The sequence below is a fragment of the Accipiter gentilis genome, chromosome 7, assembly GCF_929443795.1.
Source record: "Accipiter gentilis chromosome 7, bAccGen1.1, whole genome shotgun sequence".
NCBI lineage: Eukaryota > Metazoa > Chordata > Aves > Accipitriformes > Accipitridae > Astur > Astur gentilis.
The window spans coordinates 23,780,302-23,887,505 of record NC_064886.1 but is presented as its reverse complement, the minus strand read 5'-3'; the positions used below and the strand labels follow the sequence as shown (position 1 = coordinate 23,887,505).

At 43.5% G+C, this 107,204-nt stretch overlaps 6 protein-coding genes across 15 annotated transcripts; 2 read left to right on the top strand and 4 right to left on the bottom strand.

The window, feature by feature from the left end:
- Positions 1 to 1,442: 1,442 nt before the first annotated feature.
- On the bottom strand, positions 1,443 to 27,733 carry MBTPS1 (membrane bound transcription factor peptidase, site 1). The gene is made up of 22 exons (XM_049804363.1): positions 27,538 to 27,733; positions 26,129 to 26,386; positions 25,498 to 25,701; positions 25,024 to 25,134; positions 23,601 to 23,710; positions 23,098 to 23,214; positions 21,993 to 22,060; positions 21,258 to 21,360; positions 20,338 to 20,489; positions 19,181 to 19,342; positions 18,451 to 18,595; positions 17,245 to 17,433; positions 16,472 to 16,644; positions 15,376 to 15,491; positions 13,260 to 13,416; positions 12,277 to 12,401; positions 10,581 to 10,658; positions 7,894 to 8,034; positions 5,358 to 5,489; positions 4,707 to 4,833; positions 3,314 to 3,444; positions 1,443 to 2,283 (listed from the first exon to the last, which is right to left on the bottom strand). Exons 1-22 carry the CDS (start codon positions 27,722 to 27,724, stop codon positions 2,087 to 2,089), a joined length of 3,183 nt encoding a protein of 1,060 aa, XP_049660320.1. The 5' UTR covers positions 27,725 to 27,733; the 3' UTR covers positions 1,443 to 2,086.
- Positions 27,734 to 30,288: 2,555 nt separating this feature from the next.
- Positions 30,289 to 40,484, bottom strand: HSDL1 (hydroxysteroid dehydrogenase like 1). 3 transcript variants are annotated; one of them, XR_007506615.1, is made up of 6 exons: positions 40,419 to 40,484; positions 39,142 to 39,374; positions 34,817 to 35,262; positions 33,130 to 33,357; positions 31,875 to 32,220; positions 30,289 to 31,200 (listed from the first exon to the last, which is right to left on the bottom strand). XR_007506615.1 is itself a non-coding variant. In XM_049804387.1 (5 exons), exons 1-5 carry the CDS (start codon positions 39,917 to 39,919, stop codon positions 32,119 to 32,121), a joined length of 1,059 nt encoding a protein of 352 aa, XP_049660344.1. In that variant the 5' UTR covers positions 39,920 to 40,370; the 3' UTR covers positions 31,314 to 32,118. The 3 variants fall into 3 exon arrangements, 1 of the variants encoding a protein (XP_049660344.1); XR_007506614.1 differs by lacking the exon at positions 40,419 to 40,484 and adding an exon at positions 39,870 to 40,370; XM_049804387.1 differs by lacking the exons at positions 30,289 to 31,200; positions 40,419 to 40,484 and adding an exon at positions 39,870 to 40,370 and having other exon boundaries at positions 31,314 to 32,220.
- Positions 40,485 to 40,644: 160 nt separating this feature from the next.
- DNAAF1 (dynein axonemal assembly factor 1) lies at positions 40,645 to 55,406 on the top strand. Its single transcript, XM_049804208.1, has 12 exons — positions 40,645 to 41,433; positions 41,773 to 41,913; positions 42,375 to 42,510; positions 45,141 to 45,232; positions 46,068 to 46,289; positions 47,054 to 47,220; positions 47,480 to 47,601; positions 48,155 to 48,369; positions 50,430 to 50,539; positions 53,125 to 53,193; positions 54,283 to 54,648; positions 54,900 to 55,406. The coding sequence occupies exons 1-12, from the start codon at positions 41,298 to 41,300 to the stop codon at positions 55,041 to 55,043; spliced, it is 1,920 nt and encodes a 639-aa protein (XP_049660165.1). The 5' UTR covers positions 40,645 to 41,297; the 3' UTR covers positions 55,044 to 55,406.
- Positions 55,407 to 59,905: 4,499 nt separating this feature from the next.
- On the bottom strand, positions 59,906 to 83,639 carry HSF4 (heat shock transcription factor 4). Its single transcript, XM_049804371.1, has 13 exons — positions 83,517 to 83,639; positions 79,346 to 79,454; positions 78,037 to 78,164; positions 76,524 to 76,648; positions 74,144 to 74,219; positions 72,560 to 72,624; positions 69,562 to 69,661; positions 68,646 to 68,770; positions 66,560 to 66,784; positions 64,445 to 64,550; positions 62,924 to 62,989; positions 61,382 to 61,469; positions 59,906 to 60,138 (listed from the first exon to the last, which is right to left on the bottom strand). The coding sequence occupies exons 1-13, from the start codon at positions 83,637 to 83,639 to the stop codon at positions 59,942 to 59,944; spliced, it is 1,533 nt and encodes a 510-aa protein (XP_049660328.1). The 3' UTR covers positions 59,906 to 59,941.
- Positions 83,640 to 84,271: 632 nt separating this feature from the next.
- FBXL8 (F-box and leucine rich repeat protein 8) lies at positions 84,272 to 91,639 on the bottom strand. Of its 6 annotated transcripts, none has more exons than XM_049804378.1 (4): positions 91,025 to 91,639; positions 90,605 to 90,826; positions 86,830 to 87,060; positions 84,272 to 86,322 (listed from the first exon to the last, which is right to left on the bottom strand). In XM_049804378.1, exons 3-4 carry the CDS (start codon positions 86,991 to 86,993, stop codon positions 85,347 to 85,349), a joined length of 1,140 nt encoding a protein of 379 aa, XP_049660335.1. In that variant the 5' UTR covers positions 86,994 to 87,060; positions 90,605 to 90,826; positions 91,025 to 91,639; the 3' UTR covers positions 84,272 to 85,346. The 6 variants fall into 6 exon arrangements, with proteins under 6 accessions (XP_049660335.1, XP_049660341.1, XP_049660338.1 ...); XM_049804384.1 differs by having other exon boundaries at positions 86,830 to 86,911; XM_049804381.1 differs by having other exon boundaries at positions 91,185 to 91,639.
- A 22-nt stretch (positions 91,640 to 91,661) lies between these two features.
- Positions 91,662 to 106,642, top strand: TRADD (TNFRSF1A associated via death domain). 3 transcript variants are annotated; one of them, XM_049804391.1, is made up of 6 exons: positions 91,693 to 91,717; positions 92,049 to 92,127; positions 94,498 to 94,649; positions 97,200 to 97,477; positions 99,202 to 99,394; positions 100,728 to 106,642. In XM_049804391.1, the coding sequence occupies exons 2-6, from the start codon at positions 92,114 to 92,116 to the stop codon at positions 101,033 to 101,035; spliced, it is 945 nt and encodes a 314-aa protein (XP_049660348.1). In that variant the 5' UTR covers positions 91,693 to 91,717; positions 92,049 to 92,113; the 3' UTR covers positions 101,036 to 106,642. The 3 variants fall into 3 exon arrangements, with proteins under 3 accessions (XP_049660349.1, XP_049660348.1, XP_049660345.1); XM_049804392.1 differs by lacking the exon at positions 92,049 to 92,127 and having other exon boundaries at positions 91,662 to 91,717; XM_049804388.1 differs by lacking the exons at positions 91,693 to 91,717; positions 92,049 to 92,127 and adding an exon at positions 92,728 to 93,104.
- Positions 106,643 to 107,204: the final 562 nt, after the last annotated feature.

The following is a 107,204-nucleotide window of genomic DNA, read 5'->3' as shown; positions in this document are numbered from 1 at the left end:
GTTGGCAGCTTTACCCACTGTTGTGTCCCCTTGGCAGATGCCCTCCTCCCTTCCCTTTGATGGAAAAAAGGCTGTTGATATATTTTTCCATGTTATTACTCTGAAGACAGTCAAAGGTACAAAAGTGCAAACAGACAGTCCTTGCTTTTGACAAATGAAAACAGCGACTACAATTACGCTTTGTTACTTGCATTTCCTTCTGAGGTCTGGCCCTTGAGATTTTACACCTTTACTGGCAGCTCTTTCGCAACCAGTACAACTTGCAGAGCTCTTGCTGGTTGGTCCTATGAGAGGCCCCGATGCCATGGGTCAGATGGAGAAAATCCCCTCTGCCAGTATGGGTCGGTGGTCAGAGAGGGAGGAGCAATGGGCTCCAGCCCCATTGGGATGGCACAAGCAGCCCAACCTCAGGGCCATCTCCTCAGCCCCAACGAGTTTCCACTAACGGCTCCAAAGTGAAAGCTTGATGCCTTCTCTGGCACCGCAACAGGATGTTGCCTCTTCCAGTGCATCCTCATCTTCAGAAGGGAAGAGGCAGGCTGGGGAAAGCCAACCACTCTCCAGGTTAGGGAAAATGGGTTTTCACAATCCTTTTTGCCGGACACTTGTGCACTGTGAAACCCTATCCATGGCTATCTCTTGGAAGGTTTGCCCCAGGCCACCACATGTTCTCTCCTGCAGTGCCCTTCCCAAGGCCCACCACCACCATCCATCATCGTAAGTGCCAAACAGGGTGGGTACAGTCACACCGCCCAGTGGGGCTGTCCCGGGCACCTTCTCCCTCTCCACCTGTGCCCGGGGCTGTGTAGGAGCTGATGAGCTGCCCAAGAGCTCACCCGAGACCGTCCACTGGTACAGACCACTTCCCTGCCCAGGCACTGCTTCTGTTCACCAACAGAGGTAGCTGTCACCTCCCTGCTCCTCCTGGGAAAATGTACTCTTATTTGGAGCGGTGATAAAAGCAGCTGTCAGGGAAAATCTTGCAGCTTTGCTACAAAAGAGAGAAGCTATTTCAATGATGGCAATGACACCACATGGTCGGGGCACAACTTGTGCCTGCGTCCTTATCTAAGCCCATAACAAGTCACAGGCTTTCAAGCAGGACAAACCAAAGGAGACAGGGTTTTTGGCTCTGTGACATACAACACTATGCTGTTAGGTGCCATCCACATGACAGTTTCTTATACAGCTTATCACTGAGCTGCCCTTTGGGAGCTCTCTCCTTGTTAGCTGCTTCTGCAGTTTTGAAGGTTTTCAAAACTCTGCGTTCATTCAGGGCAAGCACCATTTATATGACTGTCCCATTAATGCTCCAAAGGAAAGTCTGCAGTGTAGGATGCTGATGTTAAGGATAAAGATACGGGGTGAAGAGGGGGAGACATGAAAATCTTCTCTACTCAACAACTTGCTCTCTATTACTGGCAGTGGAAAGAAGAGCCATCTAGCACGTTGTTTTAGCTTCATATAGATAACATATTTATTGAAAATCTGCTTCACCAACAACGGTGAAATCATGACCAAAAATTACAAAACATCATGGTAGTTGGCTTTATAAAAATAAACTGCAGGAGTATGTCTCACCAATTTGTACTGGTCTTTCTTGCCCCCTCCCTCCTTTAATGGTGTACGTTATAATCTTCAGCATAATACCATTCTAGAAAATTGCATTCCATCCAAAAAAATGCACTTGTTTTTCCTTAGCAGAGGTCCTTAAAGTGACTTTTCCCCCCCGCCCTCCCCAACAATAAATATAGAAAATAGCCTCTAAACAAATAAATTTTAGTTTGGTCAGCTTAAAAAAAAGGTCCATTTTCCCCCTGTTGGGATATGTAGTGACTAAGCAGCCATTTAAACAGTATTCAAGTCTTTGGTGGCTTTGGCTGCTTAAAGCTGCAGTTTTATGTACAGACGATCAACTGAGGTCCTTTTTTTTTTTTTCTCTCCAGAAAACCAAAGACTATGAGATGATGTCAGGTGTGAATTACTAGTACGATCAGTGTCGCATTCATGGCACCTTCACTGGGAGCAATCCATCGCCCAGGAAAGCAACCGGTAAAAGGAGGTCATCTTTGGCAAGCAAGAGCTTTCACACAGAAGGCGTCTTTGGTGGATGAACCTGTTGCATAAGCTGCGGTCGTTTCACTCGTGGTTTCCGTCTCTTTGGCCTGCTCTTCGCTTTGTTGATCTGCACCACAAAGAATGCCAGAACCACCATGGCACCAAGAAAAGCAAAGACCGGAATAGTCTGCCCTACATCCTGGTTGTACCGGCCAGGCATTATACCTAGAAAGTCAAAGAGGTTTGGAAGTGACTAGTGACTGCATGAGCTACAACATCTTTGCAGCACTAACACTATCTACCAATGATCCAATGGTAACTCTTGTTCAAAGACGAAACAGCTATTAATCAGATTACATTTCAGACAGGAAGATTAACAACTGCAGACCGATTAGTGAAAATAAGACAGGAGGCTAACATTACAGAAAAGCACCAGCATTTCCACCTTGACCTATTTGGGCACATGAAAGTATAACCCAGATTTCCCCTGCAACAACAATCTTCTGTTCTGTATTAGAAGAGAGATGCAAATGCTTGACCATAATTTTACCACTAAGTAATTTCTATAAATCACACCAAATCCTGATGCCACGAGGAAGTGATTTTGTGCTTGCTCCAGAGACCATGCACGCACATGGCAAGGATGAGTTATAGAACCAAACCCTTTGTTTTTACAGGGTTCTTTCAGTCTAGCAGCTCAGACTGGGAAAAGAGCACGCGTGAGGCTTTCAAACCACTTCCAGCTGGGTCTGCAGTGTCAAGCTTATAGAGGAGAGCAGCCCACCATGAGACTGAAAGCTGTTTCAAGTGCTCTACATCATTTGTTAGTGTAACACCTTGCCCAAGGCACCATTCAGACAAACTCTTCTGGACTCTGCTTTTGTGCACTCATGCAAGGAATTTTAATTAGCAGAAGATATCTAGCCACAGTTCCCAAGGACAGGGACTGCTGCTGACACCCATTGGTCTGAACAGCACCAAAACAAACCCCAACTACCCAAAAAGCACCCACCAAAATCCTCCTCCCAGTATGGCACGCATGCTTTCTTCTGAATAAACTATTCCCATGCAAAAATATTTCTCTTAGGCTTCATCAGTCAGCCTTTTACAACACAGCCATACTATTATTTGCTTGTTTTTCACAACTGAAAATAAAACATGTGGCCTCTCTTCTGGCTGCACCATGTTTGGGTTTTTTTCAAAGCTTATACAAAAAGCAAAGCAAAACAGCAACTTTAAAATTTTTCAAATTTACCTCCAGGAATGTCCCATGCTCCACTTTCTCCGGGGGACAGTGGTCTCACTTGGGGTCGGTTCTGTCGAAAACTGGGCAGAGCCACTTTATCAAGGTCAATTGACAGTAACTTTTGATGTTTCCAAAGGTTGCTAGAAGAAATGTAAAGACAGAATTGTATGCCCACTTCAGTAATGCGAGGAATTTTGTAGAAACATCTAGAGAAAGTGACAGTTGGAACCTACAAATAACTCACTAGTTTGGACCCAAATGATAATCTGCTCCATTCTTTAGGTTGTGCAGTTTGCAGGCCTCCAAAGTTAAATTCAGATGCCACAGGGACACACTTAGATTGGCAACTATTTACCAAGAACTCTCTCTCTTGCATACAGGCTACCAAAAGTTACCAGCTCAGCAGACAAGTATGGGCTGTATGCTGACACATTTTTCCTTCAAGTTGACAAAAAATACAACTGTCCTGGTTTCAGCTGGGATAGAGTTAACTGTCTTCCTAGTAGCTGGTACAGTGCTATGTTTTGAGTTCAGTATGCGAAGAATGTTGATAACAAACACTGATGTTTTCAGTTGTTGCTCAGTAGTGTTTAGACTAAAGTCAAGGATTTTTCAGCTTCTCATCCTCAGCCAGTGAGAAAGCTGGAGGGGCACAAGAAGTTGGCACAGGACACAGCCAGGGCAGCTGACCCAAACTGGCCAACAGGGTATTCCATACCGTGTGACATCACATCTAGTTTAGGAACTGGGGTGGGGGCGGGGAATCGCTGGTTGGGGACTAGCTGGGTGTTGGTCGGTGGGTGGTGAGCAATTGCCCTGCGCATCATTTGTACATTCCAATCCTTTCATTATTACTGTTGTCATTTTATTAGTGTTATCATTATCATTATTAGTTTCTTCTTTTCTGTTCTATTAAACCGTTCTTATCTCAACCCACGAGTTTTGCTTCTTTTCCCGATTTTCTCCCCCATCCCACTGGCTGGGGTGGGAGTGAGCGAGCGGCTGCGTGGTGCTTAGTTGCTGGCTGGGGTTAAACCACCACAACAACAGAAGGCAGTTAGGCGAGCTGTCCAAGAAGCTGCATCAGAAAACTATTTCAAAGGCACACACTGACAACAGATTTAACCAAGACTGTTCACTCTAAGTTGGGATCACTCAATCACAGTGGTGAACTGATTTGTGAAGCTATTTTTAAAATCCCCCCAGTTTCATAGTGTAGCTATAAGGTGAGTCAGAATTATTCAGTGAAGAGACATTAATCATTATTTCCTCTTTGCAATCTGGTATTTCTCTAGGAAAGACATTCCAGTTGTGCCTTTCAAAAGCAGATGGAACAAATAGTTCTTCAGCTGAACTCAAAATCAAGACTTGTTGTATAGCTCTAAGAAAGATGTATACTAACCTGGGGGCAGTTTCATTCAAAGGCTGTGGTTTGGCCCAGGACAGGTGAGGACAAGCAGGAAGGGACCGGGGTTTAGGGTCTCCCAAGTGAGCCTCGAGCACCTTTGAGTATCGATGCAAATGGTTACCTGCAACTCACAGCAGAGACAGACTAGGTTACCAAAAGACTGGTAGGATAAGAGTTACTGACATTTGCCTCCAGCTAAACAGACTTGCTGTAAACCCAGGAGCTCTCTACAGTAATGATGACTTGTAGCTAAATCTTGGGTTAGAATTAACTAAAGGGTACCTTACAAAACAGTAAGACTGTGCACCTACGATGGTAGGTAATCCAAGTTTTGCTGGCAGCCTGTGAGACAAGACTGAATGGTTTACACACTCCATAGCAAGTAACTAGAATGCTCCCTAGCAGAACCAGGCATCTGAAAATTCCTACTCTATGAACAGAACATTTTCTTCAGTCAAATCACAACTATATCATGAGAAATCCCTACAGAAAGTGCACTCTTCTATAGTAAAACAACAGAACATTGTAGAGCTCACACCAAACTAATGTTACTGGCATATAACTCAAGGGGTCTGCCTCAGTCTTCCTAAATTCCACCCTGACGCTCCCTCAGCTGTGGCTCTGCTTGGTAGTTAAAGCTCTCACCTTCCATCCGCTCGGGGAGAGAGTAGCCAGCTCCCGATGGCGGTCGCTGTCTGTTTTCGGAATGGCTGAGACTTGGTGGCGTCACCCCGTAAGAAGTGTACTGCAGGAGGGAATCCAGGAGCCAAAAGCAATCTGTGGATTTCATTGCCCCAAAACAAGATATGCATTACGCTACGTTTAAAATGGCTTACACCTTTTTGTTAAGAAGGCTGTAATGACATTTAGAACTACAATCAGTTTTCCTGGCTCTTGTTCTTCTCCTTCTGAAGTTCTAGGCCCAATTTCAGAAAGATGCAAATTTCACCACCCCACCCCCAATACAAAAACACAAAAATAATCTGTTCAGTCTTAAAATATCTTCTATTGTGTACCAAATCAGGCTATTTGGGGGAGTAGGACATAAAACAGGTCTCAAATACGGGAATTCCAGGTTATGCAAGGCCATCCAAGTCCCTGCAAAAACTATGAGGTTTTTTGGTGTGGAAACCCAGAAAGCTCGGAGCTTCTGATATAATTTTTAAGAGGGTAATGGAAAACCAACTATTTTTTTGAAAGGACAAAATAAATACCTTGCAAAGAAAAGTAAGAACAAGGTAGTGTTTTCAGTGGAAAGTTATGACTTATTTGCTTTCCCAAGCTTAAAAGGGAAAAGGTTCTGGCTACATCCCAGCTAAAGCAAAAGCAGTACCTACAGCAGCTGTGGTACACACCAGGCTGGGAGTCAATGCCACAATATACTTGATCATGGTTTTCCTTTGCACGTCAACAGCACATGAACTCTCATTTTGATTCTCTCCTGAATTACTACTACCTTAATCCAGAGCTATCCCTAACGAACAAGCAGTCCAGCTAGTTAACATCACAGTTCTCCAAAACTTCCATTTGCAGGAATAGGACAATGCCTTATCAGCTATTTCCACTCTATAGTAAACTATTTTTCTCAGAACTGCTTCCCCCAGGAACAGTTGGCTGGGAATGGGAATTAATCTTCATAATCCTGGTGTCCCTTAAACCCTCACCTTTGATTTTTCAAGAGGTCAATCAGATTTTAAGGATTTATAGTCACAAACGTTAGGAATTTACCTCAGTTAAAGCCACCGATGTCTCTGCAGGAGACACAACTCCTGGTTCACAACTTAAAAGCTAATTTAAAGATTTCTTTAGAGCCTTCCAATTTTTCTTGCTTCACAGGTCACACTGAATTTAACAGCATTAGGGAGGTCACAAAGTGTCATTTTCTATTACTTAATTTAAAGCTAGGAATCTTCTCTTATGCTATGAGCTTTCAGCAACCTACAGCAAGCACACAAGGCACTGATACATTGGGTGTTATGGCAACTCATTGGAAGCCACCCAAAGACAGGTAAGGAGAAAGTGGAGAACTTTCAAAGAAAAAATGTTTGGGAGAGAAAGAAATGAGCTACAGAGAGCTCCCTTAGGCAGTAAGTTCCTTCAAACTTAAATAAATTAGGCAAGGGATGGATTACCTAACCCAGTATTTTAAAATGTCAGGGACAAAAGCTTAAAAAAATTATAAATGTACTTTTCATCAGAAAAGGAAAATTCAGGCTGAACATCACATTCAGTGGAAATGCAGAAAAACACCTCACGTATTGGGATTATCTTTGGCCTCTTGAACCACAGATCTACCAGCTTGTGCTTTACATGTCATGAGAAACCCAACCAATCTCTTAAAAATTTGAAAAGTCAGATGAGACAAAGTGCTAGAAAAAAGGTTTTATAAGGACCAACCACAGTGTGTAGGCAAAGAGAATGGCTTCTCTGGGAGCCACAGGAACCACATGCACACACAACTCGCACACTTGCTACCCAGAGTTGCAAACAAATGCTTTGAAAACCCAAACAGAAATTCCTACTTTCTGACATATTTACACCAGCTGGTTTGTGTCAAAGTAGAATAACCTGAAAATAGCAATGCATAACTGAAATGTTGAACATTACCATAAATACTCACAGGAAACACTGCAAAGGGAACAAGGCAAACATTGCAAAGCGAAGAAGGCACGCTGATGAGCAAACTCAAAAGATAAAATCCATTGTACTACATAAACATTCTGAAAATGAAACTGGGGAAAACGTGAAGGGATCCCCTGATGGCCTCCTCACAACTTCAGATCAAGCATGTGTAACTGTTAGTGCTTTCTGGAAACAAACACACCCCAGAGAAGCAAAAAAACAAACCAACCAACTCCAACACCCTCTCCCCAACCCCACCGCAAAAAAACACTCAAAAAACAGCCCCCAAAGCTTGTGGAATGGAAAAATAGGCAAGGGGCCTGGGAGGAGGAGAACGCTCCCATCTATCAGAGGAGCTATTTCATGTGGGGTGCTCTTTTGTTGTAACTGCAGCTTACAGCATTTTCAGTAGAGCTCTGCAGAATTGAAATTAATCCCCAGTTAGGAATATTCAGAGAGTCCCTAGAAAACAGCTACTTCTGATGGAAGCTGTAAAAACCCCATAGGACAGTTGTCAGCTTCAGACAGTACCTTTTTCTGCATGTCAAAGCTTACACACCTTTCTGTCGATGGCTGTCATCCAAGCAATTAGAGTCCCCGTACAAAACAATTCTGCCACCACCTTCGGAAGGAACTTGGTAAAGTCCCAATATAGGGACATTTTCAATTACAGCAGTCTCCTGTTTTAAAACTTCAAGACCTAAAGCAAAGCACAAATAGATTTCATAGCCTACAAAGCATTAACATCAACTTACCTGTAAGTCAACACAGCCTACATTCCAAACTTACAAATGCAGCTATGCCACTTTTCATGTCACGCATTTATGCAAATGGTTTTCAAAAACTCCATGATGTTATGATAAACATGAAACTGCTCCAAGACCCTGATTATGAAGTTTCCTACTGATATTAATGTTTTTCTTTCTTTGGTGGAGAAGCAGAAAAAGACCTCACAACCTGGATTATCTTCAACATGCCTGAACGAAAAATCCTAATATTTTCAGCAACAGGTTTAAAATGAAAATGTTCTGCCTTACAAATCACCTTATGTTGTTTTAGTCCTTCTGCAGAATTCTACAGGACATAGTAGCTTCAGAATCAGCCATCACAGTGCACACTGCTCTTTGCCAACTTACTTTGCTGCCATGCCTACCTATTCCTACAAGAAAATCTACTATGGAACTAACAAAAGAAAATAGTAGAGACATTCCATGAAATGCAACATCTGCCTCTCTGTAAGCAGCAGCTGCAAGACAAAGGCTTTGACTGAACTCATTTAAGGCAGCTGTTCAGGAGAAGCCCATTTTAAAGACTGCTGGGTTTGCATCTCTCTAACTCTGCAGTTGCTAGTTAACCTTGTGCTTCATCTGTTCAGCTTTCAATTCAGGAACAAAGAACAGTATTGTTTAGTAAGGTACCTAAGCCAAAAAAAAAAAAAAAAAAAAAGGAAAAAAAAAGAAGAAAAAAAGAAGAAAAAAAAGAAAAAAGAAACTCATGTGAGTTTTCTCACCTTCTCCCCCACCCCCGCTTTAACCTTTGGCAAATTTTACTCCCTCCTCTCCCCAGCTGCTCTTTGAACTGGCAGGCAGAGCCAGTTTTCAGTACATCCAGCCCCACCATTGTTCAGAGATCTGCTTGTCAGCCTTTTCTGAAACACTTCTACCTGGACTGTAAAGAGTAATTTTTAAAGGAGTATCACTGAAAGGCCTGCCTCTAAAAGCCCTGCAAGTATCCGAATAATAAACTGGCAATCTAAAAGACATGTTTGTGAGATATTTACAGTGACAACTGAGATAACTGATGAACAGAAAAGATGAAAAAAGCACAGGAACCTTCCCAGTATGAATGGGTACATGCAGAAAAACCCAAAGGACACCTGGCTATAAACTTGCCATTTGTACCTTACAAATCCATCCAATCATTTTATCTCCTGTGAACTGAAAGCTCTAATAAACAGCATGAGTGAAAACACCCTAATTCACAAAGGAACTAAAATGAAGTGTAGAAAGCTGGTTTTAGGTTAAAGGTTTCCCGCCTCTAACACCCATTTCAAAAAATAAAATAAGACAAATTTCAAATGCTACGTATTTAGTCTCCTTTACTTGAGACACTGCCTTTAGATAGCAGAAGCAAAACACAGAGCTCTTTTGCTTCATGAATTGTAATGAAAAGGATTCAACAGAAAAAACAGGTCTTGCAGGCTACTTGTCAAATTGACACTCTCTCTCTCTCTCTTACACAAATACCTAACTCATCAGCATACAGTGTTCCATGGATATCGTCTTTCCTCCAAAAGGCTCACACAGATCAGCTCCTTACTGTTCCAGAAGATTTCTCCACTAGGTAATCACATCTACTGCACATTGTAAGTCAAAAATACAATGAACTTGCTGATCTTCTCTAGCAGCTGCTGGGTTATATCAGAAGCTATACATGTGCTTCTGCTCACACACTCAAACCCTCTACACCCACATACATGAACCTGACCTGCAACACGCTAACAGTTCCGGTCATTTAGTCCTACACAGCACTTTCTACAGGCTCATAAAAAATGCATCTTTTTTTTTTAAATGGCCTGCTGCCGTTACAGTTCTGAATTATGACCTCACAAATGAAAAGATATTCTGATAAAACTGAAGAGAATGGATATACACAGAGAACAGATCACTCAAGTCTGAGAGCACAGGCTTTCTGCGTGCCTAAAATTTTCCCTTATGAAAGTCCAGGAGGTGACATTTTGTCTACCAAAATTTTCCTTACCTTTAACCTTAGATCACCACAGCTACCACAACATTCACACCAAATCTAGCAATGATTAGGGGATATATTTCAGTAGCACTTGAAATTTGTGAGAAAAATGGACAAGTAACACAATTATGACACAATCCCCTCCCCTCTAAAGATGCATGACACACATACACGCAGATGTGTTTACATGCAGCAAACATAATAAAAGACTGCATATATACACTTGGATATTGCTGTATTATATAAAAATTATATACAGAGTCAAGACTGCATATATACACTTGGATATTGCTGTATTATATAAAAATTATATACAGAGTCATATTTGCAGCTGCCTGATAGGCATCCAACTACATATTCTAGGCAAAACAAAAAAATACCTACCTTGTCAATGTGCTTTTAAATTAATTGTTTTTACACGTTTAGACTTTGTAACTTTGCTTGTGCACCGACTACAAAGTTCTACTTAAAACAGAAAAAAGACAAGAAAGCACATACCTTGATCCTTGAAAGTCTGTGCAATGACAATGCCATCTTCTGGAAACTTTGCAATACTGCATCCTGATGCGTAATTCACTGAAAGACATCACAAAATTGCAGTTTAGACTAGAAATTACACTCCCTCCCTTCCCACCATATTCCAGTGAGCTGTTAAAACAAGAACAGCAGAAAACATTCCCGGGAACACTGCTCTGAATTTGCATATTTTGACCAATATGTGTATTCACAGAGAAGGCATTTCTAAGCACAGCTTTTGCAGGTTCATCTTTACATAATGCTTTCAAATATTTCCATTTTGGAGACTGACATTATCTTTTTTAAACTGAAAAACTTAAATCAAATGCCATGAGAAACACAGTATTTCACACTAACAGTCATTATTCATACTACAGAGAACCAGAGTCCTTCAATCAATGCTGGTGAGTGTATAGAGGCCTCAATGCTGGTGCCTTCTCTTCTCACATTGTGCTAGTTTTGGCTGGGGCAGAGTTAATTTTCTTAATAGTAGCTAGTATGGGGCTATGTTTTGGATTTGTGCTGAAAACAGTGTTGACAATGCCAAGATGTTTTCCTTACTGCTGAGCAGTGTTTACACAGAGTCCAGGCCTTTTCTGCTTCTCGCCCTACCCCTCCAGCGAGGAGGCTGGGATTGCACAAAAGTTGGGAGGGGACATGGCTGGGACAGCTGACCCCAACTGACCAAAGGGATATCCCAGACCATATGACGTCATGCTCAGCATATAGAGCTGGGGGAAGAAGAAGGAGGGGGGGGGGGGGGCGTTTGGAGTTATGGCGTTTGTCTCCCCAATTAAGTGTTACGTGTGATGGAGCCCTGCTTTCCTGGAGATGGCTGAACACCTGCCTGCACATGGGAAGTGGTGAATTAATTCCTTGTTTGGCTTTGCTTGTGTGCCTGGCTTCTGCTTTACTTATTAAACTGTCTTTATCTCAGCCCATGAGTTTTCTCACTTTTACCCTCCTGATTCTCTCCCCCATCTCACTGTGAGGGAAGTGAGTAAGCGAGTGGTGCTTAGTTGCCAGTGGGGGTTAAACCGTGACCCAAATACACTTTCCAAATGAACCAGTCAGAAGACAGATTTGGAAACAAAGCATGAAAACATCAAGTGACTTGGTCAGAGTTAAAGAAAGAGTGGCTAGACCTAGAAAGTCAGAAAACAGTGAGGTCACAGACCTGTGGCCTAACCACAGAGTTTGAACTTGAAACCAAACATACTTATTTGAGGGGAAACAATTCAAAAGATTACAAGAACAGGAATTTGCAAAACATCTCAGGATGTTGTGATGCATGTCTAAATTGGCATATTCCAAGGAAAAAGTTCCTATCAATCTTCTTCCTCCAAAATTTCAAATTTCCACATAATTGCAAAATTAAAACCAAAGGCTTCATCTTAGCAACTAACATTTACAGTCCAGACAAATACAGACACACCCCAATAATACTCTTCAAAGTATCAGCACCTGGAATGCAAGCCTAAGCTGAGTACATTCATTATCTGGTCTGAAATTTTTTCACATACAGTCTACAAAGGAAGGAATAATTTAAGCATGCTTATGAGACTCTTTTCACTGAATCTGAGTAGTTCCCTTGACTCTCGCTCAATCTCATTCTCATAGAAACTATTTTCCAAACAACACACTGTAGCCTGTGTAGGCAATGGACTCCAGTACTCACTCTCATGATTTGCCATGGTAAAATCGCCTTCATACAGCCCGTCACTAAAGGCCATATTCCAGACAGAAAGCAGATCATTGAGAGCTGGTATATTAGCACCTCCAGTATCGGGCATCCACCACTGCCTGTAAAAATTACAGCGTAACACAGTTTATTAGTATACAGAATATACTCCTAGAGTTTGTGTAATGAGAAGTCAGGTGTCTTCCCGCACGCAGGCTTTTTCAGAGTCACTTAAATAATGAACTACATCTCAAAGCCTTATTTAACTCCAGGAGCATGTGAGCAGCTGTCTCTTTGACACCAGTGCTTTTGAGCAAAAGTTAAGTAATACTAACATAAAGTTCTCAGCGCAATTCAGTTCCATGGAAAACTTCAATTTGCTAGAAAGAAATTCAGTCTTATGCTCTTTGTTTGGCTAAGATGAGGCAAAAATGACAGTCATGTAACCTGCTTCTCATTTTTCTAATGAAGCAAAACACTAGTTGCTCACGAACCGCAAACAGATCTTTCCAGCTTAGCAGTAACACAAAACAGGCTGACAACTACAGTAATTATGACGGTGATATTGGTGTATTTTCTCTTCATATGATCCACTGGAATAATTTCAATAATGGGTGCACAACCTGGCAGTACTATTTGCAATGCACATTCTCTTTCTAATCTGCTCCCCAAAAGTGAAAACACAACCATTTGCCTTTGTCAGTCTCTAATTTCTTACTTCTTTTCATTGTAAATGTTTTTCTTGGCTTTAAAAGAAGATTACATTACCATAGAGGCCTTTGCAGTCATGATAAAACAGGTAGTTATTCTCCTTAAGCTGCAGCTTAAGGTCAATTGTGTTCTTCAGGTAGTCCATTCTTACAAGTAGCATGCAAGTGCTGAAGTACAGCATATCACATTTGGGATTTTTAGAGTAAGATGTGCATAAAATGGCAATTCTATCGCATTTTATTTTCCAAAGAACTGACACAAATCAGTACCTTGTGTTTTCATCATAAAACTTGACTTTTCTCATCACGGATGTGTTGTACCAATCACTAAACACTATAAGTGAAAGTCCGTTATCAACATCCCTCCTCAGCTTGGTGATCTCCTCAGGAAAATACTCTTCCTCACTGTCCACCATCAGTAAAGTCCCTGTGTGTATAAGCAAAAACAAGAGTTCACCAGGCTGACAACTGTAATGTTATCACTATTCACACAACCCACACAAAAGTCAACGCAAGTGCACATTTTGCACAATATCTGGTCCATGTGCCCTGCTCTAGCAGCTTACCTAAAGAAGTCACATTTAAGGATGGGAAACACAAGACAATTCAGTTTAAAAACGTATCCAAAAATTAGTTTGGCAGCACAGTATGCTTTTTAAGGGTGTTACTTACGACTTATGCTTGTGTGATCTCATGAACTGAATGCCCACATATGTCAGGTGTATATTTTGAAGTTTGGTCTCACCCAAATGCTCCATAAACCAAGCCAAACTGTGGCAGAACAGGACAATCAGGAGATTCACTGCTGATACAAACTAAAGTGCTAATGTAGATGCACCCTAGTCAGAAGGTTTTTCACTGCTCCACTTCTAAAGGTACGGCGCTCACCACTGCAGATTTGCAGCCAAGTAGACAAAAACTATTCCGAAACTTGGTTTGATTCAGACCTTGAAAACTACAGCTGCATTTTAGTAGACCTGACTAAAGTGCCGTTGCTGCTTTCATATAACCCTCTCCCACTGCTGCGAACAAGCATAACCTTCTCTGCCATCACTGAAAAACACAACCAGAAAAATACACTTTTATTCCCTGAAAACATGTTTATGCTTCTAGATTGCTTCTAAGTATCAAGCCATTTTGCTTCTTCACTTTCTGACTGCCCAGAGAGGTGGTGGAATTTCCATCCTCAGAGACAACACAAATCTCAACAGGATAATACCCTGACCAATCTGATAAACCACTGATGCTGGCCCCGCATCTCATGGTCCCTTGCAACCAGGCCAATTGTATGAATCCAGGTAGTCTGCATTTGGAAAGCCTTCTGATAAAGATCCTGTAGAAACCATGTTAGTGACATGGACAATGGGACAGAGGGCACCCTCACCAAGTTTGCAAACAATACAAGCTAGGGAGAAATGGTAGATGGACCACAGATCACTGCATTTTTTTGCCCCTCACTTCTTCCCATTGAGGAAATTCTGGAAGCCCAACAAACTACAAATCAAATGAGGTACAATGTAATGGTGAATCAGAGGAGAGAGAAGTCCCCTAATGCTGCTCTCTATCAACTATAAAACTGGTGGTCTCAGAAGAGAAACTATCTTGCTACTTTTTTTAAGGGCTACCATTTTTATAGAGAGTTGCACATCCACTGAACTCAAAAAGCAATGGTGAGATATTTACTGAAGAATCAAGATGAACAAAAGATTACTACTGACAACATTTCTAGAACTAGAAAACTGTCAGGAGAATGCACCCTCACTTTACAGTCAACTGAAGAACATCCCAGCCCAAAAAAGGTGGTCTTGTTGGGGCATACTGGAGCAGAAAAGAGCATGGACTGCTTGGTTTGTCCCCTGCCTGGCAAATCTATTAAATCTCCTGCCTGATGAACACAGAAGAAACAATCCACATACTGCTTTGCTATGGTTGGATGGAATACCTTTCCCCACTCTTTTGTCTGTCCACAAAGATCAGTGTTTTAAAATGCCACTCCTGCAGAAAAAAAAACCAACCAGAATGGGCACTTTTCGATTTTAGTCTGCTATTCACATCATGGTTCAGTCTGACTGTGCCAAAATCTTTGTGGGACTGAATACAAAGGGGCTTTTAACACACTCAGAAGTGGGCTTTCCCTCTCATTTTTTCATGATAAGGACAGAACACTGCACTAATTCTACTAGACTCCCAAGCAAGCTTCTGCAGCAACACTTCACACAACTAAGTATCAGCAGATAAATAATAAATATACCCACTGTTATAATATTTTTCTATTACCATGAGAATTTTTCTTTGTGCTCCCACAACATTTTTGGTCTTCCAAAAACCAGGCCATTTTAGGAAGAAGCTAACAGCATGGAGAACAAGGCAATTAACTCATGCTTACCATATTGACTTGCATCAAAGCATGTAAATGGTGAACCAAGAACCTCAACAAAGTACCCCATGCTCCTTAGGTGCTGGTACATGTCCCTGAAGTTTGTGTGGATATGGTCACCATTCCTTAGGAAAAGAGAAAAGTGTTGAAGACGTTTAAATCTGGCATGCAAAAATCTGATTTTAATCCTCTAATTACAGATTACTTCCTAGTTTCCTTTCTAAAAGGTCAAATTTTTTCAAATGATAACCTGCAGTTTTCCAAGCACCATCTCCTCCTTGCAAAATTCTTCACAAGTTACACTGGTTCCAAGTACTTACAGAGAAGTTAGTTATACAGTTAAAGCTAGAGATTGAGCATGTTCCTTTACAAAGCACAATTCTACATGTTTGCGCTGCACCAGAGAAACACTGCTGCATTAAAGCCAGATGGTCTTCACAGGACTTCCTCCTCACAAAAGAGCCAGTAGGAGCAGTTTTAACTACTAACTGGAAGAAACACATGGGTCCACCTGTAAATAATTGCTGAAACTCAGCAGAGAGTTGCTGTCCATTTGGCACATCTGCATGCTCCAGTAGCTTTCTAAAAGGCTATGTCTTGGTGACTGACACAATTAATCCTCACTTATACACTGTTGTACGATTCTTCCTGTGGGTGGTTTCCATGATGAAAGAACACAGGTTGGCTGAGACTCGCCCTCCTTCAAAGACAGTCTCCCTCAACAGACAAGGGATTTCTTTAGGATTCAGTCTTTCAAATTTCTCATGGTTTTTTGATAAGCGAATGCTAAATTGGCTAATAAAGTGCCCCCCTTAACTTCCTGGGAGAAATTACAGCAGAAAAGAAAAATGCTACACTTTGAAAGCCAAACAAAAATCTCAGTGTCTTAAATGTGCATTTTAAAAGCTTTTCACTTAATGGGAATAAAACCATAGAGCACACAAAAAATCCTGCACCAAAAGCATGCATTTTCATGGATTTCTCAGAAAAGATAATCGCACACCACACTGCAAAAGGCCAGAGCTCTCTGGCATTCAGTAAAGTTATCCCGTATCATTAACACACAATCAAGAAATACTGATTTAATAGAACCTGAGATAAATACCAATCTAATGGGTCATTCTTCATTCTCAAATTATCCCTGGGGAAGTATCCTGGTGGATAACGGAGATTATGGTATTGATCCCAGAGGACTCGCTTACTACGAGGTGGAGTAGGAATAATCTTCACTTTTATTGGAAGCTTCACCGTTGAAGTCTGCTCTGCACCGTTCTTAGACTGCAGGACAGAACACACTATAGTGAAATCCTTTTTCCCCATGGGAACATTCACCATTTAACTGTGGATTGCAAAAGACCAAAAAAATTGAGGTATCAAATCTACTTTTAGTCACCTGTGCCAGCTCTGGAGACAAGGAGATGACTTTTGCTTTAAACCACCATAGTATTTTTTCTGCACTCAACAGTTTGTATTTATGCTCAGAGTGTAAAATACTTAACATATGTTAAAACTGTGACTTGTTTCAATTGTTCAAAACCTTAAAAACTTCTCAGGAACAATTAAGCATGGTTCTAGAAGAAATAAATTTAAGTAATCTCTTTTTCAAAACACATTACTTACAATTCACAATAAGCAAATGAAATTATGAAGTCAGTCTCAAATAGAGGTTTTCTGATTCTAAAGCATATCCAGTTCACAGGTTAATGCTGTTCTCAACTATAAAGATCATTATTTGTACCCTTCAGTTTCTTGACCCCAATCTAACTTAACACTTCAAGTGACAGCACCAAAGCAACCCCTTAAAAAGAAGGTATTTGTTTATCGGGATGGAGTTTTAATAATTATTAACACAGAAAAACCAAAACGCACAGAACTTACTTCATTTTCTGCAGGGGATGATACTGTGATCATAACATGACCTTGAGCAATGCCTTCCCAAGATGCTGCTTTCTTTGCTACAGAGATGGAAATTGCTAAGTATCCAGACCAAGGCCACAATACAGGGGAATAGGAGAAAGCCACTTCGATATTATCCCCATTTTGGGGGAGATAGGGTTGCCAGTCTGGCTGTGAAATGAAGAATACAGGACACTGGTAAAACAGTATTTGCAGTCACTAATTTTTGCACACAGTCCTCTTCCTCTGCACAAAGAAATAACACATCTTAGCTTTTCTGAAGATTATGTCAAATTTAAAAATGTCCACAAAGTCCAAAAGGTTGATGTTGTGTCAGTGAATCAACCTAATCATGACAGCCTTAATTATCCCTATAGGCTTTTCAGAGGCAGTACTCTCTAAGAAGCTATCTGAATAGCATGCTGCGTAAGTGCACCTGTTTTAACGTTTTGGGGTCCTGTGCAAAAATATATTGGTAAGAACACAAAATTTCGTTTTGGTAACAAAGAAAGTTAAGGCTGCAACAGATGCAGCCAATTACATCAGCTGTGTCTGAGTATTACCATAAGCTAATGACGTTGGGTAAGAGCTTCAATGCCCTTTAATGTAAGCTTAAATCTAAAACAGACCTCAGGATTCACACTAAAATGTTGAAATTAAGCTCATTTACATTGGCTAGAGTTTTGGGATAGGTGCCTTATTTAACTTGTATCAATTCCCAAATCTGTTCTGCATTTAAATGTACTTAAAAAAAATAAAAAATTTAAAACCTCCCTAGTCAATCAACATGCTCAACACCACTGCTGTAAGAGAACAGGTTTTGCAGCAGACCTTGGTAAGTCAATGCATTCCGGTCATTTTGACCCATGGAAGAGGCATGATTTATAATGTCAGGATTCTTTACTGAGATTACTTATGTTCCATTTCTCATAAAGAAAAAAAAAGCAAAAAAAAAAGAGAGGAAAGTCTATCCAGAAGATTTTAAATGCTATCAGAGAATACAAAGAAATCTTGAAAACTTACAGACAGCTCATGTTGACAAATCCTTTAAAATCAAACATTTTGCACCTCTTGCTCTCGGCAGTAAGAAATCTGATTTGCTCTATGAAATTCATAGCTAAAATAGTCTTTTCTGGAAATCTTTTAGCAACATTAATAGTCACGATGTGGAACAATGTTAAGTCTTACCTTGTCTACAATTCTCCCAGTGACTCCCATACCATTAAGGATAGTAACATTAACAATGGTTGGCATCCCTCCATAATATATGGGCTGAGAACAATAGGGCCACATGTAGGGACATTCTGTCAAGTCAATATAGCTTGGACTCAAACTACAGCAGGATGGAGGAGGTAAAATTAAAAAAAAATAATATTAATCAACAAACAGAAGCACATGCCGCTATACATAACTATGAAAAAATTACAGATAAAACATGCCAGTCATAGTTACTCTATCAAGCTCTCACCTCGCTTCCCAAATCTGCCCTCAAGTCTTCTTCCCTCCCCCTCTATTTTTTTTAAAAATTTTAAGTTTTGTGAAAAGATTTTTCACACACAAAAAAGAAACTTTTCAGCACAGTGAGAATGTTCTTATTCTCGAAAGTTAGAATTTAAGTACTTTTCTGTTGTGTTCTAGGTTACATTATTCATAACATCTGAGGCTAGAAGAGAAAGTAAATTTAGCTCTCATAGACACTTCAACCCCTACACTGCTATAACTTAGGCAGAAAATACTTTGACTTTTCATCCATTCTCTTGTCAAAATTCATGCTTCAGGATTACGTAAGATCTGTGCAAGTTCTCTTTGTTGCATAAGCACAGGTTGCTCAACTGAGTTACACATGCATCACCTGCTCTCTTAAAAGAAATACAGCAGATTATAGTGTATCATTGATTAATTAAGGATTAAAATTAACCTGGCCTGTGGTTTATAGCTGTTGAGGATCTGATAAGCTCTCAGGAGATCCAACTTGCCATGTCCTTGTTCAAACATGTTGACTCCAGGAAGTCTACGTGCTGATGCAATAAGTGCCTGCTTCATACTTGCTGGATTCACCATTTCACGCTTCTGAACTGTGCTGAAATATGAAACAATAGATCACATTAGGTGGCCTTTATTGTAGAGTTTCTATTTCTAGCTAGTCTTGTTTACCATTCTGCCTTAACAGTAATTTGATTTAAAGAAAATGCAATAAAAAATCAGTTTGTTGTGAGTAACATCTTCTGCTCCTATTTACCTATTATTACTTGATTTCTCACTGGAACAGCTGAAGAAGAGTGACAAGTTTCTGACACATTTCTCTTAAAAACTAATATTACATGAATTTTTCTCCTTACAATGTGCTCCATGACCAGCAGTCATTACAATCAGGGAAGTATCTTCATATGCTAAATAACATATTCTGAAAATCAAAGCCCCTGTAACTGGAAACTTTCTGGTATCTTTCGCAACATGACCCTTGGGGGGGGAGGGGGGATACTTTGTTGTTCAAAGAAAAATGCACCATTTTATGGAGCAAATATGATAACTTTGAATTTTTGCTGTGTTTCTCAAATAAAGGTTTGTCTCATCCTTAGGTAGTAGCAATGACAAACACAAAGTACAGACTTGCAACTCCCACCTTCCTTTCAAGTTCTTCATTGTGCAACAGATGACTTATGCAACCAGACAATAGCCATAAAACCCTAAACCCTATAAAATTTACAAGTACTTAGATAATTATCTGCTACAGGTGCCTACTTTGAGCAGCTGCTCTTCTACAACACAATTGTCAGAGGCTCGGCAATTCAAAATTATTAAAAAATGTGACAAAATTAGTTCATAATACTCGTCTCCCTAGTTATATTTTCAAAGACGTAACTACTATTCAAAACAGTTCTCAAGTTTTTTCCCAGGAAACTTAGAGCTAGTCAGATAAAGTAATGTCCCAGGCAGAAGAACCGTGATTTTATCCTCCCAGTTTGTTTTCCTACATCTAAACGCAGTTTAGTTTTATTTGGTGGGTTCCTTTATAGGGCCTTTTATGACCCTCCTCCATCAGTATATTTTTAGAGATTCTGATTTAAGTCTTACCTCACTAACAAAGTAACAGCACCTGCCACCACAGGAGATGCTACACTTGTCCCAGAGAGCGAGCGGCATCCACCTTTCATACCAGAACCTCTCACTCCAGAGCCATAAGTAACAATATCAGGCTTCACTCTACCATAACCTCCAGGCAGCTCCTGTGAAAGAAAACAGACAGATTATTGCCCTAATACATAATGAACACTCGTTGCTTCATTTGGGCATTTAAACTAACTGCAAGTCATTCAGAAGTAAAATTATCAACTAAATTAGCTGAGGTTCAGCATCATGGAATAGCAAGTAACACCTAAGGAAGGATTCAAGCTGTTTATGACAAGTTCTAAATTCTTTCAACATTAACATTACTGCCAATTACTCTAGTATCTATGCTAAGCATGAAACCACTGACAAAATTATAACCACATTGCTATCTGGCTAATGGATGAGATGCAGCACAAACAGAAACATAAAATAGTCCCCTTAATCAATATCACAATGCAATCTCATCTGAGATCATGTGTGCAGTACCCGTCACCTCAGTTCAAGAGGCAAGCAAGTGCAATGTTACACGTAGCATCTAGAAATCCTAGGATTTTTAAACTAAAGGAAGGACAAGAGCCGGCCTTCATTTTTGCAGATTTAACCACACAGGCAAGTCCTTGCCATAAATCAAAGAGTACTGCACATCTTACAAATACATCAAGAATGTTAACAGTGGTCAAGACTAATGATGAGAAACCCTGCAAAGAACATTAAGCTTCTTGCTTAAAGACTTACAATCTCTTAACTATTCTGATCTTTGATGAAATGTTTTATCACTGGTTACTCCAACACATCTGCATGGTACTACCCTTTCAAAAAAGCCTCCCTTTCCCAGGCCCTTATTTTGGCTGCAGATGTGGCTGGCCATAGTCAAAGTATCTTACCCAAGTGGTCATTCCCCTAGATGAAAAGCGAGCTATATTATCTTCAAAGTCAATGCCACCTACTCCAATTACATCCATCTGGTCAGCAGGGTTATTGAGAGTCCTAGAACAAGTTGGGAGATAGGAAGACAAAAAAAAAAAAAACCAAAACACTCCAAAGCCTAAGACACAGTCATAAGTTTATCCTGATAATGAACATGCAGCCATCAGATTTTTGTCAGACACTCTTTTTAACCTCCACAGAAGCAAATTTTGGTCCTACTTGATACAGTTATACTTTACAAGCCAGAGCAACTTTTCAGACAGTTAGTAACTCAGTAAATACCAAACCATGTATCTTGAAGATAAAACAAAATCTGGTTTTAGGCATTTATTTTAGAAATACACAACAAATCATTCTGGCTTGATTGATCCCTTCTATATTCCTTAAGCCCAAGATCAGTACCCAAAGAAGTCTGCTCACACTAACAGGGAAGTGTCAGGTGGAAGTACTGCCATTCTTCTTTTACTGACTTTCCACTGTTTCAATGAAAAATATTTAGCTAAGTACTTCACAAACTGCTGTACCATTACAGCAAGTGATAAGTACAGTGGAAAGAGTTTAACTTGAGTCACTTTCTATAAACAGATTACAGAAAAAAGGAGAAGGAAAAACTTCCTGCCAAGCACAACTACTTCCAAAAACATGTAATAACAACATATTTGCTTTTCTTTGAAGCGGTCATTGAAACTTACCCATACAAAGGGCCGTCATTGCCAATAGCAGAGACCATGATGACGTTGTTAGCCGTCAGTTCCCACACCTACCCAAAAAATGTTTATAAGGCTCTGCCACCAAAAAAGAGACTTTTCTAACAAATGTACGCTCCATGGGGCCTGACATAAGCAAATGATTAGACCAACCCCTCTTTCTTACTGAGACTTATAAAATACATCTCACTGCTATACTCAGTATTAAGCTCCAAACTTTCTTAAGATTATGTGACCAATAACCCAGCCTTGACAGCAACACTGCTGATGGTATGTATTTACATCACACCAAAGGTAAAACTCCTGTCCAGAACAAAGCACTCCAGATGCCAAAGTCAAGTTATTCTGACTCCCCTCAAGTAATACTCTGGGGAGAGTAGTGAAGTCACTGTCAAACTAAATTTAAGTGCAGGTTATCATAATAAAAAAAAGGAAGAATTTCTATGCCTCAAATCCCTTAATTACCCTTTATGAAATAAGGTTTTATCCTTTTTTAAAATGTAAATTAATTAACTTAGTGCTTTCGAAGGACAGATCAACAATTCAAGGAACCATGACATTTACAAAGACAAAAATCTAATTCTGTCTTATTCTGGAACGAATCTCTTATCACATAGCTGAATCAACTACCTGTACTTTTTACCTATTTGCTCTTAAGCAATTTGCTGCTTAATTCACGCTATACATATTTTTACTATGAAATAAATTAACCACGCAGAGATTGGAAAAAAAAAAAAAAAAAAAAAAAAAAAAAGAGGTGGATTTCAGTTAAGCTTCTTGTACTAAGAGCCCACTTAGTTGCCTTCTTGGGGGTCACACTTCCTAGCAGTACATACAGCATTTTGTAAAAGGGCATGTTTCCATAGTTCTATGAATATCTGTGTTGTGTTTGGGTTTTTTTTAATCCATTCCTTAAATATATTCCTAAAACCCTGTACACTGTACAAAATTTCTCATCCAAATGAAACTCCACAGAAACTGTCGGCCGCACCAGAACCTGTCAGCAGCTGTGGCAAACAAGTAGCTCTGCAAGACTGACATTTGTGTGAATGATATAAACGCCATGACCACGTTACTGCCTCGTATTAACCTTGTCAACAAACGGATGATCCATGAAGTCTGGCCCACCAATACTTAGATTCAATACATCTATCTTCTTTAAAATTGCATAATTAAAGGCATCCAGAAACCAAGATGTATATGAGACCTATGTAAGAAAGAGGGGGGAAAAAAGCTATCATTGGAAAATCCAGTGATTCCACGACAATACAGACTTCAGAGAGAAGAAACAACACCAAAATAAAGAACAAAAGTGACAATGGTCTCTTAGTATTTCTAGTGCTCAGTACATTTGAGTGATCGCTCCAACATTATACAGATCAGACTTCCACACATTTTTTCTGAAAAATATATCAGATTTGGAAACTGTAAGACGTCCTGTAGTAAGTCTCTTTTAAACAGAAAGATGTATCCTTCCCATTTATCAAAGAAAGTATGTCAACATTTACAAGTACTTGTAATATTCCCAAAGGAAAGGATTAATACAGCATTAATCTGGAAAGGCAAAAATTGAAACACATGTAAAATAGCTACCTGGTTATTGGTGAACACTCTAAAAATGTGCAGTTCTGCATTTGGAGCAAATCCCTGGCATTCTCTCATGCTGGCTATCACACCTGCTACAAAAGTCCCATGGCCTAAACCTATCACAGGGAGAAGCAAACAAAATGTTAGAAGACAAACCATTTCATTGTCAAGGATTTGTACTGTTAAACACTGCCTATACCAAAAATCACATCAGTCTAACAGACTTTACAACAACCCACAAACACCGGATTCAGTCCTAGTCTTCTTGAATCACATTTTGCTACTGGGTTCAGTGGGGCCAGAATTTCCAGCACTGTCTAGCCAGCTAGCCAGCTGATGAAGCTTTTGAGTGACACACTCTCGAGCCTATCCACTCCTGATTGCTACCAATGAAATCAAGAGCCACACAAAGCAATCATGAGGGAAAAAAGTTATTTTGAAAAATGCAAGTCACAAGGCCAACATGTTTTTACATAAACTTCTTAAAAGATTTTTATCCTGATTCTGCAATAAACATATTTTGTTAAGGATAAAAAAATAAGACAAGAAAAGACATTTTTTCCTCCCCTCAAACAATAATTTAGCTTTGTGCTTTTATGTGCATTATATTTCTGTGCTCCAAATTTGCCAGTTCAGCAACCATCTGGGCACAGAACTAATAGAAAGTGCTACAAAAAGCAGGTGCTGCAATGCAAAGAAATACTACCCAGGATAAAACTATGGAGGTGCACACGAGACTGAGCAAAATATACATATACCTTGAACTCTAAAGGGATTAAAATGACTCACTGACCCAGACTGTATGAGGTTAATAATCTGTAAGAGCATATGGTCAGGGCAAGTTAGGGTCAACATATGAAAAAGGAACACAAACATACTGCAGAAAATAAAAATTTCTCTGGAATGTTGATAGGCACAAGCCAGCACATTGTTTGTTGGTGAAAACTATATAGATTAGAAAAAATTCACACAAAGGTGCCAAAACTCTGATTAGTTTAGGACTGCACAATAAAGAAGGAAAATGCTCTCCCTCAGAAGTATGGAAATATGTATGCACTGTGAAACAACAGGATACATAAAAAGGAATAGGAAAGAAACAGCTTTGTGGGGTTTGCTCTCACCTCCACCTACTTTGACAACATATTTATGCCTGCATAATGTCTTCTTGCCCTGACATTTTTCAAATGCTACGATGAAATGCCACACAGGATTCAAAGGAGACTTACACAACACCCTCCTGGAACCTTAGTACTCTTTGTTGAATTTGGTATGAGTATAAAGTGCTTGGGACACTGCAGAATTAAGCTTAAACTCTCAAGATACACAGTTTCAACAGATGTTAGCACCACAGCATCAATAGCAGTTTTACAATGGAAAACAGAACATGTCAGCATCAGGAATAATTGGACAATTGTGCATAGCAACTTACCATCATCCAAGGTTCTCTCATTAGTCCAGTTTGTTCTCTCCTTTACATTTTTGAAATGTGGATGTTTCTCACTCAGACCGGTGTCAAACACTGCTACTCTTACACCAGCACCTATAATACAAAAGCATCGTTTTTTCTGATTCAGCTTCATAGCAAATCTATCAAGTTAAAGAAAACTTTTGTTTAATGTTGCATGCAATTTACAAGCTCAGTAAGTTATAAAGAAAACATACTCCAATTCAGAAATTCAACCACAGATCATAAATATGACCAACTTCTCTTAAGTACAGTACACACATACACAAAAGAGCACTCCGTAGGTATAAAATGCACCTCAAAACAAAGTATTTCTCAACCCTTCCAGAACTGGCACCCAATGAGAGATTAACACATAGGAGCCAATTAGCCTTTCATTACACTTCACTTGTTTTTTCAAAGGAGGTAATTGTTCTAAGCCAACAGACAAAAGCATACCTGTGTAACCCATCTGCCAGAGGACATCTGCCTGCAAGGTCTGAGCAACTTGGCGTGGGATAGCTCTCAGCAAACGCCTGCTTGAATGTCGACCTGTTGCATGCCAGAAGCCAGAACCTAAAGAAAGACTTGCTCTTCTCAAGGGACGAGATGACTGCCATTTTTGAGTCCATCTGGTTTCATTGCAGTGCAACATTGGATCAGCTATGCAGAATGAGGATTAAGAAAAGAAAATACAGTCTGAGGAAAACCAAAAAAGGTTAGCTTTTTATGCAAATATACATATCATATTGTTACAACAAAAATTTTAGACAAGTGAGTATCCATTTTCTCTGACCAAAATCAGTAAAACTTTCCATTTTATCTACTACGGATATAGCGGTCCATTGTCTCTGATAACTGACTGCTGCAGAAGAAAAGTTTTTATGTTGTAGTTGGAATCATTGCCATGCTTTAGCAAAGGTATGACAAGACCATGACAATTTTATAGGCAAAAGAATAGATTTCTGTAAATTAAATGAAAACTGTAGGGCACTTCTCATTTGTTGTACTCATAAGCTGATGGCCTGAAATAAGGCTAAGAAAACTTTTCCAAAGCAGATCTCATGCAACCACACAGAAAATTACTTACACTCCAAATATTTGAGTGATCGGAAGACCTTCCGCTGAGGTGTTACACGCTTGATGTTTGGGTGATCTTCCAGTGTCAGTACTCCATCTTTCTGTTTCTCATTGATCTGAATAACTTCAAAATCACTAGGATAGTCACTGGCTGGGTTGTTGCGAGGTACAATCCTCCAGTTCTCAATATCACTACTTTTTAGTGCACTTGAAATAAATTTACTTCTAGCTTTAGCTGTGAAGTATCCATTAAAAGCCACAATATACTCTGGAACAAGAGTACAACTTATCAGAACTGATGTATAAGTAGCTTACTCATCCATTCACATCACAAAGGTCCAAATATTTCTTTTTTTCCTTTATCCAGAACAAATAATCACACTTTGAGGCACTTTATTTCTGCACTACATAATACCTTCTTCTTTTTTTTTTTTTCATCAGGAAACCTGCAAAATATGCTAAAAACCTTTGAAACAAGGTAGAATTGTAAATATAATGGAAAGGTGAAACGATAGCAGGGAGCAGGACAGAGGTAACAGACTTACTGTTACATCCAGCAGTCCAAACAACTGCTTGATACACCAATTCAATATGCTTCTTGACATGTATGATTTAAAGACATCCAGCCTCTATATGGGATGGAGCTTTAGTGCAAACTACTGACACAAAGTACAACACGCACGGACAATGAAGCCGGTCCCAACAGTCCAGTCCTTGATCTGGATTAGTGATTTGTGGACCTCAGCCCCAGTGCACATCACCACATTCACCACAGTAGTCTCTGGTGAACTACACACAGAAATGTCACTACGGACATCCTGCCTGCAAGCACCCAGGTGCACACACAGCTTCACTGCAGAAACATGGATACCTGAGGCAATAAGCGGGCGCAGGGTCAAGGCATCCTACTGCTATCCTTTGCCATCTCAGCAGTAGTATCTGCCTCACTTTGCCTTTTGTCTGCTCCCCTCGCACTTATCTTTGCAATTTTTCCAACTTTTTCTTGAACAAAAAAACCCACAGAGATTTCTTGCCTTTCTCTACCCTTCAAGGCCCACTTGTGGTTACATTTCATAAAAGAGCCTCAACCATACCACCCGCCAGGTCGAAACAAACAGCTGCTAAACACACCAAACTGACCAGACTTGCCCACCTGAGCCTTCACGCTTCATTTTCACTTTTAACATACTCGTTATTTCCTCCTCTCTTCCTTCTCTTGTTCTTAGAATCTTGTCTCCAGTTAAACCAAGAACCTTTGAAAAAAACTGTTTCTCTTTCTTTTTTAATATAGAGAGTTTAGCAGGTAACATGCTTCTACAGAAACTCTCTGAATGTTACAATTGCACAAACACCACAAATCAGTAACATACACTTGAACTTCACAGGGATTTTTTTTTTTACTGCTTAACTCTTTATTACCATGCTCCACGACTGTCGAAGTGAATTCCACTTTTAAAGTAAGGCGGGAACATCCGGGACATATGTGAGCCTCGTGAGAGGAATTCCCTAGTCTGGTACTGAAGTGTTTTTTGCCACAGAGTAAAATAACAACCAGAACAAACCAGATGTTTGCAAACTTCATGGTCATAGAAGAAAATGGTTTCATTCCAAAAATTCCATATATTCAAATCACAATTTTTTTCTTTATAAACTAGTTCATTTTTACTTCAGTAAACGTTGCTTTCACTGTGCTGATGAAGTGGATATTCTTAAAGCTGTGCCCAAAGTAAGTAGAGATTTCATGGTCTTTTGAGGTAAAGCCTTATAAACAGGCTCATTTCTTTCTACGCTTCTTCTCCATTTTGTGTTAAAGGATTCGGTCACTCAGGATGTGGTAGCTGAGTCCTATACTCCATTTCTGATGGCAAAGTTAACTCTCTAGAAGAATTAGCAAAGCTGATTGCAAGCCAACCTGTAAGACAAGACAACATAGAAAATAATTAGATTCACATTTGTGCAAATGTATAGCCTGAAAATCACAAAAGATAGACACCTTTGGCAGCTAGTACTAGAAATTACACGGAAAAAGTTGTTCACATGTTTCATTTAGTAATTTTTCATGAACGCTCAAGTCTCTTCCTTGCTTGCCCAGAGCACAAGCAGAACACTCAAGACATTAACCTGATAACAGAACAGGCAACAGTGACAAACAAACTCTACCACCCTTTGTGTAAGGGGAGCAAAGAGAACAAAACAATATGTCAGGCCCGTGGCAAGGAAAAGTAAAGTGCAAAATAAAACACTAACGTGATAAAATGCATCCACAGATACTTGAAAAAGCATGGTGGCTTTTTTCCAGTCAAAAATGTGGCAAATAGAAATTTTGCTATCGTATGTCATTTTACACAAGGAGAGTCAAACTCAAACTCTACGCCAAGGGCTGGTAAGGACAAGAGATACTACAGGAAGCAAACTTTCAGTCCCTGTGCTTGCAAGAGAAAATCAGCATGAAACAAGTCTTTCAAATTTTTTTGATGTGGAATGCACTACAATGTGGGAACCTGAAAAAATAGGGGCTGGGATTACAGATGTAAAAATGTAAAGGAAAGCGTTGAAAGTGTTTTTCACGTGGAGGGGAAGTTTCTTCCCTTTGCATTCCAAGGTGCAAGAAGCATTGGAGAAAAATTGCAATGCTAGTATTTATTTAAATTGCACACATTTAACCAGCAGTCGATAGATAAAAAGCCATTAAGATATGAGTGAAGAGAAACATTTTTGTCCGGTCTGTCACACCATGTGGAGAAGCAGAGTAGAACTATACATTGCTGCAGTGACCAGAATTGAAAATTAGGAGCCTTATTAGGGGAGTCACACAATTTCAGAGAATGATGGGCTGATGTCACAGCACAACAACAGAATGAATCAAGTCTGCATGTGACAGCTGTTACTTCATTTTTATTTAACTTTATTTAGCATTCTCAAGTATTTCTTTCTAACAGGGATAGAATTCCCCTCTATTTCTAGCTGACTGACAACACCATTACAGACTGTAAACTGCTTGCAATTACAAAGTTTCCTCTTCATCCCTAAACTCGACAGTTACAGTATAATGAATGCTCATCTTGGCAGAGCTCTGCCTACCTTACTACTTTGTCGGCTTACAACCCCATAGCAATAAAATAAAAAATTAACTACACAACCGAACACCCCCCACACACACATTCTTATGGCCGATAACAGATTGTACGCAAGCACGATGCTGAAGTATGATGGAAACTAAGAGCAAAGGAACAGCACGCTCACAACTTCATTCTGTTTTAATACCCTTACCGTGTGGAGCTGGATAGGAACCTAAACTTGGCAACGCGCCCATCCCCTGGGACAGCTACGCTTGGAGTTAGTCCCTGGTTCTTCTGAAGTGAGAGTACCCCAGACCGAGCGACGGGAACTCCGCAAAGATCGCCGGCTGAGAGAAACTCAGAGAGCATCGGCGTGGAGGCGGCGGGCAGCCTCTCTCCGCGGCTTCGGGCAGCCGAGGAGCCGTCCAGTTCAGGGAGCTCTGCCCGGGTCACGGAAGGGGACGCTGACCGCTGCTCCCGCCCAGCGCCCCACAGCCAGCGAACGAGTAAACTCGTCTATTCTGTGCCCGTTACCGCGGGTCGTTAGCACTGCCCGGGAGAGATGAAAGCCCCGGCGAGAGCAGCCGGGCGCCGTGCGGGGCAGCGCCCCCCCGGCCGGGAGAGGCTGAGAGGGAGCGACAGCCGGCCGGAGAGCGAGGAGGGCCCCGCGTAGCAGCCGCCCAGACGAGGCAGACCCAGAGACGAGGGGGAGCGAGCGAGCGAGCACCGGGAACGGCGACTGGGTGCCGCAGGCCCGGGTGCTGCCCGCCCCGCTCCGCGCCCCCCAAAGCTTGACAGCACAGCACAGCACAGCGCTCCCCCCAGCCCGCGCACAGAAGCGGCGCGGCGGAAGCATAAGCACCGCCGCCGTCCACACTCTCCTCCCCCGCCCGCCGCGCTCACCCTGTCGCCGCCGCCACCAGGCCTGCCGCCGCCATTTTGTGCACTGTTTACCACAGCGCTCTCGCGAGAGCTCCATACCGCCGAGGGCGAAGGAGAGCATGCGCACGGCGCAGAGGGGCTGGCTGGGTGCGCATGCGCGGTCGGGTTGCTGCGGCGGTGGGGCCGCACAGGCCCGGCGGTAACGGACGGTGGCGTCGGAGGCGCTTGCTGCTGGGGCCGGTAGGGACGCCGCGCAGCAGCCGCCTTCTGAAGAAGGTTGTTTGAGAAGCCGATTAGCCAGATGCGGCCGAGCGGGGTCTAACTCCTGCAAGGAAAACTTGACATGTGGGTGTTAGCGGTAGGGAGGGGTAGGCAGGCCTGCATTTCCCTCTGGACAATAAATTCAAACGTCACTATCTTCTTACACGGCCCAGCAAATATACTGGGTACCTCAACAGAGCATTCGGTCATGAAGGCTGGGGGTAGTTTCACTATATTACACATACAGAATTTTTGTTGAAGGTTTTGTTTTGGTTTGTTGGGTTTTTTTTAAGAGCTCTACTCAGCATTTTACATGATACAACTTAGAACAACTTAAAAGTTATTTACAAACAGATTTGTACCTAGTCTCTTACTGGATGGGGATGAATACTAAATTATTCTCTACCAAACCTACTCATAAAAGCTTTGTGGGGGACAATCACTATTAAAACTCCAGGTTCTAACATCGCCAGTCCAGACCTACTGTGGAGGAGCAACAGATACCCACTTCGTAATTACGATTGCATTACTCAGCAACACAATGTGACTGTTGCACATCCTCCAGTATGGATTTCAGGGAGCAAGCTAGTATAGTATACTGACCTCCCATTGTCCCCATCGGGAAATAACAGCACCGTAACACTCAAGCAACAAATACTGGCACAACTGAGGGGAGGACTGCTGCTGTGTAGAAGATACTGCACAGGTATTTAATTGGTTTGGTATTTCAGTATAACACTAGAGTAGCAGTACTAACGAGTCCATGATAATATAAAATACAAAAAAAGATAGAGAACATTCTTCTAAGTCGCATGCCTCTTCCAGGTAGCAATTGTGCGTACACAGAAAGGACAGCTTTCCTGACTCTGAGATGTAGAGCCTGCAACACATAATGAGCAGTGTATGACACCAGATGACTTCTCTAGTAAGTACATATGCATAAACATATTTATTTATATAAACAAAAGCATCCCAATCATACCACATCAAAACTTCAGTAAGTTGTTTTTTTAATTATCTTAGGAAACCAATCACTATTTTTAAATCAAAACATTATTTCTTCATTATTTTTCCACAGCTAATGTGGTTTTATATTCTTTATTGAATTCTCCATTTAAAGTATTATCAAGATCATTCACACTTGGAATAAGAAAGCATACAATCTTATCTCCAAATTCCTTTACAGCTCTGTGAGACCTTTTCAGTAATTTAAACAACCTCCAAGTCAATAGTACCTTGCCATACACCTTAAATTTTGAGAAGTTCCTTAAATAACATCATTTGAAAGCAACAACATTTGCACTTAAAACATACAAACATCTGCCTAAATTTAGAAGACAGAAAAGTTATGCAAAACTACATATTAAAAGAAACTTTAAATACAGTTGACTGGGATTGTCTTTTTGAACAGCATGATTTTTGGGGGGCCCATTTCTAACAGATTTAGAGAATTCTCAAATTCTGTCAACTTTGCAAGTTGGCACCATGTAGCCCTATGCAAGAGACAGTCATTTACCGTCAGAATTAAAACTATACCTGCTCCTGCCCAATTACCTTGAAGAGACGGTGAATGGAGATTAACCTCAACAAGACCAGCTCTTTGTCATGGAGGAAAAGCAGCGGAGGAGCTATTTAATACAAGGATACAGAGAGGATCCAGACTTCTGATGTCCAGGTTACATGTAGCTTGTTTTGCAAGGTATGGGTAAGTTGCAGTAAGTCAACAAAGGTTCACTAAACATTTTTGCAGCACTCTGATCAGAATATACTACTTGTTATGCAGGACATCCAGATACTCCTATTTCACTTTGTGTGTTAAAGCTTCCTTGCGTACAGTTCTGCAAAAATACATTGCTAACCATGCCCAGATCCATTCAGGTAGGTGCTCACCCAATGTGAACTGTGGAGAGGCACAGGGAGACAAGAGAAAAAGATGAAAGGAAGGGACAGATTACGATATATTCTATTAAATAAACAGTTTCTCAAGTTGCCACTAAAGCAGGGCAAAACCTGCTTGAACATCAGCAACTAAGCCTTAAATTCAACCCCCTAGAAGTAAATATATTTAGCCATTTTGGAAGTACTGCCCACAGCTGAACAGTTAGGTTCTGCAAATAAATCCTGAAGTAGTTTGTTCAAGTTCACAACAGCAATACTGTCCACTTCAATTGCCACATCTTGCCAGAATCCTTCCCATCTATTTTATTCCTTTTTGACTAGTCCCCTCTTCTTCAATTCCTTCTACTTGACCTAATGCTATAAAAGCCACCTGAGACGCGACCAACATTCATAAAATTACTTTGGAGCCCACAGTCTTCCCCCCCAAATGAAAACCTAACATATGGAGGACCTGCTTCCAGGCAGCTTAGGATAAAGAGGTGGGCTTTTTTTTCTGCTATTATTCCATCCTCCCTGCCCACTCTTCCCCAAAGCAGAAATATGCTCAATAAATTAAGATTGAAAAAAGCTACTTCTGTTCATAGAAGGCAGTGAAATGCTTGTCCCATCAGTAACACCCCAAGTGAAATGAGATACTCATGTTTTTGAACAAAAAATTGTCTCTTTCCCATTTGTGCTGGGCATTGCAAGTGGGAATTGGATTCACTCTCTCATTCTAAAAATAAGCATGCCCACCCATCATTTTCTAAAGCAGAATTAGTGGGAAAATATGGCACAATGCCTTTAAGTCCTACAATATATATTGCACTTTTTCTGAATATGAGCATAATTTTCATTCAGACTCCTAAGAAAGTAAACAGCTTATTTACTTCTATTGACAAACATTAAATAGTTTAATGAATTCTGTTACCTTTATTGCATGCTTCCAGTAACCAGTAGTCCTTGTGGATAACCCAAGAGTAGAAATAGCATGACTTACATATTCTTCAGCAGAAGGAAAAAAGAAAGATCTCCTTGATACACTGCTGCTGCACTCTGCCATTTTTGTAACAATTACGAATGGGGTTAAACTCTGAACAAAAATTCCTTTTGAGGCATATTCATAATGTAGTGCTCTACTGAAATAGTCCAAGTAGGTCTAGGATGACAAAAGCAGAAACAAACATCTTTTTTCTTTCTTTCTTTTTTCTAAAAACAATCAAGTCTTAGGGCAGAGTTTTATTAAAATTACAGAAAAGTTGTAGCATATTTTCTACATCGGCTAAAAAAAATAAAACCTTCAACAAATAGCATAAAAATACACATTTCTAAAGCATTACCAACATTTCTATTTGTTGTCATTTGTTTGCTAAAAACCTGCAACAGTACAGTAACTTGCAGGACAAAGCAACCTACTACTTACCTTACTTACTAATGCCTACCTACTTTAGGTAAACAGAACAAACCAACCACTTCAAACGCGATACACTGTTAATGCACAAAGAGGCTTAGGACTCTAGAGCAGCTTGTTCCCACTTCTGTGCCAACGTAACTGTACAAGGGCCAGGCTTTAAACTGGATTGCTGATCTAGGATTTCGATTAATGATGGCAGCTACAGGAAGAAACTTTGGTACACTTGGGTTTGTTCTGTTCTTTTTTGTTCAGGCCTTTTAATTACTTCAGTTCAGAGTGCAGTTCTACATACACTTAGCATAACCAAGGGGAGATACTCTGCAACAGAAACGGGAATCTTAAGCCAGTTTCTACACTGAAGAAAATCTGCAAGGAGTTTTATGCCTTGGGGTAATGAGAGCTGGTTTTGCTCTAAGCAAAAGGAAGTACTTGCAAGAGCTATCCCAGGAGCAAGGCTGCACAGGGGTTAGGCTACAGCAGAGGGCAGCCACCGACAGCTGGGAGCAGTAATTGCTTGTGTTTAGACACCAGATTTAGGCAAGATCCTTCTACAATCTTAGTTGGTTTTGTGGAGTCAGCAGCAAGTCATCCAGTGTAAATTCACATCCCTGCGTGCATTCATACTTCCAGCATCACCCAGCTGCCCCACACTATTAATTGACTGAGTCTCCTCAAGAAAAATAATTATGAGGAGAAAGCTCTTTTCAGTTCTCCCCAAATACGGTACAGACAATGGTGTAAGAAGCCTTCACCCCTTGGTGTTAGGTGAAGCAGTGGCTTGATTTGGCCACAGCCCTTGTCACAGTGGTGGCCTGAGCATGAGTACAGGCGCTCTTGCTACCAAATACTAGTGTGTAAGTAGCTTGAGCTATGCCTGCACAGTTAGCTGAAGAAAAGAGATTAAATTCTTGACCCTTTCAATGGGTCATAGAACTGCCACTTTGCTTTGCACATCATTCCCAGAACTGTTATGGCACAGTTCACATATAATCCAGATACCACTGACTTTGGTTCAAAGCCCAGTATTGGTGAGGATAAAGACTTTACCGCATATTACATGTAATATTCACCTCTGGTATTTGAACAAATCCCTAGAAAGCTTTCAAGTATATTTTGATATCCTTGCTGAATGTGTTTACAACCAACCAACCTATAATGCATCCACTTTCTAAGGCATGCCATTAAACATTACACCCCAACTTACTTTAGAGGCTCCATAGATTGTCAACATTGGTGTCGGCTGACAACAGGATGCAGAAGAAACATTCACAATTGCCCCTTTCTTCTTCTCTACCATGCCCGGCAGAACAATATGTGTCATCATGCTAGCAGAAGCAATATTTATGTTGATCATGTCCCACAGCACATCTTCAGAGACGTTGGTAAAATAGTCTGGGTAGGGATAAAACATTCCTACGTTATTCACCAAAATGCCAATTTCTCTGTCTTTCAGAGCCTTCTTAATGGCTGTGTAAGGCTCACGCCCCTTGCTGAAGTCAGCTACTATGAAATCTGTTTCCACTTTATAGGTTTCAGATATGCTTCTAGACACAGCCTCTAGCTTCTCTTTATTTCGGCCAATTAAGATGATGTTGACACGACGCTTCGCCAGTTCTTCAGCATACGCCTTCCCAATACCATCAGTGCTACCTTTAATAGAAAATAAAAAACCAAGGTGAAAAATCAGAGCAGCCCCAGCCTTCTCTTTTGCCAGTTCTTTCACTTACAGCTTTATTCCCTTCTCTGAAGATCATGTGGCACTGAATATGGTGATCTCAAAACCACAACAATAAAGACAATGTTGTCAAAGCATCATAGAATTGTTTAGGTTGGAAAAGACCTTTAAGATCATGGAGTTCAACCATTAACCTAGCACTGCCAACTCCCACCACTAAACCATGTCCTTAAGCACCACATCTACACATCTTTTAAATACCTCCAGGGATGGTGACTCAACCACTTCCCTGGGCAGCCTGTTCCAGTGCTTGACAACCCCTTTAGTGAAGAAGTATTTCCTAATATCCAATCTAAACCTCCCCTGGTGCAACTTGAGGCCATTTCCTTTTGTCCTATCACTTGTTACTAGGGAGAAGAGACCAACAACCACCTCGCTACAACCTCTTTTCAGGTAGTTGTAGAGAGCGGTAAGGTCTCCCCTCAGCCTCCTTTTCTCCAGACTAAACAACCCCAGTTCTCTCAGCCACTCCTCATAAGACTTGTTCTCCAGGCCCTTCACCAGCTTCCTTGCCCTTCTTTGGACACACTCCAGCACCTCAATGTCTTTCTTGTAGCAAGGGACCTAAAACTGAACACAGTATTCAAGATGCGGTCTCACCAGCGCTGAGTACATGGGGACAATCGCTCCCCTAGTCCTGCTGGCCACAGTATTTCTGATACAAGCCAGGATGCTATTGGCCTTCTTGGCCACCTGGGCACACTGCTGGCTCATATTCAGCTGGCTGTTGTCCAACACCCCCAGGTCCTTTTCTGCCAGGCAGCTTTCCAGCCACTCTTCCCCAAGCCTGTTGCGTTCCATGGGGTTGTTGTGACCCAAGTGCAGGCCACCAAGAACAAGGCACTCAGCCTTGTTGAACCTCATACAACTGGCCTCGGCCCATCGATCCAGCCTGTCCAGATCCCTCTATAGATCCTTCCTACCCTCAAGCAGATCAACACTCCTGCCCTTGGTAGTGTCTGCAAGCTTACTGAGGGTGCGCTCATCATAAAATCATAGAATGGTTTGGGTTCAAGGGACCTCAAAGATCATCTAGATCCACGCTCCCTGCCACGGGCAGGGACACCTTCCACTAGACCAGGTTGCTCAAAGCCCCATCCAGCCTGGCCTTGAACACTTCCAGGGATGGGGCATCCACAGCCTCTCTGGGCAACCTATTCCAGTGTCTCACCACCCTCATAGTAAAGAATTTTTTCCTAATATCTAATCTAAATCTACCCTCTTCCAGTTTAAACCTGTTACCCCTTGTCCTATCACTACAATCCCTGCTAAAAACTCCCTCCCCATCTTTCCTGTAGGCCTCCTTTAAGTACTAGAAGGCTGCTATAAGATCTCCCTGGAGCCTTCTCTTCTCCAGGCTGAACCACCTCTCTCAACCTATCCTTGGAGAGGGTGTGCTCCAGCCCCCTGATCATCTTCATGACCCTACTCTGGACCTACTTGAGCAGGTTCCTGTCTTTCTTATGCTGGGGGCCCCAGAGCTGAACGCAGTACTCCAGGTCCCTTCATCCAGATCATTGATAAAGATATTAAATAGAACTGGCCCCAATACTGAGCCCTGGGGAACACCACTTCTGACCAGCCACCAACTGGATTGAACTCCATTCATCACAACTCTTTGGGCCCAGCCCTCCAGCTAGTTTTTTACCCAACAAAGAGTACACCCATCCAAACCATGAGTAGCCAGTTTTTCCAGGAGAATGCTGTGGGAAACAGTGTCAAAGGCTTTACTAAAGTATAGGTAGGCAAAATCCACAGCCTTTCCCTCATCCACTAAGCAGGTTACCTTGTCATAGAAAGAGATCAGGTTAGTCAAGCAGGACCTGCCTTTCATAAACCCATGCAGACTGGGCCTGATCATCTGGTTGTCCTGTACATGCCATGTGATGGCACTCAAGGTGATCTGCTCCATAACCTTCCCTGGGACCCAGGTCAGTCTGACAGGCCTGTAGTTCCCCGGATCCTCCTTACAGCCTCTCTTGTAGGTAGGTGTCACATTTGCTAACCTCCAGTCAACTGGGACCTCCTCAGTTAGCCAGGACTGCTGACAGATGATTGAAAGCGGCTTGGTGAGCACTTCTGCCAGCTCCCTCAGCACCCTTGGGTGGATCCCATCCGGCCCCATAGACCTGTGTATCTAAGTGGTGTCGCAGGCCACTAACCATTTCCCCTTGGATTACAGGGGCTTCATTCCGCTCCCTGTCTTCCAGCTCAGGGGGCTGGCTACCCAGAGAACTGCTGGTTGTACTATTAAAGACTGAGGCAAAGAAGGCATTAAGTACCTCAGCCTTTTCCTCATCCTTTGTCACTATGTTTACCCACACATCCAATAAAGGATGGAGATTCTCCTTAGACCTCCTTTTGTTGGTAATATATTTATAGAAACAATTTTTATTGTCTTTTACAGCAGTAGCCAGATTAAGTTCTAGCTGGGCTTTGGCCCTTCTAATTTTCTCCTGCATAACCTCACAACATCCTTGTTATCCTCCTGAGTTGCCTGCCCCTTCTTCCAAAGGTCATAAACGCTCCTTTTTTTCCCAAATTCCAGCCAAAGCTCTCTGTTCAGCCAGGCCAGTCTTCTTCCCTGTCAGCTTGTCTTTCAGCACATGGGGATGGCCTGCTCCTGCACCTTTAAGATTTCTTTCTTGAATGATGTCCAGCCTTCCTGGACTCCTTTGCCCTTCAGGACTGCCTCCCAAGGGACTGTCAACCAGGGTCCTGAACAGGCCGAAGTCTGCCCTCTGAAGTCCCAGGTGGCAGTTCTGCCAACCCCCCTCCTTACTTCTCCGAGAATCAAAAAAACTCTATCATTTCATGATCATTAGGGCCAAGATAGCCTCCAACCACCACATCACCCACAAGTGCTTCTCTGTTTGCAAACAACAGGTTCAGCGTGGCACCTTTCCTAGCTGCGTCAGGAAGTTATCTTCCACACACTCCAGGAACCTCCTAAACCATTTCCTCTCTGCTGTATTGTACTTCCAGCAGACATCTGGTAAATTGAAGTTTCCCACAAGAACAAGGGCTAGCGATTGTGAGACTTCTCCCAGGTGTTTATAGAATATTTCATCTGCCTCTTCATCCTGGTTGGATGGTCTATAACAGACTCTCACTATGATATCTGCCTTGCTGCCCTTTCCCCTGATTCTTACCTATAAACAATCAACCCTATCATCACCATCATTAAGCTCTAGATAACCAAAACACTCCCTAACATACAGGGCTACCCCACCACCTCTCCCCCTTGTCTATCCCTTCTGAAGGGTTTATAGCTATCCATTGCAGCACTCCAGTTGTGCAAGTCATCCCACCACATTTCCGTGATTGTCAGTAGCTACCTTCTGCAGTCCCACCTCATACAAGTTTTATATTTTCTATGACAACAATAGAGAGCTTAGAGTAGAACCTTAACGAAAGGCGAGGATGTCAGAGGTACATGACTTAAACCTTGCTGAAGAACTTGAGCACATGTGAAAAGACCATAGCAAAAAAAGATCTTGTCTGCATCTCTGCCTACACTTGTATGCGTTCGGTGTGTACCTAGCAATTTTTGGTAAAAATTGCTCTCTGATTGTTTCCCAGCAGTGAATCAACACCCTGAGCTTGCCCATCTCCTGAGGAACTGAATTTAGTAAGGCACTGAAAAACTGCCACTGCTCAAGCAGATTTAACTTGCAACCTGAGATAATGCAGACCCCAGCTTGTGACATAAAGCAATATAAACCAGCAAGTTTTACAGTACTGGCACAGTATGTTATATAAACATAAGCAAGTATACTGCTTCAGTCTCTTACCAGTGACCACGGCCCATTTTCCATACTGCTTTACAAGATCAATCTCGCCACCCAGCTTTGGGATTAAATGCAACCTAAGCATGCTGTAAGTGTCAAACGCAAGAGAGACACATTTTCTGACTGTGTACCAAGCGCCAACTACAGCCAGGGCCTCTATGTAAAAATTGCAGGAACGACTGATCTCTCTGTACAAGAGGTAGAAACGATCCACTGCAGCCATGGTGATCAGAAGCCTGGAAAAAAATAGACACAAGCAATTACAATCACCTCCCGAGCTACATAAACTTTTCAGACTGAACGGATAACCTTTGAGATTCAGCACGTTACAGTCTGAGCACCAGTTTGATGCAGAAAAGCCTCAAGTCACCCAGCTAAAATTTGGATATCACCTACCATCATCCTCACTGGTTTAGCTGCTGTTCAGCCCTTGTTCAAGACTTTAGCTACTGATCAGTCATACCACACTGACACCGATCAATGATACTGTAAATAACACAATTCAAGTCCAAGCAGATAAGGGAAGTTCAACATGTAAAAACTACTTTTGGAAGATTAAGATCCACGTACAAAAGAGGCAAGGATAACCAGCAGGAGAGAGGTGAGCACACAAGAAACAACACGCTCCTCCAAGCACAGAGACAAAGCAAGCTCAGAGACAGACTCATAACTTTAGTCCCTGGCACTACCACAAAGCACTAACCCTTTCCCAGCAAGTGCACCGCACCTACCGTGTCCTTCGGGTTTGAAAATCCTTGAACCACGGGACAGTGCCATGCATTAACGTCACATCGCACAGCGGATGTCAGTAGAAGGCTTGCTGTGCCTCACAAGGCTTTTGATAGCGAATATATTGATCCGAAACAAGCACAGAACCCCACCGCCGCCTCCTCGGCAGCACTCGATCTGCAACCGGAGCCGGCAGCTTACCGCCGTTACACACCGCCCTCCCCTCGCCCAGAGAGACGAAGCGCACTCCGGCCCGCAGGCCTCGCCCCTCCCGGGAGGGACAGCGGGCTCCGGGCGCGCCCTTCCTGACGAGCGCCAGCGACCAGCGGGCCCGGCCCCACCCGGCCCGGCCCGGCCCGGCGCCTCGGCCCCTCGCTCAGTCCCGGCCATGCCGCGCCCTGCCCAGGGCCCTCCCTGGCCCCAGCCGGGCTGTAACGGAGGGAAACCAACCAAACAACCCCCGCCCCCAGCCGCGGCCCACGGGGAGGAACAGCGCGCCCAGCCGCTCCCCGCCGCGCCCGAGGGGCCGTTACCCGCCCGGAGCGTCTCACCCGCGGCCGCCGGGCCGAGCCGGGCCGGGCCCTCCGGCGACGCCGCGCTCCACTCCGCCGCCGCCACCTGCGCCGCTGGGCGGGACCGCCGGCAGCGGCCGCGGAGCCTTGTGGGCCGGCGCGCGGCGTCGCCGTGGCGACGGCGGCGGTTGGGCGGCTGAGGCGGGGAGCGCGGCTGTCCGCGCTTCGGGGGCCGCCGGCGGCAGCGGGGTCTCGGTCTCTCCGCTCCGCTCCGTCCCTCGCGGTTTACCTCTCCTGCCGCCTGGGAGAGACCGCGGCGAGTCCAGGAGCGGCCGCCGACCCCGTGCGCCAGGTCCGAACGCCCGGTCCAGCCCGGGTCTCGGGTCAGGTAAAGGGAGCTGGAGGTTTGTTTAACGGGAGATACGAGTCTTCTCTGGAGAGCTCCCGAGCTACGGCAGCGAAAATTGCAGGGGGGAAACCTGACGGCGTCTGCAGTCCTTGTGAGGAGACTAAAACTCGCCTCAGGAGCCCACCCGGCTTGCAGTGGGGCAGGAGGCAGGCGTTACAGAAGAGCAGGCCGTGCCTCGAAGGAGCACCATGGCTGCATCCTCAGTGTGCTGGCTTCCAAAGGAAAAAAGTGACTCACTCTGTTTTGGGAGGCTTCTTGGCTGTGGTCCTCTGCTCCGAGTGAGATCTACCGTGGGCAAGATTTAACATAAGCTCTCCCTGCCTTTTCATATCTTCACCGTGACTAGGCACAGGTTGCCAGCTCCATGCAGGCTTCATAATTTACTCATATTGGTCTTCTTCTCTGTTACAGGTCCTCCTACTAAAACCTTTAGACATTTTGTCTGGAAAAGTTGGATTGTAAATCAAATACTGACCTGGCTGATGTTTGTCTAAATCACATATCTTAAAATGCAATCACAAATTGGAGACTGGGACAAAGGCCTTGGAAGGGAGGTTGCTCCACAAGAGGCATCGGGGGAATCTCTGAACGACACCAGAAATGAAGATGCCCAAACAGAAAATGAAGGCAATTCTGTCAACAAAGGTGAGCCCATCCAGCTGGCTCACTAGGACTACTTTAGGGAAAACTTCAGTGAACATAAAGCTTAGACATCAAGTCTGTCCTTGCTGATCTGGATGCAGCAGGAGTTTATCCTTTCTCCCAGTGAAGACACTGAAAATCTTGCCATAACTGAGGCTTTCTCAATTGCTATCATCTTGTGCCTTTTTTTTTTTTTGGTTGGTTGGTTTTTTTTACTTTTCTTCTTGCTGGAGGGATATGTTTTCCTGCGTTGCAGTCATACAGCTAGCCTGACCTCTAAATGTTTTAATTATATTTAAATGAGCTCGTACAATCATCTTGTTCACACTGTCTCTTTTTAAGTGTACAGACTACAAGTGCAACTAGAAGGTGCAGAGCAAGAATCTGAAGAGAAGAGTATTGAAAACGTAATTAATCAAGAGCAATCTAAAGACAGCTTGGATGAGTATAGCACTGGAGACAGCTCCCGAAGAGTGCAAAAGGGTAAATTTGTAGAAGACCTAGACTAACAAAGAGTGCTTGAGGTGACTCAGATACGCCATTACTGTAGCCTCTTTCCATGCAAAGTTAGAAGTCTTCTTAAACTCAAATTATTGTTAATTAAATGTAATATATAGTAGATGTCTAAGACCATAAGAACATTGGTGCCAGGCCTTTCTTGTCACTGTATGTTATAACAATCTTAAGACTAGTGGGTACTACCTGACTTCCAGAACTAAAAAAAAAATATGCAGATTTCAACAGTTTATTTTGCTACATATTTTATGCCTTCTAAAAAAGTTGTTTCCTTTCATTAGAAATGTAAGCAATAATCTTGGTTAGAACACTGCTTTTCTCGAAATTCATATTCAAATGCTCTTCAATATTTCTCTAAAGTAATTGACAAACATGCCAATTTTCCCCACCCATGCTGTTAAACTGCACTTGTTTTCTTGCTTACAAAGATGTTAAAACTCAAGAGAAAGCTGTCAACTCTATGTCCAGAGAAGATCAATGGAATGAACAAAAGTCAGATGGTGATCACAAATCGGTAACCAGCTCATTCAATCAAAGGGCAGAAGAAAAGAGGGGCTGTGTAAGGTAATACATTGTTTGTGGATGTTTTTTATTTAAATCTTGTCATCAGTAAAATCAATGGGAGTTTTGCTATTCTACGTGTTAATTCAGGAGAACAATTTTGAAAATGAACTTGAGAATAATTGATAAATCAGGAATTAGTGATATTTCCAGCATCTGTACAGCTTTTATTTATGGCCATGGTAGCAAACTACATTCTAACTACATGATGTAGTCTAATGGATCTGGAGAAAATTGTGCAAACTCTTTTGGGAGTCATTTGTCAGTAGATTTGACTATTTCTCAGCATCAATTCAGACAATGCATTGTATTAATTCATCACAGTGTAAATATTACAGTTGTCAAGATAACTTTTAGCAGAGGAAATCCAGACATACCTCAGATGGTTGACAATAAGACACATCTCCTTTGTAATCTTTGGCTCCAGTTTTCGTCCAGCCTAAATCAGCATACGCTGCCATGGCTGTTCCTTAATAGTTGTGAAATGGGATTATTCTCCTGTTATCTCTGATTAAGCACATTGCAAGCAACTAATAAAATTTAAAAACAGATTTGGTATTATTTAATAATATTGTTGAAAGTCTGGTCATGTGGGCTAGTTATGGAGTGATATATAAGGAACGATGAAGATTTACCCTCCGTTCCTGCACCTGCTTACACATTGGTGAAACTTCCCAAAGGTTACGTTGCTACTAACTTTAACATAGCTGTTCTATTAGAGACAGTTACAGTCCTTTAAAGTGAAGGCAAAGAATCTCACGGAGTTATCAGGAGGTAGTTAGACTGTACTTAACATAGAAAACTTCATTATCCTGTACTAATCAGCCTGGCACACTTCAGAATTAAGTTCTTATGAAGAATGATGACAGAGAGCAATAACTGCACATAAGATAATTAGTGTTTTGAAGGAACACATTTTATGATCCTATAAATTGCCTGAAGATGCTAATAATTTGATTAACTACTACTACAAATAGCACAATGAAAAACAGTGGGATATACTGCAAGTAGCTAGCATACGATAATGTACCTGGGCTGACAATACTGAAAAACAGTATATATTTAAAGATTTTGCTCAAAATTTATAAATCTTTCATCCCTCCAGAGATTTATGTCAGGCACGTTTGGCTTACAGGGCAGTTACAGGCTGACAATCATATTTTATATTGCCTCAGGAGCTCAGTTGACTAGTTGACTGTATTACAGTTTTGGTTTTCAGCAATATTGAGATTTTTAGTGTAGTAACTAAATATATCTAAAAGCAAATTTATTAAGAAAAATTTAACTTCACTGCCTTTACTCAAGTTTTTTTGTTATTTTGAAAATATCTTCATGCCAAGAAAATCTTACTGTTCCAGACCTTAGGCCTACAAATACTTATGACCACAAATGCAAAGTTCAATTTGTTAATAAGGAATGTAGAAGTAGAAAATAATTTTGGATCATTTAACATTGTACTTTTGCAATATTTCTTTAAGTGAGGGATATCTACTAGAAGTTTTATTCTGAAATTTTGCTTTACAGAATCTAATCTTTCTAAGCAGGAAGATAGAGAGATTTTCTGCTTTGGAATGTTTTTGCTAGCTGTTTTTCTGGTGGTTTCCCAAGTTGCTTGTCTCTAATGTTACTAAATTTTCTGTCACCCTGGCCAGCTTGCCTCCAAAACCAGCGTCCTGTCATTCTTTGTAAAGTCCCTGCTAGGGGACTACTAACTCTATGAAACTGTTGATCCAGTGCTGTCTAGCACAGGGTCCCAGATAACAGCGTAACTCATCTCATCAGCTGCTCTTCACTGCGATCCACTCCTGTTCTAACAGTTTTCAGGCCACCCCTGTACTCTGCCACTTTGGGGGTTTGCTGTCCTGCTGACTGCCATGTGCAACTTTGGCCTCGTTTGGCTGCTGTTGGCTGCCAGCCCAAGTGCTTTGCCCCTTGCAGCCTCTGCTGTTTCACACTGTAGCTTTCTGCCTGATCCCGCTTGCTGAGTCCTCTGCCCCTGCACTGTTCAGCTGTAGCCCACAGCGTCCTTGAGTTGCCTTTTCTTGCTTCTCACTTGCATGAATCCCAAAAGGACTGGAGCTGAACACTAAGCAATTACAATTGAACAGATATTCTTCATTTTCTTACTGTGGCATTCCTAGCCAATCACAGGTATATTAAAACTGTCTTGAGTGCTATTTCAGAGTCAGCATTTCATTAAAATGTTAGGTTGATAACTATTGAGTTAGTAAACTAGTCTGAGAAGAATGTTGTGTATTGGCTATGCCACCAAAGGTCCTGCACCAAAGCAGCAAGGAAAGAATTTGAGAGGAAGGAACCAGAATCTAACATAGAATCATGCTGCTCTTTTCCAAGAAGATGGACTCCCTAATTCCCCACCCACTTTCCTACGTACTCTCTGTTTTTTAGCAGAAGAGCCTGGTAACTCACTTCAACAGGCAGAAATGGAAAGCCACTCTAAAAAAACCTGCTGTGTTTTTATTTGGAGGATAGTCTTGAAAGCTGTAGCCATTTCTCTTGCATTAAGGAACTATTAGTTGTGTTGCATTGAAATATGTTAAAACCCCAAAGATTTCAGAATGTGCACTGAAATACATTTTTTGTTTTGCTTCTGCTTCCCATTATTATTTTAGAATGACAAAAAAGATTCTGCAAGACATCTGTAAACAGCAGAAATTATACTTGACCCCATACTTAAATGATACTCTTTACTTGCATTATAAAGGTAAGATGTGGACACGACTGTTTAGGTTTATCATCCTAAGTAGCATTTTAGCAGAGAATCTAGTTAAGGCTCACTGAAGTAAAATTTCTAATAAGTCTTAGAAATATAATTTAATTTTGTACAATAATGAAATTATGAAACAAAATGAGTCAATATGAAGGTAGAAAAGTGAGCCGATTATGTAGCTAATTCACTTTGTGGAGTCATTCAAAGGATCAGTAGGAATCAAGGGACACTTTCTTTTCTCAAAACAGTAGCCTCTGAGAAATGTCTTGAAATAGTGGTCTGGGTTGCATTCAGAGGAAAATATATGTATTTCTTCTTAAATATTTTTTTTTCCAGTTTGGGGGACTTTTTTACCGCCAAATAAAAATGGTCAGGAAGAAAACAAACAGTAAACACTTGCTGCATGTTCTCAAATACTAGTGAAAGAAAAAGAAGTTGCTAGAATGAACACGGATCATCCTTTTGTGATATTTGAGCAGGTTTTTGCACGATAACATTTAGCTGGTTCAGGTTAGCAAAAGAATTGTTTTAAATAAATAGGACGTGCTAAACCTACCATCTACATTTGGTCTTGTTTTTGCTATTTTCTCAATATGTATTATTTGAGAACATGAAGGGCCGTATGAGATACAGACCAGAATAGGTACCTATATGTTTTTGCCCTTTATGGGTCAGATACTGTATCATTGATTCAGTGGAAATACTGGCAGCAACTTGAGTACAAGTGTTCTCACAGACTGTTTCAGCAGTGCTGGTTTAATGAAATTTACTCTTCCAAAGACTTGTTTTCAGCCAGTGCTATTTCATTATAAAACATCTTTTTCTGCAGGATTTGACCGCCTGGAGAATCTTGAAGAGTATACTGGATTGAAGTGTTTATGGCTGGAATGCAATGGCTTAACAAAAATCGAGAATTTGGAGGCTCTGACAGAGTTGCGTTGCCTCTACCTGCAACTCAATTTAATTAACAAAATTGAAAACCTTGAACCCTTACAAAAGCTGGATTCCCTCAATATCAGTAACAACTACATTAAGACCATTGAGAATCTCTGTAAGAACTGTTGGTGCAACATGTTTTAACCTATAATGAGCCCGTATTCCTAAGCTTTGACTAAGCTAAGCTATTATTAGTGGCAGTAATTTCAAGGAGTTTTTTAATTCATGTTAAAATTTTGCACAATATGCCATACCACAGTCCACAAGGTTTCTACTGAAGAGTCAGACCTATGTATTTTGCAATTTAAATGAATGAGAAAACAGAAAAGATGTAGTAATTACTTTCATGTGGATACCTAGGACAGTGAAGTAGTTTTTTCCTCACTTAAGACCATTTCAGTACTTATCTGCATTGCAAGACAGGCTGACAATCCAGATTTCACCATTTACTTCACAGTTAAGATGTGCTTTGGCAGTTGCAGGCATGATTACCAAATCTTTTATGTCTGTTAAAGGATTTATTCCATCTTCAGCAGAAAATAAAAAAATTCCTCTACATTATCATTTGTGTACATTGGAACTAATTTGAAACACAAGATCTTGCTTTTGTGTAACTGACTGGATTGAAATGTGAATTAAAAACAACCACCATCCTAAACCCGAACAACTGTGTTTGCCGGGGTGAAGAAAGCAGCTTTGGAGGCCTAGCCAAAAAGTGCATATAGCAGAATAACAATTTTAGGGAAAAAAAAAAAAAAAGTCCCCACAATTCAATATAAACAATTATTTTGACGATACAGTTTTCTACTTTCTCCAGAAAATCCTCTGTGAAGCAATGACTCTTACCTTTCCTTTCATTGTACTGTTCTTGTCTGACAGCATGTCTGAAAGTCCTGCAGACTCTGCAGATTGCTCACAATAAGTTACAAACAGTGGAAGACATACAGCACTTGCAAGAATGCCCGAGTATTTCTGTTCTCGATCTTTCCCACAACAATCTAATTGACCCAAGTATAATAAATATTCTGGAGACCATGCCTAATTTGGTAAGCCAAATATAGCTGAGGGTTTGTATCATCTATATGGGTGAATTCCATTAAATGGTTTTGTCGAGTAGTCCGGTGCACAATAGGTCATGATCTAAAAGAAATGTTATTAAACATTATTCATTTTTTTATAGATTACCTGTGACACCCAGGATGTTTTATTCACTTCTTGTTTTCGAAATGATAGACAAAGTGCATATATCCAGATAGGAATTTTTTTGGTACTCAACTTTAAAAATTGTTTCCCTTGTTTCTCTAGCATGTGCTGAATTTGATGGGAAATCAAGTGATAAAGAAAATTGCTAATTATAGAAAAACACTTATTGTTCGACTAAAACTACTAACATATCTGGATGACAGACCAGTTTTCCCAAAGGATAGGTAAGAAACAGGGCCACCTTCTTTACACAGCAATAAAGCTCAAATGCTAATGATCACTCATCCATTTTTGTCAATATTGTCATGGAAGGAAAGGAAGACTGGTATAGTTTATGGAGGGTGGGTGACTGAGCACAAGAGTATTAGACTATGGAGTTCTACATCTAACATACGTAGAAAAAAAACCCATCTATTTTTTCACAAGAGAATTAGTTCTTGAACAGAATTGTTTTATGCCAAGTCTGTAGACCAGAGGCAAATCCCAATTACAACAGAAACTGAACAGGTATCTGGAAAAGCAGAGCCAAGATCAGCACTCCTAGCAGACCTTTGGTGGTATAATCACCAGCATTTGGATACTTTTGTTTCTTTTGTTGCAGTTGCACATACAAGATAAGATATAGATCCATCCCTGTTGCATAAGGGATTGTCACTGCTATATGCTTTTTTCTCTTGCAGCTATTTTTTTGCTGTTGCAAGCTATTTAAAATTTCTGTCTCATTATAAAGATGGACTTTGATAGCTATATTATAGTGAGCTTTTGTGTTTTCATTAGAGCCTGTGCAGAAGCCTGGGCCATTGGAGGGCTTGAAGCTGAGAAAGCAGAAAGGGAAAAATGGGAAACCAGAGAGAGAAAAAAAATCCAAGATAGCATTGATGCTTTAGCAGCAGTCAGGCAAAAAGCAGAGGAAAAACGAAGACAAAAGTATATGGAAGAAAGAGATGCAAGTGCAAAATATGGAAATGGAGATGGAACAGACATCCTAGAAGGTTTGTGGTTACTACTTTGGAAGATGTCTGTGTCTGCTTCAATTTGAATGTTTAAAATAAATGAATAGTTCCTAAATGTTCAGAAGTAGGCCAATGCAATTTTTAGAATATGGTTATGAATCTTCTTTTCCCATACTAAATACCTTATTAATCTTGGTGCATCATAGATTAACCATAATGATTTTAAGCAATCATCACCTTTCTCACTGCTGATGAAGCAAAAAAACCCAAACAAACCACCTTCTGTCCCAGTGTTTCAAGCCCTTGTGCTCTTCACCAGAGCAACCAGGTGCTAGTCAGGGCAATAATGGTTCCAGCAGGCATTCGTGGGTGGAGGCTGGCAGTTACACCCCAAGAGTGATATTTCCCCAAGATGCAGAACAGGGCTGGCTTCAATAGGCATGTGGACTCCAGTAAGGCCCAGTGATAACCGCCTCACAAGTCCCCATCCAGGCACCTCTCCGCTGCTGCATTCGCTAACAGTAAGAGCTTCAGCCTAGAGCCTACAGCAGTGGTAATGCAGGCGATAAGAGGAAGGTCTTTAATAATTTGCTTTACTTGCTGCTCTTTTTTATGCCACACATTCTCCTGTCACATTATTCAAGGAGGCATACGTTTATGACCAGTAATAGGTCCCAGCCTAACCTTTCGAGAGGAGTATGCATGTTTCAGGATAAAGAAGACTGAAGCCAAATAAGAAGACAGTACTACAGTGCAGAGGAGTGTTTATCTATCTATCCAATAGGCTTTGGGGTTTCACAGGCTCTGAAATCAAACATGGTTGACTAACAAAACTTTTTTTGCAAGCAGGTAGACTGCATAAAGCAGAAGATAACTTCAGCATTTGTCACTGATCCATCAAAATGCTCAAGCATATATTTAAATATGTAGCCACTTGTCAGTCTTTTCAAAGTTAACCATAGATACCAGACAATTATTTACTATAGTGTTTTCCCCGGAGTTTTTTCCTGGGGAACTGTATTTGCTGGGTGGCTGATATGGGAAAACCCACAACATAGCTGCAATCTCGGGAGGACTACTGATCCACAAATAGCTGCTCAAACAAAGTAGGAGCTTTTGAAGCATATTTTAGGCAAAACTATTAAAAGCATGTAATACAGTTTGGATATTTAGAATGAGTCATGGTAGATTAACTCAGCAGTTTTAATGAGCTTGTTTCTTCTGTAGGAGCACCTGCAAATTCAGATGACAGTGATGGAAATTCTAATACATCAGAGACTTCAAATGTATCAGAAGAGGCAGAAACTCAAGAGAAGACTGAGAAATTTAGAAATGAAAGCTTTGATGCTCATGATGAAGTGGTAACACTTCTACCAAATAGGGGAGATAACACAGATTTCACATCTGGAAATATTCCTGCTAGAATTCAAGAGGATGCACAAGAATCAAACTCTTACAAACACTCAAACTTCAACAATAAGACAGACGGTAATGTACACAGTGAAGAATGAAACCAAACTGAGGATGCAGAGACAATGAGCTACTCTGTCTTAGTGTAGCACTGCCTCTGCCCTGATTCAAACCGAGTGATTCATAGATAAGAACATCCCATTAGATTTCCACAGGGACCAGTTAAAAGTCAAGTAATACTGGATAAAATATTCTTTAAATACAACAAACAAAAAAAAAATTCTGAGGGCTCAACCTGCAACTTCTGCTACATAAAGGTGGAATTCCACTTCTCATACATGCCAGGTTTAGCAACAGGACAGGAGAGCTTATAGGCTTCCCTTGCTCCCACATAAACTGTGTGGTCTGTCTGCCAACAGAAGCTGGACATCACTCTAGAGGTGGTTTTGTACCTTCACACATGGAAGAATGCTTTTGTAGAATACATTATTGCAAAATGCAAATATTAATTTATACAATACAAGGGAAGCCAAGAATGTATGATGGAAAGACAAAGTGCTGGATTCAGCTGTGAATTCTGCAGTGGTAGTCAGGTCCCCAGCCGTTTGGTTTTGCAGTCCTTGCTGTTGCAACACAGAAAGTATTTTATTCAATTAGTTCTCTGCAACTGACTGTTGTTTATTCTTTAGATCTACCAAGAGAGAAGGCAGCTACTGAAAAAGCCGTGCTTGCTGAACTCAATGATTATGCTGAAATTGAACAGATCAAACTGGAGACACCGGAGAAACTTTATCTTGATGTACGTATTGGATTCAGATTTTGACAAGTTCGGATTTGGGTATTGTCTGCTCCCAAGTTAATTCTTATAACATCCTGGCTAATAAAACTATATGACCAGGTTTCTAAGAAAAGCCTACTATTAGGAAAAGTAAAAGGAAAGAAAGAACCTCCCCCCAAAAGTAAAGTTGTAGGGGTATTCATTCTCTCCAGTGTAGCATGAGTAAAGAATTTACCACCGCTTCCAAAATTTATTTTGTCCTTGGCCATAAATCACCTGAAGTTGACCTTCTATCTCTGTGATTTCTCTGGAGAAGTTAATGAAGGCTTTCATTTAAAAAACAGAAATCACAACAACAAGAGCCTAGTGGATACATGCATCCGCTTAGGCAAAACTAATGAAATATGCAGTTGAAAAGGTGAACTATTGCAGAAAAAGCATAAGGAAGAAATAGCCACTCATTGTAAATGTTAGCTAGCAGTATTAGATATTCTAAATTAATTCTCAAAATATAACTTTTAGGTATACTTCAAAAAAAAGCAGAATGTGCATTATTCAGGTATATAATAAGTGATTGACATTTGTAATATGGTCTTCTATTATCTAAGATTTCTATCTGATGATGCAAACATTTAAACATATTTAACCATAAGGAAGACATGGATACCACTGAAAAATACAATCTCACTTCAGAGGAAAGCTATTCAATATGTCGTAATTGTGACACTGCTGCTACACTGACAGTGTCAGATTATGACTTAACTAGCAATAACAAACTTCTCAGCTTATGATTTCCCAGAGCACTTAATATACTCTTTGATCCCTTATACTGCCACTGTTAACTAAATTCTTACTGGAATGTTGTAGAAAAGTCTCTTATATATTTTCCATGCTCTTAATTTCCAAGGAAAAAATTTCATCCTGTTACTGAAGGGCTCAACTCACTGCTTCAGTAGAGGGCTTACTGCTACATCTTCCTGTTTGGCTGGTTTTAATAACAGGTTTAACAAGGACAGTAGAGAGAACTGACAGCAATTCCAAGTATATACAATATTACTTTTTTATAAGCAGATCTTGCAGGGTCTGAAATAAAAGACTTAATAAATAGCGATACTGTAGGTACCCACAACATGAAGACCTCATAGATTCAGTGTTTGTTTTTTTCTTGGTGCTATATAGCACCATAGCAAGCGCTTTTGAACAAACTTTAAGTAGTATAAAAGGAACTCTTCAGCATATGTGCATGGGGTTTCTTTTGACACATAAAAGGTGTGACTATTCTAATTCTACAGAATCAAAACCAAACCCAAATCACACGCTACTACACATTTCAGTGTTCTATGCTTCTTCACGCTCCAAGTGACGTTTAGTAATGGAAAGAGCTTCTCGCTACAATCTCCAATACTTACACTATTGCAGATTTTCCAAAGACACTTAGCACTGACATAGCAGGGAGTGGCTGTGACGATGCCAATGGTGAGAAGCTCTGAAGCAGCAGCGTCATCTTTGTTCGTATCCTGGAGTCAGTAGATGGTCTCAGTGGTGATGTAAGGGAGAAGAGTGGAGAAGGATTTATAATGCGGTGGCTGTGACATCCCTCTGTCAAGCAGAAACAAGCTCATGTTGCTGCACTTGCCTTGGTGGTGTTTGAACTACATTCTGTGTGTCTAAACCAGGATAACTTTTAGTAAGCTATTTTGGTTTGATCTGCAAATGCACCCTGCTGATTGGAACAAGACTAACAGCTATTTCACTTCCCTATTGACATCATATTTCACCCATTAACATCAGTCTCAGATCTTAATTTGTACATTTTTAATGCTATTGTTATAAAACTGTGCGACTGCAGGACATGCTGCACTAGCTACAACCATATCAGAAAACAGAAATTGTTAATTTTAAGTCTGTAATAATCTTCACCACACATGACAGCACAGATTAGATGTTCCTGATGCTACCGTGCCAAGCAGCTTGCTACAAAATCATTAAGCTCTAAAAACATCTAAAACCAAAAGGAGATGTTTTTACCAGTGTTGACCTACATTAAAAAAATGGCAAAACGGTATTACTTTCTACCTGTGATTTTGTGTTCCCACACTCTATTTTTACTTTCATGTCAGCAAGCGATAGTTGTCTTAGATGGTATTTTCTAATGGAAAGCTGAAATAATTGGAGGAAAAACAGTTCTCAGCAAGTCCTTAGTTATGAGGCATTCACAGTAAAACATTGTTTTATTAGATGTATTTAGGCTAACAGAGTTTACTGATAAACAGTTTCAGGTAGACTGCAGATCTTGATTTGGCTCTTACCCATACAGATGGGTTGCAGTTGAGATTAAGCATAGTGGAAAATAGCATTCAGTCTGACATTAAGGTTATTGCCTTCCCATCTGCTATTTCTGGAGACAGATGAATTTTCCTTTTCCCACATGTGCTTGACAGAGAAAACTGTCATCTCAGAGAGGCTGACAGTGTGGTACTGCTGGCTGTGGCCTCGTAGCCTGAAAAGCGTTGCTTTGAAGAAGATTCCCAGTGAGATAGAGATGTCGTATTTTATTGGTTACAGTAGCTTTTCCCACTGATTAATGATCTGGTGATTGTCTTCAGGAACTGCCTGATTTAGAAGATATAGATGTAAATGAATTTACCCCAGAAGAGGAAATCTTTGTTCAAAAGGTAAGAATGGTATTAATTCCAGTGATGAAGCTTCCCTAAACACATTTACAAATATTTTGCAAAATGAGGATAATCTAAATTGTGAAATGCTGTTTTGGGAGATGCAATCAGGTATGCATTTACAAACTAAAATAGATGTTTCAGCAGATCTTTATCCACCTGTAAATTTTTATTATTATTAATTTTTATATTATTGCATTGCAAAAATAGGAGAATGAAAACCTAAGATTGAGTAATGCAACAGTTAAACAAGATTAATTTCTTAGTAGCATGCAGTGTTTTAGTGAAGATTACTCTTAAAATATACTTTACCAGTACTAATATGCTGCAAAGGACTGCATGGCTAGAACAAATTGCCTGCTACTGAATAAAATCAGACTTTTCAACTGAAAACACAGAGAGATTGAACCTCCTCTGCAGGCTAGTCAGATACAAGGCAGTTCACACCCCCATTAGCATTGTGCTCTGCTCAAATTAATCTGCTAGGCAAAAGCCTATAAACAGAAACAGAGGAGAAAAAAAGAAAAAGAAAACAACAAAGCTTAAAAGCATAGCTTTGATTCTCGTGATACAGTAGGTGTTTTTACAAGTCCCTCCAAGATAATGCAGACTTTTCCTACAGTCAATGTAAGGCATGGAATTTATTTGCTCTTTTGGTCACAGACTCATAAGAGTGTTGCAAAACGTTGTGGCCAACAAAGCTTCCAATTAAAAGAAGATAAGGGAAGGGAACAAGGAGTACGTGTCAGTAGCTCTCATGCTCTGAAGGGTGTTCAGTTAGGCAGGTCCCTCTGTTTGGAGCTAAAGTAATAGAACTGAGCCCACACATGGCTGAATTGCTGAAATAGGTCGTCTTTTTATGGACTGTTAATAGTTTATTGTCAGTTCGTCCCTAATGTGTGAGAAATAGTTAACCCAAGATTCATCCATAAGGAAGCAGAGCTATGGGTGAAGCACATCTTCCATACATTTTGGGAGAACAGAACATCAAAGTTGACACCTGTTATGTGGATCCAAGACATATTTACCCATCTTTTAGCTTTTACATCTAGAATAATATATTTTCAATTGCATTTTCTACCTTTACAGCAAGAATATCACCCAAAGATTGAAATAATTTCTGAAATGACAAATGACAGTGATTCTGCATTAGAGGAAAACAATAAAGGCACATTTGAGAATTCAGTAGGAGAAGAAGTTCCAACAGCAATTTTTTCAAATGTGTATAAGATACATAAAGAGCATGAAAAGGAGCACTTAAGGCCCCTTGTTGAAAGCTTCTTTACAGAGCCTGCTAATTCAGAAAGATATCTGGAGACCAAAGATAAACAAGCAACCGTCTCAAAACCCTTGATACAAGAGGTTATCACTGAGCCCAAGGATAATCTACTGTGGTCACCAATCTGCAATCGACCAGATGACCCAAGCCCCTGGGAAGAGGATGGTAAGATTACAGTGACATAATTAATCACAGAGAAAAAGGGGGGTGGCACACACTAAAAAGTAAGGATTTGTTCAGCTCTTGTTGAAAAAATTTTCAATCCACTGTTAGTTAACAATCACTTCTTCCTTTTATTTATGTAGCAATCCTAATAAATTAGGAATTAAAATGTTATTTTCTCTTTTTCTACACAGAGATTCTTGCCAAGTTTTATTTAAATGGTTTTAAAAAATTGGGCTCTACTTTTCTTTTTCCAGTATTACAGACCACCATTAAGTTTCATCCATTTTTTGCCTTCATACTTTTAACAGGGAATGGCAGAGATGGAGAAGTACAGTGCCTGGTTGAGGGTGAAGGATGTCCTCACAAAGCACAAGATGACGAGGACAGTGAGAGTAGATTAGATTAATCACTTTGAAAAACCCAGACCAAATCTGGAGCACAGTGCCTGGCTGACTGCATGTGGTTATTCTCAAAATGCAGAGCTCAGCAATGGGACTGTTCGTTACAACTGACATAACACTGTGGTATAAAAACCACCGCCTTCAACAGGAAGACTTAGCATTTCAGTCAGTCAGAGGCTGCTGCAGCCTCCAGCATCTGACCTTCAGGTCAGAACTGTTGGTTGTGTCAGTGTGAGAGAAGCCCATAATCCTCTCTAACCTGCAGGCAGTGACTGCCGTGTGCTCCCACTGCCAAAGCTGCTGGAGATGCCTCGGCTCCAAGCTCTTCAGGGCAGCTAGCAGCGTTCACTGCTCTGAAAGCAAGGGCACTACTGTTTTAAGGTTAAATTCCACTCTTGTGTCATTTTTTCCCTTGCAACCTTCTAGAAATTACTTAGTTAAATGTTTATGTCTTAGGGTTTCAATTACATTTGTAGTTTCAATGCATATTGTTAACAGGTTTCTGTAATTTGAACTAAATAAAGATTCTACTTGTAACCACCACAGATATTTTAACTTGTATCATCTCCTTACCAGTATATGTCACACCAGATGGGCTTCAATGACAAATGGAGATTGCTTCTTAACACCATATTTTACGAATCTAATATTCATAGACATTATGATTGTTTATGCAAAAACAGATGCAGAAATAGCATCCGTACATGGAAAATCTGGTTTTACCTTTTAGGGCAATCTGTGATGAAGCATATACTTGTAACTGCCATTTTCATTGTTTTTCATTCTGAGCTGTGTCTCAGGATCTGGATTTCAAATATAACAGAAAAATAACCAGCCAGTCAGTAGTGGCAGAAAGACGGTTTTGGTGTAAAAAGCTGATCAAAGGAACTCTTCTTTCATTAGCTTCTCTCTTACATCACAGTGGTAGTCTTGTGCCAAAGTGAAATGAAGATAACAGCAGTGATGCCTCAGCCAGATTCTCCTTCCCTTCCCTTTTTTTTCCCCACTTCTGCCCCTTCTGAGCTAGAGCATAAAATTCGAGGAGGTGGAGGTTGCTTAAGAGCAGGGCTTCCTCTGCGACACCGCGCAACAAAAAAAAAAAAAGAAAAAGAGTTGGGGGAAATGGACAACTCTTGGCCAATTCTGCTGAGGCATTAATGGCTCTCATTTTCCTAACACAGAAGCGACTTGCTAGTCAGTTAAAAACCATAATTGTACACTGTTTAAGCACAATGTAAAAGAGTTGGCCTCATCTTCAAGGGCTGATGTTGGTTTTTTATGATGTAACGAACAATTGCAACATCAGGAGTAAGCCAGGCTTTAAGGGACCTCACTTCATTAAGCCATACCCAAGTTTAGGTGGATGTCTTTTTTCATGTTTCTATAAATCACTAATAATTTGTAATGAATAGAATTGAACAGGTCTTGTAGATGTGCACATTTAAAGGAAAAAATATATTACTATGGGCTCGCTGAAAAGACATATTTCCCATTAGCTGGGCCTAGGTGCCATCCAGTGGTAAGAAAACTGGTCCTAACCATAACAGAAAATAATCACAAAAGCCCTCAGGAAAGACAATACAATTGCTTTAAACTTCAGCCATTTTCTACCTTCCGCGAGTTAAAAACATGCTGGTGAAATTCTTGGCCTCCAGCACATTGCAGGAGGATGAGCAAGGGCCTGTGGAGAACCGGCTTGCCTGAAAGCATCTTCACAGGAATCTTCTCTTTAGAAAGCTGCAAATGCTGCCAACATCTGTGAGCTCGGTCCTAAAAAATATCTGCTTCCCTTTTCTGACAGAAAGCTGAATAAGGACTACTTTGAGGCCTTTGGGTTGTGAATTTTTTGTGCTGTGTTTTAGTCCCTGTCCTGGTACCCCCTTATTACACTGGGAACAAACAAGCGGGAAGGACCACATTATCACATCACACTTAAAAAAGAAAAAAATGTTTATAAACAAAATTTTTAAAAGTAATTCCAAGAGTGAAGTTTGACCTCTGTTATCACTCAAAGCAAGAAAAAAAGGATAAAAAAGGCAAGTAATTTCAAGAACTATAGATTCTTTTACTCTGATCCTGCTTTTACCAGATATACCCACCCTGACCGGCAGGTCGGTTTGAAGAATTCAGCTGCTTTCTGAGCTGTGTTTACTTCGCCACATTTGACATGCTAGATCCCTCCGGCTCCTGTTTTTTCACACAGATGATCACAACCCATCAGCAGGCCCTACATTTTCTCAAAGGTGAATCTCCTGAATTCCTGGAAGCTATTTCTCACTTACTGGTAAGGACTTGGGAAGGAGGAAAGGAGTAAGGGGTAGGCGAAAGTAGTGAGAGAAATGCCAGAGCGGGACTAAATGAGAAAAAGGAAACATATTTAATTAGTGTTTTCTGTAAAACTTTACAAATGTACAGCATAGTGCAAAAACGCAGTCTCAGCACATCACCTTCAAGTAAAATGAACAATGTAAAAAGCCAAGGAACACAAGCTTGCTTCTTCACGGGAGTGGCTCTCAAATACTCTTCCTGGAGGTTCCTCTCGCACCATCAAGCTTCAATCTCATGTTTATAGCAGAGCAAAAAGCCTAAAGAAAAACCCAAGAACCATCCCGGGTGGCTGCTCACAGCAAGTGCAGTCTGCCACTTCGCGCTGTAAAAAACGCTGCAGCCTGAGATGGTGTCAGGCACCCTTGTTGTCTGAGCTGCGCCTTTGTCTACCTGGAAGTAGCTCTCCTAAGATGGTTCATTTCTCAACCCCAACTAGACAACCCAGTAAGATGCTGAAGCGAATGTCTAACCTCAAGCATGTGATAGGCTTCATAAAAATACGGGAAAACTGCTCAGGAGCTTGAAGTTAAGCATGTGCTTAAATACCTTGTTGGATCAATACATTCAGTGTTAACATTAAGGCAAGGTTCGGAGAAGGATGTGAATCTTGAACGGGGATAACATATGCTGTCGGGTGATATGAGACACCACCAGACAGTTTTCAATGACCTATGAGAAAAGAAGTAAACAGAATGCAACACAATGACTTTCCATTGCCGGAAATGACAAAATACAGTGGCAAATGAGCTGATCTAGGGGGAACTTCCTAAGCACAAATCTGTCAAAAAGGAAAACCTTGTCCATGATACACTCAAGCACATCATCTAAATACCAGGCCAATGGGGGCTGCCCGAATTTTCCCTTAGTTCTGAACACGAAAATGGTGGCTGGAATTAATTCAGAAGGTCTCACAACTTCGCTCCTGCGAAGACTGCACCAGGAAGGTGGTGACAGAACTCTTGGCCCACAGTAGTTAGCTGGGGAAAAATGGGCTCAAAAGTGAATGTTTCTGAACCAACACATCTGTTCACATACTGATAAATGGATGGAGGAAAGGGCTGTGACAGGAAGGTCCATTTAAAAAATGCTTATTAAGGAGCATTTGAGTCTGCATTCATCTGATTGATTGACTACATTTTGGGGTGGATGCTGCTTGACCATTCATGATGCTCGAAATATGGTTTAGAACCCACAATCCTCATGGGAATGAAAGTGGGCAGAGCATTTCTTCCAATGATACGGGCATGGCTTATACCTCCCTGTCTAAGCCCTTAGGAGGCCTGAGTCATTTGTATTTCCTGGGTCTGTCTTACTGCATTTGGGTAGCTTTCCTAAGGAAAAGCAACTCAATTAGAGGATACCGAGATAAATAATACGTTCTTATTAGAACTACAGCATAAAAAACAAAGCTCTGCTTTGTTAAGAAACTCAGTTGTCAGAAACCACATGAAAGAGGAAGATTAATTCAACCTTTGGAGGCTGGTCTCAGATGCACAAAGGACAGAAGAAAAGTTAGTGGGACACGGTGGACTAACCCTTCTGCCTCTCTCCTACAATGAGCAGCTGAGAGTCCTTCTAAAAAGGGGATCCAATCAATTAAACTGGTTCATCAGATTTTATACATCAATAAACCAACAGGCACATCTTCAGGGAAAATAGAACAGGTCAAGGCTAAGGAAAAAAATCATTGGACTGGACACAGAATACTTAGCCAGTACCAAAACCCAGAGTCCCTCAGTCCTCTTTGTACATGGAAAATTGCGTGCAGATGTGTTTATTTTTTTTTTTTTTTTTTTTTTTTTTTTTAAAGTATGGGGTGTCCTGCCTTTATGTTAGAGAAAATAAATTTGGGGCAAAAAAAATTCCCAAACAACAAACCCTCTCTACTTAGCATGGGATGTTTTGGGGTCTGTGGTGGTCTGTAACTCCCGTAGGAGGCAGAGACATACTCTTGGAGTGGTCACTCAGAAAATTATCTTCTGCAGACCCCAAGAGGTCTTCATTTTCCTACTCACTCTAGAAGGATAAAGGAGAGGCACAAGTGCACCCCATCAAAACCAGAAAATGGATAAAAGAATATTTTTAGAGCATTGAACTGGCATATAGAACTATTTTCTTATTTAAAAAACAGCATCCAGAAGGGTCAGGCATCTTAGCTAATCTGTGCTGCCCCAATAAAACCCCAACAGTTTGCTGTTGCAGGCACTACTCAGGATCACTTTATTTTATGAAGTCCCTAATGTACTTTCAAGCTACGCTTCAATTAAATTTTATTAGAAGATTTTAAATTTCTAAAAGCATTTTCAAGAAAAAAAAAATCCTGCCAAGCTCTCACTCCGCAAAGGAGGAAGCATCAGAAGCAGTATTTTGTTTTAAAATTGTTATCCTGGGCAAACACTGAAATCCAGGTGCAGGGAGGGTAATACAACAGCTAATGAACATTTCTATCTACTCAAAAAGAAAGGGCACAGAAAGAAACTCTCTTGTGGGTTTCTGAGTCACTTTTGTTTCTTTACATTCAAACCTGTGGATGCTTGGATGGGTGGGAGGGAGATGATGTTTCTGGGAAGCTAAATCACTGGTTGTTGTCAGTTGAAGAGCTCAGGTTTAATGGGATATCCCCTTGGACACCCACAGAGGACAGGTAGGAAGCCATATTTTCAGATGGAACATAAAGCGATGAACTTTCAGGCAAGCTGATGAGGTCATTTCCAAAGATTGACTGACGATCAATGAGGAACTGCTGGGTGCTTTCAAGAATGACATCTTTCCCTAGAAATGCAAACAGACAACAGAAAACTCAGTTTCTGGAAGGCAAGTTACCAGACTACATATGTAGAACTGAAAAGTGGCAAATCCCCACCACAACAGGAGGTGAGGGGCCTCACTCCTGGCAAAAAAAGGCTGGAAACACTTGAGTCAAACCTGGACTCACTGAAAAGCCCAATAAAATCAATGGGAACCTCTGCACGTTGGCAAGCTGGGTTCTGCCTGAATGCTGAGATGCCTTTACAAGAAGAGAAAGAGGGATGACCAAATGGCTGGAGACACTGAGAAGTGGATAAGAGCAGCTTCTCTGCTCCTTCACTCAAGAACTGTCTGTTTTTCCTCATCTTTGCAGGAGACATCTGTCAATTGCCCCATTATTCCAGCATCACGCCACTGCATGGACCAGAAAGGCTTTGCAAACAGGGGATGCTCCTCTTGTGCAGTTCAGCTCCAGTGTGCTTAAGAATTGTCTCCAGCGTAGCTGGGCTTTTAACACCTCTGATGCTCATGCAAGATGCTGAGCTTAAGGTGGAGACTGGAAGTCCTTGAATGACACACATCCCATCAAAACTCTGGGGTGGGGTCAGGTGGCTACAGCACCAAACTAAGGCTCACAAAACCTTCTCTTTCAGGTCTATCCCAGCTGAATACACATGAGAATAATAATATATCACTATTTCAAGACCAAGGAAACACTTCTAGATTCATATCTAAGGTCAATGACACACTTTATCAGAGTCAGTGAGTGGGAGAAGAGCAGCTGGCCAGTTCTCCTGAGGTCTGGTGAAAGGTCTGGAGAAACTGAGACATAACCTTTGCCTCTGGCTGCTAGCAGCTACTGGGTCACCTCCTCTGCAGCAGAATCCAGAAAAAACACAGGACCTGTGCAGCTCTCACTCCCCTTACCCACTTGGACTACCACATTGGTCTTAGGTGTTGATGAACAGGCAGAGAAAACAGTGGAGACACTGATAGATATGATGTGGACCCAAGCAGAAACAGAGGTAGTTCAATTACATTTAAACTTTAGTTTATCTCCCATACTTTTCCTACTGCTCAGTAACTAGCTTAGCAGTTGTTGTGGAAACATTGCTGACTGACAATCACAAAAGTAAAGACAGACACGTGTTTTGTTCCCTCAAAGTGGCAAGTGATCAGTGCTGGATGTTGCATCTAGCTGCTGACATGTTTAACACCTTAATTACATCCCCATTCCTGAGTCTGCAAGAGCTGCTAGTGCTCCTACCTGGGCAGGTGTTGTTAAACGGTGGGTTGAACACTTTTGAGGGCAGCTCAGTTGCATTCTTCTCCAGATCCACTGTGAGTCGCTGCATCTTGATGCAAAAATATAAACTACAATGTACAATTATACAAAGACAGGGGAGCTTGTTAGAACTAGGCCATTTCTGAAAATCACTGCTTCATCAATGCTGCACAACATCCACCAGCAATGCAATCTATCTTCCCTGCCCTGCCTCTCCTCCCAGCCTCACCTGCATTTTGTTAAAATAGCCAAAAGCATGCGCTCAAGGGCAGATATGTCTGAAAGACAGAGCTAAGGGAGATGTAATCCCCTTTTAGCACTGGCTAATGTGATGTGAAGCTCCTGTCACATGAGGAGGCCAGACTAGCATCACTGTGGCTGTCCCTGCCCAGCTGCTGTACAAAGCAAACCCACAGTCTTCTGCAGCCAGCAACAAATATGAAGGGAATTTTCTTTCCATTTGCCTATGGCTGTCTTTAAAATAAAACTAGCTTTTGCTTCTACAGTGCTTCTAGGCATGGAGTTGCTGCAGGTATTACTTCCACACTTCTCTATGCTCATGACTTTCTGTAGGATGAGCAAGGCTAAGGGTAGGCTGCACCAGACGCTGGGAAATTCAGTGGACTCGAGGACTGAACTATTGAACATTGCAGCCTCCCTCTTGGCCCTTTCTCTCACGCAATCCTTTTTAAAAGAGACTGCCCCTTGCTTCTAAGACTTGCTAATATTATCTCTCTCTCAGAGACTCTCTTTCCTAACACTCAGGAAGTGGAATTACCTAGTAAATTCAAAATCATTAAATCAAAACCTGAAAAGGATAGTGATATCATGAAGAAGGCTTAGAGATCTTTTGCACTTCATTAGAATAGATTACACTTTGCTTGTGCATCTGTAGAGATGGTACAAACATCCAAGTCTTTATCTGACCTGGCTGGCAGGGGAGGCTCTGAAAATTCACCCTTTATCAGGCAGGAGAAAGAACCCAGCCATGAAACATACACTTCCTTCACTGTTTGTTAAATCACCATATGCACTTCAGAAATGTATGTGTCAATGTCAATTCCAAACAAATACTGCCAAACAATTTCTCCTTGTTTCTTTTGTAGGGGTATGCATGAACCTCTATTCTAATTGCATGTGGATCTACCGGTCCTAAAATGTACAGGGATGGCTGCACTTTATAAAGGCATATTTTATAAAGAGCTTTGGCACAAAGATACTTTATGAATCTACGGTATTAGCAGGACATGACATTCACACTAAGAGAAAGTTTAGAGTGGCCAGTTTCAATTAAAGACTCCAGGACACCAACACGCCTCTAAACAAGCGCTGGTTGAGTGGGAAAGACAGGTCAAGAGTATAAGATAACACTCTCGGCCTACCCTCAGGAGATGCATACTTGCTGTGCTTTACCACACTCTCCCCTCTGGCTATAAAATAACTAAGCATTCTTCAGTTATGCAAAAGCTTTGCTTCATAATTACTTTATTATTATTATGATACCCAGAAATACACATCTCTTACCGGGGACAGACTGGCTTCCATTTCAGTCAAATTCCACTCACTCAAAGATAAATTGGGATTAAAGACCTGTTGGGAGAAAAACACCATTAGGGCTCTGAAAGATGTAATGGTTCAAGATACTCATATCCCCAGCTGCCTGCAGGAGGTTGTAGCCCTGCTGGCAGAGATGCCAGAAAGCAACTTCTGCCTGTGCCTCAGCTGCTCTGACATATTAACTGAAGCTACAGGCAAAGGCTCGTGTGTGCTGATTTGTAGCACAGCCAGAACAGCAAGAGCTGAGTTGTGGGCACTTGTGCTGATCCACAAGCCTTGCTGCCTGCCAGTGGAGGGACAGCACAGACACCCGGTGCCACAGTCATGTCGTAAACCAGGGCAGGTGTTTGTGTGCACTGCAAGTCAAAGTCTTTTTTTGCTGCTCTTGGATCCTAGGACACTTCCAGACTCATATGTTTTTTTAAAAGCATTCCAAAACACAGTAGCAGATTACTGGTGCATCAATGACTAGAATCCAATTTCTTAAGAAGTCTGGGAAAAGGAGCTGTTGATCTGGGGTACAGTTTTATGATTCATTCTCACTCTTGTGATGTTCAGTTGCACAGAGAGAGAAAAGTGTGTCAGTAACAGGAAAACACCTCCTAATGAGAAATAAGAAACAGGAACCAACAGAGTCAGTGACAGAGCAGGCCACTAGAAAAGCTTTCTGTAAAGTCAAAATCAATCACAGACACTTGGGAACTGGCTTTAAGAGAATAAGATTGATTTTCTAAATTATTTTTCATTCCTGTTTATCCATGCAAGCTTACCCTGTGCCTGTATCTGAAGCACCTCCTCAAGGGAGCATATCTTTGACATATAGATTCTTTGCTATGTACAGAGTTATTTCATTATTGGGAAAAAACCTTTCATATACTGACTATATGTACAAGGAGAGAGAGTGTGAAAGAGAGAAATTATCAAACCTTCATATTTCTACATATATACTGAAGAAAAAAGCCACCATCAATTTCTAAAGAAGAGTCACTGGAGAACTGCACACAGATAAATATCTCAGCAGAGAGAGAATCTGACATTGGCTACACTTCCCAGAGTGTGAGGAAAAGGGGAAGGTAGTAGAGCTAAACAGTCTAGGACTATCTAAGACGCAGAATATGCAGAAAATAAACTAACCCACCCAAAGCAATTACCAAACTAGCTAGAGAGTTGTATTAAACCGATTTTACATAAGTGTGTTAGGTCTCATGATGATGTCTTTACCAAATGCACCGTGTTTTGTGCTCTTAGAAGTTCAAATATGTGTATTTTCAGAAGACATGTAAAAAAGCATCATTTAAAATCTGAAATCCTGCAGTTCTCAGGAGCAGGTCAAAACAGAGCTGTGACTCTACTGGCAGCATGTGACAGATAAAGTGCCACAAAAGAACAAGCAGCACGGTCTATCTGATTTACAGCCCAGAAGTACCGCTGTGAACTTCACAACTCTTTCCCTCGGCCGCCCCAGTGGAGGGAGGGCCTGACACTCACATCCAAGAGGCTGGCGGGCTCCAGGCCGTACTGCTGGCTCCTCAGCAGCAGCTGCAGCCCTTCCAAGCTCCAGTCCGTGCCTTCCAACGGGTCTGAAATATCTGTTCTGAGAAAAGACAAGGGGAAATATTGCCACGAATGAGACTTGCACAGATACATATAGAAAGCAGGACTGAGCAGCCCTCCAACATGAGGTTTATGCTTAAATCTCATTTTGAAAACCAAGAGCCCGCTGCCAGCCTGGGTTTATGCCATATGAGTTGGTTTAATCCTGGAAGTCCAACCCAGCAGAGCACACAGGCGACTGGGCTGATGGTAAAACAAGTGAGACTACTCTCCTGGGTGATGCATGTGGTTTGGGGATGGATAGTCTGTGCACGTATCTCCTCAAGACAGGGAAAACTAAAGCTTTCCTTAGAAGAAATCCTTCTAGGGAGGCACTTGGGACCCAGAACAGGCTGCATTTCCATCCTCCTGGGTCCAAGATGGCCGAATTCCTATTAACGAATGGCTTTTAAAGAAGTGACTTTTACCTGCAGGCATTCAGCCTGCAGGCTACATTTACATGAGACATTCAGCTAAAGGAGCTACTGTGAGGGCCTGCTGTGTTTAATCCCCCTCAAAAGCTACAAAAAATTTCTCTTGAAATCCAGAGTCTTTAAAAAAGGATGATTTTTCTTCTAATAAAATGTTTTTAAGTAGCCAGTGGGTTCAGAAGGAGAAATTTGGTTCTCTGTAAATACCCAAAGGAAAACAGAAGCTTTTCTGATAACCCTATCGAGTGTTTTGGGCCCCCCCCCCCCAGTCCTCCTTACACTGCTGTAGTTGCCATCAAGAATGAATTCTGCAGTTAACTTCCACATCATCCACCAAGCTGCAACCATGCCTTCCTCCTGCTGGTGAAGTCTGCTGTACACTCACCCATGACATCGGTGCTGTTGGGATTTCAGTCTCAGACCACAGCTCCAAAAACAGCTCACCCAGATCACCCTGTGACTGAGCCTAATGACACTGTGCTAATCCCCCTTGCATGCCCTGGCTTCAAAATAACGAAACCTCCATCTCTTTGTATGAGACTTCTGCACTCAATGAGCAAAAACTCCCAACTCTTCATCCCTGTGAGTGACCTCATGTGCTATTTCATGATTTTAAAGCGTGATTTTATACCCTTTTATAAAGCCTTGCTTTGGATTGCCTAGTATTTTACTGAGCCCCTGCAGTTCAAGGAGACAAGCACAGCAATGCAGCTATCTTTCATGGGTTTTCACTCTTAGTCAGAGATGGGGAAGCAGAGATCTCTTGCAGTGTCAGCTCCCCAGTACCTGCCCAGAAGCGTGTGGCCCACGTGATGGTGCCAAAGTGACTGGCTGCCCCCTGAAGATAGATCTAGCACTGACTCAGGAAAGTCACCTTGGAAAGGTGACATAAGGAGATGCAAAGCGAGAACAGACTAAAGAGAAAAGTCTATTTGACTTCACAGCACAGGTGAGGAGAAGAAAGGGGGCAAATTATTTCCTTCTCAAGCCCAAGCCTGGGCCTGATAAATGCTTTGATGCGTTATCAAATATATGCCCTACTTAGTGCAGAGGTGATGATGATGATTGACTGTCATCTTCCATCACTATCTGTGTATTGCCACACAAGTGACACCTTATCACTGCACAGAAACACCAGTGACAAATATTTCCTTATGACTTTATGTAACTGAAGACTCAACAAATGGCAGAGGGCACACAAGCTATAGAGGTGCAGTACTGTCCAGTGGCCTGCAAGACTGCAGACGTGGATGCTGGTCTGGGCTCCAGCTTTCACTTGGACCTTGGGCAAATCCCTCTCACTGCAAAAAAAAGCCTCTTCCTGCTCCCATGGCTCTGATGCACATGCTCTGACAGCTCTTCCTCTGTTGGGTCCTTCAAGCAAGTCACCCACAGACCCCCTACCCCTGTGAACTGTCCCCTGGGCTTCAAGGGTCCTCTAAGCAGGTGTCACAGGTACAGGATGATGCTCACCTGGCTGCATTAGGCGACTTAAAATCAGCCTCCCTTTTCTTCCCCGCTCATGGAAAGAGGGGGCCATGAAACACTCAGGGCCACAGCTCGCTCTCGCTCCCCTCACCTGTCCAGCAATGCCCTTCTGCCTCTTCTCTCAGATGGCTGTGAGGTCCCTGGTGGGGCTGCACCACAGCTCCCTTTGCCTTCCAAAACAGACTGAACCATGGCGACCGGGAGCACAGGCGGCTCAGAGCAAGCCCGGCAGCCTGGCAGGTGGACATCAGGCTCAGCGCTGGCTTTCACTCCAGGGCTGACTGGCTCTTCCTTGATCAGCATGAGGCACTTCTCTCTGTATCAGAGACAAGACTTAGCACCACACACACATCTGCTCCACAAAGGCCTCGCGCTACTGGGAAGGGCAATAGCACAACGGCTTGCTTCCATTTCTCATCAAACTGCCCCACAGGGTGTTTCCATTCCCCTAGATGGGCAAAAGAAACCAGCAACCTTGTTTTCTTTTCAGCAAGCTCCAGAAACAAGCTTAGCTGGAATATCTTCAGTCAATTCATCAGTCATAGCTGTAACGAATTTGCCCCATTTGATTGTTTTGCAAATATGGAAAACACTTTTTTTTTGATCATTCCTCAGATGAGTGTTAGGCTTGAGACAGGTTAAATGGTCACTAGGCTAGAGAGGTTTCCCTGAAAATGAAAAGTCTCCACCCTAGAGATAGGAATGGGATCAGTAAGACCTTCCCGTGCAGGAGTTAGGATTGGACCAGCAAGCACTCCAGCGATACCAATGACACAGGTCAGGACCTTGTGGCCCTGCAGGATTTGGAACAGAAGCTATCAAGATCTGACAGTCCCAGTCAGAAGTTTTATTTGCTTGGAAGCAGAGGTTTGCCTTTTTCCAGTGGGAGAGGCACTCCACGTTATTCCCAGACGGACCTATGGCATTGAAGTTTTGAATAGTAGCATTTTGTAGATAAAAATCCACTCTGTACAACTTACAGGAGATTTTACAGCTCCCTGTGAACCTGCACAACTGGAGCCAAAGTGACAAAGGCATGTAGATCAACAGGCACACGGCATGGAAAAGCCATACTGAAAAAATATTATCTTACAACACTTACAGACTAGCTTTGCTGCAAGACAACACATGAGCATGTCACACATATGGGATGGTAAGTGACACTACTAAGCCTTCCTCGGCATTCCTTTCAGATCGTCTTCTCATCTCGTGAATCCTAAACTCCCACCAGAAGCTCATGTTGATTAGGGAAGTACACACTCCTGAACTCATTAGGGCTGTGGCTGGCTCAGATCCTTGAGTCATGCAGACACAGCACAGATCAGAGGCCACCAGATGGCACTCAGCAATTAGTAGAAATAAGCAACTTAACTTGAAGGTTATATTAAAATTTTTATGCTTTAGAAATGGCTTCCAGGGTTTGTTTTTTTTTTTAATCTGGAGCTCTTTACATGCTTCTAGCTAATTTTATGGCTATGGTTCAATTATAAGGCAGATTTACAGGCAATTTCTAGAGTATAACTGCCTTGCCTCTGTGCCTGAGAAACTGTTTCCATGATTCATCTGTCTACTTACTTTCCACTGACATAGTTGTAGCTATTCTGCTACTAGCCCTAAATACACTGCATGCCTGTGGCAGGAAGAGATAAGCATTAAAATACCCCTGCATTCAGTTCTTAAGTTACTGGGACCTTTTCACAGAAAAGTTGTCAAACATCGGAAGTTGTTGTGATGCAACCTTTCTGTTCTCATTAGCAGAAAGATGTACAGTTTGATTCTGTTTCTTCTTTGTCAAAGCCAAAAGGAAACTTCCTTTCTCTCTCCCTCTCTCAATAAACCCAACAAGTGTTAGCATCTCATTTATTTGATAAAGTCTGAGACAGCCTGTCTTGAGAACAAAATATAAAGAAGCATGGAATACTTCTCAAAGAGGTGAGTGGGAGTTCTCAGCATGAAACTCATGACTTTGTTGTGAAAGTTATGCTGTTATTAGCCCTCCCTAAGTCGGGGAAACTGACCCATATTGCAAACTGGAAAAAAGTATTCCATCCCACCATCTCTATAGAGGTTTGCGAATTAGACAGAAACTTTGGTACAGTTACAGCCAGGAAAAACTCTTTTGAAGTTATGCAAGTCCACACCAGACCCTCCCTGTTTTTAATCACAAACATGTTTACCTGTCATTTTCAGGAGGGGATTGCATATTTATTATGTTGGATGGTGATGCCTCAGTAACATCAGATATGATGGGTCCTCCAGCAATTGCAGGGCTGTTTAAGCAAGAGGCAGGTTCTGTTGATGGCTGAGGAAAGCAAAAATCATATGGATTTATCCTTCTGGGGCCCAGAACAAGTCCAAGGCCCTATCTGAGTTATAGTCAGGGTTTACTCACTGTGCCCTTGAGTCCTCCTTGTACGGAAACCAAGAAAGATTTTACCTACTATGCAACATTATAATTTCCTCTGGTCTTTCCTCCAACCATGCAGAGGTGCAGGTGTAAAATAAGCACTGTGACTGAAGTGTCAGCTACTGAGAGGTTTTACCATGTCTGACATTTTGCCTAGACTGCTTAGCTTTCTCTGGAGGGAAAAACTGAACACAGCCCAACAGGGGAGTATGGCTCTCTCATGGCAATTCAAGTATTTTAACTGTATGACATAAGTGTCGTGTGTCTGGTGTCTGCTTTGGTGGGTTAGGTGTGGTGGGGATCCCTCAGCAACTGCAAAAATCTGGCTCTGGTCAGAAAGATCATAGTACCCACTTCTAGAGCATACTTCTGCCTTTCTCCCCTTGAGATAAGCCAGGCTGGAATAACACCAGGGAGAATCTGGTGTGCGGGGTATGCCTTTCCCTCCCACAACCCATGGCCTCCCACATGAACGTGGCAGCACAAGCACATGCAAGCATGTGCCCCTCCCTGAAACAGGGGAGCTGAAGAAGTAATAAATGTCACTCAGATTTGCAAACCTCTTCTCTTCTTCACTGCCAAACTCTTGCTAAACTACTTACTCTGTAATCTGCATTATTACTTCAAACATTTTTCCACCCTGGCCAAAGAAATCCCACAAAGCTCAGAGGCTGGCATAAACCTACCGACTGTATGAAATAGGGGTCATGCAGGGGGTCTGTAGACAGATGCCGGCTGAACTTGGCCACTTGTGGAGCTGAGATCCCATTGTCAAGCATCAGAGGTCTGTAAGGAGAAACAGGTTTGTTTTCCCAGCACGTACTGACTGGTTCCTGGTTGCTCATACAAGAAATGTCTCTCAGCCAAGGGTTGTTTTCCCCTGGGTACTCTGGTTTTTTTCTCAGCTGTAAGGTACTTTCTTGTCCAGTGTTACCAACAAGGAAGGGAAACAACAGTTTTGGAGGATGTCACCATTAAAAAAGGGCATTAGCCATATACAGAGGGGATGATCCAGGTTTTCTAGATCTTATTTGAAAGATGCAAGTAAAATAACAAATTCAGTTCGTATTTTGAACTGAACAAATTCAATTCATACTTTCTTCTAATTGCTAGTGGTTTCAAGCTCTAGGCTGGATCCTCAGCTTGTTTAACTGGAGGTAGCTATGCTGAAATTATTAGTGCAATACTGGGAATTCAGCCTTGTTACCAGCTCCCTCACGCTCAGGGCCACTTTGGCAAAACTACATCTCCGTACATAGCACTGCATAAAAGGAACTTGTGCCACCCACTAAGTAATTAATAAAACACAGGGAGACACAAAGCAGACCAGAGCCTAAACTCACTGCATACAGGCTTTTAAAAAAAGACTGACAGGCTTTTATAGATGATCACTGACAATAAGAAGCGTGTCTGCGTGCTGGGTCCTGTAGCAGGAGAGCTTTATGCATAGTAAATGATTGAAACCAAGAGCAAATGAGAAGAAGCCTCAAAATGGCACTGCCTTTCTATCACGAAACTTCCTGGGTGGCAGTCCTTGGTTTTGTGATACAGTCCCAGAGAAGCTGGGAACTGGTATATTTTGCTACACACCCACTATTGTTATTGCTGTGACGATCCTATAAAACTGCCTAGCAAATCCCTCTTCTCCTCCTACTGTCCCACAGTCAGGAAAAGCATGTTCAGGGTTCATTTAGAAGACAGTGATTTGGTGGAGGTCACCAGGGAAAGCCAACAGTTTTTTCCACAGTAATGTCTAACAGGCTTGACAGAAGATAATTCCTAGCTCCCTTCATCCTACAGACACTGGAGCTGGATATGTTGGGAGAAATTATGGGTTTGCTTTGACTCCAATTAGATCCCACAGTGAAGGGCATTATACAGCAGGACACAGTGACCACAGTGCTTGAGAGCTCAGTGTTGTCTAAGAGCTCGCTTAACAGGCTTTTTCTATCCTATGACATTAACTAAAGACACAGAATAAAAAAGAATACTTGAATCATCCTGACATGGACCTTGTTATGGCATAACCTGCCCTTCAGTATGTACCGAGATACCTTAGCCAGCCCTGCAACAATTACAAATTTCTAATTGTCCAGCTCTCTGCTCCAGGAGCCACAAATGAACCTCCCATCCAACATTTCTTATCAAAGTAACTTTAGTGTCTAACCCGCCTAACAGTATCCCAGGTCAGATGTGCCCATCCTGCCCAAACCTACCCATTGCTCCCAGTCAGCACTCTGGTCTGTGCCAACAGTTGTTCCAGGCTGTACGCTATGCTTTCCTGCAGTCATTTAGAAGAGGCAGGAAAACAAAACTGTGAAAGGTAAAACATTAGAGGTGCAGATATAGACACAAGAGCTGAGGTTCCTTGAAGACAGACCTTTGTGTTTCCAAGGAAGCAGAAACTCAAATTAACATGCACAACACTGTGCAAATTGCAGCTGGGTTGTATCGGTGTGATCCCTCTTCATAAGAAGGTCAATACAGTCTGTGCTCTTCTGCCCCTTTCAGCACAGTTTCTCACTAATGATTTGCTTTTTTCAAAAAGCAGTGGTCTAAGACAACATTTCTTGGACTGCAAAGCTGTTACAGGGAGGGCACAGCGCTGACCGTGGCAATTAGAGATCAGATCCAGCATCTCATTTCTCTGCTTCCCCACTCCACTGGAGGAAAATTTCCCCATTCATGAACCTCAGTGGCTCAGAGCAGCTGATATCCTCCCCTTGAGCCCTCTTCTTTGCTACCATTCACTTTGCAGTGTTTATCCCTTCCAAGAGGCTCAGTAGAGTGGGTAGACAGAGGTAAGCATACCCAGCTTGCTTGTACAGATTATGGGCTCCTTCATTCAATCCTGTGTTTCCTTTACAATCCTCATGAGAAGACTCAGCCAAGAACAAGGACACTGACTTAAAGAAAATCAACTCCCCTGAGCAGCAACTCCCCATTCTTGGGAAGTCTGGCTCCTTTCTTGAGGCATGGAGAAGTTTCTGAGTTGCCAAAGGCCACAAGGTAATAAAGGCGGGAACTGGAGGCAGGTCCCTGCCCTCAGCCTGAGCCACAAAGGCAAATTCCTCTTAGTAGCCCCTCTCCCCTCTTTAGATCACAAGCACCACAGAGCAAGAAATGCATGGCTGCTCTCCTGGAAGGCACAAAGCTTCCTAATTCAAGCTCCTCTATTCACTTGCCTTGAAGAACTTATTTATGACTCTAAAGATACCCCATAGCTAAAATCTTTCTCCCCCTTCCTCTTTGTAAGGCCTGCAGGTTGCATGCCACCAAACCTGTGTCAAATACACACCCCATTCAGTGACTGTGGGTCAAACTAAAGGTGTCTGTGAGCTAGCTGGGCCCAGCCGTGCTGCTCCTGATGACAAGTGGCAAAACTGGAACCTGTAGGACCAGCAGTGGGGTCCTGCCCGTTACCCTCCCACTAGGTAGTGTTCCCATCTCCCATCACACTCTGCGTTCCCCAAATAAAGGTCATGAGCTGACACGGTGCTTCTCTAAAGACCACTGAATGGGGCATGTCAGCAGGTCTGACTCGGCAGTTCAGCCCATTCATTTCCCATCACCATGGTGCCCCGGTCCGGTGACCGCCTGTCTGGGCGAGCTGAGCTTGTGCTTTTAGTGAGGGGGCAGCATTATGCACCCGTGAGCGTGTGCGCACCACACAAGGGTACTTACAGCTTCCTCTTTATCCCAGTGCTGCTAGGGCTTGATTGGAGCTGGCCAAACAGAAACTGAATCAGCTGTCAGGAGAGATCAAAATCCGGTGTTAATCAGCAGAGTGATTCAGCACTCCGTGCTCTTGCAGCCATTCTTATCTCACACATTCCTCCCTCCTGACACCACCCCAAAGCTGGGAGCAGCCATGATATGTAGGAGCCAAATTGCATGAGACACCAGAGCCCAAAACAGGACTAAGCTTTCCAAGAACTCAAATGACCTGCCTGGCTTTCAAGCAATACAGCCAGGTGCCTGCTTTGCGCAAAGGCTGCCAGATGCATGTGCTCAGTGCTTTCTCCCTTCACTGCTGTGCACGCAGAACACCAGCTAACCCTATTAGACTTGGGAATCTGCTTGTGAAGTACACATGCAAACATTCCTAGGCCTGGAGTTAGTCTTGGCCTCTGTAAAAGTACACATGCAAACATTCCTAGGCCTGGAGTTAGTCTTGGCCTCTGTAAAAGTCTTTAGAGACCTTTATAAGAGGCTCTATACAGTCTGACAAAGACTTTGCAAATGAAAGAGGCAACCCTCTAGGGGAGTCCCTCCACGGAGGTCTTCACTCTTTCAATTGAGTTTTCCAGCCCTGTAAAATTCAGTGTTGATATAACAGGACACTAAAAGAGATGCAGAATGGCTTTGGAGAGGAATCACTTCGCAACATTTTCCTAGGTCAGCTTGAACCTAATGCTCTGCTTTGACCTCCAAACAAAGCTAGCATTATTATTATTATATATCACAGCTGTCTCTTACTCATTGCTCAATATAACAAAATAGAGTTGCATAAATGCCTCTACAATGAGTGGTGTGGTTGGTCCAGCCTCAGAGCTGGAGGAAGGTTTGATAGCCTCATGCATTTCTATCCAGTCCTATGACTCTGTGATGCCACGTGAGGATCAGAACGTGGCTCCCAGGGGGACTGGGAAATGTGACATGCTCAGTCATGTCAGCACCACCTGGGAATCACTGGAGAGGCCTTTTCTAGTACTGGTCATGCTAGGTTTTAAGGGAGATGGCTTCTCAGTGCTCCTTCAGTCTAAAAGGTTGTACAGTAATTCCTCAACTATGCCAGTAACACCAGAAAACGCAACAGTTGCTGGAGGTCCCCACTGGGGGAATGGCTAGCCAATTCTGCTGCCTGCAGCTTCAGTACTAGCAGGAGGGAGAGGCTCCTCTCTCGTACAAAGGAAAGAGGAAAGATTTGGGGAGCCCAAACTTACCGGTACAACCAGAACACAGCCAATACAGGGCAATTACTGAGAGCTGTGCTCTCTTGCTTAGGACGTCGACAGAGAAGTGGTTTCTAATATCACAGCAAGTACTGACAGGGAAATTAAAATCTTTTTCTCAAAGGCATAATCTATGCTTTGTTAATGACCACTTTCCATAGGACACGTAAGAGCATTGCACAATTTGAAAGAGGGAAAATAAAATTTACCGCAATATCAGAGTGTAGAGAAGATTATGGGACAAGAAAAAAAAAATCAGAAGAGGACATGTACCATGCAGTACAAGTGAGTTTGGAGATTATATGACCACTACCTTGTTGATCACCTTCTGTTGCTGTGAGTGGTTCTGCCGGAGAGAAACAACTTCCCGCCAAAGAACTTCATTTTGCCTGAAAGTGAAACAGAAACTTGCCGTGAGCACAGAAACATCCCAACAGCCTACAGTGCTGCCATGATGCACAGTAGACCCAATTGTGCAAAGTCTGTCTCACTTTGGGGCTCTTGCAGTCCTTGGCTCTTTTCAGGTGTCCCAAACGGGGTCAAACAATTGCTTTCCTTGTTTTCCTTTGACCTCAAAAGAACTACAGACCAAAGCATGGAGTCAAAACAAAGAGAGGGTAACAAGAGGACACGTGTGTTTAGTTTTAGTGGAACATTTGGGCCAAAGTCAGAATTTCAGCAAGGCCTGATTTGTGACTTTGAATGATTTGGATCACCAAGACTGTTTCCTGTGGGAACCAAGAAAGCCCAACCTCTCCACAACTGCCCCCAGTGCTCCTAAAGACCAAGAGATCCTATGGATAGGGATCCTATGTATTCTGCCTGCTGAAACCTCATACACATGGTGGTACAAAAGCATATTTGGGAGTGACTGGAGCAGCTAAAGGGATGCTTCTGCATCTGAGAGCCTTGAACTAGGAGGACTGTAATGATTTTATTAGTGGGAGTCACTAATTTCATCCAGCACAGACCTGTGTCCAGCTTGCAATTGCATAGAGCATATTTATTTTCTGTCTGCAAATGCAGCGCACAGGGGAGTTTACAGGCTTTCTTGAACAGTCAGCCCCAGAAAGTGGGATGGGGAGATGCAGAGTTTATTTACTGTGCTGCCTCCAAATCTGGAGGCCAGCCAAGTGCATGCTGCAAAAGGTTTTGCCAGTCAATTTATCACAAGAGTATATGGATGTACCAAAACTGACAGGCCAGCAAAACCTATCATACAGGTGAAAGTTATAAATCCTTTTGCTTTTTAGTCTTTCTAGTGTGGATGCTAAAACTGGGAAGATAAGATCCAGGGCTTGAAAGAGCACAGTAGCTGCCCTAGTATAGCAGCTTGTACAGCAAGAATCTCTGCAGTGAACTTTCTGTACTGGTACTGACAGGATTTTCAGCAAAGCAGCTTTCCTTAGTCTGACAGCTTGTACTGGAGTTAGGTCCTAATGGTTCTTCACCAGTGTAAATTTCTTAACATGGTTTCAGCCTGGGATTACTGGTCTATCTTAGTTTATAAAATTGTATTATTTTCATCATTTGAATGCAGTGTTGTCCTTTGCCAGATGGAGGAAGGGAACAAGCAAATCAAAACAGAGAATAAACTAAAAGCAAGGCCAAATCATCAATACTGGAATTCCTTAAAAATTATGTAAGATACAAACCTAGATACTCTTTCATTGCCATTGTGCCTGGATTTCATGGTGTGATTTCATGCATGTGCTAAGTGTGGGAGTCATTAAAAATTGAGGAGGATTAAAAATATTTATCCGTTGCACGTTAGGTGCTGGGCTGGAGTGAAGTTTCACAGCATCTGGTGTTCTCTCAAGGCCCAGGAAGTCAGTGTCATCTGGTGATGTATGAATATCAGCTTTCATTATAAAAGAAGGGCTTTGGGTCTTTTTGATCATTCAAATGCTTTTTAAAAGAAGTTCTCTGTAAGGATTAAAATTCTGGAGGCAAATAAAAACCTTTCCAAGTGCATTATTTATAAAAGTGTATCCATTTACTAAATTCCTAGTGACCATGTCTGACAAAAAATCCCAGAGTCTCAGACAGCTAGATGTCAGGCAGCCACACGCAAGATGCATTGTACTTGCTCATTTTGCTCTTATACAACAATTTTGGCCATGTCAGAAGACATAGTCTTCAGAGAGACAGGTCCATGGACTAAACACTACAGCAGTTCCTGTGTTCTCTTACATTTTAGGCCAGTCATATATTTTGGAGGTGGAGGATGAAAGAGGTTTTTTTAATTATTTTTTTAATAGCTGGAGTGGACACCACCGCACTTCTGCCAAGGGCTCTTCTACATGTGAGAAACAGTTAAATCTTTACCATCATTTCTATCTGGAGGAAATACAGTTATCTGAGTTAAGTCCCCAGGTTATACACATACTTCCTACATGGCCTACTCTGTGCTTTCCTCATCTGCAAAGGAAAACATAGAAGTAGAGAATATGTCTACCTATCACAGAAGACAGAGGCTGAGCATTAATTCATATTTTATAGATCATGGGGGCTGCGCAGAAATCCTACGGTATTGTTTCAAGCACATCTAGTCCCTATGATTAGTCCCTGGCTCAGCATGTGCTCCCTGGGAGGGAGGTGTGTAAAGCTCCTCCTTTCAAGCATTCCCCAAGATCAACAACTCTAGAGAAACAAATGCCCATAAGAAGCAGGCTGAGTAGGATTCAACTCACTGCTTCATGTCCTGCACTTGACACTCCATGTTCTCCTGCTGACTTCTCAGTATCTGTACCTCGTATAGCAACCTGCTGAGGTCCTCCTGGCGCATCTTGGTCTCCTCACTTTTCACTACCGACACCTGAGGAGGAAAAATCAAAGGTGGATTCTACCAAGCAAGAAGGGCTATGAACAGACAAGTCATTTCTGTGGCTGTGGTGCAGGCCTTCCACCAGCCAGGCTCTGACGTGCTGAAATACTAGGACAGGCATGTGCACAAGTCTGAACTATCCTTAGGTTGTTATTATAAGGGCCAAAGGGATAAAATAGAGCAAAGAGCAGGACAAATCCTTTTGTACAGAGGGTCTGTTGGCAGCAGAACATTCCAGACCAGAATGGGGACTTATTTCAAATCAGCTGGTGGGTGGGGGGGAGGAAGTATTTTGAGGACCAGGGAGGAATTGAACTAGGTTCCTTGATCAAATCTTTCTACTTTAACTACAGAGGCACCCAATCCAGCCTCATGTTTTACAGGTATGAGCCTGAGGTAATGCTTCAAATTGACATATTACACTTGGATTTCCAGAAGGCTTTTGCTGAAGTCCCTTTTCGGAAGTCGCTATGCTAATTCAGTAAGAGAACAGCCCTTTTGGGCATTGATAACAGGTTAAAAGACAGCAAACAGAGGGCAGGAATAGGTTTTCTCTCCTATAATGACAGGAGCTGACTGTTGGGAGACCCTGCAGGAGTTAGACTGTACTTATCTAGAAAAGCAGGTAACGATTCAAAAGCAGAGTCACGCGAAGCAAGCATGGCTGTGCAGCACTACATGAAGGTCTCATGATACCGAGCGACAGGGCAAAAAACCACAGGCAAAACTCTGATGAAAGCCAAGCCCTGCAAACTGAAGACCCCCACCACAACTGCATGTGTGTATGGAGAGGACAGAAACCAGACCACAGGGTGATCTTGGAGTTATGCTGAGCACTCTGTAGCATGGGGGGCTGTGGTCTGGAAGCAAGCAAGCATTTTGGGAGTTATCAAGAGAGAAATGCAGCTGTGGTAGAGACCCTCACAGTGACCATGGAGTGCTGTTCTGTTCAGTCCACCCCAAAAAAGGGATGTGGGAGGGTTAGAAAGGCACAGGGCAGAGAGCCATGGCAGCAGGCACAGAGGGCTCCTGCTCAGGAAGAAACGAGGCGTTTTCCGCTCGAGATGTCTGAGGGGCAGGAAACAAGTATTCACTACTTCTCTCCTAGCAGAAGGCCCAGGGGAAACAAATTAAATCAAGGGACAGCAGGCTTAAAGCAAACCAAGGGAGCTACGCCTCCACGCAGACCCTTAGTTAAGCTGTGGGCCATACTGTTGAGGGATGTTTTGAAAAAGGACCATGCAGCCTCTGCCCGCCGGTGGTATGGAGCCTTCTAGAACAGGGGTCTGCCACACCTCAGCCTTCCCGCCCAAGGGGGCTCAGCGGGGGGCCTGCCGAGGCCTGGCTGCTGTGCGTCCCCCCGCCCGGCACCCCCTCACCTTCCTCTTGATGTGCTCCAGGAGGTGCTCGTGGCCCTGCAGGAAGCAGAGGTGCTGGAACTCAGTGTCATCCCGCTCGGGCTTGACGAGACCCCCCTGCTCGATGTTCACCACCTTCCTGAAGCCGTCTGCGTGGAGAGGGCACGGCTGAAGGGCCGACAGAGGCAGGCCCTCCTCCTCACCTCTCCCCCATCACTTTTGAGGATGTTTCTGTTCACTCCCCCCACTTTCTGAGCTGCTCTGGTGCTCAAGGCACAGCCATGTCCCCTCCCCACGGCTGGGCACGCTTTTGGGACATATCTACAAGAAAGCCAGACCAAGGGAGAGCCCCGTGCATCCTGCCGGACACCCTGTGACTCTGGGGACATGCTGCCGCTGGCCCATGCTGTGAAAGCCTCACTGGCAATCGCTCGGGCATGCCGGTCTGTCTGCCAGGAGCTGAAACGCCTGTCCTTACAAAATCTCTAGTTTGATTTGCAAGCCAAAGGGATTCAGGGGAAGGTTTTTCAAAGGCACAGACCAGCATCAGATGCCGCTTTTGGGAAAAAGGGTCACAGGCACCTTTGGAAATCTACTTTGACTACTTCTCTGAAGTCCTAGAAAGGTTTCTAAACTATATCTTAAGACTGGCCTAAAAATTGCAGTAGGGCTACTATACAGTTAAATAGCAAAGTTAAAACTTTACTGAGGAACTTTGTGAATTAGTCATTGAAAAACTTGCAAAAACGATCAGAAAAGAACCGTATTTAATACAATTGTGGTCTAGATGTGGCTGAAAACTATACCTAAACCTCTGTTAAGGGGTGAAAATGCCCAATCGGCAAGGCAAGGTTTGCAGGGAGAAGTACTGTCCATAATTAGCTTAGTGATATGGCTGGGAAAATGGATAAGCTCTGGGCATGTTACCCTCAAAAGAAGCAGTTTCTGAGGGAGGTGTCACAGTACCAGGTAGCTGGAAAAAGCCCCGTATAGAATAAAATGGAAAAGAAACAATAATAGGTCATCAAATTGATGCAAAAGAAGCGGGAAACCGGGTAGCTGAAATTTCTTAGCTCACATCTTACGATTTAATCTAACAAGAAATTTCATGCTGGAATCTAAGGTCAATACAAGGAAATTGCTCCCCTGGCATCTGAGAGGCAGGTCCTCTTTGGCAAAATCAATTATGCCACAATAACATGTATATGTGAGAGCTCAACTTTTCTATCCACAGTTCTCTTTCATGCCTCCCATCCCACCCCCACTTTCTGTCGCTCCCCCCCGTGTCTGTAGGACCCACATGGCCTGAGGATCTGGAGGTTGAACTTACACATGTTCAGCTGCCGGACGAAACTGGCCATGTTGTTGTGTTTGAAATACTTGGGCAGCACCTCTTTGGCAAAGCGTCCTTGGTCGAACACATGGAAGCTGGTGCCATTCTGCAAAGGAGACAAGGACAAAGGTGAAGTCAGAGGAGCGTCCCTGACCATGAGAGGGGCCCAGGAGGAGGTGATTCCCTTGAGTCCTACAGCAGGGGAAGTCGTGCCCTCTGAATTGTCACCTTGAAGCTGAGAAGAGTGACAACAGCCTTCAATGATGGATGTGCTCCTTTCCGTTCTGGTACAGTCAGTTTTGATCTTTTTCTACTAAACTTTGCTACTGCTTAGTTCAGAGCCTTGGATGTGAGAAAGAAACTACAGATTTTACACACAAATAGCTGGTAGCTTGTGATTGTCCACCCTTGCGTGGACCTCACAGAAAGATTCTGGTGTCTGAAGAAGGTCCTGGAAAGTGGGAATTGCCATTATAACCCCTCGATCTGCTTGTATAGGTCTAACTCTGACCCATCTGCCCCAGAGTGCAGCAGTCCTGGAGGAAGCGCTGCCTGGAGACGTGGTACAAGAAACAGCAAGGCAAGAAAGCAAATCATCCCTGGAGACACCACACTGATCCAGAAGCACTACGCACCTTCTCTTGACTGGTTTTCAAAGTACACAGCCACAAGGGCAACCGCAAAACGTTAACAGTCATGCTTTACAGTCCAAGCTAGCAACATGCATGTTAACCCGATAAGACATCCGTTTCGGAGGTTGCATTGCCAGGATCTGTGATTGCAAAACAAGGCAAAGTGCCTGGGATTGCTGGCAGAGACAGACACATGCAGGCCATCTGCTTCCCCTGCCTGGCCTTCTACCTGCTGACAGTTTTAAGCTGGCGCAGAAAGGGCCTGTGAGACACCACGCACTGAAGCTGCCTTGGAACTTCTTGCAAACAGCAATCCACGTGACTTTTTTAAGCAACTGATTTTCAGCTGTAACCAACAAGTAGAAATAACATTTTCTAAATCTCTGACCTCAACAGATCAGTGTCTCCAGGACATGGTGACAGGGGGACCACCTTAAGTCCTACCTCTGCTCCAGATGGGGAGGCAGCACCAGGAATTTGGAGGAATGAAGACTCTTGATTTCGGACGTTGAGTTTGGGGCACACATGGCATTTTTGTAAACTTGCAGAGAACGGTATCTTCCAGGGGCTCACAGTGGCTTTGCTTGTGGAGAGAGAAAGAGCTGCAAAGAGCTACCTGGGCAAGCACCCAACCGTGCAGCCTAAGCTCTCCACAGCTTTACTGAGGGACAGGCAAGATGCAGAGACCTATGCTAGGGCCAAGACATCAGCAGATAGTTGGGACTTAGCAATTCAGCTGCAGCCCAGTTTCAAGGGACAGCTAGCTAAAGACACCAGGGTCTGTGCAGTGTTGGCAGGGAGGGGTCTGAGACCAGCACAGCCATAGTCATCCTCCTGCTGTGTTCAGCGTTATTACCGGCAGTCAAGTGGCGCGTCAGCTTCAGGGGTTATTTCACAGCAGAGTGGGTTTTGACAGAGGACAGTGTTTCATAAGAGTGAGCACTCAGGCTCTGTGTGCAGTTGGAGCGTACCAGGGGTGCGTGGGTCCCACCACGCACCCATCACAGGGTCTGTAGCTGCATGGGTGCTCTCAGGGCTGCCTGGAAGTTTCTAAAACAGGGAGTGTAATTAGGACCACGAGAAAGTTCAGCAACTAAAGAGGTGCAGGTATATGCCTGTAGCCTGCCTGTGGCCACCAGAAAACAGGCAGCTGGCAAACCCTGCTGCCCTACTTGTTGCCACCATCACCAAACGGTGCCAATTCCCACTGTGCTCTGGCTCTGTTTGCCAGCTCTAATGGTTAACCCTGTGCACCCACAGACACATGACTCTGGGTCAGCTATACTTCTTGCTCCATGTTCACTGCTGCAAACACTGAACATGACTGTTTGCCTTGACGGTGCCCTTTGACCATCACCAGGGTCTTTCCTATCATTCTTTTCCCCATGCAGCAGAAGCAAAGGCTAGTCAAGTGCTTAAGAGATTCACTAATAATCCGTAAGCTGAAGTTATCCTCACAGACTGATCTCGCAGACATGGTAGCAGGGACCAGGGTTTCCTAACACTGCAAAGGCTGTTCGGGGGACAGAGCTGGTTTATCCTGCTTCCCTTGTGCTTCTGCCCACTCACTCTCTCTGGGATACAGCTGCGTGTCCCAGGCTGGGCAGGCTGATGTAAAATGAGAAACACAAGGGTTTTGTGTACCTGAACATCTCCTTATGGCCTCTCTCGAGAAGTCATTCCTTTGAATTCAGGACTGCAATGTTCTCAGAAGCTGGCACACCCGAAAGGGCTCCTACAGACACAAGAGACTTTGGAGTTACTGTGTGTTCACCGATGAACCGTGCATGTGCCAACTTGTTCCCACACAGCAGCTGTGCCTTGCTTGTCTTACATCATGGGAGGGCAAGCTGGGAGACACTTCTCTGCCCAAGGCAAAAATCACTCTGCAGCATGTCAGTCTTGGCAGATGCTTATCTTAACTGTTTTTGACAGACCCATGATGACAGACGCCCTATGCCCTGCCCAGGCAAGCTACTCCAGTAGGAGTTCTTCCTAACTGCATCTTCCATTTCAAAAATTCATTTAATTACTTCTGGTCCAATCTACCATGGACACAGACAGCAGACTTTTCCTTTCCACCTTACAACAGCCTTTAGTGTATATATAAACCACTACCACATTTCCTCTCCATCTCTTCTGCTTCATGCTAAGAAACAGTTCGTAAAGTCCTTAGAGGTCCTGTTTTCTAAGAGTTCTGATTATGTCCAGAAATCTTAGGCATGCACACAATTTCTCAACTCAAACAACACTGATAGATAGAAAAGGAAGAACATGGGAAACATGGGAGCATGCAACATGGGAAACTTAGACATCTAAAAGCCTTGCCAAAACCTCCCAAGAACATAGCTGTAGCTTATGTTAGGTTGCAGGAAAGCAGAGCATGGTGGTGGTGGGCAGTCAAAAACAATAACATTATAAGCGTAACAGAGAGGGGACTATTTATACGTTAGAAAATCCTTCCGAGTTTGAAAGTCCTTATTTAAAACACACAATGCCAAAACTTGGTCGTTCTCAGAGGTATGGCCACGTAATACCAACATCAGAAAGCAACCATTGCCTTGGATAACAATGCAGCTCAAATCCTCTCTCAAGTTTTGAATGAAAACCCTGCTGGACATAAACACATGACGGAAAGGCTGCTTCAGACTTTTTTTCCCCTTTAAATCTGCTTTTGTTATAAATCCTTGATTTTGGAGAACAAGTTTTTGCACACAACTTATTGGTAACTTCCTGCTGAAGACAAATCCCATTATTTGCAGCAAGTCTTAGTCAGGTCAAAAGCACAACGTGGTGTCAAAATGCTGTAAGAGGGGGACAAATAAGTCATTTTATTTCTCTGATTGCACTTAGTGTATTAATGCCTCAGTGACAAATAAGAAGCCAAAGCAAAGCAACCTATCCCTATGAAGTTATACAGACAATACATACACACATCACCATGATCATCACACAGACTTGTTGAAAAATCAAGTAAAGCTCTTCCAAAATGTGAGTAATTTAGGGTGCCGGTCTGAGATCTGTTTAAACTTTAGATTTTAGCCTGAGGTCTGAATGCTGTTTATCTGCTGCCTTCTACCAAGGCATTTGTGAAAGGCTGCTAAGAAACACATGTGAAATAATACAAACAGCAGTAGAATTTTTTAAGGGCTTTGCACCTTTTCTAGAAAATTTTAGGGAACCGCAGATTGAAGCAAGGTGAAAAACCTCTCTCTCAGTCTGGATTTTTAGAAGATTCAATATTAGACACCCTTTAAGATGCTTCAAGCAAAATGTGTAAATATTGTTCTTAAAACACTCCCAAACCAGTTGTCCCTTTGAAACAGAAAAGCCACAATATTGCAGATAAATAATGTCAAGTCAAGTATATCCAAAAGGCCCCCTAATGAACTATTAGTCCTTTCAGTCTCCCAGTTAGCTGGCCAGCACTTGTCAAGCAAAGGGAAGCTGCTGTGCAATGCAGTACTTTGGCCTTGCACCTGGGTTTTTCCTGGTGTTGCAGGCACTTGGTGACACCCGATATTTGCTGTACTTACAGTACTCCAGCAGATGAGATGGTTCGTTTCAGGATCTTCCACCAGCGTCCAGAGTTTGGTTAGGAAGGCTGGCACATTGCTGGAGTATCCATCCATCACCAGAGAGCTGGGTGAATCCTGCATAGTTTTTCAGTGTCCCAGCTACACTAACCCCATTGCTCTTGGCGTGCCTGCCTCCCTGCACGCGCGTGCGTCCGACAGAGAATGAACCACCAAATTTTATCCCAGGCCAGTGGAAAGTAGGCTCCCAGGGAGTCACATCAGCAGTGCTGCCTGCACTCTTAAAAACTCAGCACAATGCAATGGCATCACCAGCCCCAGAGAACAATACACAGAATGAAAATGCACTGCAGCCGATCTCACAGAGCTGTGAATAAATACGCAGCGTCATGCAAAGGGAACACGTGCTACGCACCTTATGCTGAGAGGTTAGCAAGTCACCAGAGTGAACCCACCTGCCGAAAGTCTGTGGGATGCCCAGGCACAGCAATGTCAGGTTTGTGAAGGCACCTGAATTATTATTTTGGAATTTTCCTGTCCTAAACTTTGGCTGGCATAGATGAACAAGGGCTGGCCAGACCTCAGGGCTGCATATCTTTGGCAAGGTTTTGAAAAGTCAAAATTGTAAGCTGGTTTGGCTACAGATCCTGTGTTATTTGTCAAGTGAAACGATTTGGCTCTTGGGTGAGAAGAGAGGGTGATAAAAAAAGCTACACATAGAATCTAGATGGCAATATGCTTTATTATTATTATTATTATTATTAATGCTTTAGGTAGCTCTAAATAGGTGCTCACAGTGTAGCTTTATGCCAGGATCATTTCAACTCAGAAACTGCTCTTCAAATAACATTCACCAAAACCTTTGGTACAACAGACCAACACACACGTACCCTAACTCAGATGCAAGGTAACTTGCATGTGAATGCAGAAAGCAGATGCAAAAACTGTCAACGCTCTTGATTCTCCTAAGAAACACTAACAATGTAATAAAAGCAAAGGTCTTTCCAAAAGGCATTCAAATTATAACCTGGAAACCTGCATTCCTGAGGAAAAGAAAGACAAGATGGACACAGAAATTTGCAGGCCACATGCCTTTTATTACTACCTTGTGAATATTTTTCCTTAAGTGCTTTTTCTCCTGCTTGTATTTTCTAACGTAATTCAGCTCCCGTTACATCCCTCCAAGCTGTAAGTTTCCTGACGACTGGCTAAGGGGTAAGCTTACCATCACTGAAATGCCAGAAGAGGCATTATCAAGGTTAGAGGGAATTTTCCATCAGATGACCACAGTTCACTGCTATAGCTCACTGAATCTGCATGGCTAAGTACCCCACTGGGCAGAAAATGGCTGCATTGAAGCTGCCACTTCCTTAACTGCCTATTTAAGTAGTTGCTGGGCAACACGTAGGTGCTGACACAATGCGCTTGACTTTGAGATTCTTTTAAAATGTAAAATCAAAATTAAATTCCACTGAGGTCCTAAGTAAAAACCTGCAAAGGGTAAACTGGGCATTCCTGCTAAATAAAGAAGCAAAGAATTAAAAAGACCTGCCCTACATACCCTCATAAAGAAAAAAAAGACACAAAAAAAAAAAAAAAAAAGGTGGCGAATTGTATTTCTCTGTATAACTTTTTCTCTACCACATTTGAGTGCAAATGCTTGGCCTGCAGATCAGATATGCATCATATGTAACAGCCAGTGCTGGTGAAACAGCATGTTCTCAGTGAGCGGAGAGGGCATTTGGCAGCATTTTCCTTACAGCCCTAAATCTTCTTTCTGTGTCCTCTTGCAGATCCCCACGATTTCCCCAGGAAGTCAGTAGGAGCTGGTCACTGGACTGTTACTGGTTTCCAGGGGTGCCGTTCCTTGGTGACCTTCAGAGTGTATTGTTTCAGACTGGGGCAATGTGTGAGGAACGCTTCTACCACCTCCTGGCTGACCACACAGTAGCAGTGGATCTCCAACAGATTTCTGCAATGCCTAGCCAGATCTACTAGAGAGGAATTTAAGTCCTCCGAGGATGTGGTTTGCAGTGTCAGCTTCTTTAAAGTACTGCTGTAGCTCTGGGTGACAAACCTAATCTGACTGACCATGTAATTATAGGTATTAAGTTGCAGCGTGCTCACAGGTATATTCAGCTTTAGGATCCGTGGTATTTTGCAGGCAGGGACCGTATGATCAAACTCTAGGTCTACACAGAGTTGAGGATGCTTTTGACATACAGCAGCCCAGAGCTCTTCTGAGATGACCGGTATATATTTGTCCAGGCGCTCACAGAAAATGTCTAAATGGGTAAAAGCTGCTCTTTCAGGCTTCAGCAGTTCCTGAAATACATCGTCAGACAAACTTGCATAATAAACCCCCAAGGCTGAGAGCTTGGGACACGCTCTGAGAACCTTCCTAATGGTGTCTGGTGCCACATTGCATACCAGGGTGCGGTTGTTGATGAACAAACTGTGCAAGTTTGGGTTGGTGGTAGCTAAGAGTTCGACAAGCTCACCATCAAGGGTGAAGGGCATTTTTCGAAAATCAATATGCTGAAGATCTATCTGGTTTTTAGCATCACATATATTCCGTATGCTCTGTAGGATGTCCTGGCCAGAGTAGAAATAGGGATTCTCCCCATGGCACACAATGCATAGCTGCTGCAGCTTGTGGTTCTGTTTTGCCAACATATCCAAGATCCGTGTCACATTCTTCCGGTTGACCTCCTTAGACTGGTCAAACACAATTTTCAGGTGTTTGATTTGGCTGAGAAAGTGGAGCAGGCTCTGCAGCATGCCTTCCTCATCCTCTGAATCACAGCTGGAAGGGTAAAAAAAAAACTCTTAGTCACTGTGAACGCTGAGCTGAGCAAGTGCAGAGCAGATACGCTCCTTTACTAGTGCTTCTGCAAACATCAACAGATTCCCCAGACATTTCTTCTCAGTTGATGCCTGGAGAGTCACTGTAAGGCCAAACACTGAAGGAGTCAGGAGGTGAGAAGAGTCAGTCCCCAGAAAGACTCACCAGAGAAGTAACTGTCATGATGAAGTTGACTAGTTAGTAACTATCTCTTGCCATTTTCAAATGACAACTTTCCATAAAACCCAAGTTGGCAGCAGCAATTAAAAAACTCCAGCATATAACACAATTTTATCTATTATATAAAAAGGTGCTAGTCATATAAGATAATACCATCACACACAGAAATCACAATTAATGTCAACAATGTCACAGTAGGGTGGTGTAAGTGTTTGACAGGCACTGAAAACATAATGATCTAGTTATGCCTGCAGAGATGATCGGACATGAGAAACACGCTGCTCTTACCTGATCTCTGTGAAATGCCAAACAGAGCTAGAAGAAACAGCTGTAGCCCACTGTCTGCACACCTGGAAGACTGTGTATCTATCTTGAAGAGAAAGATAATAGAAAATTTGGATGAGGATTTCTTCTGGGATGTAGTTCCACAGTTCTGGAACTGGCGCAGGCATTTTGCCAATTGAGTCAGGTTTAAAAATGGGAAAAACTTCCAAAACTGCAATTAATTCTCCAAAGTCCCTGTTCAGAAAAAACAAAAACAAAACCAAAACAAAACAAAAAAAAAGAGACACACACACATTAGGAGTTATTTAACAAATCAAACGAATGCAACTGGATCACAGAGGAGGTCAACATTTTTTTCAAACTTGAAATTTCACCAAATGTTGAAACTGAACACAAAAATGAGGAAAACCTGGTTTTTTTCAATTTTTTGCAATTTTTTCAATCAGTCCTAAGAAGCTGGGTGATACTTTTCAAGAGTTAAAGATGCCAGATCAAAGCTTTGGGGGGGGGGGGGGGGGGAAAGCCTTTTTTCCTGCAGTGAGGTTTTGCTACTCTGAGTAATAAAAACGCAAGGGAATTTTCTAGTACTGCTGCACTGGTATTCAAAAAGCTGAGACAGATTTCTCAAACTGTGGGGGAAAAAAAACCCCTCTTTGCAAGCAGAAGCTCTGCACAGAAAACAGTCCCACATATCTATTTTTTACTGATAGTGAAACAGAAGGCCTATAGTAAAAAAATGGTAGCTTAGTCACAGTGGTCCTTGTCTGTGATGACACGTGAGAGTTTGGAAAAAGTGTTTTATTACTGTGACTCCAGTTCTCAGAAATTGCATTTATACATGTCTGACTTAAAAATGGAAAAGAATATTTTGATTGACCTTTCATGTGAACTATAATGCAAAAGAATAAATGCCTGGGAAGAAGGCTGAGGTTCTTAGCATCAGACCATTACCTAACTTTTTGATTCATCATGTTCCAAAAAGTGTTTTATCCATCTTCTAGATTTCTGCACAAATAAAACTACCAACATGACTTTCTTTTTTCAACCCTTGAAGAAAGAAGTGAGGTATTTTTAAATGCAAACATTCCCTTTCCTAGGCTAGCACTGGAGCATGGGCCAAGTCTTGCAATCTCACTCTGAATTTCATGGCATGCTCTCTTGCTTTTGAAGCCCCAGGTCCTGGAGTCACAGCATTACCTCAGCTTTGCAGGTTTCATCTAAATGAAAACCTGCACTTCTAGATATCCTAAGTAGGGAAAGAGTTGAAAAACATGAAGCAAGTTTGGAGTAGCGATGCAAAAAGCATAATGCAGAGGGGAACACAATTGCACGTTTTTCTAGAATACGCCGCTTTGAAGTGTGACTCATTATTTTGAGTGTGAGGTGGCAGTAGCATAGCAGCTATACTATCTTATCTACCATCGTATCAGCGACAACCCCTGTTCCACCCAGCCCTGAGCTAGAACAGCCAAGTGATACAGTCCTGCTTCCTTCCTGGGAACTCGCTATTTTTTGTCATTTTTCTCTGACAAGCACCTTGATGGTTCGGATCCTGCTTTTCTACTTTTAGCTGCTTTTGGTACAGTCTCTAATACATGTTTGCCAAGATGTTAAACTGCTCTTTGCCATACATGAAATCTCACATGTTCAGCTCCTTTCATTTTCCTTTTGGTATTTTTCCTGAAAGCCCAAGCCCTTGGAGCCATGTAAAAAGGACCTTGAATCGCTTAGAAAGCAAGACTGCATTTCTAGGCATGGTGATTGCTTGGAAAAAAACTTAAAAACACAGCCTGAGAGCCGGAAGGCAGGCAGAAAGGCAAAATTATTGGTGTTACTTTGAGTAACTGAATGGCTTTGAGTCTCCAAGGAGCACGGTTTGTGGTCTGTGAACACTGTGGGTTGGCTTGGGTCCACCTTGGGTGCCTGCCCTGGCGAGGACAGCCAGGTTCGGACCGGATCTCGTGAGCCATCAAGGATCTCCCCGCTTTATTAACCACGTGACGGAAGGGGTGCTGCCGGCTGCCGCACCGAGCTTCATCAGCCCTCAGCGCGGCAGGCCCCAAGGAAGCCAGGCAGCCGCTGGCTGGGGGCGAGTGGCCGGCAGCCCAAACAGGAACGGGCGGTGCTGAGCTCGGGCGAGACGCCCAAGGCGCTTGGGCCTGGCCGCCGCTCTCCCTGCGAGCCGAGCGACATGGGGAAGCCCCCCGCCATGGCATCCCCTCCAGCCCCGCGTAGGCCCCGCCAGGCAGTCTGGGCAGGGGGGCAGCGTACCTCTCGCGGCGGAGCCCATCTTCCCCTGCGCTCCCTGCCTGCGGCTCCCAGCACCGGCTGCGCCCCAGAGGGAGGGGCAGAGGAGGAGATGCCAAAAATAACAGCTGAGAGAGAGGCGCCTTCCCTGCCCACGGGGTGGGAGCCAGGATGCTGCGCTATCCTTTATGGGAACACACAGATTAATAGCCCTGTCTTCCTCCTCCTTCAGCACCCGTGTGTCGGGTGTCACCCCCCGGTTACCCAACACTCCGCTTCCCTGAAGCTGCCCCTGTCCTACCCCCGCCACACGTTCCCCAAGCAGACACGCTGTTGAATCCCGAGACCCAAATCTTGTGCCAGCTGAGCCCTGCTGAGCCGCAGCCTCTCCCCTCACTGGCATCTTTACTTCCCAAGTGGGAGACAACAGAGTGAAACTCCAAGTGCTTATCGAGCACTTTGATTTCACAACACGGGATTGCTCCCTGAAAACATACACTCAGCAAGGGTTAGCAGAAGAGAAACTCGGGTCTCGGCTACCCTTTCTGGATTTTATTCCCTCAGTATAGAGCGAACGGATTAGCTTCAAGGAGAAAATGTTCACTGGACATGGGTGGGTAATGGTCCCCACAGCAACTCACCCTGTGGTTCCCATCTGGCTCTGGGAGCCAGCGCTGCTTCAGGCTTGGTTTTTGTAGGGGAAGGTTGGGATATCTGGGCTCATTTAAGCCCATTAACCCTTAAATGTATGAACTCACAAGTTGCTTCCTAAACTGTCGGCAAGTAAATGCCTGGTTTCCAGAAGCGCTGGCACCACCAGGCCTGCTGATCCTGAAGGGGACTGTGGGTGCTGCCTGCCCCCGAAAGGGCCTGACCCTGTGAACCACAGCACTGAGGAGAGCCAGCCCGGATTAACCCCTTCAGGGATTTATTTCAATTGTGTTTTTCCTTTGGCAAACAAATTATATTGTTAAAATACTGTTGTTGTAAAATAGTATTAAATAGATATGTATTTTAATATATATGTATTTTATATATATGTATATTAAAAAAAAATCGTTTATAATGCTTTCCACTCTTGTTTGACGTTCAGTTCCCCAGAGAGTTTGCACAACCTGATTGCCAAGCCAGAGTGACAGCAGCTAGCATGTGGGCACAAAATCTGGCCCTGGGGCCACGCCAGCTTCTCGCCAGCTGGGGACAAACAAGGGAGCTGCTGTTACCCCTCTGCTTGCAGCAGGACATCCATGCAGGACAAATGCAGCCTGGGCAGGAGGCTGCTACCTGAGGTTGAGCGACGGAGACCTAAATCCAGCTCCTTGCTTTGCTTGCCACAGAACCTCTCATGGCTCGGGAAAAGCTGCTTTACTCTCTCTACCTGTTCATTCAGTTTGCCAAAAGAGCACAATGGAGTTAAAACAGCCTCACCTGGCTCAGAGAGAGGTGGGAGATTATTCAGGTGTTACTGCAGGAAGGACTAAACCAGAACACCCAGCAGAATTCAGCAGCTATATTGACACCATCATCTTACCCCTCCTCCCGGAGACCAAAGGACCAGCCCAGGTGTCCCTACCTGCTTGCAGAGCTCACTGTCACACTGCTCTGCTTTTGCTAAGCAGAGTCCCAGAGGTCGCCTCCATCAGTGTTGCTCTCACAAACGGCACCAGACTCCCGCTCGTCTCTTTTGGGAGCTTTCCTCCTTCGCCCGCTGCGCTCTTGAACAGCAGTATCCCGTCAAGCCTGCTGGATTTGCCTGCAGAAAGGAACTCCACATCATAAACCCCTCTCCCCTCCTGAACAAATGGACACCCCTGGATGCTGTCACAGATGCTGCAGTTACTGCGTTCCTCAAATTATCCTAGGACAGCTTTTCAGAATGAGGTCCAGGGAAGGGAGGGTGTTAAGAGGTGAACTCCTCTGCTTCTCCTCAGTAATTACTAGCCCAACCAACCTTTGTTTTCACCGTTCACCCTCGTTAGCGGAGTCACGGGGGGGAAAGCTGACAGTCCTGGCCAGGACCCACCAGCCTTGCAGTGCCGTCAGCCACAAGCTACCCAGGGGCTTCAAGCAACCCTGCTTTCCCGCATCCTTAGCGGACCAGGGACACACACCCAGTCCCAGGTGGTGGGCAGCTCGTAAACTATCTGAACAGAGTAATTTCTGACCATCTTAGATAGCCTCACCTACGAGAGTCACCAAGTGACCGAAGCTGGGTGGGCATTCAGCTGCTGCCGGAGCCACCAGCCGCCTTGTGCTGTGGAGACCTGGAGGCGTCAAGGCACGGCGAGAACCGCTCAGACCTCCTCAGCGAACAGCAACCTTCCCCGCCGCCGGGCCGGGCCGGGCCGGCGGCTTCGTGTGGAAGTAACACGGGCCGAAACCCAGCTCTCGGGGCTGGCTTTTGGGGCAGCACAAGAAACGCAGAAGATATTCGCGGAAAGCGGACTACCGCTCGCGTTGCAACGGGCTTTGTTTTGGGCTCGGCTGGGGTTCTTTTCCGCTTTTCCGTTAATCCCCCTCCGCCCGCACGGGGCCCGGCTCCCCGCGGGGCCCAGCCGCCCGGCCCGTGTCGGCGGAGCAGCGGGCGGCGCCGCGCAGAGGCGGAAGTGGCGGCGCCGAGGCCGGGCGGCGGCGGTGGCAGAAGGTAAAACCTCCCGGAGCCGCCGGAGGGGGGCCCGGGCTTGCGGAGGGGGACGGGGATGGGGGCGCGGGGACGGGGCGGCCGCCGGGGGTAGGGCCCTCCGCCCGGTGCTGCCCCGCTCGCAGGACGGCGGCGCCGGGGCGTTCACGGGGCGGGTCAGCAGGCCCCGGCGTCTGACCCGGCGGGGACATCCAGGTGCCGGGGAAAACGCGGTGCCACCACGGGCGGCACAGGCGGCCGTGCCCAGGGCTGGGGGCTGCCCCGGACTCACCGCGCTGGCTCTTTTTCCAAGAAATAAAGACGCCCCCCCCCCCCCCCTTCCCTCCCCCCCCAGTGAAGTCTTTGGCAGGAATTAAGCAGCAGCCGCCTGAGGCGTGCCAAAGGTCGGCGAAGAAGGCAATGACGATGATCGCGTACGTTCCCTGTGGCCCGGGGCTGGTCTTTCTAAAGCACCCGCAACCGTTTGACCGCTGCTGCTGCCGAAGCCACCGGCGAGGGGGGGACTGGGACGGAGCAGTGCTCGCTGGGCTGGAAGACTCGCCTGCGGGGATGATGCTGCAGAGGCACAACAGCAAAGGGCTCGTTACCTGAGTTTTTGCAAGCCCGGTGTGATTTCCAGGCTCTCCGGCGTTGCTGAGTCGAACCGGGTGGTTGCTGAGGAGCAAGAGCCTGGTCTGTGTGGGGAAGGGTGGGCAGGGGCAGCGGGGCCCACGCTGCAGCGATGGGAGCAGGGTCCTTGGACATCATCTGCCTCTGGGCTGGTAGGGAGCTCTCGGCCGTTTGCACTTCAAAAGACAAATTGTTCTGTCGGTTAAACCTTTTAAATATTCCGCGGCTGTAGTTTTCTAAGATGTTACTCAGATTCTGTTGCCCTCCTTCTGTGAGATGCTAGGAGATGGGCGCCCAGATCCCAAACTTCCCGCCCCCTGTTTGGAGGCCCAGACCAGGCCTGGACAGCAGTGGCAGTGCATCCTCCTCTTTCTTCTTTACGAGATGCTTTTCTACAAGGCCTGTGTGATGTGGCAGCCCATGGCCATGGAAACACTCCTGCATCCCCCACAGGCACTCTGTGAACTCCAAAGTTCAACGTGAATTTTATTATCCACTGGTTATTTCCTGTATTTTCTGAACAAGTAAAAGGCTCCCATGCTGGGCACAGTTCAAGGCTATGGTAAGGAAACAGGGGAGGCCATACGTTCCAGCGCTCTGTTGGATCTGCTGCCCAGGATGGAAATGGTTCCCAGCCCCAGCGACCACCTGGAGGACATCTTGTCCGTGGGAGGTCGTCATCTTGGTCTGGCAGCCCCTGGGGACAAAAGATCTTTGCACCCACCATCTAAAGGACATCTGAAGTCAGGGACACTGTCATGGCCAGCAGTTATACTGTCAGGTCAGTGCTTTGCAGCCGAGGGAAGGCTACTGGGGTTGAGAAAGAGGGCAGAAGGCATGAAGGAAGGGATGCCCAGGGGGAAGCAGCTGATGGTGTGACAGAGATGCAAACAAGTAGTCAGAGAGGGGGCAGGACTTGGGACTGGGGCTGAGTCAAAGGCCCCAAATTACTTGTCACTATGATGTGATGAAGGGCTGACTCTGAGCACTGCTGTCTGAGAGAGCAGTTTCGGGGGGCTTATGGTGGCTGGCTCATGGACATGCTCAGACAGTTTGTGTACATACCAGAAAGGAGAGGTGGCCATACTTGTCTCCTGGGCTGTCAGGTGCGCTCCAGCCACCACAGTCTCAGTCCAGAATTGCCTATTCTAGTACAGTTTTCCATGCTGAGCATCTGTAGCCTGGGAGGTGTTTTGGTTCATCTTTGCCTTCGGAGTAGAGTTGGGTGCAGTTGTGGTAGGTATAAGCACTGAGTTAGCTGGCCAGCGAGGAACACGCATGATGAGAACAGAGAGGTGGATGTGCTGTCTTCCAGGTACGTTGCTGGAAGAGGCAGATGGTGGAAGAGGAATAATAAATGAGCTAGTACATAAAGCAGAGCGATAGCCCTGTGTCATAGAATCATAGAATGGTTTGGGTTGGAAGGCATCTTTAAAGGTCATCTGGTCCAACCCCCCTGTGATGAGCAGGGATGTCTTCAACTCGATCAGGTTGCTCAGAGCCCCATCCAACCCGACCTTGAATGTTTCCAGGGATGGGGCATCTACCACCTCTCTGGGCAACCTGTGCCAGTGTTTCACCACCCTCTTTGTAAAAAATTTCTTCCTTATATCTAGTCTAAATCTACTCTCTTTTAGCTTAAAATCATTACCCCTTGTCCTGTCTGTGTAAAGTGTCCTGCTACCTGAGCCCTGGGCTCTGTAATGTATCCTTTAGTGGGACAACCAGGGGACTGGGACCTCAGGCAAAATGCCTCTGACTTCAATAGGGCTTCAGTCCGTGTGAACCTGCCAGGGCCAGGACCGCTGCATGCTCCCTGGGGCACCCCAACTATGCATCTTTAGACTTTGCCAGCTTGGCTAGGCAGTCAGAGGCTTGAGGACTGAAACTCTTTGCTTTGGAGTCTCTTTGGACTATAAAATGAATGGAAAATGAAAGGAGAGCTTTTTGAGCTGCTGAGTCTTTGGGACACCATGTCCCACTGTGCTATGCTTTACAGAACAGTAAACTCCTCAAAGATTACACTTGCTTTAACAACATCACCACCTCCTCTAGGAAATAACGGTAAACCCCCATAATCCTGTTATGCCTGTGCTTAGTGTTTGCTGTAAGCACTCACCTGGCATCAGGCCATTTTCCATATAGTCTCTCAGCTCACCTGTGCGATTTTGTAGGGTGCTGAAGATGGCAGACAGCTCCGGTCCTTGGATTGGCAGCGCTTATCTCTTCCTCCAGTCGACGTGCAAGACCATCGTTCTGCCATCTCTCTATGAAAGCTCCCAAAAGAAACCTAGTGTGTTCAAGGCGCTGAAGCTGGCATTAGCAGGTACCCATCCTCTCCGATATCTTGGCACACTGTCTCATCTAACGCAATGCCTTTCTTTAATCTCACACTCATGGGTAAGGAAAGCTGGTGCTCATTGTATTTAGGAAAGACAGTAAAGTGGAGCAAGTTCAGCAGAGGTACACCAAGATGGAGTACTTGTTGTGTGAGGAGGGGCTGAGGGAGTTGGACCTGTTCAGCCTGGGGAGGAGAAGGCTTTGGGGGACCTACTAACAGCCTGCCAATACCTACGGGGAGCGGGAGATGGACCCAGGCTCTTCACAGTGGTGGATGGGGGAGTGAGAGGCAACAGGCACAAATTGAAACAAGAGAGGTAGGCACCAGATATAAGGACAAACATTTTCACCATGAGGACAGTCAAGGAGTTGCCCACAGCAACTGTGTATTCTCCATGCTTGAGCGTTTTCAAAATGGGACTGGATAAAGCCGTGAGCAACTTGGTCTGACCTCAGAGCTGATCCTGCTTTGCATGGGAGGTTGGGCTAGAGACTTCCTGGGCTTCCTTCCGACTTGAACTATCCTATGAGTTATCCTACTTTATGAATGTTCATTTAAACCCATTTATGTAAGAGGGGAATCTGAAAGAAGATTTAATTTCTGTCTTTATACCACCACAGAAACATGATTTCTGTTTTAAGAAGCTGATTTTTTAAATTGGTGATAGCCAGTGTAAGTTCTTTTCTGACAGGCACAACTACATTAGCTTCAACTCTACATAACCCTAATTACATCCAAAAACGACTTGAGGTGCAAATGGCCATAAAACTATGTTTCTCTATCCACCCTTGCACCAAGCTGACTGCAGAATAATAGTAATTTGAAGAGTTTATCATACTTACCTAGAATGATTCTCATGGTGTTCTTTACCTGTCATACAGCTGAGCCTATACTGTTTAATTGGGCTTGTGTAACTATTCTGTAATTTCTTTGGCAATCATGAGTCTAGCCAAGTCATCCAATACAGGCCTGCTCATCTTGCAACAGCTCAATCCAAAGATGTGAAGCAGCAGGAAGCCTGACACAGTTGTCCAGTTAGGCTTGATTTATGGCTGCTTTGTGTCACTGGAATGTGAATCTGCTCACATGTTTAAAGAAAAGCCCACAAAAACGCTAAATCCTACTATGCTTATTCAGACCTAAAAAGGACATGAAATCTGAAGCTGTCTGAGGTTTCATGAAGAAACGTGTGCAAAGTCCTCTCTTTTGAGGTAGCTTTACAGCTGTCTTGTACATCATTCGTAAAGGTTTCCATGTCTGTGCAGCTTTTCCCTCCGCAGCCCTCTTACCCTGTTAAGGAGGCTTCTGTTTAACCAGCACTCACAAAAAAACACAGCATGAAGAAAGTGATAAAGAGATTTCTAGTCAGCCACAGTGAATTAATATGCTTCTCCTAGCTGCCTAACCCCATGTCCCAGTTACACATCTGGTCCAAACTAGACTTTCTGATGCAACCAGGACTCAGTAAACCCTGTAAAGCCACTGTTAGATCACATACTTCTAAATGCCAGGTCACTTGTCCTGCCTAATGTGGAGCACACAAGTCTGCTTTGCCTTGGGATTGTCCTCCAAGCATGTCTAAATAATGCCATCACGCGTGGTTTAGGAATACCTGATGTATTGCTGGTCTGAGCTGGCACCTCCATACGGCCCTGTGCAACAACAGGTCAAGAGGTTAATTCTGGTTTGGAAGCAGTACAGTCAGCCTCCCACAGGCCTCTGCTGCAAACAAGAGAAAAACACATATTTTGAACTGTCATCATCAGCATACAAAATCCCTGTGGAGACAAGGTCAATGTGCACAGCTAATCAAATTTTGCTGGGAGAAGGAAGAATGAAGGCCTGACCAATTTCTGTTGTTTATGTCGCTCGTGCTCCCCCTGCACTAATGTTAGAGGGTATATCCCTGGCTTCTCCTTGCTTAGATTTTACCGTGAATTAATTCTCTGTGCAAAAGACCTTAACAAGTCAAAGCCCAATCTCAAGCAGCCTAAATTCCTGTGGCTGGATCTATCATTCACTGTTTGTGAGATTGTGTTGAAGGCTCAGAGCCAGCCAAAAGTTACCTTTAGGCATGGAGTGAAGAGGAAATGCTGGGTCTCTTTCCAGGACCTTCATCACTGCATAAAACTCCAGTCACAAGGACTGAAGTCTGACTGAGCACTGAGCTGAACTCTGTGCTTTCATCCATAAAACTTTGCTATGCTACTGGTTTAGCGTAACAATTTCTGTCCTGGAAACGGAGCCTCAAAAGTAAATCCTCCCCTAATGAACGCGTTGGGATAATTACCTGGGCTGTAGTACTATACGGCTTCAGTTGGGCACCTTACTTCATGGGGATTGATGGTGGCAGGGCAGCAAAGACTTAATCCTTTCCTCTTGGTTTTACATACAGGTTTTTCATCCCAGAGGACTTTATCACAGAGAGAAGAGAATTCAAAAGCTACTCCATTGCAGGCTTGGTGGTGGATGGGAGTGGGTCTGGGTTGTTTGTCTCATGCCTGGGTAGTGACTTTGCTCACTTCTCCCTGCCAGACTCCACCGGCAGCGTGAATGGTGTGGACATGCTCAAAGTGCACTGCAGCCACCCGCACCTGATAGTCCAGCTCAAGTTCTGCAAGCAGGAGAACTGCCGCCGGTTCCTGCAGAGTTACCGGGAGGGAGTGCTCCAGGAGTCCCTCCAGAATCACCTCCAGCTCTCCTTGGCCATGACCGCAGTGCCTCTTGAAATGGAGCTGAAGGCTGGCAACGAGCACCTTGACAACATGCTGAAGGATGAGGATCGCTGCCTGGAGTGCATCTACAGAGAAAAGGTGAATGGGAGAGGGAGGGAGGCCAGGCAGCAATGAGAGGTGGTAGCACAGGACTCGGGAAGGTGGGTGCAAATCTTGCTCTGCTGCAGTGTGCTGTGTTGTTGACTTCTCCATCTTTCAGTTCTCAACTGTAATATAGAGAAACAGCTCTGCCCTTCCTCAGAAAAGAGCTGTGCACTTTTCTGGAAGGGTAATAGAGTTACCTAAAACAGCCTACAGAGATTCTGCTAAATCGCTGTGGTTTCTGTGTATAACAATTAGCGTGGCTGTTATCACCACTAGGATGCGGAATTGTAGAAGGTGCAGTTGAGAGCATAAGCCAGTGTGCCTCAATACACCTTTGAGGCAGGCAGAGAGGACAGCAGTCCTGTGTGGAACCAACACCGCTCAGCACCTTCCTCCCCCGCCTCACACAGCACCTCCTCTGAGAGTAGCACCTAGAAATGAGCGTGAGTGCAAACACTCTGCACGTTATACCAACAACTTGTGACAGAGTGAGGACACACAGCATCTGCTGCCAGCAGGAGTAGGCTTCCCTTCTGAAGGCAAAGTCCCTCTCTCAGGGGTGATATCTTAACGTCTAGCTCATTGCACACTGGCACTGGCACTCTAATCCTGCTAGCAAGAGCAGTGAGATCTTGTCATCTCACCACAGAACCACAGCACTTGACATGATTACACTCATTGCCTTTCTCCTCTCCTCTTTTTTTCCACCTGGAACTAGCAATACCTTATAGCTCTAGTTCCCTCTAGATAGTCCTGACAAATGGGTAGTCACCATCTACTTGGGAAGATTACGCACAAGAGCGTGTTTTGCCAGGTTGCTTTTCTGCAAGCACAGAGAATGAAATACAAACCTTTCAGCCCTGGACCAAACAACATGTGATATCCCATACTCTGTCAACTTCTGCTTGCTGCTCTCTCCCTCTGCTGAACTAGCTGACCAGACAAAAGAGATGGGCTTATTCTCAGTTCCCCAAAACTGACTCAGTCTGACCGCTGCCTAACAGTGCAACATCAGAAAGATGACACTAGGGCACAGCTGTCCCTGGCTGAGGGCCGTGCTGGGTGCCTGCTGTACGTGAGCTAAACACTAGACTGAGTCAGAGCACTCGCCAAGTTTGACTCTTCCCATGTGCTTTGCCTTCTTCACTCTCTTTCTTATGATGTGCTTTTTGGAGGTCAGACTAGTTTTCTCTTGGTTAATGAGAAAAACTGGCTTGGAGAGGATCCAGGAACAACAGAACTTAGGTAATGGAGGGGCAGAGAGAGAGAAAGCCTGCTTTGGTGGCCATGAGCTGTTGGATCAGGTCACCCTATTCTGTGGGTCTGACCCACATAGGTCATCCTATTCTGTGGGACTCTTGTGGAGTAAGTCAGAGAAGCCACGCTGCCTATGGTGCATCCTAATTCTTGCAGGCGGCTGCTGAAAGTAAACATGAACTACTAGCAGTTTTGTGCAACTTGTAAGCACTCACTGCTGCATATGAGAAACCCAGGAGGGGGAGATTGCTTCTTTCGCATCACATTACAGATTCAAATTCACATATTGCAGCCAGAACTCCATTAGACTATCTCATTTGGTCAGTTTAGAACTCATGCTATAGCTGTCTCATTGCTTCTCTCTTGACACCATCACCTTAAGCTGCACCTTCCAGCTAAGCATCTACAGCTTTACAAGATGGTGAACCTGGCATGAATCACTGATGCTGTTTGCATTACAGCCTGACCGCCTGCGGGATGAGGAAATCACAGAGCTGGAGGAATGCCTCAAGAGCCTGATTGTTCACCAGAGCATCAACAACAATATGGCTGTAAAAGACTGCATGTCTCTGAACTCCCCATCTCTACCTTATCCTTCTCAAGGCAGCTCCCTTTCCCCACAAGTCACCTTCATCTTTCAGGGAGAAGAGTTCGGTGAGTAGCTAGAATTGACCAAGAGAGCCCTTGGTCTTCCTCATCTCAAAACCCAAGAGGGAAGATTAACCTGACTACATATTGGGGTCTACCTCAGATAAACCAAGGATTTCCCAGCATCCCGTAAGGAAGGAATTACAACAGTCCTAAGATACTGCCATGCTGCTTCAGATCAGGCCTCAACCTGTTTTCTTTTCTGGGGTGGCACAGAACCAGATGCTTCAGAGTCTGTGTCCCTTCCAGGTTCCTCCCATTTTAAAACTCCTTAATACTGAAAGGAAGAATACAGAGTAGTTTTCTCTTCCTCCACGTCATTTGGTTGAGGTGAGTTAGTAGCATAGTTTGGATCAGACTGGGAAGGTTATTACAGACACCATCAGCCCTGTTTTCAGCCAGGACTGGATTTGTCCAGGCTCCCTGCAGTGCACCAGCTGTCTTTGGGGTCTGTCCCCTACAGAGAGCTTTCAGACAGACTCACATAGCAATTCTAGCTTGAGATCAGCTAGATCACTTCTGAGTGTGTTTAAGCTGTGTATACAGTCTCCAGTGCTAAATAGCCAAGGAAAGAGCTCCTGTCTGTGTTGCAGTATTTTGAGGATGCTTAGGTAGGGAACAGGGGACTTGGTCAGAAAGGCCTTGCCTAGTTGCTTTGGAAAGGCTGAAACAAAAGAGGATGTCCATCAGAAAAAGAAATATGGTCTGGCAAACCACAGGACAGTCCCATCCTGGGGGAGGAAAAAAAAAAAAAGAGAAAATAGGCATTACTAAGCTTGTGGGGTGGGGGCAAGCACAGACACTCTCTGATGTGGGAGGACTTCGGTAAGGGAATGGCCTGAGCAAGGCAGGGAGCTCAGATGTGCCAGGGCACCAGGCTGTGAGCAGGTAGCACTGTCACCACATGCTACAGTTTGCCACCCGTGGCACCAGCACTGCCCTGGGGGATGGCAGACTACGTGGAGAGCAGACATGTTCAGTTCATACACAGAGAGCAAGGCGACACTAAGCGGTGAGGCTTACTCCAGCCAACTTTCCCTTTCCAGTGGTGGAGGAATGCCGTCGGAGCGCACAGACCCGTGTGCATGACCCTCTGCGCATGGTGGGGCAGTCTCTTTGGCTTCGCTGCTCTTGCATTTCTGCTCCAAACTCACAGTGCTGCCCTGGTGTTAAAACACCGGAGGACAAGCAGAGCAGCTCCACAGCAGTTTAATAACGTGCTGTGGACACTGAACAGATTCCCTGCTCCACAGAATATTGAGCAAACCTTAGACTGGTCCAAGCTGCATCACATCAGCCATGAAACCCCTATGTTTTACTGGCCCTCTGTCCCTTTCAGCCAACAGAACGCTCACACCAGACGACCACCAGAAATTTGCCAAGCTCGTGTCCAAGAAATGGAAGCAAGTGGGTCGCTCTTTGCAGAAGAACTGCCGGGCCCTGCGTGATCCTGCCATTGATAACCTGGCCATCGAATATGACCGAGAGGGACTATATGAACAAGCCTATCAGCTGCTTCTCAGATTTATCCAGTCGGAGGGGAAGAAGGCCACGATAGCACGCCTGATTGCAGCCTTGGAAGAAAATGGTCTCATCAGCTTGGCTGAGGAGCTCTTGGGCCTCCATTCCAATGAGGACTGCTCCTAGAGCCCGAAGGGTAGTGGCATCGCTAAGGGCTTTCTTGCTTTAGCTAGTGTATAAGACTGCTGCCAGTGTCTGGAAATGTAAAGTCCTGAAAATCACCGCAGGTTTCCATGTAGGTGGGAAAGCCCGGGGGAGAGGTTCTGTGCTTGCAGAAGCCAGCGCGGACCTCTGACATTCCTTATTTCATTCTGTTTCCAAGAAGTCAATGTTACCTTCCCATGAACTGGTGAGAGAGGCTTTCAGCCTGACTTCCTTCAGGACTGAAATGTCACAGGGAAGCAACCAGACAGAGAGCCCTAGGGGAGAGTGGGGGAGAGGAGGAAAGCAAGGAAGGCATCTTGGAGGATTTCTCTGGGAAGCAGACAATGCCACTGTTTCTCAGGCTATGGCCCAGGGCCATCACCTGGACAGCTGCAATATATTTTTTATATTGAAGACATTTATGCCCCCAGGCATGACATCCAGCAAAGATAGAGGGGAAATTAAGGAAAAGTCAATTCTATATTCTTTTCCTTCTTCGTTCTTCAAACAAGGAACATCTGTGGCAAGTGCATCTGTCCTGCCCTACTCTAGTATAGCTCCTTCCCACCTCTCACCACCTGAAGGTTTCCCTTTTACTTGGGACAGTTATAGTCTTCCACAGGGCACAAGGTTGCTGCTGTAGAACAAATTTCAGGCACTGAACAAGCAATATGGACAAACATAAATTCAGAGAATGATTCCCAACTTTTTCTGGACCGTGGTGGACAATAATATATTGACTACATCATGCTTAGCTCTTTCCCACCAACCTGAGAGAGCCTGCATCTGTGAAAAGCAAAACACAGTGCTGAAAGGAGAACAGTCTCCTAGACAGAAAGTTACCTATGGAGCGTAGATTGGAACTGCTGCTCTAAGGTGTGTTGCAGCATCAAATACCACCCTGAACCAAGCCCGCAGAGCTGAGCAATCGTCTCTGACCAGCTGGCTGCTAGTGCCTTCGCTCATTTCTTAACCGCCTGCCCTCGGCCTGCTGAGTTCACCGGAGAGGATAGCTCACGCCATCGTGTCTCGCAAGTGTCGGGATCTGCACAGAGCCTTTCCCTGACGGTGTTGTCACTGTGTGACAATTGGGCATCAGCTGCTGTGCCTGGATTTACCTGCCCTGATTTTGAGGGTTAAAAATGGCTTAAAGGACAAAGCACCCAAACCCCAGGCCTGACTCGTGCTTTCAGTTCCAGTGGGAGAAGCTGACTCTGCTGGTATGGTTGACACAGACTGTAACAGAGCAGAGAGGTTACACCTTTGCCTGTAACAAAGCAACGAGTATCTAGCATGATATGGGTCCCGTAAAGCACACCACCTTCATTACCTTTGACATATTCCCTGCGCTTTCCTGATACGTTTTTACTTATCCTTTTTCATTAATTTTACCTCTCTTTGCTCTTCCCTTCCATGGTAATAGCCAGTGGGCCTTGGAAATTATTTCGGATACAGAGGATGGCTCTGCCAGCACATGTAAAGCCTGCACGTGCACACAAGTATCGGGCTGCTGGCAGTCATGGTAGGACCAGCTTTCAGACAGGCAAGCCCTGATGGCCTTTTAAACCACAGCTCGTATCTTAATCCTTCCTGGAGTCAATGCTGTAATTCGATAAGGAGGGATGCAACGTGGGATTCAGGTGTGGGCTCAGATCTGAGTGCCTGGGGCTGGTGCTGCTCCCTTAGCTTCTGCTAAAATGTATGCTGTGAGCATCAGACAACTGAAGACCCGGATCAGGAGGATTTAGATGGCTAGCTTCTACCCAGTTGGGTTCCACATGCCTCAGATATGCTGAGCATCGCGTTCCTCAGTGTAAGCCTGAGGAACCTGGCTTTTTTCTGCAGATTTTGAATCCCTGAGCTTATGTACACAGTGTGGAAAGGAAATGGAGGCAATCAAGGATGGGGAGAATGTTTTCAGGGTGTGAGTGAATTTCTTCCTGTCTTGCCCTTAGCTTCAAAGGAAGCAAGACTTCATGCAGGCACCATCTCTACAAAGACTGTGGCTCCGTGACCTTTTATTAAGCCATTCTACATCAGTGCTGTTGCAGTCTCATCTCCCCCATTCCTGCTCCGTGTCCTACCCTTTCCCTTACAGCAGTACCAGTGCTCTTCCCCAAGTGAAGCAATTGCCTCTCTGACAGTTTTGCTTTTGGGACCAGCACAACGATGCTGATCTTAGTTTAGGCTGCTGTGGAACCATACCTCAAAGCATTTAGCTTTCCTGCCAGATCCCAGCTAGGGAACTCTGTTTGGCAGCAACCCACCTGGCAAGTGGTATTTAAAAAAAAAAAATATCAGAAACTTGAAAATTACTTTAACAGCAAGAGGGTTTGCTCTTGATTTTGCAAAAATTATTTTTTAGAAAACAATGTCATATGCATAGCCTGCTGTCTTGTTTCTTGCTTGTAATGAATATTTCTAAGCTCTCAAACTAGCTATTCATGTGCACAACTTTCATATACAGTTATAAGGCAACCACTGAGTAGTGAAAACTGCTGGCTTTTATAGCATCTGTTAATGCTCAAAAGGAGAAGTCCAAAAAACTTCCTTGCTGCTATTACTGTATTACAGAGGACTAAGCATGAATGCTTTTTTTCTTAATGCAAACCTTGTGCATTTATTCCTCTGCCAGCAATTGGCATACATGTTTCCTCTTACTCACAGATTCCCTCTCAGAAGTGCCATTAAGTGCTGGAGCTCCTGGCAACCTTTCTGGAATATCATCATCTTTAACAGCATTCACAGGTGCCTTCATTGCAGAGACTCAAAGGAAAAGGGTTTTCCAGTGATATTCCATGGTGGAATTGTCTTGAGCACATGGCATGGTTTGGGACCATAGCAGTGGCTGTTTCATACCTTCTTTTCCATGATTGGTCATCATCATTGTCATCACTATATGCAATGAAAAGTCTATTCTGGTCTCAGGCAGACTCCTTCCTGCTAAAAGAGTAGGTTTTTTTAGTATTATCTGGCACAAACATAGATGGAGACAATTTTCACAGATGCCTTAGATGAAATAATAGATAAATTGGATCACGAGCACATGGTGTCATTTGCATTGATTTGGCATTTGGCTGGGGCTTGACTCTGAATTTACTTCTGGTTTACCCAGAAGGTTTTACAGCAGTTCTACACCAGTGTGCAAAGACAAGGGAACTGGCATCACACAGGGAAGGAAGAAGCACTTGTGAAGAAAAAAACATTAGCAGAGACTTGTTGGAAGAAATTAGAGGTGTGTCTTTACCTCTGATAGTAATGCAATGAGTGGAACTGAAGAAAGAGCTAGATGTTGGGGATACTTGCTGATACACACAAAACTCAGCACTGTATTTGCTAGACCAAGGGCTGTAACAAGCACCCCTGGTGACTGCCTGGCTGGCACGCTCTCGGAAGAGGAGTGCACTCGCACTTTCTTCCTTGCCTGTGCAAAGTTAGTTGCACACATACTGCACCTACTCAGATGCCAGATATGTAAGCAACACTCCCTTACTACTATTTGTAACGATTAGCTAATGTCTAGTGTGTGAGATAAGCCATGGACAGTGCTGCTGCTGGTGAATTTGGCCTTATCCTGTAACAGCTCTTCTATATGTATTGAGATCTGTCTGGAAAAAAAAAAAAAAAAAAAATCGGGGGTAGGGTGGGGGAAGGGTGGTGTTTCAGACTCACACATGCAGCAAACCAGCACACAATATTAAAAGCAAATAAAGATGCAAATCAGTTGCATATAAAAAATGAAATAGACAAAATATAAAACAAACAGCAGGATCCAGGCCAAAATGTGCTTACAGGAAGGGATCCAAGAGGGCTTTTTTTGTAGTACAGTTTGTTTTTGTAGTTTTAGCAATGCTTCAGATTTGAAGGAGGCTCCTTTTAGTCTGCCAGAAGGAATAAAAGATCCATCCAAAGGCAAATTTGAATGATTTGTTTTGGCACAGCTGAACTACAGTGTTCAAACAGATTAGAACAAAGAGAAGACTGAAAGTTAAGATGCTCACCAGATACACTTTGACGTGAGGCATCTGACAGAAGTAAACTTGAGAGTATACCCTGATATAAAATCCTCACAAAGGAAAATATCAAACTGTCCTGGAGAGCAGTTAGTGAAAGGCTGACTTAAACCCTCTTAGATGCTTGTTAAAAATACACCATAGATCTTAATCTGCTGAAGATGACAATGCACCATCATGGCAGATGGGGAAGGTGCTCTCTCCCAGCAGCTTCAGTTCTCACATGCCACAGCTGCTTACAGTGGACCAGTTTGTAAGGTGAAAACAGTACTTGACTCAAAAATAAGGAAAGGGTTCAGCATTATTGATTGGAGGTGCTTAATAGTCATGAGCTGGACCTTAAAGAAAGAATAAAATTTTCTTCCAGATTTTCATAGCAAGCCAAATTAAAAATGAATGTCAACAGCTCACAGCAATGCTTTCCAGGTTTCCGTTTTCTGCTTCAGCCCTACCATTGAAGAGATGGATATCTAGATTATTTTTAGTGCAAAATGGGGTGCTAATGTCACAGCATTGCAGGTTACGGAGCTTTATGAAAAAATGAGAGCCTCCAAGTAAAACAGTTTGCTGGAGTTTCATAGCTGGGAAGTCTCAGAACTATATCTGTTTCAAAATTTGGGGGAAGTGGAGGCAGAAAACAGAATATACATTGCACCACTGTCAAGGTATGGAAAACATAAAGGCAAGAAAGCGTGTAGGCTTAGAGCTGAGGGAAACTACTTCTTCAGAGAAGCCGTAAGTGCTTGGTGCGGGCACTGCTCCGGACAAAGGTCGTTGCCCAGTGTGAGGAAATTGTGGTTTTTTTCCTTACCTGTTAATTTTGCCATTCATTTCAAAATCCAGTTCAACATTGAGAAGCTGTCCTACGGCCTGGGTCACCGTGTCACCTCCCCTCTACGGTTTCGAAAGGTACCTTAGAGCCACCTCCGAGTCACACCCTGGCAGCTGCCCACAGACCCTGAAACCAAAAGTGAGCATGTACAGCAATGAGGAGCCTCGAATTCACTTAACCTGCTGATTTAGTTTAACTGAAAATTCTGGTATAACCATTAACCTCTGGTATTGTACATCTTAAACCAAGGAGATGCTAGAATGGGAGTCAAGAGGGTTTCTTCAGTCTAGCCCACATACTGGAGCGTGTACATGAAATTGGTGAGATATACTGCTTTACACTGGACAAGGGTCTGGCCATTTGTCTTTTGTACAGATGGGCTCGAACGGTGAGGCAATTTAAGGCCTAGAGTCAAAAATTGTTTTGGTTTTTTTTCTTCTCTGGATTGAATTTTAAAGCCACTGAAGGGGTTTGGCCATACATCTCTAACTGAAATCCATAGGTCATGTGTGGTTAAAAGTCCCTTAGTCATCAATGGAAAAATCCCTGCTGACCTTCTATTTCCAAATTTCCGTGGTATTCAGCATCACATCTGGATCAACCATCTACAGCTACAGATTGCAATGCCATGTATACTCAGGTCTAGGACATTCAACCTCCAAGGAATTGTCTTTTATAGAAAAAAGCACTTTGGTCTATTTTTTCTCCATTCTTTTTTTTTTATAAATAAATACACACTTTTGATGAAAAGGGCCTCGGAGACTTTCTTTAAACACTTAATGCAGTAGTAAGAAAGGGATTCACTGAAGGTCTGGCCACATTGGCTATCACCAGCTCTCAGAGGAGCATCCAGCCAAAGTGTCTGGATGCACAGTAGGGTCCTGTCCAACGTCACACGTATCTACTGACTCACCAAGGCTGGTGCCCCACCGGCAAGTTAATGGCTCTGATTTAAAGTCAAAACCAAGCTAAGCCACCACATTTGGTCAGTTTCCAGTTACTGCTTTGATGAGCCTTTTTAAGCAAACATGGCCAGAAGGGGAGGGTTGTCCCAAACCTGGCACCTGGCAGAGCTCCCAGTGTTTCTTTCGGTGCCATTATCTGTCTGGCACTCCTCCAAGGCCACAGCACCACTGTAATCCCAAAGTGCCTTGCTGTTAGTGAGCTTTTCTCACAAGGCTGCCTGCTCCGTAGGTGGGGAGCCAAGGAGCTTTGACGCTAAATCTTCTCCTGCGGCTTTTCACAGGAAGCCACTGGCTGACCTGACAGCTGAACCTGGGGAAATTCCTTTTGCCATGAACTTGAG

Excerpts from the sequence above, each read along its gene's own strand:
- HSDL1 (XM_049804387.1), bottom strand. The coding sequence starts at position 39,919 with ATGCATGGCACTGTCCCGTGGTTCAAGGATTTTCAAACCCGAAGGACA. Across the intron at positions 33,358-34,816 it reads CAATCTATGGAGCCTCTAAA|ACCTACTTGGACTATTTCAG; the intron begins GTAAGTTGGGGT and ends TTGTCATCCTAG. Across the intron at positions 32,221-33,129 it reads ACTGGAAGCATGCAATAAAG|TTCACATTGGGTGAGCACCT; the intron begins GTAACAGAATTC and ends GCCTCTCCACAG.
- DNAAF1 (XM_049804208.1), top strand. The coding sequence starts at position 41,298 with ATGCAATCACAAATTGGAGACTGGGACAAAGGCCTTGGAAGGGAGGTT. Across the intron at positions 41,914-42,374 it reads CTCCCGAAGAGTGCAAAAGG|ATGTTAAAACTCAAGAGAAA; the intron begins GTAAATTTGTAG and ends TTGCTTACAAAG. Across the intron at positions 46,290-47,053 it reads TAAGACCATTGAGAATCTCT|CATGTCTGAAAGTCCTGCAG; the intron begins GTAAGAACTGTT and ends CTTGTCTGACAG.
- TRADD (XM_049804388.1), top strand. The coding sequence starts at position 93,082 with ATGGCCAGCAGTTATACTGTCAG. Across the intron at positions 93,105-94,497 it reads GCCAGCAGTTATACTGTCAG|GGTGCTGAAGATGGCAGACA; the intron begins GTCAGTGCTTTG and ends GCGATTTTGTAG. Across the intron at positions 97,478-99,201 it reads AGTGCATCTACAGAGAAAAG|CCTGACCGCCTGCGGGATGA; the intron begins GTGAATGGGAGA and ends TTTGCATTACAG.
- HSF4 (XM_049804371.1), bottom strand. The coding sequence starts at position 83,639 with ATGCAGGATTCACCCAGCTCTCTGGTGATGGATGGATACTCCAGCAAT. Across the intron at positions 68,771-69,561 it reads ACCCCTATTTCATACAGTCG|CCATCAACAGAACCTGCCTC; the intron begins GTAGGTTTATGC and ends TGCTTTCCTCAG. Across the intron at positions 60,139-61,381 it reads GTTTAACAACACCTGCCCAG|GGAAAGATGTCATTCTTGAA; the intron begins GTAGGAGCACTA and ends TTGCATTTCTAG.
- FBXL8 (XM_049804378.1), bottom strand. The coding sequence starts at position 86,993 with ATGCCTGCGCCAGTTCCAGAACTGTGGAACTACATCCCAGAAGAAATC. Across the intron at positions 86,323-86,829 it reads TGGCATTTCACAGAGATCAG|CTGTGATTCAGAGGATGAGG; the intron begins GTAAGAGCAGCG and ends TTACCCTTCCAG.
- MBTPS1 (XM_049804363.1), bottom strand. The coding sequence starts at position 27,724 with ATGAAACCATTTTCTTCTATGACCATGAAGTTTGCAAACATCTGGTTT. Across the intron at positions 13,417-15,375 it reads CTTTGATGCAAGTCAATATG|GGACTTTACTGATGGTGGAC; the intron begins GTAAGCATGAGT and ends TTATACACACAG. Across the intron at positions 5,490-7,893 it reads TGACAGCCATCGACAGAAAG|ATTGCTTTTGGCTCCTGGAT; the intron begins GTGTGTAAGCTT and ends TGAAATCCACAG.